Below are 121,896 nucleotides of genomic sequence, written 5' to 3' on the forward strand. Positions count from 1 at the left end.
GAGAGGGGGAGACGGTTAGAGATGGCACGGAGCGTGGATGGACATGCAGATTAATAACGGCCCGTGTGGACAGACAGTGAGCCTCTCCATGGGACGCCATCTTTTACACCCCGGCCCCCCGTCGAGCAGCGCTCACAGGCACACTTGCACACACACTTTTCACGTGCAAGAGGTCTTTGAAGGATAGCTGTTGGTTATCTCAGAGCCATTTTTCTCCTTTACTCATGTCTCATGAATCTTTCAAGTCCCCCTTTTTTTTACCTTTTTTGTCCTTTGCTCCAGTTCAAATTTCTCAATATGAGATGCTTTCATCAGAACATATCTTCTGTAGTCGATGTTTACTCTACGGTCATGCAAGTAGGACACACTGGGAAGGTTGCATATCAGCATCTAAATAGTTGATGTACTTGTGATACTTCACTCCTGAATGTGATGTTGACATGAATAAATCATTTAAGTGTGTGTGAGACTAACATTGTATTCAAGAAAACACTACAGCGCTGTTGACTCGAGACTCCCGCTCAACACGAGTGCAAGCGACTGCCTTTTATTTACTATATTTCTCAAAGTTGAATTCAGGGGAGCATTGAGGTGTGGACTTGAACTGGAGCCTTTCTATGTGGAGTATGTTAGACCCTCACAGTGAAGACCCTTATACAGTGAGGATGGGGAAGGAAAGCTGGGACAATGCTGCCACCTGCTGTTTGGAGAACATGAGTGAGCCGCCTGCTGGAGCTGCTGCTTTGGATTTTACTCTGAGAGGAACCGTTCTAATTGAATCTTAACTTGAAGATATTATAAATCACTTTTGCCCTAGACAGAATCCATTGTTGTCTTGTTTGTGTGTGTATCCACAATCTGTCCCTTAGCATCCTTTATCACAAATTGAATGCTGTTGCATTCAATAAGTCAAATACGAATGATCAAATAACAGGGAGGAAATTACATTCAGCCTTTTGTCGATTCTGATATATAGTTGTTTGGGATCTCTTTGGACAGATACAACAGCCATGCATAATTTAAAAATACGCAGAAGTAAGGGTGACCTCGTGGCCAGCGAGGCATTCATCTTAACCTGCTTTTCCCAACGGAGTATTCTTCCCAGCCCTCTGTCTGTGGCTCCATCTCAAAATGCCAGTCATGATTAATAGAAAGGATTGCCATCTACTGTGTGTCACCGGCTTCTGTGTGATGGACAGAGGCACTTGACTAAAACATGCAGCACTGGTAGAACTGGCCTTTCCCCCGTTTAATAGAAGCTGGCATTATTATTGTTCTGAGTGCACGGCAAAATTGCATAAATATGAAAAAATGGTTTCTCTCTACAGCTTGTTAAAAAAGCAATTATAGAAGCTGCACAATAGCCATTGTAGAGCATGTTCCCTTATTGGTGTCATGGCTTTCATTTACTCAATTTGTCCCAAATGTCATTGGTTTATATATGTGTGTGTATGTGTGTGTGTGTGTGTGTGTGTGTGTGTGTGTGTGTGTGTGTGTGGTGTGTGTGGTGTGTGTGTGTGTGTGTGTGTGTGTGTGTGTGTGTGTGTGTGTGTGTGTGTGTGTGTGTGTGTGTGTGTGTGTGTGTGTGTGTGTGTGTGTGTGTGTGTGTGTGTGTGTGTGTGTGTGTGTGTGTGATGTGTGTGTGTGTGTGTGTGTGTGTGTGTGTGTGTGTGTGTGTGTGTGTGTGTGTGTGTGTGTGTGTGTGCGCGCGCAAGGATGAGTGTGAGAGCTAGAAAAGGGGGTTATGGGGAAACAGATATGATGCAGGAATTAAAGTTGTTTTATGTCACTACTATAATCTTTCTTTTGTGCACGCATTGGACGTATTTTGTAAATGTGTGTTACTGTAGGTAGGTAGCAGTTGGGTAGATGCTCTTGTGACAATAAGAGATGGATTAGCAGCAAGTATAATGTATAATGAGCACAACCATTTTTCTTCATAGACTCTTGTGGGAGGTTTTTGCATGCAAGCCAATCAGATGATTCTTTGAGTGCCGCATTTAAGTTAATGTTACTGCAGTTTCATGCGTTACTGCTATAACAGTCACCTCAGATTCTATCTCATATCTGAAGTGAAACATTATTTAAAGAACAATTGCCAAAAGTAAGGTGCAAGCCTGTGGAATAGTTGGCTTGAATTAGTACCAAATGAACCCATCTGATCATTCCACAATTGAAGTTAAAAGCTGGTTATAACAAAGTCTAGATCAGCTAAAAAAAGTGTCAGGAGTTGTTATTCGCAAGTGCAGTATTAGGTTTCCTTACAGATAACCTAGACCATGCACAGAAAACCCATTCCTAACCCTGTATGTAAAAACACATTGTGAAAGTGAAGCTGGTGAACCAGGACGTTTTAAATGTCTCACAAGATGAATACTCTGTCTGGAGACGAACAGTTTGTGATCATTAGTGTGTCTGGTAGCTTTGTTTTTCAAACTTGAACGGCCGGCATCATTCCTGTTCAGGCTGATTATTCCTTTCCCTCCCTTTTCAGGTAAAGAAGAAATAGATGATGAAGAAGAGGGTGACAATGGTATGTAGCTCCACAGACCATTAACACATGTTCGCAGCCCCTTCGGCTCTTCCATTGCTTCTTGATGTCATTTGTCATCAAAAAATGAATTTTATATTTGCTCCAATTCAGTCTTTCCATTCTCTGTGCCTCCACTCTAACGAAAAAAAAAAAAAAGTTCTCTTATCATTGAAGCTTGGAACAAAGAAATCCCTCAATTATGTATGGTTTTAGAAGTGACATTCTTCTCCCTTCTTTTTTGTCACTTAATTTATGCATGTCTTTGTGGTTCCATTGCTCTCATAAGATACTGCAGTACAAAGACAAAGCTACACAAAGACAGGGAATGAAAAGGCTGTTTTGAGGTGATATTAAGAGCTGAGTCAATTCGACTCCAGGCACAAGCACTGAACTCAAATGTTTCCCACCTTTTCTAGATGCTGCGGAAAATGAAGACGTGGAAATGGAGAGTCAAAACCCAGGTATGGTACAGTGACAAGCCGAGGCTGCAGCACGGGCGGGGGGGTGATTACCAGTTATTGTATTACCCTACACATCCCTCACTGAGAGGGAAGGCACATTGATCTGACTAGACTCTAGAGGAGATGGGAATTGTACGAGCTGACCGATGGTTTTCACTTCAGCTCCGAGTTTGATTAAATATCTAACCTGATCAGTCTTGTTAGCAGCAGAGGATTAACTACTATACAAATGTCTAAAATGCATCTGTGCAACCTGGACAACCAGACCTTGAGACCTTGATTTGTTTTGTTTAGCTGACAACGAAAAGCCTTAAGTGAATTGAGAGTGTGTGTATGTGTGTGTGTGTGTGTGAGAGGCAAGCATTAACTTTGAGCCAGAACCATTCCTCTATCTCCGAATATCCTCTGCACTGCTGGTATATAATTAAGATTCTGCATTTGCATACTGGCAGTGAGCAGTGCCTCGCCTCTCTCTTCTGTTTTTGTTTTATTCAAATCCCATTCCATTGACGAAGATTTGACAGATAGAGCCTCTCTGAACATGCATTTTGTAGATATTCTATGAGAGAGCTATAGCAAATGCAGCACCGGGATGCTATTGAAAACCTGAGCTATGTAATTACTTTCTCATGAGACACAAACAGAGAGGAAGGAGGAGCAGAGATATAGAGCTTTGGGCAACACCTGCAGTCTAATTTAGCCAAACATACAGCAGAGGTATCCTTCACGCCTATGTGTGTGTTTATTGCAGGTGGAAACCAGAGACCACAGATCAATATCTTATTCAATAATGTGGTCTTGGTTACTTTGTAAAATATAACCTTTGCTCACAGACCTTTATTAGCACATTTATATACCGCAAGTACGCTGTTCCTTCACATTTAGTTCTGTATTATTCCCTTTTAACGCAGATGTTGTTCTTTATTTACTAGCACTTATTGTTTTGTTTGAGATGTTAGAAACCGCACCCTGGCAAACACCAGTGATGCAATTATAACACAAACCGTTACATGCTTTATATCCTGCAGTATTGTAAATCAGCTATTTTAGAAATCTCCATTTAAACGAGCTTTTACAGCATACATCAAGCACTTTCTCTTCAGAAAATGTTTTCACTTCTTTCGTTGCCTTTCAAACTGAAAAAGAGCAATCTGTTGGTGTGAAAATGTTTTTTTCAGTGATCAGCAATCATGTTTTATGGTCTTATTTTCTGCTGTTGCAGGATTTAATGTGAACACTTTGATTCCCTATGCCTGAATTCATCGTCTGTGTGCCTCCAGATGAAAAATCAGGAAGCCAGGAGCCAAATCAAGAAAAGGATAAGGATGAAAATGAAACCCAGGAGAAAGATGAAGACGTAGGAATAGATAACGACGAAGAGAAAGATGAAGACAAAGGCATTGAAAACAATAAAGAGGAAGATAAAGGCAAAGGTATGTACCTAAGGGTGCAATTGTTTGTTTTTTATCATTTTAAATGTAAAAATTGTCAGTCACAAATATTTACTCCAAATTGAAACAGTTTCAGGTGATGATGTGATTTCCTAAATGTGTTTCATCACTGCACTGTATCCAGCAACATATCCACAGGGCAGTGAGGCAGACAGATATGAATCAGTTCAATGCATGAAACCCTGATGGCTGACGTAATGACAGCATGGAAACATACATGTTTACATTTGTTGGTTTACCAGCAGTCTGAAATTACAGGGCTGGGAGATGGAACACTACAGATAAACAATATGTTTTGATGTAGCCGTCAGTGTTTAAATCAATGCAGATTGACCTCTCAGCACAGAATGAGGAGGATTGGACTGCAGCATTAGCGATTGGACATACAATATTCTATTCATTTCATTTCAAACCTTTATTTATCCAGGTGTATCCCATTGAGATCATTGATCTCTTTTTCAAGGGAGACCTGCTCAAGTAGGTTCCACATGAAACATAAAAACATAAACAGAACAACAAAAAGGACATCATACAGCATCATTACAGGGATTACAATTTACATAACTATCCACATGAACAAGTACCAACAGCTTCCGATTGAGTAGCATCCAACCGAGCTTTAAAAACATTTAGTGGCACCAGATTGGTCAGTTTCCAATTCAATTCTATTACTGAAATGGAACATCATAATACTAGTACATACACACATAACCAAAGCTGATATCTTTGAAGACATCGCATCATGTTTGCAGACACTTGTGTGTGATCACCTGTCTGCAACAACACTGACGTTGTGTGAAAGCGTAACAAACATCAGAGCTGTGCCTCCTTTTTCCAGCAGAGGAAGAGCAGCCTGCTGCAAAGGCAGAAGATGACGACACAGCAAAGCCCACTGTGGAGATGGAAGGTAAGGGATTTGCTATGATTTGATCTGATTGACAGTACGACTTTCTACCAATGTCAATATCTCGTCCACTCTGGCATATTTGTATTCTTATGTATTGAATTATTAGGGCCAGTGTTGTTTTTGCTGTCTGCTGTTTGTCAGAAAAAGTTTTCCATAAGAATCAATCTCAGCCTGTCTAAGATCTACTTCACCCATGTAAAATCACTTTGTATGGAAAGTACTAGGCATTGCAGGGGGCCTCAGGTGGTGTAACACATCTCTGGAAGCCATGATGGAGCTGCTGGGAACAATCAATCACCGCAGATAAAAAAATAGAATAATCGCTAGACGGAAAAGACAAGAGCTCTTATTATGGATATGTATATGCTCTAGCAAAATCCACAAGTGTGGTGCCTTCAGGAAACCTTTACCTGTTACAAGTACAGTAGCGTGCGGCTCAGAAAATGTGCTGAGGATAGCAACTAACTTTAGATGCAACAAAACAATTGGAGAAGTCATAGACACATCATACAAAGCTTATTGTGGCTTGTTGCCTTTTGGGAAGTGTTCGTATTTTTGTACTGTTTTTTATTTCTGTAATGTAAATAGTTCAAGTAAGTTGCAAAATGTTATTCAGGCTCCAGCAGGAGGATTGTCAAGGGCCCCAATTTGGCCAGGGGCAGCACTGCTTCTCATGGATCAATTGGTGCCTTTGAGAGGGATAAAATGTGTGGAATACCCTTTACCTTTTTCACCCCTGATGAGTTTTTATGTCTGACCGATGACCCGGGTGACCTGTTCCTTCATGAACATGAGCACTGCCATTCATGGCCAATTCCACATTCACCAACCTGCTGTTGTTATACTCATTACATCACAAAATGTGCTAATCCCTGTTTGTTTGTGTAAGACTAAGATGCCCAGCTGTTCAATATATTAAGTTGCCTTTTTATTATAAAAAATACACTATATATTTATCACCTGTTTTTAAATATTTCCATTTTCAGTAAGAACATGGTTCTAGGCTCAGTGGCACAGACAAGTAGTCAGAAAGTTTTGAGAGACTTACTTACACATTGTTGGTTTTGGTTTTGTTGACAATGAGTAATATATCAGATAGTATGATTAGAGATACATATAGCTTTTATTTTCATTCAGAAACTCCAATTGAGTCCCATGATAGGGAGGCCATTTTGTTTGGATCAAACTTCTCTATGTGTGTAGCCCGCCCTTTTTGGTCTCTTGCCAAAGGGGATAATCTGTCTTTATTTATCCACATCTTTTCTCCAGCCCACATTGTCACTGATTAAGGCTATTCTCTGGAGAGTTTAAGGGGTTAGATTTGGGAGAACTACCCGCCCCTCTCCCACCACTTCACTCACACAAAGGGGTTGAGTCACTCCCCCACCTTCATTTCACTTTCTCTTTGACTGACATCCAATTAATTTGGGTGAGAGCGAACATCACGGATAGATCTATCTGAGATGGCCTTCTCCATGCTCTCTGAAAAGCCATCGCAGTTTGTCCCACAAACACTGCAGGCTCTCCATCACTGGAAGACTTCACCCCGCCTGTTGATTGTGTCTGCCCGGCCCACCAGTGCCTGTCACTGTCCGAGGTTACCTGGGGTTGGGTACTGTGTGGTGGCACTGTCGAGCAGTAAACAGTGGTGTCATTCATGATTGCAGGCAGATTGCATTTTGTATAGAGGGCCTTGGACACTGTGCAGACTCAAACTGTCTCGGATATTGAATCTAATGCGGGCCAGCCCAGCCCGGCTTAGCCACGCGTAACCTGCTATTCACAGGCCAGGACCAACGATTCCCAGGCCAATACCCTTTATTAAAATTAATAACTGTAATCAGGCTGCCTGCTCATGGCCATGGAGTTTAAATCTGCTTCATTGAAAGGAATAATACATGATACAAGGAGGAGTATTGAATTGAACAATTTTAAGGGAGATTACCACACACACACAGGCCTGTAATTATGTCGTGTGTGTGTGTGTGTGTGTGTGTGTGTGTGTGTGTGTGTGTGTGTGTGTGTGTGGTGTGTGTGTGTGTGTGTGTGTGTGTGTGTGGGGTGTGTGTGTGTGTGTGTGTGTGTGTGTGTGTGTGTGTGTGTGTGTGTGTGTGGTGTGTGTGTGTGTGTGTGTGTGTGTGTGTGTGTGTGTGTGTGTGTGTGTGTGTGGTGTGTGTGTGTGTGTGTGTGTGTGTGTGTGTGTGTGTGTGTGTGTGTGTGTGTGTGTGTGTGTGTGTGTGTGTGTGGTCTCACCCTTTTATCTTACTTTCTGTGTTTTTGACATTGTCTTAAAATGACAATCAATGAGTTATTTGCAAGCACAAATAGCATGTTCTGTTAGCTGTATGATGTTGTGTTAGGCACTTCATGTGAGGGTCATGTCTAACATGCGTTACATTCATGATACATTATATTGTTGTCTTGTAAACATCAGTAACATGCTATAGCAGGACTCTGTGAGCTTTAAGTGAAGTGACTTGTGCGTTTAAAGGATCACATGACCTTTATAGTAAATGTTTCTGGCAAATTGGTGAATTTCTGAAACTACATTTGAGCAAAAATAAAATGGACTATATTGATGTATCTGCTGAGCTTAATTTCTATACAAGGATACTCCTGTCGTACTTTATTATAAAAATGATGTCATACTGAATGAGTTATGTTTCTCGTGTCCAAATGCAATCAGTGGCTCAAAGAAAAATACATCTAATGAGATGCTTTCTAATTTGTTTTTATGTTATTTGAACATTGATTCATCACAACAATAATGTATCTAAATCAAATCAGCTGTACTAAATATTTGGCTTTGTATGCATTTGATCTCACATTTACCAGCTAGTCCTTTGTTGGGTTCATTCTAGCGTTCGTCATTCAGCCTCTAAAGCAAATGTTCACATATATAACTGATTTGAGAACATGTACAAGGCAGACATATATATACAGCATTCTCAAATACCTTTCTTTGCCTCTGTACATTTATTTCCAGGTGCTCACAGTAATCGGAAATGTCTGCTGACAGCCTGCTGTTGGCACAAAGCTCTATATTGCACATAGGGAAGTGTTTATCACAGCTCGGTGTCTCAGTCCCAGCTCAGCCGCACTAAATAATACAAAGCTTTCTGTTTTATCCATTCTCACTCTCGTCCTCATTATGACTCGGTAAAAACCAGTCAGTCAACCCCATTTTTCTTTCACGGGGTAAAGATGTAGGATATGGCACAGGTTATTTGCTGATGTCTTACCAGTTCATATCACCAAACTGTAGCATCTGTTGTTTACGTTGCAGGTCTATTCGTGAAGTTGTGTTTGAGCACTTAGTCTTGTTTTTCTAAGCTCTAACAATGACTTTAATGGAATGGAATTTTCTAAGCAACCAAGAGCCACACAGTACATAACACATATTATATGGTGTGCAGTAGAGATATGTAAGGGGATAGGCTGAGGAGAGATTCTGTATTTTAAATCAGTCTCCACAATATGGCTCGTATGTATTAGATTCCTCCCTGCACAGGCAATAAGATTCTCAGTCTGATATCTGGGATTTTATAAAGCCTCCCCAAATTGAATCAGAAGCCAAGCAGCCTTTATTTATGAATATTCATAACACGCTTTTAAATGGAAACTGAGGCTATATTGTTATTGTGTTTGAAATATCTATCCAGCGAGCCTTAGTGACTTGTGAGAGTGGGCACCCGCTTCAGTAAGCCCATGGAACATACATAAATTAAAATGAGACTTTGCCTAAAGCTAGGTATAAATAAATCTGAGGTTTGAACAGAAATTGTTTTTCTTTCATGCATGTGTGATTCTCCTACTGGAGTCGATAGCTATGGTCTTAGCTTCCAAAGGTAAGATGTAATGGCTGCGCAGATTCAAAGACACCGAGCGAACAGAAGCTCATCCTATTTTTACAATCAAACTTTGAGCAAGTTCCCCCTGTAAAGCATTTACACGCAATGCGCCAACACAAACCTGAATAAGGTGTGCAGCGCTGTTCTGTGATAGTATCTCCTATTACACTGCCAGTCGCGTTAGTATGTGCCTATTATCGGCACAGCCTGAATATAAAGCACAGACAGCCTTGCAATCGTGGGAACCTGAATGTATTTTTCACTCTTTGATAAAGGTGGCTTCTGCTAGAGGCCGACTGTGGGATGAAAGCGGCTCCTTGACTTTGGGAGGACACTACAGAGAATACTTGAAGGATGGGGTCTCTTCCAAAGAAAGGCTGGGTTCAGACTAGTGGTAGAGTAGGGCACAGACTCTAATGGCACACTAAGGCCAGCTGGCAGGGGGGATCCTGCAGGGGAGACAGAGACAGACAGACCCAGCAGGCCATCACAACAATCTAAGTCTGAACACAGCAGAGACAAGGCATCATTACACGAGCCCAGAGGCACCGGAGCTCACATTCCCTCCGCTCATCCCTCCCTCGATATTTCTTTTTCTCTCTTTAGACCTGTTATGTTGTTAAAAAAAATAATAACAGCAATTCCAGTTCACACTCATTATCAAAGTTTTCACTTGTTGTTTGTTACTTTAGTGTCATGACTTTCTTTCTCCTAACGCTTGCCAGGAGGTTTTAAGTATAGATGGGTGAGTTGTTGTTTTTTTTAACGCTGGGACTCTGCCACAACCGCTCGCAGCTCACTATATGCGTGGCTCTGTGCAGAAAGCCCAGCTGTATCCACAAGTGCCATATGGTGCCCAAAAAACCCTGCTGCACATCATGTACCCTCGACAGATCCCCAGAAAAAATGAGACTGCAACAAATCCCCTTCTAATAACTGTTATGAGAATTGGTTTTATTCTCTTTTTTGAGGATGTTATTGATTTCTTTGTATTTTCCTCCCTCAGTGGTAGGGCTTGTGTAACAGAACAATAAGCCGACACAAATGTCTCTCCTGTAATCCAGCAGACTTGCCATCGGCAATATCAAGGTGCAACACAACCATCGCAGCACGGCTACCCTTTGTGCTCTCTTTTATGTTAGAGCATACAAAAGCTTACAAAAAGTGGATTTTCTTAATAATCCTCTGCAAGTAAAAATATGTTTCCCTGCTTTTTAGCAGCGTGAATAATTTATCCCAGGACTCATTGGTTTATTCCTCTCTGTGTTGCTGGAATGCACTTTGCATTTACGTCCCTTCGTCTCAACAAAAAGGATTTCAAGCTTTGCCTAATTGGTTGTTTTGTGCCCTTTTGTCATTGCCTTTTGTGAACAATGGGATACTGGTGATGTCAATCTAATTCTGGAGAGCAATGCAGTCTTTCCTGTGGCAAAGAGTTGTCGGAACACAATTAACTTTTGGCATTACACTGTATACTGTAAAAGTGAGTGGCTCCTCGGGGAGCAAGCTGCCACTGGCTGAAGACTTTAGGCTATGCTTGTGTTTTAAAGCATTTTGCACCGACTGTGAAGGTCCACAGCTACACCAATGGAAGCCCTGCAGAGGCATTGTGTGTGATGAAATTATTTATTTGATCCGTATTAATGCAGCCTTGAATTCCATTTGGCTTTGCTTCTCATTTTATAACTACATTCGACTTTTAGTTTTGACCGTTTCCTGGAGATTTCAATATGAAAAAGTTTCATTTAAATTCTACAGCATGACAGTACCCTCCATCACATTGCGTATTGATGAGAACTGGACTCTGGTCATTTAGCTGGCGATAGCGAATAGACAAACAACGTGCACGATGTTCATTATGTTGCTCACCTCTGGCCCACAAGCCTACCTCAAAGAGAGAGGGGCCTCATCTAACAAGCTACAAGGGACACAGTTTTTCTGTCCTGCTTTGAAGCTCCTCTTTTGATCAGCTCTCCTGTCCCCACCCCTCTGTTGGGTTCACAAAGATGGCAAATGAATCAACTCGGAGCAGAGTGAGAATTTGTCAGCCAGCACAGATGCAGCAAAGATTTGAGTCTTCATCACATACACATCCTTTAAAAACACACACATAAAGGCACGGAGTGATCAGTGATCTCTGAAACGGTTGCCTGTCTCCTGCAGGCAGCCGGGGAGATTTGATGGTAGAGCTACTTCAGTTAGACACAGCAGTAAACCCAAAGGAGATACCGACAATCGTCTGTGAAACTCAAACAGCTGGGATTTTAACTCTTTAACCCTGTGAAATGCAAATATCACTAGTATTTTATTCACTAGTATTTTCAGACATGACACCTTTCTCTAATTTCTCTTCACCGAAGAGAGATGAAGATACAATAAGATACTATACTACATGACATCATAGATGCAACATCTCTAGACTGAGGTATATTTATACAGTATTTTTGTGAATGTATTTTCTTTAAAAACCTTTACTGAACCACAATAACACCTTTTTAAGAAAATTAAGAACATTTTCTGAACAAAAGAAAGATGAATTAATTACAAATATAGCTGTTAGTTGAAGCGTTAATGATATTATACAGTTCAGTATGGGTTATGTCATATGGCTTTTGTTAAGCTTTGATAAGGAGGAAATTCATTAAAATAACTCATCATAGAACTTAAATAATTTAAAAAATAATTATTTAGTAGTTCCTTGTTGCTGTGGTATATTCAGTTAATTAAGTTAGTATTTTAGTATTTATTATATACCTCTCTGTCAGTCCCTCACTTTGTGCTGACTCTTGGTTCCCCTGCTGAGGTTTAGCTATAAAGCTGCTCTCTTGCTGACCTTTCAGTGACAGACAGCTGCTCTGCCAGGGCTTCCTGGTTCTCACTGCAGTCTAGACTCACGCTTTGATTATATTGACCAGACAGATCCATGATCTCCGGCAGAAAACCTTGAGCTGCCCAGAAGAGGCATCACTTCATAACTGCAAATCAGTCAGCTGGCCCGATCTGTTTCCTCAGCGGCACACAAACGTCACGCCGCCTGATGCTGCTCTGCCCTCGGATGACGCGTGTCCCTTTTCATTGTGTCGCGGGGGTTAGCCAGATCACCTTTGTGTCAGGTTAGCACGTCCCCTGAAAACGATCTGTCTGCGCCTTGATATCGTAAACCACAATAAGAACTGAAGACAGATGTGGGCAGCTTCCTGCAGGAGAGTCTAAAGATTATGTAAAGTAATTCAGCGAGTGATGAGAGAGGAGCAGGCCACCAGTGACAGCAGGTTTAGCAGGTATGTAGGTCACACAGGGGGAGGCCTCTTTTGCATTTTTTTCCCTGCCATGTCTATTTTTGTTTTGTCTCCCTCTCACTTCTTCTCCTTCTTCTCTTAATCAGTTATTCACTTACTCCTTTCATCTCAGGGTGTCTCGGTGCTCTCGCTCTTACTTATCTCGTGACTATGTTCCCCTAACTTGGACAGAGTGGGGAATAGAAAAAAGAGTGAGAGACATTGCCAGTGGAGACATTCTTTACTGGCTTTCGTGGTTCTTTCAACCCTTGTTGTGTCGCTTCAATGAGTGGCCAGGGGTCCTTTTCCAATCGCTTTTTTTGGCAACACATATTGTGAACCGTGCCCCCCCCCCCTCTTATTCTTGCCATCTCTCCTGCCCTCTAATCATCTTCTCTTTCTCTGAGCTGTAGCTTAACCTTGGAGCAGATGGTGTCCTGTTCTCTTTTCACTCATTCGGAGTACTCTGTTTTCTCATCTTGTCAAGCATGGCCCAGGCCTGTGTAATGAGCTTGGGCCCTTTCAGCCTGTTTAGGGGACCCTGACCCAAGTTGGAGCCGCCCCTCAACAGCCACCACTGCAAGGTTACCTAAACCCGCAGGGGAGCACAATGCTACTTATAGTGTCCACAACCCCTTGGCCTTTTCTTAGCGAGAAGAAAGGCGGAATATTAATAAGGACTCTTGGCTTTTCAGGAGAAAAGCAGCGGAGAGGGGCGGTCAGAGTGTTTATTGAGCAGACTTGTTTTCGTCTCCTTAGCCTGCAGGTCACAGCCCGGTGCACTTTAATTGGCTCGGATTGTCAGACAGTGTTCCATCTCATAGCAAAGAAAACTCCCGCTATCAAACGCTAACCGCCGCCTCCTTACAATATCCTCTTTTTTCCTGTTGTGAGAACGGCAACTCATAGCTAAGCTTTCTCTACAAACTTAACATTAACATATGAAAATGGGCTGCTTTCCACATTTACCAGCTCCTTAGTTCTTTTGGTTGGGCACTTGTTGAGTTCCACCCGCTCTTGTTTTGCTCGAGCGGGGAGATGTCTTTAATTATCTTTGCAGTAGACATATTAGCCTCAAAGCTATTAGTCCATGCAAAGTTCAACGAGGGGCTCTTTGATACTTGTTTAATATACATGGCTCAATGCAGACAAGGCACAGGTCCCTCAAAGACCACCCGGTCGACATGCTGAAATGAATTCTGCTCAATAGATACTCAAATTGACCTTGACATTTTCCTGTGTTATTGTCTCAAGATAAAATGCTATTGAGCGAGCAGCAGCCCTCCGTCTGTTCCATAAAGGCCACAGAAACAAAAAGACCTTTACTAGAAATTTGATTCACTCGAGCAAAATAGAAATACTTAATGCTATCAGTTAAAGACATTTTGTCAGAAGTGTTTTCTCAATTTTATTTGTGCATACTCAAGAGGCCACTTAGAACAAAGAAAGGCTGGGAAATGAAATACGGTTTGAATGGGTTTCAGCAGCTCCCACGCTGAGATAGCGACGGGTCGTGTCCGTTGTTCTGTGGCAGCAGCTGGACACCTGTGGGAGGGGATTAAAGCTGCAGGACCTGTTCAGAAACAGCAGACCGGCCAACCGCGCCATGCTCCGGGGATCAAATGCACCGAAGACATTCTCCTGGGGAACTGACTCTGTAGGGCACGGACACTTCTACACCTCCATCGATTTCTATTCTTCCCCCGCTCAAGAAGAGAGGATTTGAATTAAAAGACAGTGAGATGTCCTGTGGCTGAGGGACAAAAGGATCCTCCTGTTCCGCCCCAGGCTCCTGTCTGCAACATTAAGCAGAGACGGCTTCCCATGATGCCATGTGGGTGACCCACAGGGACAGCTTCCCTGTCGGCTGACTGAGCCACAATGACAAGAACATTAAAAGTAGTGTGGAAGCAGAACTGCTGCTGAGGGGGACAAATGCTCTTTGAGGATGATGCAAAACACTGAAAAGAGTGTATCATACTAAAGCTACATCAAATAAAGGTCCATTTCATTTAATAATGTCATGCTTTCAAATCTTAACTTGCCACTGCTGTCCAGTTCAAACTCATTTTCCATCATGGTGGAATGCTGTGGGGCAGTTTGCTAATGCTGACCAACAAAACGATAACCACCTCTTGTCTAATAAATGAATGGAAGGTGGGGGGATGTAATTTTCTGCTTGTCTGCATACGAGGCTGACTTATGCCTAACTCTCTTCCTTCCTCTCTCCTCTCATCTGTGCAGATGTGAGCACACACACACACACACACACACACACACACACACACACACACACACACACACACACACACACATACACATACACATACACATACACATACACATACACATACACATACACATACACATACACATACACATACACATACACATACACATACACATACACATACACATACACATACACATACACATACACATACACATACACACACACACACACACACACACACACACACATCCTCCCTCTTGAGCTACTGAGGGTTTTTCTCTGCGGGATATTTTCACTGAACTTCTGAAAGGCTGAAGTGACAAGAAAATAAATGAAGTTGAAGAATTGTTCAAAGTTAAGGAGTGTAAAAGTTTGGCAGATGTTTTCAATGTATTTGATCTCCTGAGGGGTCACTTTTCACTAATATGTCATGGAAACTTCACGTCACGATGTTTCAGAGAGGGAAAATAAACAGATTACAGCTATAATGTGTGTGGAATGCAGATCGGATACCCTTTTGAGGTTGATCTTCATGGAGCAAGGTCATGCATGTTTTAGTGTTATCCTGGAGAAACAATAGAGTTTGATTATTGTATGCCCTCTTTCTCTAGACATCCACATCCCCCATGCAGTATACAAATACAGTTCGCATGCAAACTGGTAATTTACATACCAAAATGGAGGGTGGGAGGCACCCTCAGGGTCCCGGCTTTAAGAACCACTGGTGTAAGCTGTCTAGTTTCCTGCTGAGGGAGTCAATTCAGTCGACTGTTTTTCTGTTTTCCTTATCAGCCCTCTGTGGACCGACCCTCTCCTTCACCAGAACCCTTGACAGAGGCCCGTTTTTCTCTCCCCCCCATCTTGTTTATGTGTTTACCACAGCACACTCACATCCTCCCTAAATGATAGCCCCTCCACTGACAGCACACAGGAGTGAAATTAGAGAGCAGACATCCCCGCTCTGCTGTTCCCTTCAAGCCTCAGGCAGCCAGGGGAGGCTGGGGCAGCAATCAATTGAAATTCTGAGCTTTTTGGCTTCGTCGTGATCAGTGCTGGATATTAGAGGAAGAGGATGTTACCGTAGCACCCAGACTGTGTTGTTATATCACCTGAGAGACGGGAAGAAAGCAGCATCTGGAATGAGGCCAGTGCTTCAGTGAGCTGCGGCACATATATCTAAAGGCAGACATGATGGAGGGTCTGTTCCTGTCACAACATCAGGCACATCCCTATCAGCTTTAATATCCACAACATGTGGAAAAGTGATAATTCATCACGGCATATCATTTTATGTCTATGCATATTTTAGCACATCCCTCTTGATGGCATACGCCTGGATCACGAGCACATGTGCTACATCGTATGTGTACATGTTTCCTGTAAATGTATTCCATTACCGTGATGATCTGAATCTGGTGGTAAATCTGCTTCGTTCATGAATGTATAATGAAGCAGGAAAAGATTAAAGGATATCTCAGGGTTGTGACAACATGCTTCCTGTTCTCCTGAGCTTGGCCATGTCTGTCACCTGTGATAACATTGTACTCAAAGTAATTGCTGATACCTGGGAACACAATGGCATGACTTCAAAAGCAGGGGGTGATACAGAAAGTTGTCCTAAAAAGTATGGTACACAAGTTTCAAGATAAAAAAAGACATAGTATACATGTCATAACAAAATGTCATCCTATATAGTAAAAAAAATGAAAACAGAAAAACAGGCTAGCTCAGCTGGTAGAGCGGCCATCACATCTACATCTTACATGTCAACCCCTCTAGTTTAATAAATTAAAAAATTAAAAAGACATCTAAATGTCATAAAAAGTCCCATAAAACCGTTTGTCTAAAACATAAAACCTTTTTCTATGTAGTAGGGCATAAAAATATCCATACTATAGTATTTTATAGTATTTCATAAGAAACTAAAAAGAAAAAAAGTAGTTTAAAGGTGGGGTAGGTAAGTTTGAGAAACCGGCTCGAGATCGCTAGAATTTGAAAATACACAACCGGAGAAAATCTGCCACTTCCTTACAGAGCCCCTCCTCCAACACACACGAACGCGCACATGACCAATGAGGGCACGAGATAAGTTTGTGCACAGATGGAAGGCTGACAGGCAAGTAGGCCATCCAGTTATTTTAGCCGGGCCGGCTCAAATGATTGGTCATGCTTTTTACAGTATTACGGCTTCCACAGATGACATTTTTTATGGATTTTTTGTCAAAGCACTTAAGATATTCATTGCTATCGGGATGTTAAGAGCATTCCATGGAATATAACAAAAAGTGTATCTCGAGCCGGTTTCTCAAACTTACCTACCCTACCTTTAATAAGTCATAAAAAGTCATAAAGAATGTCCTGGTATAAATAAAACAAACAATATAGTCATTAAAATAAATGATATAGCATACTATACCAGTAGTTCCTTAACTCTTTGGGCCAGGAACCCTCTGGAGCTGTAGACAAGCAATTGTTAATGATAGAGCACAGTTTTCTGAATAATGGAAGATTATTTCACTGACCTATGGACCCCACTTTCAGGTCCCCTTCTTCGTTAATTAAGATGTTAATTCCTCGTGTGAACAGTTCTGCCTTAGATCAAACGATTACAAAATAAATGAATACAGAGTGATAGAGTGTAGCTAGATCCTTCATGCTTTTTAGCAGTCCCTAAATCCCAGTAGGTCTCAGGGAGGAGACATTTCCTACCAAAGTGTTGCAACAGATGAAATCACTTCTCTGTTGAAGGAGCAGTGTAATGTACGTTACCCGTGGCTGGCAGCATATTTCCAGCAAGGCAAAGGTGGTTGCCCAAGCTGTCTACAACTTAACACAATGTAAATGCACCCTGTTAGCCAATACTTTTTAGAGTGGAAGCAAATGTTGCATAGTGCCACATAAAAGATTACAATCACCTATCACCATTTATTTGTGGTCCTTACTATTTTTGTCTTGGTCTTCAAATCATATTTTTCTGACAGCCATAATGAACTACTGTGTTACTTCACATATAAATATTATGCAAAATTAATTGATTATCTCTTCTACATTAAACCCATATAACACTGTTATTAGAAACCCATATTACACATGAATACACCCCTATTAAAGCCCGATTACATTGTTATTACACCATTATTACACCTGTATTGCACCCATAATATACCCATGTTAGACCCATGTTGCCCTGTTAATACATCCATATTACACCCATGTTACACCATTATTACACCTGTATTGCACCCGTATTACACCTATAATATACCCATGTTAGAACCATGTTACACTGTTACATCCATATTACATCCATGTAACAGCATTATTACACCCATATTACACTGTTGTTACACCTCTATTACACATGGACACAGCCTGTAAATGACTGTATCCCCAACAATACAGACATCATTTAAAAGTCAAATGTCCTCTTTCATCTGTTATATCTGTGTGCTATTGTCATGTGTGTGTAGGGGGTTGGGGGGGGGGGTTGATTGAGTGTATCTAATATGTTATGTCTTCCTATGGCTGACTGTGAGCCTTCTGTTTTGAAATAAAATACAATATATGTTGAAAAACAAACAAACAAATAACCTCTTCCATGGTACACATGAACCCAAACCTGCAATTACAATCAAGAAACCAGCGTTACAAGGAATTGAATTAGCTTGACCGCAGAGTGGTTAGTAAACATGCAGAACATTGATAAACCTTTGGATTCTCCACGTTGCTCTATCACGCCTAAGCAGTTGTATTTGTTTACATCATCTCCGGTCCGCCTGGGGAGAGCAGTTCTTTTTATGGCGTGCTTTGTTTGGATGATTGTTGTTGCAAAGAGGGGAAGCGGCACGGTTTGCCCAGGGAGTGACGAGGAAGAAGGAGTCGTGCGACTTGAGATGTAACGGGGAGGATGGGGGGGAGAAGGATGTGTGTGAGGGGGAGTCTCAGGCTGCCTTACAGGGATGGCAGTCTGTAATTAATTTTGCATGCGTCTTTCTCCCTCCTCGCATTTGTTTTCTTCTTTTGTGAAGAATAACTCTTTAGGAAGGCGCTGGATTTCCAGGGACGAGAGACTGTTAAACATCACGACTCATTTCAATACAAGGCCATGAGGATGAAGTTGCTCATAAAATACAAATTCTCAATGTTTTTGGGATGATCTACTTTTTCTCGAGCAGAAAGTCATTTGATTAAAATATATATATATGAAGCAGATTAATCTTGCACAGGTGATTACTTTGACTAATACCTAAGATTTGTATCAACAGCATCTGCATGCATGAGTGGACATTGGAGATGACTTGCATGTCTTTATCTGTGTGCTCCACATTGCAGATGAATCTGAGATGAACATCACTGAAACCAGCAATGGAGGTGAGTACAGGTCATATTTCTCCTCATGAACCCTCCAGTCTGTGTGCTGTGACGAATCGCTGAAATCCTGCCACTGAACAGAAACCTCCCTGTCGTCTGCTCACACATCCCTTCCTCCATTTCTTGCTTTCCTGCCTCTGCTACACTCGGCTGGATATTTCTGTCAACATAGCTGCCTGCATTCATAAATATATCACAGTGCTTGTTAGCGTTCTGATTATATGTACAGTATAGATGCTCCACAAGAGTCTGTCTGGAAAAGTTGTTGCTAGTTACATTATAACTATAAACCCACTCGCCTTGATGGGCAGAGAGTTTGTTGATTGGTAAATGGAGGCTTTCTGCACAAGAAGAGGCCAGCAGCCTCTCCTCATATTTCCCCCTCTCTATTTCTGTTCTCTACTCTTCCCTAGAGGAGATGAAAGATCCCGTGGAGAGCTCAGAAGAACCTGATTCCATTCTTACTGACAGCATTCAGTCCAAAGGTAATGGCGCTCTTATCTCGCACACAATCTATTTAGGAACGACTTGTTATGAGCGGCCACAGCTGCTGAATTAGAAATCCCTCTATCCAGAGAGCCCTCGGCGCTGAGCAGCTGAGTGCTACCCAGTTCCACCCTCCTCGTCTCCGTCTCTCTGTAGGGGCCATATTGTAGGATATTTTGGTATAAACGTGTCAGCACGTCTTTGGAGATTGAGTGTGATAAATGACCTGCAAACTGTACTATCAGACATTTAATAAATCAAGTGTGCAATGCATATTATTTTAACATGCAGCCTACACAGGCTGTAGGGGCAATAATCATGCCAATAAATCATATTTGATAAGGATACCACACTGTTGTTATTCTCAGGGCTCCGCTGAGATTTAGGGCAATAAGACAGCGTGTCATTTGTATTTGTTCTGTGTGTGGCTCTATAGAGTTGTTCAGCCAAAGAATGGGATTCAGACTTTGGCGCTGTACTGTAGTTCCCAGGTAGAAAAAAAAAATCATTAAGCAACTGTTGTGAACAGATTGTCAGGGTTGAATAAATAGGACAGGCAAGCAGCATATGAAATAACTTGGCAGAGCGGGTGGGGTGGTGGGGAAATGAGAGAGCTTAAACAATGCCAGACAGAGCGCCAGATAAGAAAAAAGCTTGTTGTCGAACAAGCGTGTGGATCAGGGTGTTCTGCCGTATAGAGAGCTGGGTGGCCCATAGTGTGCAGTTAAAATGAGCCGTGGCGTAGCATCCAAACACTACAGACGTCCGGTTTTCTGAACAGAGATGCTGGGTTGTTTTCTCTTAAAAAGACTCACATTAGAACAGGATTAGCCTCGGTGTCCAAAAGTCTGTTTATCCATCTGTCTGTCACACACGGTATCAAGATCATCACAGATACCATTTTGACAAAACGTTGCCCTTTATTGCCTTTTATAGATACATGCTACAACATTCTGTGTACTGTTATTTACTAACAGGTAGTTTGGTACCCATTGTTGGGTCGATGAAAGTATCCTATAACCAATCACTGTAGTTAAGGGACATTTGCTGGAGATAATTATTGCTTCAAAAAGTGAAGAAAAACAGGATGCTTTCGGCATCGGCATTCGGTAAAATGTTTACTTTCCGAAATAAACATTTTCTTTCCACTAACTTAGGCCCCACTCAGGCAAAAAAGGACAACATTGCATTTGTCCCATAGACAGACCACTATGAAATATCCTTTTTGATTGAAAGGATACCATGGGCTATAAAGCCAACGTATACATCTTGACATTTTACCATTATTTCTAGTAAGGCTTTGAGAAGCAAAGTCATTTATTGCCATTTCTTCTTAGCCAAACTGATAAATCTATAAAATCTCACAACTAAGAAACTCGAAACATGGAATATTTGGCCAGTTTTGCTTGAAATATTACTTCAAATTAATCTGCAACTATTTCCATATTTGCATGATTGTTGATTTTGATGTTGGGTTATTTCCGCTCTAATTCCAGTTCATTCTGTGGTGTGCAATCATCACTTCTAGCAGAGATTGTTCATTAAAGTCCCCAATCACTTCCCACGTAAGAAATGGTAATACGGTAATATAGCAAAGAGTCATATTAAAGAAAAAGTATTGTGTATTTATAAGAACCAGAAATCCAGCCGTGCAAAATCTAAATTCAGACTTGTTCTCCTTCCAGACACTGTTGAGAAGAAAGAATAAGCAGCTGAAGGAAGGACAATCGACCTCATCTGACAGCCAGCAAAACTGTGCGAAGGCCCCCCCCCCCGGTGTCAGGAGGCTCACGTCAGCATGGCCCCGGACAACCAGTCACTCACAAGATGCTCACATCCCCAACTTTACTTAGCTTCTTCCCTCCCTCTTAAGAAACTACTCATCCCTGAACTATGTATGTACTATATGTATATGTATGTATGTATGTATGTACAAAAACCTTACTATAGGACTTGAACATATCAACCCGATAAGATGAGCCATACCACACTGTGTGTCAGAGTCATGTATCATTTAGAGATAAAGCAGGTTCAAGTCTCTTTCTGTGATCTCCCCCCCCTCTGTGGGAGCATGGTGAGTCTGTCAGAGGACCCCCCCCCCCCCACCACCACCACACAGCTCCTTATATCCAGGCTGGGTGATGCTTAACATCTACCGTCCTTTTGTTCTCACAATGCCAAACAGTCATGATGACATTCAGCAGTGGAATACGTGACGACACGCTGACACCTGCCATGTCTCCTCACACACTTCTGCAGCCCCATTGTTTAGTCAAATCAGACCCTTGATTCTGACCACAGTCTGTAAGGCGGCAGTCATTCCCCGGCCTGTATCTGTAAACATCACTGATCGATCTGATCTGCGCCGCCGCTGTTACTGCAGCTTGACTCGTATAACCAAGAAACTTCATCAAGGCCAACGTGCACTAACCAGGAAATGAGTGTCTGTTAACAAATCAATTCGTTATTTTCCCTCTTTTTCTTTGCAGTTTCCAGTGCATGCCAGAAAGAATTGCTTTGAACTTCATCCCACATTAACAGGAATTACAGTCCTCTTCGCTTTTGCTTGTCTACTTATCAGATTGTCTATAATTGTATTGAAGGAATCTGCCTTATTTCATATCAAACTATTGAAATCACAATCACAGACCTAAGGAGGTGGTCAGAGTATGGATTCTTGGTTGTGTATTGCTTGCAGATGATTTGTAATTTTAAGTACGTCATGCGATGGCTAATGCCTGTTAAAGGTCTCTTGTGTTTCCCTCAGTTGATTTTAAAACATGCTTTTGGTTTCTTTTTAATGTTGGTATGATTCATGAATATGTTTTCAGCGGTACCATACTAAAGATCCGATTCATTGAAGTTCTACGAAATGATGCCTTCATACTTTCGATGTTTGCTTTGCTAAACTATAACTGAAACAACTAATAAAATGTAAAGGTGGAAGCCATGTCTCAGCTTTTAATGTGCCTTGTCATGTGTCTTGTTTCATATAAGATTGTATTTATTTTTTACTCATAGCTGGTAGAATTAATGTTCCCTTTGTTCTTACATGTTACATGGAACCACTGTGTGTGAAGGAGCGATCACTCGTGTGTCTCCGAGCAGACAAACAATTAGTCTGTCCTGTGATCTGAAGCCTGCTGCCTCTCTGGCCCTCAGGCTCTCTTCTGTAACAAATGAGAAGAGATGTCTCTCTTCCACGGACACAAATACGGACACAAATACTTGCGTGTTCCTTTAGCAAACACATGTGGACAGTCATCAAAAAGAGTTTGCCCTTCTTATTTAGACTGCCAACATTGCCCGAAAAGAGAAGGAAAGCGAAGAAAATAAAGTTTGATGTGATGGAGGGATGAAGGAAGCACAGCTAACTCTACTCTATCAGAGTGATGTGAACTTCAGGTGAACTGCAGCCTAGCAAAACTACTGAGAGTCTAAAATAATAACTACCCTTTCACTCACAGGCCATCACATTATATTGCTGCATGATTAATGTCGAAATATAAATATTCTCCCATTTGAACATGTGACTTTGGCGATTCCAAATCCCAGTTATATCATAAAACGTGTTTAAAAGAATTGTGCTACAGTGATGAACAGCCACTGGCTAATGATAAGAATCACTCATTGCATGCTCTCATCTTGAGACTGTTAACAGCATATTATCCAGATGGGACAGACTTGCTCCAATTTGGTCAGATCAGAATTCACTTTCAAAACTCCTTATTATGGGGTAAACAATTGCTAAGTGTGTCCCTGTATTTATTTCAGAGCCTTCCGTGGGGCAAATGAATGAGTAAAGTGTTCACAGTACACTATTTATACATTTACGATAACAATTGAAGCAGCAGAACCAGAGGAATGTTCTCTATTATTCCATGCATTTTCCTTCTTCTCCTCCTTTGTCCTAGCCTAGCGACTACATTACACTTCATGAGGCTCGGCACATTCAGGTCAGAATCTGTATAAGAGTGATTATTTAAGGCTATTTGTCTGGAGGTTTGGGCCTTTACTTGATAGCTCTCATTGTGTAGAGATGAACATGGCGAGAGATGCATCAAAGACCCCCCACTGGAATTGAATGATGGGTATGCTGGTTAGAAGGTATAACATATGGTAACCAGGACACTCCTAGACTTCTAATCTATAACAAAGCAAATCCAGTCCAACACACAAAAAGAAGATGAATTCTCAACATGTTCTTTTCCATCCCACAACTGGAAACTGATCAACAAGCATCATGCCTTTCACCAGAAATGCATCAAAACAATGTGATTTAAACATGATCCTAAAAAGGAACAACATTCCACTCTTGTAATATTGTTTTGATAGCCTATGATGACAAAAAGGCATCAACAACAAGTTTCTCATCTGTTGCAATGAAAAACAAGTTTCATATCGCTTTACCAGCTACCATGTTTATGTTCCATTAACTTGTCGCACGGCAAGCGATGTCAGGAGTGATTGTCCCTGGAACGGAGACGGTTTACATTTTAATGACTTCATTTAAATGTTGCATGTCAGAGCTGAGGGTTCCCTGAACCTGAGCAGTGGGTAGTGTCAGGGGGAAAGAGCTTAATCGCATAGGCTTGCTGCCACGCGCCTGCTCCACGGCATACAAAACACTTCAGTTCTAAAATAACAAACCCCCTATTTCACAAAAACAGCCTGCCGTCCTAGTTTACACCTAACAGTGTTGTATTTGTAGGCTTACATTGGAGCGGGGAGGCTGACATTGTTTACTCACACTGCAAAAACATCAGGCACTGCGTCTGTTTCTACACATTAAACACACCATAAACACATGACGCATGTGTTGAATGACCTGCATGGTTGCCATGTTTTTGTCAGTTTCTATCTGACAGGCCTTATCAAGCGGCTGCGTTCTGATAGGAAGTGATGTGCTCCATTTATTCTATTTTCCTGATGAAAGCTCTTCTTATATAAACATGCATTACCATATTCCCTCTCCTGTTCTCTCTCCTGCTGCTAACTCCTCCCCCCGTCTTCCTCCCTCCCGCCACAGTACGGCTGACCCGGCGCCACACTGGCTGTTAACAAATCAACAACAAATTGGAGAAAAATAATTCAAGCTCCAAAGCTTTAAATCCCAGCACTAGATAAGCTGTCTTTATCTGAATAACAGTGTTTGTCCTTCATGAAAATGCATCGCCCCCACAAGAGGCAAAGGCTCCTCACTATAGGTGAACTAAGCCGAGATAAACACTCTAATTGGGATGAAAATTGATGCCATTCATTATGGATGTCGGTCTTCAAAGGCAGCGGGAGACACTGAAATGTTGAAAGGAAATTGACTTGCAGCGTAGCTAGTTTGCTTTGAACAATTGAGAATACGTCGATTAAACTCCAGCAGCACAAGACGTTATGCAGATTACATTTGTTGTCTGACTGAAAAAGCACGCTCGTCTCGTGCTCAATGCCCCTCGTGACAATAGAACGGAGCAGAAAGAGGATTAATAAACTAATTCTATCTCTCTTCCTCTAATTATTAACTTGAAAATGCATATTGAGGTGATATGGCAAATGCTAACCCTTATTGTGGCTACAGTATAGCACGGGTAAGACATAACATGAAGTATAAAGTTATCCATTCCAATTCAAGTCTGCCTTTTTGATCACTGAGCGGCAAACAGGGCTGAGGGGAGAAGCTCTCAGATGGTTTTTCCCATCAGTCTGCTCAGAATAACAACGCAGTGATATTTCACATGAGCGACATCCACTTGGATTCATTTTATCGCTGTTTTGAGGACAAATCACAGTTTGCTTCAGTGTGAAATTTGGATTTTGAAGCTAATGTGTGTGCAAGGGCTGTGTAGCAGTTACTTTATTTTGCAGACTTCTGGGTCGAACTGCTTGCCACAAAGACTGAAAACAGCAGCAGAGGCAAATATAGGGTCCTGTGTTAAATGTAATTAAAGACCCAATAACAATATCTGGTAAAAAAAAAACTCAGCATCATTATTTCTTAATTGTCCTCATTAGCTGTTGTTTAACAAGCTTCTATTTGGATAACTAAACAAATGCATACAATGTGTTGGTGTGCAGTATTCTCTTTTGGGAGGAGATAAATGGAGAAAATATTTAAATGATTACATTCCTTTTAAGGACACTAATAAACTAAGTGCATTGGGTAAGGCATAAGACTCAAACTGTTGCTCTCCTTGTTAACAACTTAACTTCAGAAGTCATTCAAAACGTCCTATGTTGTTTTTCCAACCGCAAAAAAACCCAGAAAGCCTAATGAATAAAAATTCAAAGCTACGGCTCTAAATTGCTCAGTAATTAAATTGGACATTAATAAATGCATTAGCCCTATTTGGCTGCAGCTTTGTAAGCAGTTTGGTTATGTCACTCATTACCGCTAAATGTCACCTGGATCTTAGTTTCCAGAGATTCAGGGAATGACTCAGCAATGCATTTAAAGATGAAGAACTTTGAAATCAAGCTGAGCGGAGTGCAGGGTTTATGCTGGAGCCCTGCTGCTTTTCACTCCAGTCATCTAATGTGAAGGCACTTAAGTGATCAAGATAGAACAGAAGGGAAGCTGGGGTCAGATGTAGAAACGTTGTTCATTTTCATAAACTCAGCAGGAGATTTGTTTTAAATAATAGAAAGTTGTCTTTTATATACCCAAATGGTTGAAGATACAAACTGGGACATGTATTTGTAAAATCAATGGTTTCAACATTGGAAGTTGCGTAACGGTAAAAACACCAAAGCTTTGATACATACCGCTTTAAACTATGTCAAAATGTGTGATGCCTGGTCGCATGCTCCAAAGAAGTAGAAGCAACACATGTCATCTTTTAATACAATCTAAATGTGCAGTCATCAATTATAACAACATTAAAAATAAGAAACAAACTGATGAAACTCAGAGGCAGTAAACATTGTACTGCCATCTGATATTCATTATGTCTGCTGTCACCCTTTAGTTTTACATTAGCCCTGTTACTGTGTCGCCAACCAGTCTGTGTTAGTCCGTGTGCATTTTGATAGATGTTTATTGGATTAAAATCAAAATGGCAAAAATGAGAAAACAGCTGCAGCGCTGGGTCTAACCTGTAACAGCAATAACAGATTTTTTTCTTTTCTTTGCTAAAGCTGCCAACTGAAGGTCTGAGTCCCTGAGCTGCTGCCTGCTTTCCGTCTGGCAAAGTATTCTCCAGAACAAAACAGAAACATGAGCGGGTTTACTCCTTTCTGACACTTTGGATTTATATAAACTATCAAAATGTACACTGGTTCTGTCATTTCAACGTGATTGAAAAGCTTGCTGTTGCCTCACGAGGAAACACTGGTACGACAAGACAGGAAGTGCCGGGGCTAGCTGCTTAGCGTGCTAATTTAAGTAGGTATCTCTGCAACACAATACATAAACTCCCTAACACAACCTCAAAACTCTTACTTCTTGACATTTAGTTAATGATGTTAGTATTTTAGTTTTTTTTTGCAACCTTCTTGCAATATTATACAGATTGCATCTTTGACTGGATGACTTTTAGCTGTCATGTGATGCTTAGCTCTGTGTTCCAGGGCTTCAGTTAAAGCCTGAACAGTTTCCCTCTGAGAGCCAGCCAAGGTTCCCAGGCTCTGTCTCACAGTGATGATATATTGATGAAAGACATGCCAACAGTTTGGGTGCGTTACCACTTGAGAAAAGCTTCATTAAAAAGTTCATTAATAACTCATCAAAGAGGAACTTTCCTTAAAGCCTCAGTTAGCGCTTTTGTGACAAGGCTTCTCTACCATTTTCTACTCCGAACAGCCACAATATCATTTGATATATAATCAATACGTATGGCACAAGCAAAGGGCAGCAGCTCCACGGCTCATCCACTGACAGCTGTGAGCACATCTTAGCAGCATTTGTTTTTTAATAGGCTAATGTTAGAAAAACGAAGGTAAGTTTCAGAATCTCTGTTTCTTTTGCACTTGAGCCCTAATATCTAAATGTCAGTTAAATGACTTAATACTCCATAGCTCTGACCAAACAAATAATAACTGACAACCCTTTTGGTAAAACATAAAAAAGAGGTCTGACTCTTGAACTGTTGTGCATCCCTCAATACAACAATATAGATTTTTATAGAACTGAGCCTGTGGCTGCTTAGTGTACAGTCTATGGTAGACTGGCACCTTTATAATTATAACAACTAGTTTTGTTTAGATTCACAGTTTCACCAAACTAGACAACATACAATATCTATGAAAGCAAACAAGGCATTGTCTCATCGGCTCTTTTCTATTGGCTGTACTTTGTGGTCTGAATAATACATACGAATATACATTTCGCATTATTGTCCCCGATATATGTTTTGCATCCCTGAATACTGTATAGTATCATTATTCACAGTTCCACTCAACACTGAGCTAAACATCTGTGCTTGCATATTACTAGACCGAATGGAAAACTGGGTGGGACTTTCGGCAACAGTTCTAAATTGGTTTGAATCCTACTTAAAGGACAGAAACAACTTTGTTTCTCTACATCTAAGTTGACAAATATGACATGTGGGGTTCCTCAAGGCTCCATCTTGGGGCCTCTTCTCTTTAACATCTACATACCACTGGCTCAGATAATGAAAAACAACAAAATAAGTTACCATAGCTATGCGGATGACACCCACATTTACATAACCATTTCACCAGGAGACTATGCTCCAATTCAAACACTGAGTAAGTGCATTGAACAAATCAATGACTGGATGTGTCAGAACTTTCTCCAATTAAACAAAGATAAAACTGAGGTAATGGTTTTCGGAGCCAAGGCAGAACTTATAAAAGTTAGCGCTGAGCTTCAGTCTGCAATGTTCAAAACAACAGATATAGCCAGAAATCTACAGTAGGTGTAGTCATGGACTCTGACCTGAGTTTCAACAGTCACATTAAAACAATGACTAAATCAGCCTACTATCACCTAAAGAATATATCTAGGATTAAAAGACTAATGTCACAGCAGGATTTGGAAAAACTTGTCCATGCTTTTATCTTCAGTAGACTCGACTAATGGTGTCTTTACAGGTCTCACTAAAAAATCTATTAGAAAGCTGCAGCTGATTCAGAACGCTGCTGCTCGAGTCCTCACTAACACTAAGAAAGTAGATCACATCACACCTGTTCTGAAGTCTTTACACTGGCTTCCTGTGTGTCAAATAATTGATTTCAAAATATTGTTGCTGGTTTATAAAGCTTTGAATGGTCTAGGCCCAAAATACATTTCTGACCTCCTGCTAAATGATGAACCATCCAGAACTCTCAGGTCTTCAGGGAATGGTCAGCTTTCTGTCCCCAGAGTCAGAACTAAACATGGTAAAGCAGCGTTCAGTTATTATGCTCCAAATATCTGGAACAAACTCCCAGAAACCTGCAGGTCCGCTGCAACTCTTACTACTTTTAAATCCAGGCTGAAGACTTTTCTTTTTGCCGCTGCTTTTAATTTATATATTCATATCTTAAACTGCACTGTAACCTTTATTATCTTTGCTTTTTATCTTTGCTTTTAAATGAGTGTTTTTAGATATCATTTTATAATATGTTTCTTAATGCTCTTAATGTCTTTCATTTTTGTAAAGCACTTTGAATTGCCTTGTGTTGAAATGTGCTATATATATATAAACTTAAACTTGCCTTGCCTTGCCTTGATTTCAGACTCCAAGAATCAGTAAACAAGCCCCCAGACCTGAATTAAATGGACCAGCATCAGAATTTACTCTCCTGTCTCAACGGTGTATATTTGGCTGTCTGTGCATTTGTGTGCAGCGGGAAAAATAAATCCACGGTCATCTACAGGTTGCAGCACATGTGTTTTAGTGCTCTTGGTTTTGATGGTACCAGACATCGAGGGTCATTTTATGCCATCACATTAGTAAAACTATAACAACGTTTTTAATTGTTCATATCTTTGCCAAAGCACCAGAATTTGCTAGAACCCTTCTTGGAATAAATCATATTTATCTGAACTCCATGAAAATTAATTTTGAGTTTTTTTTTTATTGAATGAGTTTTTGCAGAATCGTCTCAGCAGGGTAGCTCCGTTCAATTAGTTTGTCCAAAAACAGTGAAAGTAGCATCTCCAGTTTGACTATCTGTGTGTTTGCTGAGTTAATAGTATGCGTTTTGCAGCAGACGGGCAAACTCACAGCACTAATCAACAGAATGAGTCACTGTCTTAGGAGATATTCAAATGATCCTGGCAGCAGCCACAGCCTGAGAGATTAACCTAACCACTCAAGGAAACTTCTTGGCCACTGTCACACATCACTGTTGCCAAAAAAGTTGCCACAAACTTACAGAGACAATTGTGCTGAGAAATCAACAGATTACTGCACATATAAAACCTACAGGTGGTAGCTTTGCTATCATTGTTCACTGTTGTTTTTCTTGATTGTTGACCATGCTGTGAAGAATTACATTAACTTGATTATTTTCCCGAACAAATTTGAGATCGCATCTTCACGAGAAAACAGATAAGCTTGATTGCTTCTGCATTTCAGTGTCTTGCCTGTCAGTGCTGACAGAGCCTTTGGGGTCCTCCTGTGCTTCTGAGGAAAAGTGTTGCCGTAGCAACAGGCTGTAGTAAGTGAGACCCTGTAATGCATTCAGAATCAGGTGAGTGGATTTTGTTACCGATCAGAGAAAAGTGAATGGGCCATCCGAAACACTGTGTCCAATTTAGCTCGGCCCATTTACTGAGAAAATGAATGAAAGGGGGAGTCACGAGGAGTTGATTTGGTAAGAAAATATTTGAAAGTAAGAGAAATAAGGAAGCCCAGCAGTGATGGTTGACTATCTGGTCAAAGTAGCTGATGGTTTGTGGTATTACTTCCATCCGATTATCTATTCTGATTGATTGATTCTGATTAAGGGGGACAGAATATGGATGTCAGACCATTAGGTGTTTAAGGTGACATGCTCCTTCAGTATCCTCTGCCAGCAAACCACCCTCTTCTATGACGTGGGTGCCATTACATTCATTTTCTCACTAAGGACAAGCTTCAGTTAACGATAAGGAACGGCCATTAAGAGCGGTAAGCATTAGTTTGAGAGTACATGGTGTGACCCTTAGGTGCATGCAGTATGGGTATTTATTAATTCTCAGATAAGGGTGGAGAGCGCTGCTCCTTCCCACCAGGATTCATTATTTTCTGTTCCAAACTCCTGCTGGTTATGATAATGTATCAAGAATTTCCATAACAAAATAGGCATCAAGGCAAATCACTTCAACACAGCATGCAATTTAAATGTGCCATTTTGCAACCAATCATTCGGCGCTGAGGTGTGGACGGTTACGGATAGACACGCTCTTCATCTCTGCAGGCTACTGCAGGGCAGGTGGAGGGTAAAGGACAACATGTGAGGATAGTTTCCAGTCCCCGTTGTTCTTTGACTATCAGCAGTCCCTCTGCTTTGTCCTCTTTATATCCTTCAGTCTCATTAAAAGAAGAATAAATGACAATATATTCCTCATTACTAATAAAACAGATTCTTCAGTTATTGTTTACTGGGAAAACAGTCGTAGTTTTTTTTCACAATGCATACCAGTATGAGCTCAATTAATAAATATCATTTCAAAACTCCATTAATAAATATGGATTCATTTAGCATCATTGTCAAATTGCCGGAGAGGTGCCAACATTTCAAACGAGCAAATAGAGGTGATTAAAATGACACCAAACTCCTCTTTTTAGGCTTTCCTGTCACTGAACGCCACAGCTGCTCTGCAAGATGCAACTCACAAAACACCTCCTACTGCAATATACAGGGATATATTCTCATTCACTGTTAATTGGCTCATTTATTCCTGCATGCGGTGAAGAAAAAAAAAAAATGAGTAGAGATTAAGCAAAGTTGGCTAACAAAGTTTGGGAGCGTGTCTGAGCGAGCTGTCTGGATTGGAACAGACACCAGCATTAATAGAGAGAGGCTGCAGCGTCTGTAGACACTCAATGCCACCCGTCCTGCTCGTCTCCAGGCTAAACGCCTCTTGTCACAGCTGACAACTTCTGCAATTGATTAAGTCAGTCTTGCTGACAGGAAGACACAAGGTCAAAATTATGATAAATGCTCTGTTGATTCTTGTGATATTATGGCGAGACTTAGGTAAAGTAAAATCGTTCAATTGTTGAGCTTATATTAATTAGATAAGTCTGTATGCAAGCGATAACGCTGTTGTTTCAAGTGAGTTCGACAATTAATTTCTGTTAGATTGACCTGGATGAATCTCAAACATGTCACTAAAGATTGCAACAACTTTTTCCACTGTCTGTAGCAAAAGGAATAAAAATTGAATTTCTGACTGAATCAGTTTATTCATCACACCATGCACTGTGCATCTATCAGTTCGCCTATCTATTAATGCAAGCCTGCCAGATCGGAGCTTAGGTCCTTCTCACCTTCAGCGCCTCAATATCTCCCATCTCTCCAGCTCTTCACGGCTCAATACTCTCTGCTCTAATATATATGACCGATCCTTTCAGAAGCCAATTCAGAAGCTAACCACCACATTCCGGACTTCTATCGGGCCTTGATTACGTGAGGTTTGACCATCTGTCAGCGCTGCGACTATTGGCCATAAACTTCACGCTCTGTCCTTTTTATTCATCTGTTTCTCAGAGCAGAGATGCAGCCAGCGCCTGGGAGCCACAGGCGGAATCAGAGAGCAGAGAGAAATCAATTACTGCCTTTGCCTCGGCCTAAAACAAGCCGTGTCGGAGACCATCTACAAAAGGAGGACAAAAGGGGCCGGTGGCCCCTCAAACGCCCAAGCCTCTGGAGACGGGGTGAAGAGCATCCTGTCACGAGCTCTGACACGCAGCCATCACTGCCAACAGCACAAAATAGGCCCCTGTCACACCTCAAAATGAGATCCAGCCACTTCATGTGCAATCAGGCCTACATCAGTGATTGATGACCACAAAGTGGAATATGAGGGAAGACAGCAGAGAAGAAGCTAAGGCAGAAGAGTGAAACCATTTTTGAGACGTAACCTTTCCAAAGCCCATTCAGTTTCGGATCTACAGTATAAAGTACGATGGTGATGAAAACTTTTTGTGAATAAAACAAGTGAGTTTGACACTAAGAGTGTCTTTGGAGATATACAAGTTAGATGAGACACAAGATAGATGGCTGTGTTTGTGTATGACATGAATAGCTATATGATTAATAATGTAAACAAGGATACACTATCAATATATCAGTACCATAGCCTATTTCTCTTTCAAGTGGCCAATTATGGAATATATTGGAAGTTATCATCAATTATTTTTGGTTCTGCATTATACAAAACCTTATGTTTATTTTATCTCTCTACAAGTCCCTGGATTGCAGGTGAGGCAGTTGAAATAAAGTAAAAGCCATTACTGAGAGAAATAACTTCAACATAGTAATCTTCCTCGCTGAAAAGAATCTCTCAAACTCAAGAAATTACTTTTGGCTGCCACTATTTCCTGAAAGACTTTTCCATATCGTATTCCCATGAGTGATAATGAATACTAAGTGAGTGTATATGAAGCCAGAATGCACAAGTATTTCAATTGAACACGAAATCCATATTGAGAAATTGAAAACCCATATTCCACAGTTAATAGCAGCCCCAATTGCTCCAGACGTTTTGAATGATAGCCAATTCCTCCAGCCACCTTCTACCTCTAAAAAGCCAGAATGTGCTTTGAGGGGAAGAGAGTTAAACGAAGCCATCATCGCTATCCTCCAGCCACTGAGAAATAAATGCAATAACACACTGCTTTATTTTTTCAAGCCATGTGGTCAAAACCAGCTGGAGAAGACAGAGAAAAAACCCAGCATCTGGCAGTGGAGCCGTGGACCTTTTGTCACAACGTGTGTCTGTCTTGGTATGTGTACACGCAATAGCATGGATGTGCGTGCATGGCATCCGCAGAGAGGAGACGGGTCACAAATCGCTGCTTCCAATCCACGGGCCAGGGACATGTGCCCATCAGCTTGGCATGATTATGGGCGTGAGAGAGGCTCTGATTGTGGGATGCTGGGGCGTGAAGCCACTGGAGGGGAACAGAGAAGGACGGCCCGGGCCGGAGACGAGGGGAGGAAGAATGGATGGAAAGCCCAGCTGGCGGCTGCTTCTAATTGGGCTGAGCAGGTTTCCATGGCTGACCAGAGCCGTATGCAGCACGGATCTAAAGAGAGAGAGGGCCACAAGCAAAGTAGCAGGGCAGGCCAGGCTGTAGGGGTGTGGGAGGGGGGTGTAAGGCGGGCGAGAGGCTGGTCACACTCCAGCAGTCACAGCCTCTTTGTGACAGGGGGGCAGAGAGAGCCAGCTGTCATCCCCTGACAGGAACACACACTCCTCCATGTGTACTGATAACACAGGCTCAGTGAACACACAAAAACATCACAAAAAAAGCCACTTATGAAACAACTACTTTAATCAGGGCATCTGGCACTCACTGGGGGGGGGGGGGGGCAATGAATCAGCCGAAAAAGAAAGAAATTGCATGACAGACAGAAAGGGACCTGATGAGAAGAACCAGGAGGTATTGAATTATTCCCGCCGGATATTTACTGCATGCCATTGGAAACAATTAGAAGTGATTAGAATGGAGGTAAGCTGACAAGGGGAAGGTGGATACCCCCACCCCCGCCCCCGCCCTAGCTGCCCCCCACCATGCCTGTTAGATGGGTGTGTTAGTGCGTGTCGTGCTCAGGCGGCGAATCGATTCACTTCACACTCTCGGCAGCATTCATTAATGATCTGTTCTCTGTATTGTACAGTGGCTGGTTGTCACGCCATACTTTCTTTCCCCAACTCCATCCGTACTCGCCTCACTCTCCCGAGGCCTCTCCTTTCTTCCAAACGCTCGCCTTTTCATTTTACAAAGACATAACACAACGACACGGTTTCACTTAAACATAAACGCTGACACAAACAATAAATGTACCAATAAGGATTATAATATTGAAACTGAATATATGTTTGCATGGAACATAAATTCTTGGAGCGTCTTTCATAGGCCTTTGTTTTTATTTATTCATTCCCTTTACAACCGAGCAGATGTCTGGAGGGCAGACCACAATCCTGTTTATGTGAAGAGAGAGTGAGAAGAGAGGTAGGAAGTCAGACCTGACGTACAAGCCATAGCTCACTGCTGCCACCTACTGTGAGAACAATAGCACTCTACACACAATGCCCTACACAGATTTATCCTCAAAGAAGCTTTTATACTGTCAGGTAATATTTTCTTGTAGCCTAAGGTTTTGAGTTTGATTTCTTTGTGCGCATACAAATGGGTTGAAAGTTTGTGTGTGTTTGCATAAAATACAATACAAGTAGTCCTCTTACTCTCACAAAATATGTGCATGCTTGTTTTTTAAGTTGGACATTTTCTTGTGATTCTTACAATGTCAATGAGCTCCTGAAAATGTAAATCAAGATGTTTTATTAAGTGAAACACCTGTAATACATTAAATGCATGCCCCCTCACACTGGCATGTGTGTGTAGGCAGGGACTCGGAGCATTCGGAGGGACTGCAGGAGTCTCCAGGGGGCCGAGAGAGACAGTAAACTAAGCCATGAGAAAAATCAGATCACCTTGAATTTGCATAAACAGCCTTCAAATTGCAACGCAGAGGGTATAAGTGTTAGCCATCGAAGCCTGAATAACTCCCAGCCGCGGATTAGTATTGGGTTCACCCAGGTCATTTAACACTTAAGACAGTCTCCAGGGAGCCTATTCATGTTGGACAAATTGTTTTGCCTTTACGGTAGCTCTGCGCTGCACAGAGGTGTTAAGGGAGTTCTGAGGAGTAATTTGTCGCCTGTAGCGAGGGACACTTTGCACCCTGTTCCTTCCGCTCAGAAAGTGGGGCCATATCAAAAATATGGCAACCGGAGTAACACCGGCACCAATTACATGGAAATGGTCCGTTTCTGGGTGAAGGTCCCAAGGATGGGCTAAAGATACAGGAAATAATGAGCGAATACTTTTTTGTTTCCTTTTAATTCCTTAAGGCAGAACAGGCATCTCAGATGGAATATGGAACACAGAACTCTGTGAACCATGGAAGAAAAGTGGACATAAATCGTATGTATGAAGTATGAAGGGAATCAGAAGGTTATCAAGAAACTTGTGTGTGTGTGTGTGTGTGTGTGTGTGTGTGTGTGTGTGTGTGTGTGTGTGTGTGTGTGTGTGTGTGTGTGTGTGTGTGTGTGTGTGTGTGTGTGTGTGTGTGTGTGTGTGTGTGTGTGTGTGTGTGTGTGTGTGTCCTAGAGAAAATGGCTTTTGTTGGCTCGCAGTCAGTAGTCTGGCTTTGTGATACTAAAGAAGAACGCAGGGACAGACATGCATTCCTACAGCATCCTGCCAACAACAGCCTTCCTGTTGTCCATTGAATAGCTATTTACATACGTTTGACAGTCAGACATGTGTTATTCTACTTCTCTGTTTTTCAGTGGCTCCCATATGGTTTCTAGGTATTCTTTTACACTCTGTTGCATCAGGTTAGCCAGCACCTCTTCTGGTCCAAAGCAGTGATTATTATCCCAGCAGAAAAGCAATTGGAACAAAATGCATCCCCAACTGAATAGAGTATGACTGTAAAATAGATTTGTTTCTAACTAATTATGCATTTCCCATGCAATTTATAACACAGCTATGCCTCCAGTAACACTTAACTTCTGGAGCTTGATTAATGTTACCATGCTGGAAGCCTAGAAATAGGAGGTGTGGAGAAGGAGCTCAACATCGCCAGTATCAGCAGTCTGGACTCGCTCCTTCTGTCACAGCTCTCGCCCGCTTCCCATAAAAGTAAAATGCAGCCGGATTGGAAAACAGCCTTGTCCTGTTTGTCAGAGTGCTCGTCGTATATGTTGTGTTTGTCAAGCCCCGGAGGAGAAAGCTTTGGCGATGGCACTCATCACCACCACTGCTTCATCCCCGGGTGCCGGCGAAATGAAGTAGAAAAGATTGTTTCAGAGAGCGCTAATATGCCGCACTGCAAGGTGATCAGCTTCAACGATTGGTTTCAATCATGATGAACACATTATTGTGCTATATCAGCAACACTTTCATTAGGGATGTTGGTCAAAAGTAATTATGAATGATTACTTTGAGTTTTAGAATTTCAGGCTTTTATAAATCACTGAGTGTTTCTGTTTTGTTCTCTGCTTTGAAATTAAATGTCCAACTAATTCACCTGCTCAGCCATGGCAGTGAAGGCTTTTTGTCAGGTTAAATGACAAACTACTACTATTATTACAGCAAATTGCACTTGTGATATATTACATCTATTTATTTTTGCATCTCTAATAGGGCAGATTCCTCATCTCTATTGTGAATACATGGCTTTATTATTTGTTTCAATTACTAGCATCTATAAGCAGAGGCAGATTATCATTGGGGTCGCAATTAGTTGGTTGGAGGTTGATGACACTTAATGATAATGTTTTTTTCTTGTATAATGTTGGAATATGCAGCTCAGGTGCATTACTCAGCACACAACATATGGTTAAATCACCTTATTGTAAAATAACTTAACGGTCTGCTTCTTGTTCACACTGACTTCTTGTGAAGACTGAAACAAACCAAGAGTAGCCAACAGGAAGTAATACTGACTGACAGGTCACTTTGAATGGACCATTTGGCCAATTATCATCCTGCATTCATATGACGATAGAAAATGAAATTGCAGCACTTTAATGCTTCTGATGTTAGTATTAATATTATTTAGGTGTCACAAAGATTTAACTGATTATAAGCATTATTTTAAGACTGACAATTGACTGCATGCTATGAATAATGACTGGTAGAAGACGTAATGATTCTTACTGTGGGACTGCTGTCACACACTTTTAAATGGACTTAATGAACTGACAAAGTACTGAGTCGCACACAGTTTTCAAAGCTTTTGACCTATTAATCGAGGAAAATGCCTGCGCTGACGTGCTATATATCATGTAATCCTCTGGTTAGTTTGCTTTCACAAAAACCAACCACTGCAGAGTTCTCTTGGAAGCGGACCGAGAACAACCTTCTCAAGAGGACTTTGTTCAGTTGTTTGGTCCGCACCATGCTTTTGAACAACAGTTTCCACACCAGCCTTAATTAACTGTATAAAACAGTCATTTGAATTGGACCATCGTGAGGCACAAAAAAGAATAATAAAGCACTTTTTGATTTGAAGCCAAGCCTGCTTAAGATTCACCTGGTCCTACAAACGGTTCTCTGTAATCTTCATGTTTTCATTCTAAAAGGCGTTGGGACCTAAGAGAATTGAAGAAGCAAGGGAAAAAAGACGACTCAGACTATACTTATGGACAATTTACCAATCTAACGGTGCTCCACTGACTTTAGCCCCGATTGAATCAGCATTAGCATAGCGTTGGCACAATCATTTGCTTCATAATGGAGTGAGAAGTTAAAACCCAGCTGCTACTGAAATAGGAGTGTGCCAGAGTCTTTCTAAATGAACCATGCTGACACGAGGTGCATATTCAAGTAGCTACTCCATCTGACTATCAGCCATACTTATCCTCCACCTGTCCCTCAGCCTTTTTACAATGAGCTGACTTTTGACTGGACCCTCATAAATAACAGTCAGGGGACCAAGGATTACTGAAGGGCAAACAACTACTGACTAAAAACATTATTCAGCTGGGACTAACAAAAAGGCACATCATACAAAAAGAAGTTGAATATGTTAACACTTCAAAAGTAAAGACTTTTATGATCTTTGTCAACCATTATACTTCAATGCACCAAAGCATTTGTATGTTTCTTCTTTACAGAACATGTCGTCTTAAGCACCTTTACAAGTTTATTTTGTGGAATATATGGAAAGCTTTTTCTGTTACTCATGAATATTTGAAGTTTCATCTCTTTCCTCAACTTTAATGGGAGTCTTAAGAAAATGATGTAGAAGCACATCAACTCAGAGGAACTTCTCTTCTGTGCAGCGTGCTGCACAGCCCCTCCGTCTCCTTTTATTAAAACATAATCACAAATACTTCTCAGGTCTCAAAGGACTGCAGTGCCCTGCCAGCAGCACAATATGAACTTTGCTGCTTTTTCAAGGTGTTAAACTTGTAAGCTGCACATTCAATTTATGAATAAAAGAATAACAGAAGAGCAGCCTCAGAGGCAAGTTAAAAGCTAATTAACAGTGAGTGTCACTGAAACAAACTTCTAATGTCGGTTTTCACAAATAAAAAGAGGCAATTAAGAGACCTGTACCCACGAGCAATGTAAAACAGTGATATTGTTCAATATATTTCTGAACGTACTCAAAATTCTGTTATAAAACAAACTTAAGTCTTTTTTGTACTCACGCATGAGTCTCATATCCCTCTTAAGCTCCTATTAATTTACATAATTTTCTATCTATTATCAGAATTCCAAACATCTTCAAATCAAATGATACAAACTCTCATTTACACAAATAAATCATTTATTAGTGGGCTTTTTGTAAACCAATCAGCAGCTCCAGTATAATAATATCTCAAGCTAACCCCTACTGCATTCAAAAGGCCAAACACAATCAAGACCCCATCTACAATCAGAATGCAAGCATGGCAAGCCACTTATGTGATCCAAACAATATTGCCCCCAAAAACAACGAACATCAAAATGAAGGCAAATTACTTTCCTTGCCTGCCAATTGTCAAGAAAAAGCTTTTCTTCACCTCAACTTCTAGGACAAATCACATTTTCTGTTTCTTGTGAAAATACCATAACTGTCGTAGAACTGTAAGCAATTGCAGAAAGGCTGTGTCTCATAGAAGTGCCGAGTACAGTCACAATCAACAGATGGTGAGCACTGCTTCTTCCCCCCTAGGGCAACAGTAAAATTGAGCTTGTGAAATCTGTCACAATCCATGGTGGTAAATGTCTCACAGTTCCTGCAAATGCTAATGAAGCTCATGTGAGGTCCAAAACTGCGCAGGGGTGGGCAGAGAGAGATGGAGTCCAATTTAAAAATGACACGTGTAACAAAGTCTTCCTTCGAGAGGCCAGAGAGTTTTCTCTGCCCGGTGGACAGACATTCACAAATGAGTGCCGCTCAAAGATGCCAGTGACATTCAGGTTGCCATTGTGTCCGTATCCTTTGAGACTCCGACACGTTCCATCAGAGGAATGGATAAAACCTGCCAATGCTGGCAAACACTCGCCTTCATTAGATGGGACTATAGCCATGAAGTTAATTACGTTCTGCTGCTTTGAGTGAAATTAATTTTAAAACAGTGGGGATGCAGACATTGGACATTTACAAAGACCTCCACTCAGCTGGAATTTAACTTGAAAAAGGGTCCTTGACATAAAGCCCTGTCTTGTAGGGTGAGATGGTGTTGCATACAGTGCCAGAGGGGGTATCAGCTGCTACGACAAAGCTTACTGTGCGTTTAAACTAAATTACGTCATTGAATATTGATTTTAATTTCTAACAGTTCCGGACAAATCTTGTGGCTACAAGAACCTAGCTAGCTGATGACAGTCGTTGCTTTAGCACACCACAGAGCCATTAAAATACATTAGCAGGAGCAGAGTACTTAGCTTGTTGAAGTGAGGCAGTGGTCCCCTGGAGAGAAAAAAAAGTGTTACAGCTGTGGTCACTCATCCAAACATTTTTGCAATTCCTATGTGCATTTGTGGCGTAACGTTACAGGTGATTCAACACCTTTAGCAGCTGCTGAGCGGGTGGCAAAAATATAAATCTCTCCTCCAAAACGATGTCCAACACGGCTGGGCTGTTAGCAGTCAAGCATGCAAATAGTAGCAGCAGGTTTAAGTATTTTCTGCAGAGTTTGCAGCCTGCTTGTCCAGGTGAGAAGAGCTTAAATACACTGCCCGATTACAAAGGGTGCGTACGATATAAATTGCAACTTGTAGCAGTGGAGTTAACTGAACTAGCCAACAGTGTCATAAGTATAGCACATATAGGCCTACTCATGATGTACACCCTTTATTCTTCAAGAGCCCCATTTTAAACTTTAAAATGTATCTAGTGTTTCAAATGTTATCTAGCAGCCTATTTTGCATAATTAAGGCTAGTGTAACAACGAGGTGCATTTTAAAAGAGTATGTAAAAACACAGCAATATAACCTACATTGTATGAATTTTTCCTACAGTAAGTGGACAGATGATCACAAAACGCTGTGCATCAGTAGCCAATTGAAAGAAGCTGTTTGTTTAATTAGGAGTTATAATAGTTAATTGCATTTGAAAAATAAAATACAGCAATAGCGCCTCAGTATTTTGGTCCGATGTATGGCCTTTAGCCACACAGCAGTTTGTCTTCGCAATATAGGGCAAACCACCAGCATTATAAATGATCTTTCTGATCTGCTGGCCTCTTTTCCAAAGGCCACTACCAGGTTCAATTGAATAGCAAGCTCCTTTGAAAGATTAGTTCTTGGAATAACAAGATGTTTCTTATTCCAGAGAAAAGCTGAATGTGTAACCATTAAAGTAAGAAAAGTAAAGTAAAGAAGAAACAGTGATTTTAAGATTGCCAATGCAAAACTGATTTGAAACCTATAAACATCATGAGGAGCAATGTACACCTAAGCAGTGGGTCGTGGATTTTCCTTTAAAAAGAAAACATTAGTGAATCATTGAATTGATGGGGTTGCTATATGCATGCAGAATAATAAGGATTGACTCAAAAAATATTTAGCCCATCAACAGCTAAGCAATAAGAGAACTGACTGGGTCACGTTCATATTCTTCCAAAGGAGAAGGTAAACAAATTATCTTGTTATGTGCTGTCAACGACGGTGCGTATTAGGGCCGGAGAACCCAGTGGGAAATCACACAGAGTAATGATTAGAGATTCAGAGCCTGCCAGTGGGTCTGTGTATCTGCTGTCTGAGAGTGAGCACTTCCCCTTAACCAGGCGGTGCTCATCCCGAGCTCCTGTCTATTTCAGATGCAGGGCAGTCAGTGAACTAATGGGATAGCCGATTTGCAGTGGTTTTTCATTTGGACAGAAAAATAAATTCCTAAACATTGAACGATGACAGTTGTTGAGAAATAATTCCTTGTTAGCATTAGGAGATTATTCAAACCCCTCGGTTTACATTCCAGAATAATTGTCTCACAAATAGCACACTGAAAGCGCCACGTGATACAGGGGAGGCGGAAAGTCTAATGAGATACAAAGCCAGCTACCTTGAGAATTAACAAAGTCACCAGCCCACATTCAATATGGCATGGCAAGAGCAACCACTGATACATTTTGTATTATTAATAATAGTGTTTTATGACACAGAATGAGCTGCTGAACTCCAAATACTGAAACAATTCATTGCCTCATCTGCCGAAAAGACAAGATGCAGTTAATTAAAAACTAGCACTTACTGTCATCCTAGCTCAATCTCCATGCTACAGGGTGTGATGCTTTTCATTCAGACCAATTCTCCATTTCTCACGCTGGAGCAGAGAAGCAGACTGATTGCACTGTATTGTCCAGGTAATTTTCCAAACTGTATGGGGTCTCAGTCAAGACGTGGAACAAACAGTCTTTGGCTCTGATTCTCCCAATGTGAATCAGACTTGGGTTCTTTCTAAGAGATGTAGCAAGCTCGTCAAGCTATTTAAAACATCTCTCATACAATGAACAAGCTCAGTCCTGGAATGAGACGATGTTGACTGGCAGGGATGAATCCATTGAGAAATTGTGCAGGTAGATACTGTGTGAGAGGGGGCTTACCTTGACCTAAGATTGACTAAGTGTGGAGCTTGATGATAAGATAGGAATACAAATGTATGCAGAATCCTAGATACTGAGGAGGAGGCTGCAAGTAAAATTAGGAGCCAACGCCAAAGCTCACAACAGAGAAGAGAGTATAGAAAGAAAGCCTGATGGATATGATAGCAAAACAACGTATTAGACAAAGCCGTGAAATGCATCAGACCCTGAATTCTTTGTTTTTGAGCTAAAAGATCAACTATCAGAGCTTATGGTAAACACAACTAAAGAGCAGTATTGGATTTAGCATTCTTTTATTTAAACAAAATACTTTATTTAGATTTGTCTATAAAATATTTGAAATTGGGAACATCTTGACATACACATACAATTTAAGTAACCATTGCAAGGAGATTATTATTATCTATCTATAATACCTTTTTTAAATGTTACAATACCCATGAAACAAACAAAACCAGTACAAACAGGTTTTTAATCCTGAATGTCAAGATAATTATTTATAACATTAAACTGACAACCTTTGACAACAATAATAATAGGGGGCTAATGGTTAAAGAACAAAAACAATACAAGTACAAAGAAATGTAAGGGGTTTAAAGATAAAAGTGCTAAAGCCATGTATTATTAAAACGACAAACTTTAAGAAAAACAAATCAAAATGGAAACTTCAAAATAGTTCATAGTTTAACTGTCATTTAGCAGTGAAGCTGTCCTCTGCATTGTCTGGTTGGGATGCACTTTTGCTCCCTGTGATTGAGAGTTTTCGAGCCGGGCTGTTCATTACTGGCTGTTCAGTCCTTGATCAGACATTTGACAAGTGCTTAATCAGGAAAGCGGCCTCAGAGGAGCAACTGAAAGTTAATTTCCACACTTCGGCTTGCGGAGATGAATTTGAAGCGTGTGCAGACGGGCTAGCTGCCTTAGTCACGCTTTCAGGGTGACCCCTGCCCCTCGCATTTGCCAAGATTACATCCAGACTGACAGCACCGCACTCGTCTTTATCATGCACCAGCACGCAGCACACATCTGAGCACTGACGGAGAGTTAAGTCATTGAATTGGGGACGGCAGGGCTCTGTCCTGACAGAGCGTGAAGTCGGGTGAAAGACAGCATCCTCCTGCACCATGCCGCTGGGTGTCAGTGACTAAAAGCTGGGTCAGGGGCTCAGTGTAGTTATTGGAACTGCTCCGCACCCCTACACCTGTGTACACCAGTATCTGCACTTCGCCTAGAGATACTGCTCCTTCTTCCATGTTACAATGGAGAAAGTACACCAGATCAGCAAGACTTTTCTGAAACTGGCAGCAGACCTTTAAACCAGCATCCAGCAGCAGGTCAGGTACAGAAGCCTGCCAGTCTAAAGACAGCATCATCAGGTCTCCATGAAGCAGCGGGTGCTGAGACACCCTTCTGTCCCAGGGGCAGATAACACCAAGTATGGCCGAGCACAGGTATTTGGTAAGGTTCTGGCTGTGGCTGTGGGTGTAGACTCCCAGGATGCTCTCCTCTGAGGAGCCCATCAAACGCAGACTGTGGCCTGCTAAGCCTATCTGCACCTCTATCAGCTGCACCAAGGGGAGCTGATGGAACATAACCAGGTGCCCGGAGTCAGCAGTCAGGGTGAAGAGGCCGGTCTCTGCCAGGACCAGGAGGGCGGGGCGAGGCTCCGGTTGGCTGCACTTGGCAACATTCAGCCAATAGAGAGCTAAAATCTTCTGGGAGTTGTGCAGTGAGGTGGAGATGAGCGTCTGACTAAAGATTTGTACGTCGTTTGTGTTGTGGACATTTATTGAGTTCTCCCATGCCTGATCTTTGTCTTCAGGTGAATGGATGAACTGGGTTACTGATGTGTTTCACTGGTAACAGCTCTGTAGTGAGTGTGTGTCCTTGTTTTACATGAATATCAGCTTTGTCTTGCTCTTGAGGTAACTGTAGATCCTCGATACTGTTATTCCTTGTCGACGTATCATTTTCTGATGCGTTAGTATTTATGCAGCTCTGACTTATCTTGACTTCTTCATGCTGAAGGTATCGAGTGAACTCCGTGTGGATGTGCTGTGTGATAGAAAGATCTTTAACCATGGGGAAAATGTGACTATCCTTTACCAGAGAGAAGACCTTGCTGTCCTTCACTACAGACATATATTGACCCTCCCTGACCAGAGAGACAACATGACTGGACCAGCGGGCCCCAACATGCTGTACACCCTCTTTCCTGACATGCTGCAATACTGAGGGAGAGCTCCACAGGAGACGCCCTGCACCCTGGTCCCTGGACCAACCAAGTAACTCTGCTGACCAGAGAGCCCAGCCCAGAGTGTTGAATAGAGGCTGCTGCAGTCTCTACCTCTGTTGTAAACCCCTGCAAACCTCCAGATTCATCCATCTCTGCACAGCCAAAAAGGCCCTCGAAGATTGTTTTCTCAGGCGGACAGCGGGCTGCCTGACTGCAGAGGGGCTTTATGTCGAGCTGAGGATGAGTGCTGTTCTGTGGGAGGACAGACGTGGAGCGAGTTCCTCTGCTGCTCTGCAGGTGGGACATGCTGCTTAATGAGCTCCCACCAGATTCAGGTCTCTCCTTGTAGCAGTCAGCCACGGCGCCTTTGATCTTGTTAGCATTCCCCTCTGGCTTCGTGCCACATCCATCACCCGGGCCCAGGACACTTGTCTGCTGGAGGCTGGCATCCCCTGACCAAACCTCCTCTCTCACTTTCCTCCGTGGCCACTCAGACATGAGCCCCGGCCCTGATTTATGACACAAGTCCCCCTCCTGCTCCCGGCCATCCCTGGTGCTTATCCCATCCTGTAGTGTGTCTCTATCCATCTGAATACTGGTGTTAGGGACAGGATCTTTACCAGGTATGACCTAGTTTGAATTGTGTAAATGGATGAGAAAAGGAGAAACAATGAGGAAATAAAACTTCTGTACAGGGCATTTCAAAAAAGTTCTAGTTAATTTATGCAATGCACTACAAAAATAAGCACTGCCATTGCAGAGAAGGAATTCAAATAACCATTTCATTCAGCCCCATTTAAAAAGGCCTCTTTATTAATGTATTCAATTATATTTGAATACATAAATACATGCAAAGGAACATTTTGTGAAAAACATCAAGGTACATGTATAAACAGGAGTACTTCAAACGTGTTCTCATTGCCATGTGCGTTGGTAGAGTGACTGTCATTTAAACCCTATTACACTTTCCTGTAGGGGTTTCAAGGAAAATATGTGCATATTAAACAAACACAACAAGCCAAGGGAAAAAGTATTTCATGCCTCGTAAAAATCTGTATTGAGCTTGGCTGGAAAGGGGGGTAGGAAGGTATTGACATTTTCTGTTTTGCAAAAGACTAAAGGGAATTGTACTTCAGTTGCACAGTGACTTGTTCAAGACTGCAGAACACATTTCTTACTTTTGCACACTCTACTTTAGCTCATTCAATATCTTTAAAAATGATTACAAGTCATATAATTCATGCAGAAAATACCCATGGCTCATTGATTAAATCCTTATTTCATTTAGATCTAATCAAGAGAGGGATTTGTTTGGGAAATTAAAATGTAAATACATACTGCATTGATGAGCTTCTCTATTGTGGCAGAGGTTAGACAGCTGTGTGGCACTATGGACGCGGCTGTCTCTGCAGACTGCGTTTCCATCTGGCTGAAAAAGGACACAGTGAAGCGACAAGAATTAAATAATATCTTTTCATATTCTTTTAGAGAACAAAGGTTGCGTCTTGATATGGGGAGGTGTGTGCACAATACATCTGTGTTTTATATGCCTATCCACGAAGCCAGCCTCTTTGTTTTTAAAAGCTAATTTAATTATTTGCTGTGGTGGGACACTGGAGACTTCAGTTTGCAGCCAAAAGACAAGACTGCACAAACCCCAAACCCCGCCCTCACAAAAACCATCCATTAGATTTGAAAAGCAAACAGCCCAAATGGCTGGATGAGATTAGAGCCTCTCTACTAGCTGTGAAATTAAATAGAATGTGTGCATGTTGATTTGAGGATTTACATACAATTCTCAGCACTCTAGAGGGGGGAGCAGAAACCAAATATACAGCTCAGAATGATTTCTGACAGTAAACAGAGGCTTTGGCTCAGCGCTGTGTTGCGGCAGCTCGGTGAGGGAGGAAAGTGGGAGCGCTAAAGCATTGACAACATCAACAAGAGGGATCACAGGCCGGGTCCTCGTGGTGATTAAAGGATTTTTTGCAGATCCTGAGGATCAGTACAGAGGATGTCCTGCACTCGGCAGATGTTTGTCTGCTCGCATGAACAAATTGAGGGAACACTGATCTGAGATTTCTAGTCTCAGAAGCGAGCCACATTTTCTTGATACCATTTTGCTCTCATGCAGAGGTTTACAGTGATCTTGCTGTGGAATGACTGCTGGTACACAAACAAGGATTCATTAACATCACCACAGAGAGCACAGTTCGCCTCCATCTAACTCACCCGTTGCCAGTCTCTTCCATCTCTGCCCCTGTTGCCTTCCTTTCTGCTCTCGATTGATGGGGAGCCCTACTGTTTTTCTTTGAAAGTCTTTTGATGTCCCGGTTGCGTCTGTTCAGGTTTTCTTGGACCTGCTGCCATTCCACCTCCTGCTGGTTGAGCTTCTCTTCCATCCTCCTAGTTATCACATCATGCATGCACACCCACACAGATTTCACGGAGAAGTCCTACATCCCTTCATCTGCATCACATCTCATTGCATACATTTCTGGGTTATTTTATGAAACTCCAACCCAGATATTTGAAAGAGACACATGGGAGGTTGACTAAAAAGCTTTAAAGTAAAGTAACACAAATATGAAAAAGATAATCACAGCCTTCAGAGCAACATTGTTGTAGGTAGGCTTGCTCTGTCTGCACTAAAGCTAGAAGCTGGAGGTGTGGCACAGGAGCTCCTAGAGTGATGGATGTTAACCAGTGTAAAAACACAATTTCAGAAGATTCCAGCGTCTAATAACAGTCAGAAGGCGGCAGAGAGTAAAGTCGCCACTTGGCCTTCTGGCCGGAGACGGCAAATACTGAGAGGGTTGTCAGATGAGGGACTTTCAGAGCTAAGGTGGCCATTAAAAGCTGCATGGGTCAAATGCCAGCTAGCCTGCTCCATCACTGGGAGCTCTCAGAGTCCAGACTCTGCCGTGTTTGAAAGAGCAGTATTTGAACTTGGCTCTGGTTACACAGTCCATTTGAAAAGGAAAGAACACAGTGGACCGACTTTTACTACTGCACATGAGTGTGTCTTTTGCGGGGTCATGAATTAATGCACATTGCAAAAGCATATGACCTCGCAATAACAGACAAACCAAGCTTTCTTGACTCTTCTAGGAGTTTCCATCTCATGTTTCCAAAATAAAAGCGCAATTGAATTGGTTTCCTACACCTCATGCTTAGAGGCAAGGCTACATGAGAAAATCTGCAGTCAGCTGACATAAATGCTCCTTGACATCTCATAAATAAAGATCAGTGAATCAAACATCTGGATAAATATACAAATGTGAAGTTTTGCAATGTATTGTTAATGCAGCTAGCCTTTTTCCTGTCCCAAATCTCTAGTGAGCAAGTCTGTGATCCAACTGATGTAGACAATAATAGGAGGCTTGCTTTGTTGCAAAGGAGCAGCCCCTACAGCAACGGTAGGTCTGTTCAATGATATCTCCTGTCACTTCCAGAGCTGAGCAGATATCCAAAGCAACCATTTGAATGTAATTTTCTCTTTTTTTTCCCACTGAGGCTCATTTCCAAGATGATCGGGCAAACTTAGAGATCAATTCTGTCCTTGCTGCAAGGGATTTTATGCTACACGGACAACAAGCAGAACAAGGATGGAATACATATCCAAGCAATGAGAAGAATAAAAAAAAAAAAAAACCTTCCCTCTCTGCCAAACAGATGATTGTACAGCATGGGTGAGAGGAGGTGGGTGTTTAGAGGGAAATTAATAAGCAGTGTATTTTGCTAAATGTGCTATACTTCCGTATTTGCCTCTGTGTATATGTACACTGCAAAAAAATAAAAATAAACGTATCAGTCCTGCTGCTAATCTTCCATCAAGCTGTCTCAGTTTCTGTCAACCACAGACTCCTGACTTCAATTCTTCTCCATCTTTTCGCTCACTCTGCGATACCGATTTCACACATAAACCAAGTGTTTTGGACACAGTGATGATGAACACAGGCTATGTGTTTGACTAATTGGGGCCTTGAAGTTATCCTCCAAACACTCAGGTATTTACGCCTCACATACAGGTAGTGTCAGACCAGCGGATCGGGGGAAACGGTTCCAGGTGTCGGACTGAAGGCAGTATGAATCACATGAGCGGAAGCGCCACTTTTCGGGGATACTGCAATGAGAGGGAAATTACATGTCAGCCAGCTCTACACGCTGTAAAACATCAGGGAGGGTTATCAGATCATGAGACTCGGGGTGTTTGCTCACTTTCTTCAGTAGGTGGTGAATCACTAGAGAGTGAATTGGATTTTGGGCACTAATTCAATGAACACTGAGTCACTGACAGATCAATGACCTGTCACACAGTTCCAAGGCAGTGGCAGGGTATAAAGATCAGTCACATTAACACAGTGCCTTTCAGAGTTTGGTAGGCTGTGTAATAAAAAATAATAGTGAGGAACCATAACTGACAAAAGAAAATATGTCACTGTTTGTTAAAGATTTTTATGTAACTATAGCATATTTTTCTTTTCATATATATATTTGCTTAATATTATTCATTAATGGCAATATCTAGATATAGGTTACACAAAGGCAACTAAAATATGTTTTTGCCCAATACAAAACACAAACCTCTACACTTTACCTTCAGCCAATTGGGAAAACCAAATATTACAATTGTACACTAAGACTAAGGTTTAGGAAAGCATGATTGAATCACTCCAGACATAATAGTGTCAACACTAAACTAACAAAAGACTTTCCGTATTAAATATTACCGCAGTATGACCAAAGGCATTTTGCACACCTAGAAAGTTTGATACATCGAAAAAAACAGCTCAAATTTTCAAAAAGGGCATTTTGTTTTTTATATATTAACCACATGTGCAAGATCTAAATGACTGATTTAAAGACATGAATTTAGTGACATAGAACAACAATTATATCAGGGGCTTATATCATCTGCAGTTATCACTAGATGCTGAGACACTTAAATGTGGACTTTGAATGGCTGCTATGGCCATAGCTGATGGTATTTCAAAAGAATGCAGATTGAGAAAGAGCTAATGTAAAATGGATCTGGTGGGAGTGTAGCAAAACGAATTATGTAACTTCCCATCAGTACTGCTGCTGCTTCTTCTTCTTCACTCTGCATTTTAGGAGTTTAGGGGAATCTGAACTTTAAGTGCACTGCAGTAATTTTGGAAATGGGACACAGGGTAGTTCCCTACCTGCAAAACTCAAGGCTTTTTTTGGACACGCCCTTGGGCTGTAGAAGTGGAGTTTGCCTGCTGTGTTTTCCACTGGCTCAGCATTAAGCATCAAAATGGCTTTTTTGCATGTTCCCAGCTCTCCTCACAGAAATGCTGCCATGATTTATGGCTTTGATTTGGTCCATGCGCCCGATGAACATTGCTCAATAAGCAGGCACAGTGTGGAGATTGAGGTGGACAGGGTTCAGTTATGCTTGGGTCACTGAGAGTTGAGAGCTATTACACATGTCTGCATGCGTCTCACCCTGGGTTCTGCAGCATCGCCTCGGACAGAGTCTCTGTAGAGTTGGACATGTCAGTCAAGGGCAGGCTGAAGGCAGACGGCAGCCCGCTCTGCAGACAACAGAATGAGACAGCACTGTGAAATGTAAATCTGGCAGTGTGAGAAGAGTGACAGCTGCCTGTGGTTGATTTGCAGTTATGCGATGATTCAATTAATAGTATATGCTGTATGTCTTCAGTATTCATCACACTGTTTTTCACAAAATGTAACAGGATAGATTGAAGAGCTTTGACAAAATTAAGAGGGATGTCAAAATCTAAAATCTAGTTAATCAAAACCCTTCCAAATGAGGGCAAACGGCATGAAGATATTACATATTCCTAAAATGAAAAAGCACCTTTAATATATAACTAGGTCCATTTTGTGGTTCTGTAATATTCACATTTAATATTTAACACCGTTAGACTGCCATTTGCCATTTGAAATATACCGTTTTAAAACCAGAGTTACACAGGGCATTTTCAGTCTGCTGGCATATTTTAAGACTGAGGAAATGTAGAACTCTTAAGACCATCTCATTTGAGATCGATGTTAAAAATGAATGACAAAGACTCTTCTCGAGACCACAGCGGGTCCTGGATGTCTCCACTTTATTTGGCTGTAATGGTGTGCAATTTTCAATAATGCAGAGAGCTGTCAGAAAACAGAAGTACAGCTGTGTCTGTAAAATGGTTTCTGAATACATTTTGCAACATAAAATGTTATAAAGCAAGAGGAAATGCTTAAAGGAGACAAGATTAGAGTTGTAGGTCAATTGTACCAGACTGGAACTTACTTTTTAACATACAGGCAGTTTGAGTGTGGCAGCAATATTTTTCAGATTGTGCAACTGCAAATACAAATGCTCACTCCTAGTTTCGACAGAGTTTTTCCCTCTGCCATGAAGCCGAGTGGTACAGCACCTAGGAAACAGTATTTGTATGCACTTTGTCTACCATATTTGGAATGGAAACCTGCATACTGGCCTCTAGGTGTAACCTGCTTGGCTAGTGCTCCTCTCACAGACACATTCAGTTTCTGTGGATGGTTAATCGAAGTAGATTTAGAGTATCTGACTGACATAACTGCACTTTTATTTTCCTTCACCTGATTGGGCTTGTTTTTAGTACTTTTGGGAAGATTTTGTTTGGAATATCCTTTTATCTTCATGATGTAGGTGTTAAGAAATGGACAACTTTACAGATACTGATTTATTTAACGTCAAATAATTAATCAAACCCGAAAAATACCAACAGAAGTGATCTTAAGAGTGGAGATGGTCTTCAGTTAGAGATTTGTTTCTATTTATCCATTTACCATATAATGCTAATGTGATTTGATACTGTCTAACAATAAACATGTACTTGACCTGCAGCACACAAGTAAAATGTGTAGAAAAGTTCCTTTAGAACAATATATACACAAAATACTTCTAATCTGCAGTGACCCTACCCCTGTTTTTTATTCTTCATGTGTTCAGAACAACTCCGGGCGTCTGCCTCTCGCCTATAAAAACGTAGTAACCAGATGCCGGATTGTAAAAAATGGCAGACATTGGGTTGAGAAAAACATAAATATAGTTGGACAAAGCTTGTTTCCAAACGAGAGTGAATCTGAGGTTGGTTTGCAACCGCGAGCAAACACCCTGACCCATACAGCAGTGATGTGGCTTCGAGTGTCATTGCAATCTGTAACCAGCAAATCCTACTCCTTCTGCTTTTAGTCTGTCAAGCACACAACCATTGTATTATTAATTCAACCACTTATACAGTCTAACTTAAGAATACTTAAACATAAACAAATTATTGCAGAGGAACACTGGTTGTGGTTTCTTCAGAAGAAAGGGTGCCTTCACACACAATGGCTCTTTAAAAAACACATGAAAGTGAATGAGAGCCAAGGGGGAGCTGTTTCAGGCTGGGCAAAAAGCAGCGAGTTTTAAAGTGACTGCACCTGGCTTCCTTTCAGAGAGAGCTTCTCTGAGGTCGAAAACAGTTCAATATTTGGGAGAGATTGCTTGCTGTGTGCAGGTCTGGTGCTTTTTTATGAGCCAATTAATCAGAACAAAAGGAGTAGAGTTTAATGCTAAACAGGCAAAAACAAGCAGCAACAGCCGAGAAGCGGGCAGTAGTTTGTATTCTGATCAGAAAAAACCTGCATGGATCACACACTGGCAGTGTTATTGTGGAGTTTCTGATGTGGAGCGAAGTGTGAAGTTCAACATGAGCCACGTTTGCTGAAGAAAGCAACTATTACAGCTAGTAGTTATGGAAACAAAGTGCATGTTGCTGACTGGCTTTACACAATTAACAGGAGAAAAGGCAGCATGTTTTCTGAAAGAGGCTCTCAGCTATACAAAAACAGCAGGATGGCATGAAGAAAACACAATAGGACTGTTTGTACCTGAAGTTTCTCTTTGAGCTGGGCAGCTTCAGTCGGCTGGTTAAACCGGAGTAAAGTTCCACCTCCTAGCTTTGGTGATATCACCTAGAGGGGACAGGAGAGGAATAGCATGAAAAAAAGCAACTAATTTAGTGGCTGAAACTTAATATTTGCAGCACCAAACATTGAATTATGTAATACACTGGGAGAAAGACTGGCAGAAGTAAGAAACCTTCAGGAATGGTGCTGCAGGTCTGCCAGGTAACCTTTGGAGGTGTGGCAGTATCTATAATGCATGAAATCACCCTGCAGTGAACTGTCTCTGCACTGAGCTTGAGGAAAAGTTGACAAATTGCATAGAAAGTTCTCCCAACATTTTCCTCTGTTGAGGCAAAGTAAATGAATTGCCATGAAGAACCCAATCCCAGTCTGATTGGCAGTGACCTAGACCAGGGGGATGATTTACCAGAGAAAATGGTCCCAGGGAACTTGAGGAGTCTTGTAAAGCTATAGAATTGAAGTGATATTAAGGTTTATAAATCAGACTCGCACTCATATGGTCACATCCACAGATTTTCTTGAGGTCTCCTCTTCATTCCTCACCTCCGCACAGCAAATACTAATCTTGCCACTACTAATGACTTCTGACGAGTGACAAAGCACCTGAGAGGGCAGCCTGTGATGGATTCCAGCTGCCGTTGGACTGAAAATTACTATCATTTGTTCAAGAAAATAGCTTCAGATGCCGCCGTTTCTGAAGGGGATATTGGATAAATTGAAATGGTTATAAAAGAGACCAGCGTAGCCAGGCCCTGCGCCGCCTGGTTCTGTGTGCAGTTATTATCTCTGGAAAGCAAAGCAGTGTGGATGAGGAGGTAGTAAGCGGGGAAAAGCTTCCAGCCCCGGATAGCAGGGTCTGCTCAGGGGGGCAGGAGTTTCAGCTCAGGATCGGCTCTGTCCTTTCAAAGGTTAATGCTCTGGCCCACTTCAAACCTGTCGGGCCTATCAACTCCATCTGCCAATTAAATGGAGGGCCTGAGGCTTTGTCTGGAGCTTTGTCTGGGGTCCCTCGCCCTTCAAAATATTTAGTAAGAGAAATGGCATCTGCCCTGTGGAGAGCTGTTTTCACAATCCACTCATGCCCCAAGTGTGTGCTGCCGTGGGGGTGCCAGGGACATAAAAGTGGATTTCATTTGCAGATGTGATGCAGTGATCTCATATCACTGCATTCAAAATGGATGAGCGGGTTACTGCGTCCCACCAGCCAAATAATTGGGAATCTGAATGAGAAATCTTCATTATTACAGGCACGCCTCCCCCCCCTCCCTTCAGGTTCATTAAAAAAATATCAAGAGCATATTATTCTTTGTAGAAATACTTACCCTGGGTCAGCTGGCAGGGCTCAGTTACCACAGAGCCGTGGACTGAACACAGCGCACCATCCCGCGGGATCAGAGTCACGGTCCCAGCGCGGTTCTCCAACACACAATGTTCACTGAGAAGCCCAGGACCATGAAGCACTACAATACAATTAAAAATGAAAGCATAGACATACTGCTAATTATCAGTTTAATACAGAACACAGCTGTTGGGAACATATCGCAGTATCCTTGACTCACCAATACCCTGACTGCATGAGGCTTCTTCACTCCCAATCAGCGTTTTGCCCTCCTACAGCGAAGATTAAAAGGTCATGATACAATATGCAAGCTGTTTGGCAATTAACGGAAGCAATAGACCTTGACTGGTAATGATTTGAGACAAATGTTGAATAATTTGCGTATTATGTGAAGTTCAAATGATTCACTTTCAGATAATACAGGACGATTCCACCGCTGAGCATGTCTTCATCAATGCCTATCAGATGAGGCAACTGGCAGCCCAGGAGCACTCCACTGCCTTTCTTCTTCAGAGCCACAGTCTCCTCCTGCAGTGAATATACCATGGAGGGGAACAAACTCGTTCAATAGCCTGTAGCAGGAATGGCACACAATATAAAATAAAAATGCTGACAGACATTTAATGGCAACCAGCAGAAAACTGTATTCTTTATGACTGCTCTTCCTTGTCTGAAGGCCAGGCAGAATAGCGGCGTTCCAACCATGTGTCGCCGTGAAGCGGCAGAGTAGCTAACGGCAAGAGAGACACCATAAATCATTCAGATTATGGTGGCGAGAGTCGAACTGTACATTGTGTTCAGCGAGCGAAACAGACGCAGTGCTGCCGCCCACACACACATACACACACACACACACACACAATGGGTTGTATAACATGCGCCATTGCCTTTATGGAGACATAGCCATCAACATTGCATGTGAATACTCTCGATAGTATGTCAACTTTAGATAACAGCAACAAACTTCAGGTAGTTGTGTGTCATTTACAATGTGTCTGATGGGAGTATTGCATGGAAGGTCAGACTGAAGTGAATTCCTCTGCCTTGGAGGCTGAGGGAAAATCATGTCATGGCAAAAAATGAGTATTATTTGTTGAGGACAGTGAATAAGTGTACTAAAATTACTCATTATAAAACTATTTCATCGGGATTCTTTCATTTCCTCCAATAAAACATGGCATTTGTTTAACATAAACGCCAAATCTTAGAAACAGAGATTCAATGTCTATATTTCACACATGGGCTATTGATTAAATAGTGACACACAAGCAACATTACAGTTTCATGAGAGCTCAAACTTGCATAAAAAGAAAAAAGAAATCATTTCATACTGCTTGTCCAGAAACCCCTGATAAAAAAGGTATTTAATGGTGTTACAGCATCTCTCTACAGAAATGCGATAAGAGGTAGATAAATTGATTTAATCCTTGAAAGCCATTTTTAAAAGCACAGGACAGCTACACTTAAACCTCTGATCTGCTTCACTGCCTCCAACAATTGTTGCGGAGGAAATGTAAAAGCCTGAGTCACACCACCTTACAGCATGCGTGTCTGTCAAGGGGCGATATTCATTTAACTTTGTATAAAGAAGTCATTTAGTATTATATTTGTATTTCTTACTAGCTTTAGAAAATACCAGACAGGCAGCAGACAGAATGACTTTGTTGAGCAGTTCATTTGCCAATTATTCAACAACAGATTAAATACTCAGCCTTCGACAACCTACAGGGTTCAAAAGGCATTCTGAATTAAGCCATAAAAAGAAACTCAACTCTCGAGGCAAAGTGTTAAGGCCGCTAACCTTTTCCTCCCAGGGCAATGGCTGTGGTTCAATAACCCAGAGTCTACCCAAGCACGAGTGGCCCCTATCAGAAGTATTCTTCTGTTAAGCTGGTGGACTAATGCCTCACATTGCCATGGATTATCATAAGTACCTCCCCAAGAGGCAGAGCAGAAAATCTCACATATGGAGGATTCAGAGGCAACACTCTGCATAAACTAGTTCCCCTCTCTTTCAACCTCCTCCTGCTCTCCTTCGTATAGATTGGGCGGTGAAGTGAGAGACGTGTCCACCACCAGCAACACCTCACTCATTGGCAGTTGTGAGAAATCCTTTTTTTTCCTAATGAAGAAGGAGAGACATCGACCCTGGCCCCTGTACTTAATTAAAAGGGATTCTTCACAGACTTCATTAAAAAGGTAAGGAGCAGCCTGGCAGATTAATGCACTGTGTCACTCTCCACAGACATCAGGAACAGATGAGATCTCCCAACATCCACACACAAAACAGAGAGAGTTGCTCCTCACCACACCCAGTCAGTCAGTCTCGTCTGTGCGGGTGACACAAAGAAGTCTGCTTTGAGATGGAGGCAGCTGGTGAACGTACTGTAATTAACTGTGGCCCAGACCAGCAGCCAGTCTCGGGCAGCATTTAGGCTCCCATTAAAGCCATCATCTGTGGTTGTGCAGAGTTTTTAATGGATTTTTCTCAGCACTTTGACAGTTCAGGTTCCTGCCTTTATTAATATGCAGTTCAAAAACACACTATTCCAACTAATCCTTCTTTCCAGACTGCCCATCAGCCTCGTTAAGTGGAGCAACTCGCCAACAGAACAGATAAGCAGCAACTGAACCCAGGCATTTCAATCTTTCTGTTACATTAAAAAGGTTAATTTCCATGAAAGAGCTGTATTTATACCCAATAATATTGCTCTTTATAAAAGTTCAAATGAAAGCGCATGAAGGGAAAGGCAATTACATGGCCAGCTTTTTAAATGGCATGAAGCCTTATATTCCACAATGGTAACCAACAGAGAGGGATTGGCATCTTATTAACAGCCGTTTCCATTTCTTACTCGCCCCTTTATGTTATTTTGTGGTTTTTTTACATGTGAAAACAGAATCTCAAGCAGAGAGTTGTTGTTCTGGCCGTAGTGTGAATGTTCTGTGTAATTAGCTTGATATGCACTCTGGACATCAGCATGTTGCCATGCATGCAGTTTGTTTTAATAACTAGAGAGGGATTAAACTCAATAAAACGATCTGGGCTCCTAATCAGTTAATACATTCTCATCTATGTGTCCCATTCAACTCATTTCAATATATTATTGAAATTGTAGCTGAGTTGAATTCTTATTATCTGTGTCATTCATTTGTTTGAAGAATGTGAAAAATTGACTGGGTTGTTATTAGTAGAATTTATATTTGGGCCTCAGTTGGAGATGTGAGTCCTTATGCATGAATGGCATGTATAACACATGTGCTCGCCATGTGCATTTCAGACATGGCCAGATGATTTCTTGAATTTAATTTAAGAAAAAGTCAATCTAGTTTGGAACTGACTTTTACTGACATGTGAACAATCAATAGGTGAGCTGCTGATGAGAATATGTAAAGGTCTTGAAATGCAATAATGACCTGAAAACTTATAACTGCTGACAGTATGAAGTAAATTGGCATTAAACAGAGCCAGGCTGAGAGCATTCAAGGCTTAAGTTGCGTCTTTGTGCTGATTGCAGCGTGTTTGGGAAGTACAAAAAACACTAAGATCAAAGAAACCCCGTTTCATTTTATCTTACTGAAATTGAGGTTCCTCCCACCACTGTGTTATAAAGGGGAACTGAAAGAGTGGCTGGGGAGCAAACTGCACTCGTGAAGTAGAGCTACTCACAAAATCTGTGCGTGTGTGTGTGTGTATAACCCTGAAGTAGAACAACATTTCACTTTACTCTCTTCCTGCCTTTTTTGTTCTCTCAATCGGTCGCCGTCTCTGTCTGGTAAGAGGCTGCTGTGGAATCCATCTCATATTAATTACTTTTTCTTTCCCACATGCCCTGTAACCAATCTGGGAAGCTGACGATGAATAACTTTGCATTCTAAATCTGCTTTGAATACAGAATTCAAAACTCTGTTTACCCCCTCTTGGTCAACTTGTCTCCTTCCGGCCCAGGCAGAAATGTTCATCTAGCTCTCAGCAGCAGCATTTACTGAATCAAACCCCCCCAAAAATATGAGAATCGAAGAGTTGAAGAAGAAGAAGCTCTTAATTTAATGTGTTAGGTGATGTAGAGCGTGCAATATGTATAGCCCCATACACAAGGCCATTTGTTAGGAAGAAACTACTTTAAATAAATTCCCCAAATGTGATTAAGGTTTTGTTTGGTATGTGTGCTGAATTTTGAAACGGCCACTTCAAAATGGGGCTGGATGTGCTTCTCTGTACCGAGCTGAGCACATACACCACCTCTAACGTCAGTGCAGAATGCAAATGCACAGCAAGACAAATGTCAAATCCATAAAGTCATTCATCAAACACTTAGACTTTCGGCCACAACAGAGGGCCTTGCTGGTCACCAGTACAGTGGCCTTTTTTGCCCCGGTGTCACGTTGCATCGTGCATCATAACAGGTGCTTCTACATGAATGGGCACAGCTCTAAATAAGGCATATTTTTCATCTCAGCCAGCAGAGATGGATGATGTTGCCTCCGAGCATAAAGCCATCAGTGCTTGACCATGTGAACAGATTTACAACGCTGTAACTTGAATTAATATGCCGGATAGTCAGAAACACAAGTGCCATATGTCAATAATCAAGACCTTTTCATTAAGAGCGCCGACAGCTGCTAATGAGTTCAAATACACTGCCATTAATAAAGGGCTGTCACGCCACCCAATGTTACCTGTGAACCACATCATACAGTATCATAATGTTACAAATCCAACACGCATACTGTATAGCCAACATTCATGCGTAGGACATTTTAATGTCTTACACAATGGCTTCCTAAATGTGTAGCTTCACTCTGCCATTCTGGTGCAGAAGTCAGAAATGTACAAATCTTTCCATGTCCAGGAATCTGCTAGAGAGAATGATCTGCTAAGCATGTACGATCGTGACAACATTTCTCTGCATACTTTCTGACTGGCACGCTTCAGAGTTCAATGCATAATGCAACAGGCTACTTGGCAGAGTACAATGAGTCCCAAACAGATGACATTTGGTGTTATTTGAGAGGTTGGGCACAAATTCAACAGGAGGAAATTTGTTCCGTGTAAACTCTGCAGTTGGCACACAGAGGAATTTTTTGTTGCAGCTCGGGGTCTTATAAAAGATGCTGCCACCCTGTCCCAGCCTTAGAGACACCATATTGGGTTGAAAGAGAAGGCACGTCTGTTCTGTTTTTCTTTGTCAGTCTCCCCAAACACTGTCACGCACACTAACTTCACGATCATTACAAGGACTCAGCTTTTGGATGCCATTTAAACCCTAAATAGATGGGAAATTAAATTTAAATGTCAGGTCGACTCTACTCTCATTAGCCTTTCCACTCCATGAAGTGGCTGTGGTTTACAAGACTTGCAGTGACACCAGCTGGTAGGTTGTCTTTACTGCAAGCGGCAACATCTGTCAAAACTGCTGCTGGGAGAATTGTCGCTTTGTTGATTGGTAACTGTTAATAGATTTATATTATATCTATATTTATAGAGCAAACCTTCACACTTTATGTACTCAGTAGTTTCTATTTTACGTGCATATATCCTTCTGTACCAATCTTCAAAAGGAATCAGTTTTACATGTTTTTATTTTCAAATAATAAATTGCGGTTTGGACTTTGACATAACTAAATTGGGGCCTAGAAAACAAAGCAGGCAACAAAAACGTAAGCAACAAGGGCACCTAACAAACTGCCGCTTTGAGAGAAACAACAACGCTCCAAATAATATAATTGAATTGTATAAGTGTAGGTGGCATTTTATTCTGAAATGTTAACCCATCTCTGTTCACAAACAAAATTATAGATGCCAAACAACAGGGTTTTGCAGGAAGTCTTTGGTTGTCTTTAAAGTAGTAAGAAAAAAGTAATGTATAAAGAAATCCTAGTTATCCTCAAGCTCATTTCAAAGAATCGAAGCAAACAGAAACCTGCTTTTGTGGGTCAAACTAACTGCTGTTGAATAGGTCAAAGGGTATTTGCACCAAAGGTTACTTTTCTTATCTCTTTTTTAGTAAAAAAGGGTTGTAAGAGGAGTTTATGTCAACAAATGTGTGAATCAAACTCAGGATAAAGGTATTGTGGAAGTGCCTGGATGTTTTGGTGGACGTAGTTATACATGTAATATAAATAATTACAAAGAAAACATGGATTTGTAGACATGGTTAGTTTTTTATGATACAACAATGTGCCTTTGGGCAATTGTGCATCTTTTGTGGGAGCAATCTCTTGTTTTTGTTTTTCTAAAAACTGTTTTAATATGATATATTAAATGTTGCTCTACCTGCAAAATACTGCGAGTCTCGCCACATTTGCTGGTCCACATTTGCTGGTCCAATAGCAGGTGTATTGTTTACAAAGAAAAACATAAAACCTCCCCCACATTTCCGTTTGGCAGAGGATGACTCACCCTCGCCTCATTCTGATGCAGCTCCTCCTCTACCTTCACAGAGGAAGATGGCTCCACACGGGAAACCTGGAGAAGTAGTGAAAAGACAGCCAAACCTACATTGTAACCTTTGGATAAAACACTGTTAGCATTCATATTGCAGTGTGCTCAATGGCCTTTTATGTGAGCTTGAACATATGCAGGACCTGATCAGCTTCTTCTAGTAGCCCTCGGAGTCTGGAAACCTCTGCCCGCAGCTCTCTGATCACCTTCACGTTTTCATCTTAGTTCACCGTGCGAGAGTTCACTATGTTTTTAGCTCGGCTGGCGTAGCGCAACGTGCTCAGGGTCTCCAGGTAGTTCACATTGGCGGGGGAGATGGCTGCCACGAGGAGGGAGGAGAGCACACATAAGATACCATATGATTATGTGGAAGAAGATATGAGCAATGAGTGGGATGCACACTTGGGATGCACACTTTACTGGAAACAGCCTGAAATGTCTTGGTGTCAGGTGGAGTTCACATACTTGCGATCATAGTAGTCACAGAGTTTCCACCCAGGCTGTCTTTCAGTAGCCATGTCAGCACAGAGTCTCTGATCTTCTTTTTTGTTGACCGACCTCCCACACTAAGTTCAGCTGGAAGGTCACACAGAGAGAAAACACTGATTCAGACAACTCCAGTAACAAGTGAACGTTTTTCTCAAGGTCTATAGATAAATGTTTTGGGTTGCTGGGTATGAAGACAATACATTGAATTGCATATGTAATTCCAGATATGAATTTATCAAGTCAAATTTTACCTTCAAATCAATATTTGGAATGAAACCTGACATCCAATTACAGAATAAAGAAACAAATAAAACTGCATTTTATTTTTAAAAGAATGGATTGATGAGAGATAAGGAATCATTGTATTCTATACTAGGTCAGCAGTTTTATCCACTAGTCGGTATGGTGGATGAAATTGCTGCCTTCGCATTAAATTATTGATTGGATCGGCTGAACACTAGAAGAAGATGGTGTGTCATGGTGTGTCAGTCCTGCTGTAACTGACATTTACTCAGAGCAGAGATCACACTTCCCAGGATGACCAGGGATTTGTTGATGTTGGCGCCTTCCTTCAGCCTGAAGTCTGCTCTCTTGCTGCCTGCCAGGTCCACCAGGTGGATCTTACTCAGCGTCTCACGGGGCACCTCCGCATCAAACCACGCCTGTGGCATGAAATAACACTACTGAGCCATCCCCAGTTCAAAAGAGGCAACTACACATGGGAATACTTGTATGCGAAATGGCAACAGTGCTAGACTTTGAAGATGAAATAAACATGTTGGAAATTATCAGTACATAAAACAGATAAACAAGGTTAATTAGAGCTCCTATGGGATAACTTTTACGAACACCCAAAGAGTTTGCAGGAAAACTTTTAAACTGACAACAAGAGACAGCAACGATGCGCTTAAGCAGCTCACCTGGGTGAACCTGATGGTGAAGATGCCGTGGGAGCGGCTGCTCGCGCCGTTCATGCCGGTGCTGGCTGTGGAGCGGTTGGCATTGCCGAGATTTATCAGGTCCTCCATGTCATTGTGATTGTGAACCAAGTGCTGGGACAGATCTACAAACAAGTTGTAATCTGCATTAGATTTTCCTGAAGTTTCTACAAGAAGACATAGACATAAGGTGGCAAATAAAACATACTCTCTACATAGGGTCCATCCCTGGGGTGCTCTCTCACTCTCAAGCCTCCATATGTTGGTATAGTTTTCTTGATGAGAAGGTCCTGCACACATTCATTATAGATCTCCAAATAACTGGTGCCAAGACAGAAAACACAAAACCAAATACAATCTACGAGATTGTACACAAGGCCACAGATTAATGAAGGTTTACAGTGCTATTATTGATGGCAAAGCACCAAAAGGAGAACAAAACAAATTGCTATTTTTCTTGTCTCTATAAAGAGATGCACAATAGCTTTAAAGACAAATTGTTGTGCATGCATTGCTCTCCTTGCAATGGCAATGAATAAACAAACATTATGCAAAGTATGTTTCGGCAGAGCACTTCAATCAATACTGGGTGTGTGCAAGAAGCAAAAGGACTATTCTGAGTGGCTGACTCAAAAACAATTGAAGGCATGGAGCAATTAGGCTTCATGAAAGCGTGACACTGACAGAGCGATGGCACTCTATTCTGAAACAGCTTTATGCCATGAGATCACACACATCCTATCACAATATTCGTATTAGTTTAATGCTTTAAATAGCATACAATCATAATAATATCATGCACCAAATGGTTGATAATGTGTAGCCCTATGGAGGATGTAAATGATCAAATAATAAGTAAAGCCATATAATGAAACAGTCACTAAATACACTATATGTGAATCGGGTATAAAAAAGCAATTTTAATAATTACCATATCCTGTCTACTAAAACCAAACATTCAAATAACATCTGTGTTTTTAATCTTATCTGCAAGATACAGGTGATTATTATTATTTGGAAAGTAATGTGTAACTCACATTTCTGCTGGGTATAAACCAAAAAAGAAAATAAACTACAAACATATCAGCTGTAAGATGAAATCAAACAATACTTTTCAAACTATTCAACATTTCTCAGGCAAGGCTTGGCAAAGCCAGACAGTTAAAAACAATTCTACAGATGAATAAAACCCAGATAATGTGCCAGCAGCACACATGATACCAAATGGCAAAAATAATACTTTCGCAGTAGCTTGATGGGCTAAAAATCCTCAAATTATCTCCCAATATAATCATTTAGAAGCAGAGCTGGGACATTTAATAATGAAACGGATATTGCGATGAGTCTGTTTATTATCTGGGACTTAGATTATTGTAATAAAACCTTAATGTTGTCTTTTATGACAAATGGTCTGCATTATAGTTTGGTCGAGTCATTTTCTGAAGTGAAGTTAATGTCTTTACCTGCTTCACCATCATATGATATTTAGATCATTCCACCGACAACAACAAGAACAACAACAGGGAAAAACAGCTCGTTACCTAGAAAAGGACCTATCTTTTAGATATGTTTCACTTAATTCTCTCGTTTTACTGTCGGTATCAGCTGGAAGGAGCACAATTGTAATCTACATGTGTGTACTCATTTTTGGGTGGGCACACATTAAATGCACTGCAGTTTAATTTTGAAATAATGAAAAAAAGACAAGTATCTGATTCTGCTTTTTCTTTGTTTACTGGCCATTTCCCCAATTGCATCATAGAGCATAACGAACAAAGGTAGGCCTTACTTTTGTATTGAAATTGCAATATTGACATGTCTATATCCAACACAACATTACCTCTTCACATTTTTCATAACAAGATAAATGTTTTAACTTGTGTACTCTCAAATGGCATCAAAGAAAGCCAATTGAACTCTGATCCCACATGTTTTTTGTGTGGAGGGCAGACAAGACAAGCTGACATGCTTTTCTACATGATGTTTGCTTTTGCTTTCTGATTTTTTTGTATTTCATAAATGATGAGCAAAAGAGTTGTAGTGGTGCTGAAAAAGGCTTGCAGTAGCAGTTTCTTAACCCTTACATTTAAAGATCTGCAGTTACATCTTCAAGTTTATCATTTTGATGATCAGAAAATGAACATAGCTTCGAATTCACTTCCATTAACCAATTTTTCTTGCCAACTCTACATGCTAAGTACCAAAGAATGCACATGCCCAACCCCTGCTGCCAGTCTCTAATATTGAATGGGTAAAATACTCTCCTGAAGTCTTTTTGAAGGTTTGATGTTTAATGACTAAAGTGCAGAAGTAGATAAGAAGTATATAAATGCATGATGTTGACCTCTGTACGGAAGGACACGGCATCACTCTTGGCTCTACGAGATATCTCACTGAACAAGCCCTCACAGATCTGTGGGCTTAAACCTTTGTCGTTCTGGGACATAAAAAAAAAAATGTTGTTAGAGGTTTTTTCTTTTTAGAAAACATTAGTGTAACAGTGTTGTTTAAAATTACAATTTCATTTTGCTCCTGTTGTGTTTTCTAAATGTAGGTGTGTCTTTGCCATTACCTGACCTCAACTCCGCACATGCAAAGAGTGCTGAACAACAGATCATCTGATATGGAGTTACTGAAGCATAAAAGCAATTCCACTCTGAGCTGCATGCCCTCTTGTTTTAATTACAAAGTAACAGATAGAAAGCATTAAGAGCCATATATAATTATCTGGGATGTTGACAGCAGCTTTGCTGATGACCTTGCACAAGTCTCCTGGTAGACAAGCAGAAAGCTAATTTGTTATGTGAAATGTCCATTGCCTTGCAAGGTGAGGAGAGAAAAGCCGTGGTATGCTGCCCTCATCACATTTTCTGATTAGTGGGGAGAAACATGGAGATAAATGGAGAGACTGGGAGGGACGTCTGATGAGACTGCCATCACTTTCTAATGTGTTGAGGAGTCAGTGCTATGAGCCCACCGGGTGCTAGAGTATTCTGCAACGTAAGCTCTGCAGTGAATTTGGTGACATCCTGGGTGTCCCTGAAGATTGAGGGTCTAATTTAAAAAGGGCACATTTGAGATGCAACTTGGAAAGCTATGAATGTTTGTAGGATAGCTACCTTTCAAGATACATTTTTTTTTAAATGACACATTAACCTTGGTAAGAGTGCTGAGAAAGCTGAGAGAAGGCCTTACTGCGTGACCCATCATGGTGTAGGATTTTCCTGAGCCTGTTTGGCGATAGGCAAACACACAGGCGTTGAAACCATAGACTATATAAAGGTTGAAACCCTCAAATGCAGCTTTCAGGACATCAGACCCCAAGTCATGAAAAATCTGATGCAGCAGAAAAAAAGTTAAAATATCACTTAATTGGCCAACAATACAGTACTAATAATTCAAATTGTTGAAACTGATAAAGAATAAATAAACCTTTTCCTGGGATGTGGGTTTTCCTCTGTCGGATGAATCATATGAGAAATCATATATAAAAGTCTTCACTTATTCCTTCGACTCGTCCCCTCGATTAAGTGAAGGCTACAAATTCAAATACACAACATTTTTAAAATAAAAACGTTATCAATTGCAGTACAACGAAGAGTATTTTTTATATTTAGGCCTACCTTGTAAATAAATGTGGAGTTTCCCTTCATGTGAACTATCACCTTGGATGATAACTGCTTTTCTCTGTGGAAAAGTGAATGTGAATGGCACTAGAGTTTATCAAGGAGAAAATATAAGCAGTTTTTTTAATTACCTTTTGTTCAATGGACGAACTCGGACTCCAACAGAACACCTCAAATGGCCAGTTCTTTCAGCCAGTCCTCTCCAAAGAGAAGTTGGCCTTCAGTGTGAAGGAATCGCCGTGAGCATGAATGCACCTAATTACCTCACCGTGCCTGTGCTCACTTTCTCGATACACTACCTTATGGGCTTTTCCACTGCAGAACTTAGTACGGTTTAGTACGGTTTCAATTTTTCAAAGTTGAAAAAAATGGGCAGGCTGTATTGTAACAACAACAACACAGAGCTCTACACACATCAGATGCTAGGTTTTAACTCCATATTATGTTAATGAAGCAATGTATAAGCGTTGAACATCGACGTTAAATTCGATTTGAATGTTAAAGATTACACAATTAAAATGCTTAATTCAACTTCCCATATAAAATAATTGTATTTGTCCGGGATGTTCCAAAAAGCAAGCATTAAAAAACACGATTCACCTGTAAAAACAGCGTCCACGCCTCACAAGAATGAACCTTTAAATATACAGTCTTAAATGTACGAATTTGTATGTATTTGTTAGCACGTTTTAGGGGGACCAACTGTATTTTCAAAGGGAATCTGTTTTTTTCGATTCTTTCTTTGTAACTTGAACACAGCATCGTCGTCGATCCACGTTTCCCATGATGCATTGTGAGAAACACACGGCGGGGACATTCAAAACTATGGCAGGAGTATCGAATATATTTAAACTGACATTAAACTCTGAAGACATGGAAATCCCGTCTACTATTAACAGCGAAGATAACGTGATAGCGAGGCGCCTGTCGTTTTCTTCGGAAAAATATGTTATTACAACGGAGGAACCAAACATGACATGTAAAGAAGTCATAACGTTACAAAGTGTTCCCGACGACACAAATTCATGCGCACCGTCTGCGGAAGTAGCCCAACAACTTTCTACACTAGCCGTAAACACATGTTCTAACGCGAATAATGAAATGGAATTAAAAGATGCCTCCCCTAACCATCGACTTAATTCAAAACAGCAGAGCGTAAACAACTCAGAGGACATGGAAAACGCCGCTTTACCGTCCACACCCAGCCTGCCCGGTGAGTCACATCCATGGGACATGAGTGTGAAGCTGCATTGTAAAAACACTGCATTTCATTTTGATAGTCGGGGTCAAATTCAGGTTGTTTAGAGTTATCCTGTTCTCTAATTTAAGTTGGATACCGTATGTCTCAATAACATTTGACATTATCAAAATACTGCATATTCAAGACAGACATTCAATTTTCAACTTAGTTTTTCTATTTTCTATTTAGTTTTTCTATGTTCAACTTAGTAATAATAATAATAAACTAGTACTGAACTGAGATTCAGTTTTGAGGTACTTCCGATATTTTAATAAATGTTTACTACTCCATTACAGTTATTTATCACCAATAGGATACAGCTGGAACATATATTCAATTATGTTGAAACGATTAATAGTTTGAAGTAAAGGGTGAAATCATCTGATCCTAGTGTCCAACTGTTATTAGTTGTATCTCCTTTCTGTTTTTTAAATAATAGTCATTGTATATGAAGATGACCTTTAGTTTTTCTTGGAAACTCGAACATTCAAGGCGATAAGTTATTGGAGTGACTGTTATTTTGTATATATTGATTGTTGTGCTTTTATTTATGTCTTAATGTGTGCATATGTATACATGTGTCTGTTGATATATATATATATATATATATATATGTATACAGAGTTTTATACATCTTTTTATATATCTTTGTTATTGTTTTCGGGATTGTGGGAAACGGTATTTCGATCTCTGTCTGTACACACAAACTGAAAGATTGACAATAAAGTTGACTTTGACTTGACTTGATACTCTAACTTTACAGACACATATTTTGCAAATGTTTGCTTACAGAACAGTAACGTCAACAAAGATAATAGTATCCTGCAGTATTCAGAAAAAATGGCCCTATGCTGACCAGCTGCACTAAAATGCTGCTTTCACATTGAGGCATTAATCATTTTAATCCAGAAGTTTAACATGACTTATACAAACATAAACTGTATACATTTATCATTTAGCAATACTTGAAAAGCAGGACTTTAACTGATAACTGATTTGACTGACAATTGCTATTGTTGCCTACGAGTATCTAAATAATTATTCCACTGCTGGCAGACAGTGGTATGTTAAGTGGAAATGTGGACAATGGTTTTATAGGAATACTGGCCTTGCTAAATTGAATTGACTTTAACCAGCTGAAATTGGGCAGGAATGGTCTGTTGCTCACCCTAATGACATTATTCTGGTTCTTATTTGGACAGATAACAACCAAGAAGAGGACATTTCTGGTCAGAGCAGTGTGACTGCCTGTCAACAGCTCAGTAACTCAGAGGACAGTGATATGGAGGTGATGAGACGAGCGCAGGACAATGGCTGTGTGAACGTGGTTTTCCCTGGAACTGTGACTCAGGAAGGCTGCTGCCGCTTCGTCAGTGAGATCCTCAAGTGCATCCTCTATCAGAGACAGCAACTGCCCATGACATATGACCAGCTGGTGTACTCCCAGAAGAAACAGCAAGCCTCCATGCAGGTGAATTAGGAACACGTCTGCACCTTCAAGATTCAAAGGCTTTATTGTCATATGCAGCTACAGCGAGAAAATCCTAAATCCCAAGCTCCTCCAACAATGCAACATATATTATACCATAAAATAATGAAAGTAAAAAATAGTGCAAATCATATAATGGTGCAAGTAAAATGCAGAATTAGGTAAATGATATACAGGTAAACTAGGGTGAGATCAGACAGAATACAAAATGAAATACTGTATATTGTACTTATATATAAGTATGTTGAACATAATCAGATGTATTTGCTATAAACTTATGTAAGTGATTAATACAAATGCATAGTTGGATAGGATCTTGAGACATGGCAGCCATACATGGTGGCATTTTGCGCAAATGTTAAAAAATTAAGAAATTATGTGGATTTGAGATGAACTTAAACAGTTTATTTAATGTTTTGCTTTTCAGGATGAAGACATAGTAGCTCGGAGGCCGGGGCAGTCTGCAGACGTGAGCTGGCGCAAGTGTCAGCAGACCCTTCAGGAGCTGGAGGAGGTGCTGCAGCAGCTGGAGGTGCTCTTCTCCCTCAGCAGGGTGCCCCGTGTGCTGCTGCTGATGGGTGGCTCCCTCACCCTCCCCAAAGAGCTGTATGAGATCAACATGGAGGCCCTGGTATTGGCTGGTGGAGACAAAAGTTTACGGGTGTCCGCATGCTTAAGGCAACTCTTCCGGACTCTGTTTGTGGCCGACCTTTTGTCGGACACCAAACCTGTTCGTTTGATTCCCACCACCGTCTTGGTACTGGCCCACAGGGACTGCGGCGTAGGGTGGTTCCGCCCTAAACTACAATTTAAAGTGCCAACCCGTGTAAAGAACCAAATTATCGCTCTGTCTACTGATCCCAGCACCTGCAAGGAACCAATGGCCCAGGGGTCCGACTGGGAGGATTATGTGTGGTTTCAGGCACCCATGACCATCAAGGGCTTCGGCAAGTGACATCAGGAGTTGGGAAGCACATAGTCTGAGATGCGGCTCTCTTTTTGGAGCCGGTTTCCTACAATTTAATTGTATTGGTGGTTCAAAGGAATTAAAAACTTGAATTTTTAACTGACCTGTCCGTATTTTAATGAATTATGAGTAACATGTTTTCTACTTGACACTTAAAAACAAAAGTGTGTTTATTGACGCCGGCAGTGAGGTGTATTATCCTCTTTTATCCTCTTATGAAATACTGAGATAATTTGTTCTTAGGAACCTTTGTTGGCATAATCTGTTTGAGCACATTGTGTATTGTTTATATTTCTGAAGAATGTTTTGCAGAAAACACTTGCTAATTGGACATCAAACATAAAACAACACATTAATGGTGCAACACATTTTTAAAGAGCGAGAACTTGAAGTGTCTATTGTTTTAATCATTTTAATTGCTTTAATCTTATCTTTAGATATATTCAAGTGCCAGTATCATCTGTGTATATGTTTACATTTTATTAAAACGTGAAAACGATTTAAACAATGCTGACATTTCTTAACACAATCAAGGAATGAGGTGCATTGTAGTGTGGAAATAATCTTAGTAAAGATGAAGTGCATTCATATCTCATTTGGAATGAGTAAACAAAATCGAATAACAGCATTAATAATGAACAGATGTACCATAATTACGTTGGTGTGTAACTGCATTAACACGGTCAGAACTTCTCCACTTTTTTCACAAACTGGACAAAGTCGTTGGCTAGCAGCTGGGGCTCCTCAAAGGCAGCAAAGTGACCGCCTCGTGGCATGTAATTGTACGACTGGATGTTTCGATACCTAATCTGTGCCCAAGACTTGGGGCAGTGCAACAGCTCGTTGGGGAAGGCGGCAAGTCCAGTGGGTACAAATATTCCTGTCCTAAAACACAAGAGGAAAATCGAATCAGAGGTATGACATGGTGTGATTATAAGGTTGTCTAATTTGTAAAACAAATGACAGTTTGGATAATAGGAGCATCTAACCACATACTTTGCATCCACTCTGTTGTCTGGATTTCCCTTGAAGTTCTCTTTGTAGAAGCGCATGGAGGAGACGATGGAGCCTGTGGTCCAGTAGATCATCACGTTTGTCAGGAGGTCATCCAGGCTGAATTTCCTGTATGGATGCAGACATTATTTAACAAACAGCCAGCAACAATCCAATAATCTTTGTTGAATCTATCATACAATATATTTATATATGCCTAAAAAGGCAAAACTGAATTTTGTCTTGTACCTCTCCAGCCCACCATCCTCTAGATCTCTGTTCCTATTATCAGTCCAGGTGGAGAACTTCTCCAGGATGTAGGCCGCCAAGCCTACAGGAGAGTCATTGGCTCCACAGCCTGTAACCACAAAATAAGATATTGAAGAGATAGTTTGGATGTTTCAAATTAGAGTAATATGAGGTACATATCCAGAGTTAGTGTATACAGATGTTAAGCATTGTTCTGCTGGGGCTGGGATCATCAGCAAAATCTATTTTATCCTCCTAAAAATACTCCTTTGTCAAATAAACCTTATTTTACCTTATAGAACACTGAAGTTGCTGGTCTACCGCTGCCACAATCGGTTAGTTTGTGATACTGTGTGACTGATGTGTTAAATGATTCGTTTGGATTCATCAGGTCAGGTCACAATGACTGTTTTTGCAAATGGAGTATAGTTGCTTTAATGGAAGCATAGACAGTAAAGGCTTCAGTTCCCTGTGGATTGATGACTTTTGCCCTCTCTTTTTCTCGAAACTGAATATGGATAAATACTTCATACAACACCACCTAAAAAATCTGAACTTTCACTTAAAGCGCTTAATAAATAGTCAACTGAGATAATAAAAATACTAGCAACGGTGGTTTGTCTTTGACCTGTCAGCAGTGTCAATATGATCATCAGAATGTGTCCCCACCTGCAGTGTCTGGTTTAGTGGCCTGGATGTGTAAGTAGCCGGTTTCCTTTAGGATTTCCCAGACATTCTTCTCAAAGAAAGGGAACAACCGGCGAACATCTTCCCGACTCAAGCCCACCAGGAAGGGCAGATAAGGTCCAATAATGAGGGAAAGCATCACTTTGAACCCTTTGTTTGACATATACATGTTTAAGTGCAGACCTTTCACGCATCTGGAAAAGATTACAAAAAAATATAAATTACAGTTAATGTCTAACAGGATTTGAATCTGTATTAAGTTACACATTTTAGCTAGAAATGCTAGTTTTGATCATGTTTTTTCTTTTGACCTTTCTCCAGCCTACAGGAATTTGTCGAGCAAGTAGTTTTGGTCGATTATGAACTTTGCACACAGCAAACACTGTTTCACATTTCTGTAAGAATCTCACATTGCTCCCTTAAATAAACCAGTGGGTGTGGCAAATTCCACTGAAGTGATACAACTTGAGGCATGTTATGGCTTGTTTTTCTGTCTTACTGCGGTTTCATCTGTGACATGTTGGTGGTGATGAGAGAGCCCCAGTCTCCACCCTGCAGATAGAACTGGGAGAATCCTAAACGCTCCATCAGTGTCAGGAAAATTCGGGCAGCAGCGAGACTGTTAAATCCTGAAAAGATACAAAAAAAACACATCTGTTAATCTGCTGCTCTAGCAGAAATACATACATTACTTAGAATCCTCTACCTTGTTTGTGGGAGGCTTCTGAGAAAGCGTAGCCAGGGATAGATGGACAGATGACCTCAAACACAACACCATCCTGGTTCTCTGTGAGAAGTGGCAGAATTCTGTAGAACTCATAGAAGGAGCCAGGCCAACCGTGAACGAGCATAAGAGGCAGAACCTTCTGGTTGTCACGGTGTGGTGGTCGCACGTGAATGAAGTGCACATCCAATCCTGCATCAAAGCAAAAGCATTGGTGCTTAAAGAAAGTAAATAGTGTGTGGAATGATTCTTTAAAAATATTACTCGAAAGCAAAACCTGTTTATATAGCGTGTGTACCTTCTATTTTGGTTTTGAAGTGTGGATACTTGTTAAGCACCTCCACCTGCTTTTTCCAGTCAAATGTGTGTCTCCAATAGGAAACCACTTTCTTGAGATGTGTGGAGTTGAATCCATACTGGAAGCAGCTATCTTCCAAAGGATCAGCATAGCGGGTTCTGTCAATGCGCTCATGAAGGTCCTGTTGAGTAAGAGCACTGTTGATTACTTGTCAAAAACATGTCTGAATGCTACTTTAAATATGATTATTAATGATTAAACAGTTTGTTAAGAGCTCAAAAGGACCTCTATCTCTTCATCTGAGGTTTGCACTTTGAAGGGATATATTTGATCATCCTCTGACAGTGGCTTCTCTCCTGCTCCCCACCATCCTTCACCAAGGGGGATACTTTTGACTTGTCTTCTCTTCTGCACCATGTATGCCAGTATGCCCCCAGCTGCCACTGCTGAGCCTATTAGGAGTTGCTTTTGGAAGGCATCCAAACTGCAGAATGTTCCCCTGCAGAATGTGGGAAAATAAGGAAACAAACACATTGGAGATAATCACAGCTGTAGAATAAGTATAAATATATTACAGATATATAATAGGTATACATATTTAGCAAATTGGGGAATTAGTCGCTTATCCTACTTACTTAAGAACCTGGAGTCTTTCCATTGCGCAGTTCCAAAGGTGAGTTTTTTCTAGCCTGCACTTGTAGGGCAGAGGTAAAAAGTTTCATTTTCCGCACCGCTCATCGAATTTTGTGCAAAGCAAGCCAAAATCCAAACCACATGCGTTTCAACATACCTTGGTTGCCTCCTCTTAAGTTTTCCCTTCAGATAATGTGGGAATGTGTTCAAGTGGTAGTGGTAAGCCACTACGGGAGTCGGCGATGAACAAATCGAGCACATTCGCGACTGGATAAAATGAAAACCAAGAGGGAGGGGTTTGTGTTGCAGAGGTTGATGATTGGCTGCGAGAGGTGTCAATCCCCGTGAACAAAACAGCCGTTGCCTTGTTGTTTATATAAAACGGAGGCGAGACGTCGAGCTGTTGTGTTGTGGTATTGCTTGTTACGGTAAGACAGTAAGAGACATGATGTGGAAGATTGTCCTCCTTGTTCTTGCGGTGGCTTTTGCCGTCGGCTCATCATCACAAATGATGGGGGGGTATACAAACATAGATGTCAATGACGAAGGGGCTCAAAATGCCCTCAACTTCGCTGTCGTCGAACACAACAAGCAATCCAACAGCATGTTCCTCAGCCAGGTGGCAGAAGTGGTGGGGATGAAGAGACAGGTTAGTAACCTTTAAGCTGGGCTTTTGAATGTCTCAAGATTTGACTTTACAGACATGGTAAAATCAAGATACTTTGTTTATATGCAACCGTTGTCGTGGGCCTGCTTTTACGCCTGCGCCCATCAGGCTAAATGTTTCCTTGTCACTCCTTATCCACATAAAGGCACATACAACAGCAGAGGGGGGAGAAGTACTCAGATCTTGTACTTAAGTAAAAGTAACCGATTTGATTATAATTAATGATGCATTAATGTGTTTATCAAAGCTGGTAAAGGTGCAGCTAGTTTTTAGAGAAAAGTTAGTATACTGTAGGGTAGTTACTGAATGTTACTCCAGATGTAACTTAAGTATTATTTAACTGATGTGGACTCAAACAACATGTTGGCCCTTTGAGCACAGACACCCTAATCCAATCAAACCCTGGTATATGAAGTCTGAATGTTTGTCACTATAAGATGTCATGGAAGACCACCCAAGCTTTTAAAAATGCATAAATGAGACATTAAGAATCTGATCATGATAATTGTTGTGATCTTTTAAACTTTGGTGGGATGTAATAGCTGACAGTTTTGCCTTGATTCTGCATTGCTAAAGGGCTTTATCATAAAGGATTTCAATGATTTGTTTTTCTAACAACCAGTTCTTCTTACAGTTGGTTGCTGGTTTGAAATACGTCATAACCGTGAGAATGGGGAAGACCCCCTGCAGAAAGGGCACTGCAAACGAAGTGTGTGCCATCCACCAAGACCCAACACAGGCTCTGGTAAGGAGTTTATTAAGAGGCTCCAATCTCAGCTTCATGAAGAAATAAACCCCAATTGTATTTATTAATTGGAAGCTTTTAGACGTAATGTTTAAATTCCATACAGTAGACTTGTATTGCTATCCTCAACAATAGACCACAAACTATCAGATTGTGACATAATTTGTTACTTCCCCTATATGAGTCATCGGGTTTTGTTTGTTGCTGTCTGCAAAGAGAAGTCAGGGAGGAGAACTGCCTCCTCCATTTTAACTAGATGACTAAGCTTAACGAATAATTCTACATTTGCCTATTACAAATGAAAGAGGTCCATTGAAAGAGGAAAATATTTGATTACTTAAAGGGGACCTATCATGCAAAATGCACTTTTGTACGTCTTTTATACATGAATATGTGTCCCCGGTGTTCCAGGGAACTCACCAAGTGTCAGAAAACACAACCCTCTCTATTTTCCTCCATACCCAAATCTCTAAAAAAGGGGCTGCAACAGATCTGATCAAAACTGATCCAGATTTGAACACTGTCCTGACGTCAGGACGGTGGCGCTACGGCTATTGGGCCAACTCTCCACCTATCAGGGGAATGTGGGGTTGGGCCACGGCCGGCCATTGCCGCTCGAAAGCGCTGGAGACGCTGTAGTACATATGCCAGGCCTGTAAGTGGCGCTGTAGCCTGCCACAAAAGCAGCGAAGAAGACTTCCCGCGCATGGTTACCATGGTTACCCTTCTGTTTATTCTGAATAACGACTCTATATAATAATAGGCTATAATAAAACACGGAGGACGGAGATCTATTTTTCTCCCCCTCTTCTGACTTGATCAGAGCGGCTCCCCTCTCCTGCAGGGGGGCGTGGTCAGCTGCAGCTCACAGAATCAGCCCCCTGCAAAAACAGGGCTGGAGAACAGCACCGAGCAAAATGAGGCATGGCTAAAATGCATGATCTGTTTGGTATTTTGAAAACAGAAACTTATAAATATACCTTGTATAGGTATGGCCCTACAATATATCATTTAAATATAGCATGATAGGTGTCCTTTAAATTAAATCTGATTCTTAAATAATCAGGATCTTTGAACATGGGGAATGGGGGATGATATGGTTTGCAAGTTATGCTATGTTGATCTTTGACTTTGATCTAATCTCAAAGTTGCAATGCTATATTCTGTGCTACAATGCTATAAAAATATATATATATATATATATATGATGTCACTTTTTTTCTTTTTCAGCCCTACCAGTGCGAATTCACAGTGCTGGTCGTCCCATGGCGTAATGAGACCAAGATGCTCGGGCAGAAATGCTAGAAAGAGAACTACGTGGAAAATCTCCAGTGCTGGAATTGTTTGCAGAATATCCCTTAATCAGAACAATATGTTTTTGGTTAGATAAACCAGAAAAGTAGTAACATTTCCATTTTCTGCCTAAGCTACTATACTTTATGCTAAAATCAATACCTGTTGACCTTTCCTATACAGTATTGCAATGTTTGACATTTACATTAATTTTAGAAAAGCCACTTTGTACTGCATAATCACTTAACCTAGCAAATACCAAATAATTATTAACTGAACTGTTGATTAGGCTATTAAAACATGCTGTTTTGAAATGAAAATAAAGCATCTTGTCAACCTACATCAATGTGTTCATGTGGTGAATGTAAATCAATATTAGACTTTTGCTATCCAGGTCTCAGATTGATATTAAATAATTTTATAGAAACATGTTTTGTTGTGATTCTTTAGCATACATTAACTGACGTGGCCAATAAGATAAAAGTGTTATTTAAGATGAGAAGTTTAAAAAAAACAAAAAAACATTTCTGCCTCTGCAGATCAATTAATTTTTTTCAATCACCTCCGTAAAAACATCCAACTAATTTTTCTATTTTTTTTTTTTATTCGAATACAGAGCATGAAACTAGAGTGTTTTACCAGTTCTAAACTCTTGTCCCTAGTTGGGCTTTTATTTTGAAAATTGATAGCGGATGTTTGAACTTTAGCAGTTGGTAACTTATTAGCCATCAATGTTTCAGCTTTATTTATTTTGAATCATCTCTTCTTAAATAATTGCCCAAATGGGATGACTCAAAATGGGATAAAAACAAAAGCTTTTATTTTCGGACATGAAGTATTTTTCTGTTTAAGTATAGACCTTTATATATACAGTCTATGGTATAGACACGCCCGTCGGGTATGAGTGACAACCACATACTGAACACAGACAGGACCGACTGTAAAATGAATGATTTACTAATGCTGAGACCATTTTTATTGTAAGTGAACAGTTAAACCGATACTCAGGGAAACTGCATTATTAAAGAATCTTCACTCCCGAAGCATGAAGGTCCTGAACAAAGACGAACTAAAGGTTGCAGAAGGAGTTCTCCTGAAGCACTTACCCAGGAGTTTAAAGGTAGGCTATACGACACCAGCCAATATGTCAGCGTACTCGCAGTGTCTTTCATCCTAATATAGGTTATTGTTGCTCTAAACGACTCTTGTTTTCAGGTATACGGTTTCCTCTATGGCATAAACAGGAATAAACCAAGCACACTGGAGGTAATCGTTGATACATGGCCTAATTTTAACATCATCATTTGTAGACCCGACCCAAAGGTGAGTTCAAATCCCATTGGAGAATTGGATACGTTGTGGACTTTATTGACATTATTTCTAAATCTAATCTATTTTCTAATATATTTCTAAATCTAATCTAATCTAATCTAAATCTAGTGTTTACTTCACAGAACAAGCGCGCTCTGGAGTTCATGAAAAAAGTCACGTACTACAGCATGGATGACCAGATTTTAAGAAAAGTGCTGACAGAAGAAAATGCAATTGACTGGAGCACTTATTTTCTTATTGGAGGTGAGTTTATATCAGTGCTTATCATTCCACAGGTAGTGCAGGTTTATGTTATTGGTGTAATGTAACTACAGGTAAGTAACCCTTCATTAAACCAAATACTTTAGGCCTACGTAGGTAACCGTAATATTTCACTGGTCACTTATGGCTTTTAGCAATACTACAATGCAAAGTTAGCCTATATTTGTACATTTTATTTCACTATATTTGACATGTTTTATTTGCAGTTTGTGAAGGAACCATATTTTCTCAGTCCACATTTTTATACATATGTAGCCTACTTTGAACTCTAAAATATTATGTGACTATATTATTATTATATTACCTCCACGTGACCGTAATATAATGTATATTATTATGAAATGGGCCATTCTGCATGGTGAGAACTTTTAATTTCGGTAAATTATGTATATTTTGATGACAATACTTGAGAAAAATGTTGAATGCAGGGCTTTTCTTGAGAGGAGAGTACTTCAACATATATCTAAATACTATTATACTAGTTACAACTTTATGAAAACAATTTTACCCAGGAAACGTACAGTATGACAACAGTTAATATACATTATTATGAAACTACCAAACAGTTTACTTGAACTCCATCTAGGCCGTAACAACCGTAACAGTAACACGGTTGTTAGACGTTAAAACATCACTTATATGATCCTTACAACCTTCATTTTGATTGCAATCCTTACAACTGTAATTAAGTAATTTTACAATGGGGTTTTACATTTTGTCCTGAGTCGAAGGGGTGATAAACTACATAATTTACTAATGGTGAAACTCTTGCAAAGAAAAATGTCAGGATGGTGTAAACATGTGATTACTCTTTGTCCTGCAGGATTTGACATTTCTCATGCCCCCATCCTCAAAGAAGTGTCTTCTCACAGAGGAATCAACAACCGATGCTATACTGCAGTGCGCCTTCTGTATTTGCCAGACAGCACCCATCTGCTCAAACCAGCAGCTGACAGGTACAGTCAGATCATTACAATGTACTTTTAAGGATATGTGTGCACATTTCACTCATATCTGTAAAAAGCAAAATAATGTTGAAGATGACGGTTATCATAATCTGTTTCTCTGCAGTGAGCTTGAATCAAGGATTTCATCTCTTAACCTTTCCCATGTTGACTTGGTGAATACAACCTGGAAGTTTGGAGGGAATAAGCAGGGTTACAGGAACATTGAAAACCTCATCAGCAACTTCCCATCATGCTGCATCACTGACGGCCAGGGTCAGCCGCTGTCCTGGATCCTGGTGTATGATTACTGTGCATTGGGCTTATTGTACACTCTGCCAGAGCACAGAGGGAAAGGCTACGGCAAAGTCCTGGTCAGCACCATGGCCAAGAGACTCCACTCTCAGGGCTATCCGGTGTACTGCTTCATAGAGGAGGAGAATGACACCTCCTACAAGCTCTTTAAAAATCTGGGTTTCATTGAGGAACCCTCTTACAGGGCGGCATGGTTGGAATTCAACTTTTGATTTTGTACTCATTGTGATCGAGTTTATAGCTGACATAATATCAGGTAAACATTGTTTTTCTCAGTGAATGAATATGGGAGCAAACTATTCATTTTACAAATGTTAAAGGCTCTCCAAAACAATGCATCAAAACCTGTTTGGTAACAATGGTTCCCCTAAATAAAGACATGTCATGCATACGTGTTGTAGTCATGTTTTGTTAAAAAGTATGTTCTTCTTTTCAAACTACCTGCATCAAAGCTTCAGCAGCTTCCCACTGACAGGTCAGTCCAGAAGTTTTTTTCAATACAATAAAACAAATATTCACACTTCTGAAACAAGCTTAAAACATCTTTGTTGTATCAGTCTAGTTATACTAGACAGATTTATTGGTGATGGTCTACAAACATATTAAATAATACACTGAACATCAGTGCTATAAAAGTAACTTAGTAAATGTACACAAGTACTGTACTTAACTACACATTTGCAGTACTTGTACTTTACATGAGTATTCACATTATATGCTATTGAATACTATAACTCAACCATTTTGCAGGCCAATTTATTACTTTTGACTCAACATTTGTATGCAGATTTATATTTTTTTACGAAATATATATCACCTAATAAATGATGATGTATCATTTTAGATTAAGATGCTCATCAGTAAATGCAGTATTTAAATTACCCCAACATTTTCTAGCTACAACACTGAAGTCGGATATTAAACATTAACTCATAAATTGTATAAGGTGAAATTATGAAACAGTAATGTCAAACGAATAGCAATATAGGACATAAGTAAAACAGATCTGTCACGTCACATGAACAAGATTTGTACTACCTTTTTTAGTCACGTGTCGAAAGTGCGACTCGGATATCCAGTGTATGCCATGGATGTATAATAAGAACGTGTATGCTCGGAAGCCAACTTTAGCTTTGCTTTTTACTGGCACGCTCGACACACTTCCATTACCGTACAGCCAATCACAATGCGTGACGTCATTGGTAAGCGACGGACCCCGAACACATATGGTAGGGCCATGGATGTATAATAGGGTAGGGCGAATACATGGTACTGACTGTCACTACCCGATCCGTTCACCTGCCCGATCGGTACTGCGCATGTGCGAGATGGTCCGCCATATTGGACAACTCCGTACGGCAACCCAACTAGGACACTTGACACAGTGGCTTTTGGCAAAGCACACAAAAAAACTCAAAAAACCGAGAGAGATGAGTTATTGTTATTACAACGTGACTTCACTATTATTTAACAACTATTTCTATTGGGTTCTTTTATTTGGGGTTAAGTACATTGTCAGAATAAGTGAGAAATGGATTTAACTTCTGTTAGACAGCTATCATACTGAATAAATATTTATGCAAAAACGTATGGCATTAATAATGTATATCTAATTACATTAAAAAATGTATGGCATTAATAATGTATATCTAATTACATTAACTGTGAATGTCTTTCATTTTATTTAAAATGAACAATTACATACAACATTTTCCATAAAAAAGTTGATTCAAGAATAAATCTCTGTTATTAGATCAGTACTTTTCTTATATGACTATTATTGCTAAATTTGAAAGGTCTTTACCAGCTTTGGAATTATATATATATATATAGCACCTTCTGCCATCCCATCTCTACTGACAATCATTAACACTTAGATTTTATGATATCGTAAGCATCGTCAGTGATTGACTTGAACACTGAGAATGTATTTATTAACTTCAGACATTTTCATATACAAATGTGATCATACACCAACACACTTTTTAGAGATACACATTTTTCACACACAACGCACAACCATTTACTAAATTAAACCATATCCCATCATAATACGAGCAAATAAAAAGGCACAACAATAAATATATTATGTGTGTGTGTGTGTGTGTGTGTGTGTGTGTGTGTGTGTGTGTGTGTGTGTGGGGGGGGGGGGGGGGTTGTTAAGATCCAGGTCCAATGGGGGCAGAGGGGAGAGGTGGGTTCAGCATCCTACAGGAAATGTAATTTGCATGTAATATTATTTATTAATATGGAATAATTTAACTGGAGTTTGTTATCCTTTAATTTTGCTTGATTAATTATATTGCAGGTTGTGGGTAACAGCCAGTCCATGGTAGCAGCACGGGAACAGCTTATTCCTCTGAACTTGTGTGCTTTCCGTTCAAAAACTGCAGGAACCCTAAACACAGACACAACCCCCTTCCCTTTGTGGTGTATCACAATGCACAATCTCAACTATTGTAAACACGATAATAAGTAGAGCAATCCTTCCTCAAAGTAAATCTTGTCTTCCAGTATTTTTCACGAGTCCAGTATAGTATTTAACTAGACCAAGGTAGCAAGAACTAGTTTATCTTTGTTTTATATATAATTCCAAAGCTGGTAAAGACCTTTCAAATTTAGCAATAATAGTCATATAAGAAAAGTACTGATCTAATAACAGAGATTTGTTCTTGAATCAACTTTTTTATGGAAAATGTTGTATGTAATTGTTCATTTTAAATAAAATGAAAGACATTCACAGTTAATGTAATTAGATATACATTATTAATGCCATACATTTTTAAATGTAATTAGATATACATTATTATGCCATACGTTTTTGCATAAATATTTATTCAGTATGATAGCTGTCTAACAGAAGTTAAATCCATTTCTCACTTATTCTGACAATGTACTTAACCCCAAATAAAAGAACCCAATAGAAATAGTTGTTAAATAATAGTGAAGTCACGTTGTAATAACAATAACTCATCTCTCTCGGTTTTTTGAGGTTTTTTTTTGTGTGCTTTGCCAAAAGCCACTGTGTCAAGTGTCCTAGTTGCCGTACGGAGTTGACCATCTCGCACATGCGCAGTACCGATCGGGCAGGTGAACGGATCGGGTAGTGACACTGACGGTTTGTTTACTGCACTTCTGTACGGGTTCATTGATATTCCTGACTGGAAAGACTTTACTAGAAGTGACCATGGAACTGACCGGAGAGCAGCTGAAAATGGCTGAGACTCAGCTGAAAAGATATTTACCTCGGTCGCAACAGGTGTGTCCAGTCAGAACTACTGTAGAACATATCTGATAACATAGCCTATTGCAAGCCGATGATCACTGCCTGCCTATCATTATTTTTTTTGCTTGAACAAAACGTTGAATTGACCCACTCCCTTAATAACTGATCAAACAATTATTTAGATTACTAAGTAACCAACTTTTTATTTTAAAGGTGTATGGTTATTTGGTCCTCAGAAACAGAGTCAGATCAGACCCAGTGAGAGTTTTTGTGGATAGATGGCCAGAGTTCAATGTCATTGTCTGCAAACCGCAATATGAACAGGTAAGTACTTACCTATGTATTAAATATATGTATCTGTATTTCTGCATACACTGCAATTCCTCACATCTCTATTTTCTTACAGAAGGGGGATCTATTCAAAGACATACCAGTTTTTGCAATTGATGAAGCTATTCTAGAGGACATCATAAGGAAGTCCAACGTTCTGGACTGGACCCAGTTCATTTGCATTGGTAACACTTATTTTGTTTTAATGAATAACACTGTAGCCATTCAGTGTCAGTCATTGCTTTTACAAAGTGGCGCTATAATCACTCAAAACAATCATAGCGTAAACGCACTGATCTTTGCAGTCCCGAAGGAATAATGCGGATTTTACAATGTCATCTTCAAGGCTTTAAAGGTAGGGTAGGTAAGTTTGAGAAACCGGCTCGAGATCGCTAGAATTTGAAAATACACAACCGGAGAAAATCTGCCACTTCCTTATAGAGCCCCTCCTCCAACACACACATGATCAATGAGGGCACGAGATAAGTTTGTGCACAGATGGAAGGCTGACAGGCAGGTAGGCCATCCAGTTATTTTAGCCGGACCGGCTAAAATGATTGGTCGTGCTTTTTAGTATTACGGCTTCCACAGATGACATATTTTTATGGATTTTTTTGTCAAAGCACTTAAGATATTCATTGCTATCGGGATGTTAAGAGCATTCCATGGAATATAACAAAAAGTGTATCTCGAGCCGGTTTCTCAAACTTACCTACCCTACCTTTAATTGTATTGTCTTTTGTTTTATTGTGTTCAAAGTTCTCCAACGATTTAAGGCATATCATGCCAGCAGTTAATGTCTTTCCAATACCACAGAAAGTGCAAAGATCAGTAACATAGTCATTACAATACCTAAATGATTATCTAGCCAGATGGCCATAGAGCAAAGTGCTTGTAAAACAATCACAGGTAAAACAGAAAAGGGTTAGGGAGAAACCATTTGATGATAGGGATTCATCTCATAGGGGAAGTGAAAACCTCTATTCCAAGATGATTAAGAAAAAAACATAGCTATTTTCTACTTCTATCAATAGAGCAACTTTGTGATGTCTTCAAAATATATCATATTCTGATCTTTTAAAGCCATTTCAATAAATAAATGTCACTGTAACCAAAAGGAATACACAATTACTTTGTAACACATGTATTAAAGTATTTTATTGTCATATCTTATATCAAAAGGAATCAATCTTCACCACATGGAGATATTCAAAGCAGTAGCATCAGAAAAAGGCGTGTCCAGCAGCCAACTGGCAGTGTGTCACATGATGATACTTAAGGATGTGTCCAACCTTCCCTCTATAGACAGGTAGAGCCTAACCATGACGTTTATTCAAATCATTATCTTACGTTTAATATTTCAACAATAAAGAACGATGCTCTGAAAGTCCATCTGCTCTGTTCTGCATCAGCCCAGGGATTTCACTAAGCTCTCTGGATGAGTCCCACGTTGGCTTGGTGAATCAGATGTGGAAGTTTGCAAAGAACAAGGAAGCTGTGAGGATGATCCGGAACATGCTCGCAAACTTCCCCTCCTGCTGTGTGCTGGACGCAGAAGGAAAGCCTGTGTCCTGGATCCTGACCTATGCCTCATGTGCAATGGGCCTATTGTACACTCTGCCAGAGCACAGAGGGAAAGGATACGCCAAAGTCCTGGTCAGCACCATGGCCAAGAGACTACACGCTCAGGGCTACCCCGTGTACTGCTTCATAGAAGAGGAGAACGAGACCTCCTACAAGCTCTTTAAAAACCTAGGCTTCACTCAGGAGCCTTCACACAGGGAGGCCTGGTTTAGATTCAATGATTTAATTAATGAACACCTCGAAGAAGAAGAAGTTGACTAAAATGATTAAAGAACATACCAATTATAGTCATTGGTCATGATTACATTGACACATTTAACCCACCTACTGAATAGGACAATGTTATATTTTTAGTTAAGGATCAGAGGCGCTATAATAAAAGGACTTGCTTTAAGAAAATGCTCTCTCTTCACAAATCTCATCTCTTTTCCACAAAAGAACTTGAAGCCTGACTTGTCCTGAAATGAGAAGAAAAACAATCTTAAAGTAATGTCAATTCTCAAATAAAAATATTTGTTTCAATTATTAGTTGTTTGTAAAATGTTAAATATAGAATGAAATTGCCACAACTGTAGCCAAAAGTCAAGTCTGAGACCTGGTTAATAACAGCATTATAAAACAGTATTAATGCATTTACCTCTGACTTATATCAATGATAAAAAAAAAAGCGGAAATTAAACTGCTGCCTGCTTTACCTTTGTTCTGTGAAGTTTTCGAGACGAAGCAGCCAAGTTGTCCAGTACTTCAACATTAGCTCTGAGCTCAACTGATGAGCATGTGCAGGGGAGCCATCCTTATAGGCCACTACAATGAGACCATTTTCAACCTGCAATGAGAGGAGATCAGTTAGGTTGTTCTTTTGTGTGACACACTGTAGCTTACATCCAGTATTTAAAAAGACTAAATCTGTTCCTTAATATTCTATAATGTATCTTTCAAGTAAGTCATCTGACTTCAGGCTGAGACAGATAAATAATCTGGGAAAAAAGCAGAGAAATCTAAATATCACATTGTTTATGTCAATACCTGGTACTTGTAGTTGCCGTCACTGTTCAAAGCCCCGGCGTAGGCTGCCACCTGAATAGGATTGTCAAAAGTGTTGCTCAAGAATGGTTTGGGCTTCTCTGAAGTCTTCCAGTCAATAAGACATAGCACTCCCCTGCAGAAAAATACAGGCAGTCAAGCCAAATCTTGAGTGGGAGAAAAAAAATCTATCTCCGTGTGTGAATACAAATATCTACCTGTAGCGAGCAACACAATCCATAATTCCCAGATAGTTGAGCTCGGCATGTTGCACAGTGCTTTCAGTGGCTCTCACTGCACTCACATCTGCCAGAACATGGGAGATGCTCTCCATGTATCCCTGTACATCAGGTTGGTATTCTGCTTTCTCAGAGGATTCTTTGTCCATACTTGTTGCATCTGACATCAGAGTGTCCTCCACAGCTGAATGGAAAAGCTTCCCTTGCCTAAATAAATCTGATGAAATAAAACAACTTTGGTCACTTTTTACTCTTAACACCACACATGTAAGTTACCATCCCACACACAATTTATGTTAGAAAACTTACTCTGACTGTACTCTTGGAAGCCTTCTTCTCCAAGTTGTGCGATCATCTTCCTCTTCCACCTCTCCAGGTAGAAGATCTGCTCTGGGGAAAGGGTCTGCTGAAGAATGCGTGTCACACTGGGTACCGGAGACCTGTCTTTGCCCCGGTTCAACAAAATCCGGGCTGGAGGTCCTGACTCTGCCTCCTCTGTTTCTACAGTCTCTTCGCAGTTTAAGAAGGGATGCAGACTTTTGGGTACCCTCACCTCTGGTCCCGAGGAGGGTTTTTGAGCTTTCACAACAGGTCCATAAATGTGCTCGTCCTCTTCTTGGAGGTTCTCTGGGGTTTGGGAACTGACCTTGGATGACATGACAGCCTTAACAAGAGAGGAGTATCGCTCACTGTCCACTGAGCTGTACGGGCTGTGTCTCTTTGGGGAACTTAGGCAATGACAAGCAGAGAAATTGCCCACAAAGAGGGAGGTGCATTGAGGGACCATGATGCTTCCAACGCACCCCACGCGTTTAAGAATGAACATTGTTTCAACTTCCACGCAACAAGCTTAGACACAATAACCTATTAGACAACTAACTATATAAACGTTAATTGGTTACAGTGTTTAAACAGTATTTGCCTCCATGTTGGTCGCGGTACTTGCCCCGGCATGTTCCAGTGTAACTCCAAAGAAAGATGCACAATGGTTTCTGTACGACGCGCCTTTTCGGTTGCACCAACTTCCTGTTTTGAGGTGCAACGTCAGAGACTACATTTCCCAGAATGTGCAGTGTGTACCTGAGCTGGTGGTACTGCTTTTTAATTATGTTCTCTTACTTTTTATGCATTTTACGCCTTACCAGTACTTCACCTAATAATAGCACAATAAAGTATTGTTGCTGGAAATAAGTTGTCATAAAATAAAGTAACAAATGTTTGGTATGATTGATAACGTTGAGAACCAATCGTAGCATTTGTAAATTCGCCGTCGTCCAATCAATTCACTTGAAGGCGGGATTTAGTCTGACGTTGTCAAGTCGGGATGGAGGCGAAGGAAAAACGGTTTGACAGCTAACCAGTCAGCAGAGGGGGAGCTTCCTGCATATAGTTTTGTTTTTTGGGTTGTTGGCCTGTTCTTGCCTTTTCGTCGATTTCAGTCCAATTATGACATCCACCATAGACGAAAGCAATAAGGAAAAGGTAAGTTAACTGGTTCTCGACATATAGCACCTAAAGCCAACTCCGTTAGCATCAATGTAGCTAACTTTAACGGTTGCTTTCTGGCCGCTAACTTGTGTTGTTTTCTGTCTAACCTACATACCGCTAGCCTCAAGCTAAAACTAGCTAATGTTTAATCGATCACACTATCAAGAAGTGGGTAACTTTAACCCCGTGGTGTCAAACTGCATCCATGTTGGAACAAGTATCGTTTGCAAACATACTGAAAGTGAGGAAAATATGAAACGGTTTACACCATTTTTTCACAACAACACAAGACGTAAAAGTGAAGAAAAGTAACGTAGCGTTAGCATGATTGGCATGTTGTTATCTTAATCTAGTGTTTTGACTAAATTAAAGGACTGTTTTGCAGAATCGTACAGCACACTTGCCTGTGGTAATTCAGTGGACTTGTGAGAAGTTATTAGCATTCTGACAGGTGCTGATTTTAATTTGTAGGTTTAGATTTTTTACTTCTGATCCAACTTTATGGTCGATCTGGAGGATGCAAAGTTAGTTTGTGGTGCAGTTGTGTTATGTTTCTAAAATGTTGTTCATTTCATTGAAATCAACAAGGAAAGAGTGACAAGTAAACTATCTTAAATGACCACAAACTTGAATTGACACCTTAAAACAAAACTTCAACATAATATCATTTGTGATAGATACACCCTATAAATGAAAAACTGAGTACAAAGTGTATAACTTCACCAGAAAGTGAACGAGTATAGAAAATATTGTTTATTCTTTATTCCACAATAAGATCAACAAGGGTGTGTAACCATGCCTTAAGCAAAAGCAGGACTGGATTCTGAACCTACTGTTAGATCAAAAGTCAGCTGCCTCCAGACCTTTAAAACCACACCTGGATCGCAACATTGTATCTGATAACAGAACATTCCTCTGATAGCAGCTATTTGTATATTGTCAGGCTAGGAAAGACCCCAAACACTGAGGAATTGTGGTGTTGCATTACTAGCTAGGATGTTGGTGATACCAGTAAAATGATAATCATGAACCCTGACTGATAACTGATATTATTGATCCAGTATTCAAAATGTAACAGTCCGAACCTGTGCTTGATTAGTGTTTCAGCTACACTTTTTACAGTTGAATGACATCAGTGTGTGTGTGTGGTGTTTACACAGAAGATCCGCCAGCGACACTGTCTTGGATAACCTTTGTTTATTCTTTCTCTATAGATGCGCTCTGTGTCGGTAGATCTAAATCATGATGCCTCTCTTCTCATCGACATTCCTGATGCACTCTGTGAAAGGGACAAAGTCAAGTTTACTGTCCATACAAAGGTGAAAAAACCAACACAAAACTTTCAACCGTTTGAATATTCTATTTGGGTGTTTGCTGTAAGTTTGATAATAATTTTTTTTCGAAATGCAATTAAATTATTGTTTGTTTCCCCAGACCACCCTTAGCTCTTTCCAGAAGCCAGATTTCTCTGTTCCAAGGCAGCATGAAGACTTCATCTGGCTACATGACACTTTGGTTGAGACAGAGGACTATGCTGGTCTTATAGTAAGTTGGTCTACTTTCAGACATGACTAACAGAGATTGAAAGAGGCTGCAATATCACTATTTTTCTTTGGGCCTGTATAAAAGAAGGAGAAACAAACAACTAATAATTGAAACAAACATAGGCCCAAAGTGTTTGTGCTAATTAAGAATCAAACTGTCACCCTTTTCAAAGAATATGCGTGTGCTTAAATACTATATAACACATTGAGGCCATTTAACCTTTTAACTACAGTATCTGATGTCATATTTTCTCTTGCTTATCATAGATTCCTCCAGCACCCCCAAAGCCGGACTTTGAGAGCCCCAGAGAGAAAATGCATAAACTTGGGGAAGGTGAAGCAACTATGACCAAGGAGGAGTACTCTAAAATGAAGCAGGAGCTGGAGGCGTGAGTGTAACACTCAAAGAAAACACCACATAGTGCCTTGTATTATTTAAAAAGTGTCATGTTTGATACTTTACAAAAGTCTCTGAAAATACACAACAAAACATCTTCTTGCTGTCTTGGGTTTTCTTTTCAGTGAATACCTGGCTGTGTTCAAGAAAACTGTCCAAGTGCACGAAGTCTTCCTGCAGAGAGTGTCCTCCCACCCCATGTTGAGCAAAGACAGAAACTTCCAGATTTTCTTAGAGTATGACCAGGATGTAAGTTCCCCATAATGCTGACTTCCTTTCCTGAGTTGTCCGTTGGAAAAGAGGAAGTTGAGTTTACATGTGACACATGGCTTCCATCCTGCTGTGATCAGCACTTATGCTTATCTATGAAGTCTTTGGCAGTCAGTGGCTGTGGTGTTTGTTAACAGAACTTAGCTAAGAGTTAAACACATCGATTGGTACATTACAAACATGACTTCATACCCTTCTTAGTTCCCACAACATATCATACACTGATTTCTTCTCATGGATTTTATATGATTAATCTCTTAATTCTGTCTTTTAAGCTTACTGTGAGAAGAAAGAATGCCAAGGAAATGTTTGGAGGATTCTTTAAAAATATGGTGAAGTCAGCTGATGAGGTCCTTATCTCAGGAATCAAGGTGAGCTTCATGCATGATGCGATATGTGCAAAAAAAACGAAATCACAGCCGCGATGTTGTAGCTACTTCCCCATTCACCTTTGGCTGTGCGTATTTGTGTCCTAAACAGGAAGTGGATGAATTTTTTGAGCAGGAGAAGACATTCCTGCTTGACTACTACAGCAAGATAAAGGATTCTACTGCCAAAGCAGAGAAAATGACCCGCTCGCACAAAAGTATAACTTTGACATTGCCACGATAATGTTAAGTCGAGTATAATTCACAAAGTTATATATGAAATTTGTTTAATTTTGATGGCTTTTTTTTTGTTATTACAGACATTGCAGATGATTACATTCACATCTCTGCCACTCTGAACACTCTCGCTGCTGATGATAGCACAGCAAATAAAAAGTGAGTTTAATGTTCCATTCAAAAGGTGAATGATGATGATGCCAACTGTATTAAATCACATTACTTGCTACGATGTAACTTCACAGTTACGCAGCCTACACACGGCGGCGTGCGTTGCCGCTTGGCGGTGGGCATGTCTTGAGCTTGGGGAGTTAACGCGAGCAACGCGACCAACAACCAATCACATGAATCTCCCGTGTCTCCCCAAGGCTCCCGTGTATGAATCTCACCATAGACATTCATGTCTAAAAAGCGATTTTTAATGAATGTCTATGGTGCTATTTTATGCAACATTGCATGCTGGCTAAATATACTGTCTGCCTGCTGTCCATTCAAACGAAGTACACTGGATATAAACTCCCCAAACAGGCGAAAACCTACCAGTTTCACCCACTGTCTCTGCCACCTCCCTCCATGCCTGGCTCCTCCGGTTTGTATCCCGGTAGCTGAACAGAGACTGAAAGCACCGGGTGATTCCCTACCTCGACGATTATTTTCTCCTCAATTTTTTGGCATATGAGGAAATGAACTGCGGTCTGGCTCTCTCAGCATACACGCGGTTTGATTGGCTAGCGCTTGAACTGGCAGATTTGCATACGCAGGATTTGATTGGCTGACGCCTCCGCCTCAGCTTCAAAAGTAGAACATTGCTCTACTTTTGCAGCGAGCACCGCGAGAAAAGCTACGCTTTGCTCCCAGAATGCAGTTCGGCGAATCGTGACGTCACCCCATTCAAAGTGAATGGGCAGAAGCGTTGAAGCGTCAACGCACGCCGCCGTGTGTAGGGGCCGTTACGGACCGTCCACACAGCAGCGTTAAAAAATCTTGAAACGCTTCTGCCCATTCACTTTGAATGGGGTGACGTCACTTTGCCTCACTTTTCGCCGAACTGCATTGTGGGCAGCAGAGCGGAGATTTTCAGGATTTTCAGGATTCAAAGTTGAGCAATGTTCAACTTTTGAAGCTGAGGTGGAAGCGTCAGCCAATCAAATCCTGTGTATGCAAATCTGACAGTTCAAGCGCTAGCCAATCAAACCGCGTGTATGCTGGGAGAGACATACCGCAGGTCATTTCCTCATATTCCAAAACATGGAGGAGAAATTAGCGGTAGGGATTCACCCGGTGCTTTATGACCAGTCCCTATTTACCTACCGGGATATAAACCGGAGGAGCCAGGCATGGAGGGAGGTGGCAGAGACAGTGGTATGTTTTCGCCTGTTTGGGGAGTTTATATCCAGTTTACTTCAAACTTTTTTGCTTCGTATGTCGGGGGCGGGAGATTCATGTGATTGGTTGTTGGTGCCTTGCTCGCAAAAAATCCCCAAGCTTCAGATACGCCCACCTCCAAGATTTTTTTAACGCTGCTGTGTGGACGGGCCGTTATGTTATGGCTTCACTTTTTTCTCAGGCACCTGGAGAAGTTGTCAGACCTGTTTGAGAAGCTCAGAGTAAGTAGATCTTCAATTACCAACACAGCCGTTGTAAATATTTGTCCTGATTTATACTTTCTATACATTGTGGCGGCTGCTATATGTCATTTTTTGTGTCGCTGCAGAAAGTAGAGGGAAGAGTAGCATCTGACGAGGAGCTGAAGCTCACAGAGCTGCTCAGATATTACATGAGAGATATCCAGGCGGCCAAGGTGAGACATATTTATCTTCTGCCTTTATTCAACATGCACAGATTCACAACATTTATCAAGTTCATTTATTGCTGCTTATCAAACGATTTGCAACCTAACTCACCCAAGAAAAAAATACTAATCGAAATAACAAACACTCTTCTACTGGTCAACTACATTTTTTGTCCTGCACATCTTCCACAATCGGTTTTCTGCAAACATGAAATTAGTTTTTAAAGTAGTGGATATTTTACAAATGAATGCTAGTCCTCTCTGTCTTCATGTTTCTATTTCTCATGTTAAACTTTCTGGAACATGTCAGGACCTTCTGTACAGGCGAGCCCGGGCCTTAGTGGACTACGAGAACTCTAACAAGGCTTTGGATAAGGCTCGACTGAAGAGCAAGGACATTCCCCAGGCAGAGGAGCACCAGCAGCAATGTCTGCACAAATTCGACAAGCTCTCAGAGTCCGGGAAGAAAGGTTTGTGAATTGGTGCAGAAGAAACTCACACAAACAGTATGTGCTGTGCAAGCTTTTTTTTTTAACTGGACACTGTTTTCCTCATAGAACTCACCAGTTTCAAGGGCAGGCGTGTCGTGGCCTTCAGGAAGAATCTCATAGAGATGGCTGAGCTGGAGATAAAACATGCCAAGGTGAGCGACACATTAAACACAGATGTGTAAACTCTAACTACATTCCCATAGGCACATAACCACTGTGTTGATTATTGTCATCTAAATGTACTAATCAATCACCATTACACAGCCATTCATTAAACTGACACACCTTCAGAAAATCCTCTGTTGTAATGTCTCAATCATCATACATAATTATAATTATTATCGATAACAAAATCAATAATATTTTTGAGAATGCAAACAGGTTTCTACTTTGTCAGCACTGGTTTTGTTCGGTTTCAACACATACTGAAACATTAAAGTGGCAAAATTGGTTTTTAAATTGTATTTAACGCCGCCAGTCTGTTTGCTGGAAGTTCTAACCATAGGATCATTCTGACATTAGGTTTAACACACCGTGTCTTCTTTGGGAATGTCTTCACCCTTGAATCCTCTAAGTCAAGAGACACTCTTTATAAATCACCAACATGAAGAACTGTTAAATTAGAAAAGCTATTCAAATGTATTATCATTTTTACTACGTTTGTTGTCCTTATCCCAGTAGTCTGTTCTGTGTAATGATGTTTATGTACTTTAGAACCTTCTTAAGGATTTCTGAAGTGTCAACAAACTTTGAAAGAATACCTCTTTCTTTTCAAAATCACCCAGCAAGCATAATCCATTTAATTAACTCAAAACTATGATACCAAGTTGTTCAGGGATTTATCAGTAAGATATGTTGTTTACAGTGCATTAGCTGGAAAACTTAAAGGTCCCATGACATGCTTTTCCGGTTATTACCCGTCCCCTTGTGTGTTATGTAGCTTTTTATGCATGTAAACGGTCTGCAAAGTCACAAACCCTCAAAGTACACCCTGTAGCGAGTAAAACTCTAACACAGAAAAGACCTGTCTATGCTGCCCCAGAACGCCTCGTTGGAGATTTCTCTTTTTCTTGCTGGTACTAAGTGACGTAACGACGACCCAAATGGACCCATTGGTCCAAATGGACCAATCCGCGGAGCCGTTACGTTACACAGGGACCAATCCGCGGACTTCCTCACACACACACTCAATCGTTTCTCAGCTGCAGCTCCGGGGATTTCTCAGCCTGAGACGGCGGGACGCGGCGAGGCTGTGAGTCTGTGTGTGTGAGCACACAGACTCACAGCCAGGCGAGCCTCTCAACGTCCCGCCAACACGGCACCCAGACCCCACGCAGCATTCTCATCTGTTTGTCATTACTGGTGTCATTTTCTGGTTGCTAACAAACACCATTGTAACACATAATCACTGATGTTCCGCTGTAACGGTGGTGGACTCATCAGAACAGAGTGGGCGAGCTGACCAATCAGAGCACACTGGGCTCACAGGGAAGGGGTGGGGGGGTGGGGCAGGAGCTCCAACAAGCCGTTTAGGACAGAGAGTGAATACACATACTATACAGAGATGCTGTATGAGAAACCAATGTGAGTTTGGAAAATTGCACAATATAAATCTATTCTAGTATACCTCAACAATGGAATTATGATCAGTAGAAATGGCCATGTCATGGGACCTTTAAACACATGACTAACTGGGATACAAATGTGCTTTGAAATGTTTTATTGCTTTCTTAGTACTGATACTGTTTCCCCCTGTCTCCACAGAACAATGTGACTCTATTGCAGGGATGCATTGAACTGCTCAAGAGCAACTGATGAGTATTCGAGTTTTCCTGTCCTACCATCACTAAGTGACCAGTCATAGAAAATGGAAGCCTGGCGTCCCCAGGGCCTTGTATGGACGTGACTCCAAGCCCCATCTCTGCTCCCCACCACGGGTCTGATGCCACTTTAAACCCCTGCACGAGACCCAGTGTCTTGAAAGCAGAATGTCTTCATGTTTACAGAGTCCCTGTCCCCAGGTCAACGGTCCATCCTTTTCCATTATTTATGAAAGTCTAACTCAATGTGGCTTCCAACATTAAGGTTTTCCTTTCTTTGCAGCACCATTACAAGTGATTATCTATCCCCTTATTTCTTGTTTTCTTACTTTTACATTATGCACATAGAAAGAAATTCCTTTTTGATCCTATTTTTGCCTCTATAAATTCTGATTAAGCTCTTCCCGCTCTCATTTACACTTTTAAATACCCCCTTTTCTTTCATTAAAGGCGTAACGCATGTTTTTGAATAGCCATAATATGTTTTATTATTCGTATGCTTAATCTGTTGGGGCTTTTTTGTTTGCAAATGGAACAGTTTTACAAAAGTAAAACTAGTGCCTGCGCTCTTGTGTAAGAGTTAAACCAAACCAACTTTTCAGTAAAGACAAGTTGATGACTGACTTAAGATGAGCGGCCATCTTCAAGTGATCTAATATACCTGTACATCACCTCAGGAATGGACAGTTAGATTGTTGTCCCCATTTTTTTCTATGCAATAAGTGGCCATAGGTCCCACAGTTATCGAAGATAAACAGTATTTTTGCAAATATGGCTGAACCATAGGAGAGCAGAAGAGGTCAAACAGTATCTAGCATTTTTATCAAAGCAAAATCAACACTAGTTCTGACTCTAAATTAACATTTTGGTTTTATTTGCACAAAGCATGCATGATACCCCTGCACTACATGATGCCCATAACAGCTTCTTCACCCCAGCTACAGCTCACTTTTCCGTGTGTGCTTATTGTTGCTCTTTCTTTATTTTGCCCTAAATTCCACTTGGTTTTTGGTGGGGTCTCATGTATCAGACCTGATATATTTACCAGATCCTCTAAACATTTTGCTTGTTTAAAGCAGTCATAAAAAAGATGCACTAAGAAGATTGAAAAACACTTTACAATCATCACCGGGCTCAATGGAGTGTTGAAATGCATTATAGTTTTCTAAGAAATTGAATGTATTTGTAATGGATTCCAACTGTGTGAAGACGACATTATGCTTTTCTTACAAAACATTAGCATTTTTATAAATTTGTAATACTGGCATTGAATAAATCTTACTTTCCCAAGATTGATCTGTGCCAGTCTGCATTTGTTTTTAAAAAGCGTATTTATAAATTTGTTTTCTTTGTATTAAAGAGCGCCTTTTTATTCCACTAGGTGGCGTTATCTATCTGTTCACTGTGTTTCCACTCATGTGTGGCCCCTTGCATTTCCACACAGCTGTAATGCATGCAGGTTTGTGTTAAATCCATTGACCATTGTGGATCCTGTCATTGGACTGTGGTGTATTGGGTAAGCTTTGAGGAAATGCCAGAGTGCTCATGGGAATCACCACCAGCAAAGTGTCCTACTTCATGAGTAGCATTAGGCAACATAGCCTGAACAAATAATCTGCTGAAAGACACAGCTCTTGTGATATAAATATATTTATATATGATATGTATCTAAAGATATACAAATGCAACATTGCATTTGTATGCACTTGCTATGTTGCATTTGTATAACAGAAAGGTTATGCATAAATGAGACGTGGTAAAGGAAAATTATAATGATCATGTGCATAGACAGAATATACTGTACTTGCGCAAGATGGATTTGTCAATATTGACATGATCACTAGTAGCAGTCACAGTGACCCATTTTGGTCGAGCCTCTGATGGGATAAAACAACACACTGGAGCCAATGAGATCACAACACATTATCAGTGCAAACAGGTTTGTTTGCCAACTGGGATCAGAGCAAACAGTGCTTGAAAGCATGGTATTAAAGAAGTATTGAGAGGGTGGATACAAAAAACACGGCCTCCTTTGGAACATTTAAGACGGATAAGTAGTATAAGACCCAGACATTATGTTGATGTAAGATGCCATTATTGGAACAGAGCTTATTTCACTTCACTGTATGAAATAGGCAGTTACTGATCTGAGCATATCAGCATGAAACAGAGTATCAGTGCAAAATGTAATCTTTGTCATGTTCCCCTTGCAACACTGCTGTAAAATGATGATAAGAAATTCCCTCAGTTCTAGCTCTAATCGCAGAAATAAAACTTGTGAGGCAATATAGCACTGTTTAAAATCTGTGCACGGGCGTAAAGGAACAAATCTGCCTGCTTCAAAGACTCATTCTGCTGACTATGAATTTCCTTATCTCCCCTAGGCACGATTAGATAATTTGCAGGCTCTAAAAGGATGATAAGAAGTACAATTTTGCAAGTTTTCGAAGCTTTTGGAGACATCATTTATTGACCATTTATAATTAATCCAGCTAAATCTTTATTATACCAAACCTTTTAGAATACTCAGTCACACACACTTAGACAATCAGGCCAAAGCATCTGAGGATGCATGATGAAAAGCTATAATAAAAAGGACACAGCAAATAAAATAAAAGTCATTTGTTCAGATGTACTTTTGAATGCTGTGTCATGTCATGAAATTGTCTGAATCAAGGATTGATGAACTTCTACTTCTGTTGAGTGAGCTTATGAAAGCGCCTGCCTCAAAAGTAGACAAAAGCCTGAGAGCCGGACAGGAGGCATGAAGCATGAAGCCCTCCTTAAATAGAAACCGTGTCCTCTGAAGGGTCTCTCGTTTATTAAAGAACAAAAGTGCACCTGCAGCGCTTGCTGACATAAGTGAACTGTTTGCACTTCCTTATTGAAAGAGAACAGGATGCTTCTTACTGGTTTGCACACAGAGAATGTGTGTTCTATGACAGGATTCAGGATTTAGCCATATGCAGGGTGACACATGAGCAGCTTACTTAAGTTGTGGGAACTTCTTTAATTAAAACTTTGAGGATAATCACTATCATTATTTCTGATTCTCAAATTGTCTCAAGGTAATTTTATGGAAAAGCTCAGTTTTGAAGCACTACATATCGTAGACAATCTGAAGGACAATTTATTCCTCAATAATGCAATCCTGTCATTAACCCAACACTAAAAGGCTTGAATGACCAAAGGCCAAATCTTTCCTAGGTTAGTGTGCCCTGCCCTGCTCAGGCCTTCATGCACACAATACAAACACATAGCAACACAACAAAATGACACATGCAAAGACAAGACAGGTATTTCCTCTCATCAAAAAACTTTAATAAGCGTGACAAATCATATTAAACAGCATACAGTTTATTTATAGGCTCTTTGTCATCTTGATTATCACATTACACATACAAAAGAGCAAGACAAAGCTTGGGCCAATCTCATAATGTTGAACTTTCTGCAGCTGGCACAATCCTGAGTCAATGTGAGAAAAGGTAGTGAAAATGCCACACACCAGTAAGACCAATATGTACAGTCCAAGTTAACACCAGAAATGCAAAGTGATGTGCGTCAGATGTCAAACACTAGTTGTGAGTTTTAAGAAACCAGGGGCCAAATAAAGACTTATGTATGAGGTTGTACATAAACTGGTCAGAAAGTTGCATGCGAGGTTACTGTTTTGTAAAAATGATTTGACCCAGGCTTTTTTATCATAAGCAAACAAAATGTAACCTGTTCTATTTTGGTGCTCCTCAAAATGACATATTTGTGTCACATTGGAAGTTTTCTTTGTAAGGCTCTTTATAAAAATCTGTGCCACGATTTGAGTAACAAATGCACCCACTTGTTTCAGGATATGTTGTTTCAAGGATGCTTATGGACACCGTTTTCAATTGAGTGCTTCGGGTGTTGACAGAAGAGCATAAGACAAAGACATACTTTGTTTATGCCCTAGGGGAAATTCAGTATTTATTTTTCCATTATGAGTGCAGAGGAGCTTCACATCTTCTTCATCATACTTACTTAATGACGTACAAAGGGACACTTTCACAAAGTGCTAATGCATCATATTAATACAATTGATTTGGGCGTTCATATAAAAGAGGGTGCGGTAAACAAGTCACCAGTGCTAACAATGTTATCCTGCAACTCACAGGTGACATTTCCAACACGTTAAGGCGTTGCTGATCATTTCTGGTAAACCTGTTGCCTTTTTTGAAAAGCTTACTTTAGAATGTGAAATACTTTTGATGCTGTGATCTGTATAGTAGTGGAAAAAACTAAAAGTAACTTAAAGTCCCATAATAGGAAATAGTTCATTAAAATAAAATGACTACTTTGGGTAGTAAAATAGAAGTACTAATCAATAGTTGCAGACATACAGTGTTTTTATCAAACCCCTACAAATCTATTTCAAATTCAATTACAATTCCAAAGACACCAAATGTGGCAGGCTGCATTTTAGGGATTTTTTTTATTAAATGATGCACAAGCTTGAATATTTCCATATGATGGAATGTTTTCTCTCAGTGTAACCATCATAAAGCTTTAAAGTAGAGGTAGAACTGCTGATATATCTACATGAATAATTTCAAATTCCTAATGTTTTTGCAAACAATAAAAGGCTACTGTTACTGAAACTGTTAAGTCTGACTGTGTACACGTAGACTGCAATGGAATGGAGTTCAAAACGCAGGGTTCTCTTTGAAAAGGTAAAAAGTAGAACTCTCTCTCAAAATAGCGAACATTACTAAAGGACAAGGTGAATAGCCTGCTTTAAAAGATTTCCTTCAGCAAATTCCATGAGTAAAAGTATAGCCTTTTCTTTTCAAACTTAACTTTTGTTTCATTCAAAAAAGGACACGACTTCACAAGCCTTCTTATTACCACAAAGAATACAACTCCCAGCATGCTCATTTCCGGTTTGAGTGCCTCCTAGCCAATCAGAAGCCTCCTGGATTTATGGCAGCTATCTGGGGCACAGGGCCAGCGCGTCTAGCCAGCTCGAAGTGCCACGACTTCACAGACCACGGATTCTCCAGCTGAGTGAGGGGGACAGCACTGGGAAAAAGCTAGTTAGCTAGATAAATAGGTTGCTTTGCAGAGTGGTCTCTTCACAAGTTACAACTTGAAGCGTTTTGCCCTCTCTCCATTCCCTTTGAAGCCAGCAGGCGTAGCTACATCTCCAGCGAGGTAACGTTGAGTGTTGGAGTCCTGGATTTATTTTTAATTCATTTTAGCCATCGTTAGCTGGCTTGGGAAGCTATCTGCTGCTAACTCCTGATGTAACTGCTGGTACAGAAAGACAGCCGGATAAAGTTATCTAACATAATTTAAGAATTTTTCCCTAATTAAGCATTTAGTTATCTATTTTATTGTAGCTTCTGGAGGGTAGTTTTGTTACGTAAACCGGCTCTTTATAACATAATGTGTAGCACGATAGCCAAGTTAATTGATTCCTAGTGGTAGCTACAATGCTAGCTTGCAAGTAAGGATGAATCATTTCATATAGAAGTATTTACAGCATAACACACATTGTATTCGTTGTAATGTAAGTTAGATGGACAACGAATAAGAGTTGCGTTTAGTAATACAAATCAGGCTTCTTTCGGTTGTGTCCTCACTGTTGTAATGTTTGATGTTAAATACATTAATGTCTTTCAAATACTTTTGCTTTTGTATTTAAAGTACCGTGTCGACTAACGTTTGGCGAATATTTCTCATCATGAATTATGTCTGCAACTAGTAATGACTGTCCTTGGAGGAAAGAAACTGTATGCATTAACACATTTACTTCCACGACGTAATAAAATATTTTCTTTTTAGATGCATCTGTTATAGGTATTCCAATGCTCATAAATGAAATCTAGATACTTTAGACTTGGAGGTTATGTAATGGTTATGCAAACTTAGTTTCATCTTATAGTCCTATCTTTAATGGACATTGAGATGTAGGTGAAACTTCAGAAAGTCAGCCTAAGTCCTATTTCTCAGTTAATTCGAGATGCACTGACGTGTGCCATCATAAATAAGCAGGCAGTACAAACTCACACTTACACTTCTTGCTTTTAAACCTGGCATCCAACGTGGACTCTGGACTGAGTTTCGATGATCCTGAAATTGCTCAGCAGTTTCCCTTTACAAAGTCACACTGTTTGTTTGTTTTAAAACGGTAAAGCTCCACAATGTCCCCTCTTAGCATTTTTATATTTCCTGATAGGATAACATTCCTATCCATGATATAAACAAGGATATAACAGACAGCGCTGCAGGAATAAATCAAAGAATGAGTTTTAGTGTCCCTAAGATGCTATCTACTCTGAGCCAACTTTCCTCCCCTGCAGGCTCAACTTTCTGGTTTGTGCCACGAGCCTCCAAGAGCCTTAAAGGGACGGCTAAAAGATCCTTGAGGGGATGTTTTTTTTCAGGGCAGGAAATTAACACTCACCATCAGCCAACTGCTGGACATTTTTGCAGTGTCTTGTAATGTACTTTTTGTCAGGAAACGTTTTCACCGCTATGGTTGGAATAGAGTCCACTATCTTAAATTGTTTGGAAGTATATGTAGTTAATTCATCTTTCACACATGCACACCAAACTCCAAACTAGCTCTGATTACTTCATCAGCATTCATCAAATATTAAAACATTTTTTACTTTTTACCTACACCTGATTTCAGTAATCTTTCCATCCATTGTTCAATATAGTATCCATTTATTCTCGTTGTATAATGAGTCCAAAACAATGGGGCTGTGTGCTGATGAGTAAGGTGACATTTTCATTTAGAAAACACTGTACTTTAGTTAATCTTTTTCCACCTTACAACAGCAGTGGTATAATAAAATATTATTGTTTTGATGTGAAAACAATTCAAAACAGTATCAAGCAAATCCAATTTGAGATAGACATTTGGACAATTTCTCCCATAGGATATTTTCAATTCTATGTTTTTAGGGAGTCTTAGTCTGGGGCTGATATTTAATTGTATTTACTTTTGGCGTAGTTGGTTTTGGTGCAGTCAGTCCTCTGCTGTTTGTCACACAGGTTGCTGATAAGATTTGCTGGTCTGCATTATGTAGCCAGCCTCGGGGCATACATTTATGGTGGTAACAGTGACACCTTCAGGCGATTTTTCTCCAGACATTATAAATCACAATTCTGTCTCATTACCGGTCTGTTAATAAAGCTGCGTTTCAGTTTGCCATGGCACTGAGAAATGCTTTTTGCGGTATCAGTTTTAGGAACAGCATCAGTTTCTTTTGGACATTTTTTTTTTTTTATTTGTGTCCACTGTATAGACAAGTCTGCTTCTTTTCTTTTTTTTAGGTCAACTGAAATTTCAAAATGGATATCTACGACCCCCAAACCCTTGGGATAATGGTGTTTGGTGGATTCATGGTGATCTCTGCACTTGGGATCGTTCTTGTTTCCACCTTCTCCATGAAGGAAACCTCCTATGAGGAGGCCCTGGCTAAACAACGCAGAGAGTCAGGTAAAATTCAGCCTACTCGCTCTGACAAAAAGAAGAAGGACAAAGTGGCCGAGAAGAAGGGCCGTGGAAAGAAGAAGGAAGAAAAGTCCAATGGAAAGATCCCAGAGCCTGATATAATTGAAGAGGAAGTCATTGAGCCTGCTGATGCCCCAGTTGAAGCTGCTGCCCCAGTTGAAGCTGCTGAACCTGAACCTGTCCCTGTTGTTGAGGTTAAGCCCACTGCAGCCCCTGCCCCAGCAGAAGCCCCGCCGACACCTGCTGCCGAACCAACTCCTGCTATTTCTGAGCCCTCCCCTGCACCCTCACCTAAAGAGAAGAAGAAGAAGAAGGTGGCGAAGGTCGAGCCAGCCTCTACCCAAACAGTCGTGGCTGCCCCCGCACCCGTCACATCCTCCGCAGCCCCTGTGTCTGCCCTGACTAAAGCGTCTGCCCCTGCGCCAGCCAAAGCTGCTGCAGCCCCAGCCAAGACTACACCTGCTCCAACCAAGACTACACCTGCTCCAACCAAGACTACACCTGCTCCAACCAAGACTACACCTGCTCCAACCAAGACTACACCTGCTCCAACCAAGACTACACCTGCTCCAACCAAGACTACACCTGCTCCAACCAAGACTGCCCCTGTGCTGGAAGCTGTCACTAAAGACGTCCCTGTGATGGCGGTGCCCCCAGTGGGGTCTCAGCCAGCTCCTGCTGCTGCAGGAAAAGGACAGAAGAAGGCCTCCAAGAAAAAGGCTGAGCCTGGTAAGCAGATTTGTTTCAGAGATATCCATTTATCATTTTTCAGCTATAACTGTATTTTGATTAGAGAAAAAATTTAAATAGTATGCTGTAATTTCTATATTTTTCAAGCGGTTATTAAAGTATTCAAATATTAAAATCTACAGATACATTTCAGTAGGGGAAGACAATAATACTCGCTCATTAGACCTAAGAGTCCTTTCTGAAGTGTGCATGGCCAAGACCCTAAAGGGCATCCCATGAACTGCAGTTTCTAGTCTGGCCACTATGCCAAAATCACAGCATGGCGTAACACTTAAGTGCGATCTTATTACACTGATTTATCAGTATTTTTGAATAAATAATCAAACTTTTTTTAATCTAAAAGATGCCTGTCGTTTGGTCTCTGCTTAATCCCCTGTCAGATGTGGTGGACTATTGTTGTGCTTGACGTAGTTAGGGTTCTACAGTTTCTGTAAAATTCACTTGCCCACGATCCCTTCTCTAATTATCAAGGATCAAAGACTCTGTACTCTTATCAATATGCTGTTAAAGTAAAACCATCATTGTCAAAATTAGCCCTCTCCTTGGAAGTGGAAACTGCTCGTCTAGACAGGAACTACACTAGCCATAACACTGGTGATAGTACTCGGACATGAATGTTTGGTGAAGCGGGGGCACGTCTGCAATGTTTAGCCCTATTCACTCACAATATAAGGCAGTAATTCCCTGTCAGTACTGATGAACTTCTAGCTGTGTGCCCGTGGAGAGTAGTGCCAATGGAAGAAGTGGGTGATGTCTGGCACTCAGCTCTGGAGGGCATAGAGCCTGCCCGCCTGTCTAAACACCACTGCCCTGTTTGGTTAGCTAACAAAGGCTCTTAGTGCCCTGACAATGGTGGTAGGCAGCAGAGTACGGTTCTCTCTTGCCTGAGGGCTTGTCTCCGCCTGGTGCCACAGTGCTCCATCATTTTGCCTTTCCGACGCTGCCCGGAGACCCAGACCCAAAGGAACAAGTCGCAACCTTGTACTTTTCCTCTTACAATGTTGTTGGAATTGATGGTTCACTGTAGCTTTCTGAGCTTTAAAACATGCGAAAAAAACTCCTTATTTCATGTCATATGTGTTTATTCAATTGCTCTGTTTCCCCTCTTTAGTGGCAGTGATGGATTCCCCTGATGCTCCTCTGTACCTGCCCTACAAGGCCCTGGTTTCCACCATCAGCAGCATGGTGTTCAGCGAAGGAGAGGCCCACAGGCTCATCGAGATCCTGTCCGAGAAAGTTGGCATCATTCAAGACGCATGGCACACGGTATTGAACTCATCAAGAAAAAGACTCATGTTAAACTAACTGGAGTGCAAAGGCTCACTGAATGCATATGAGACTTGTAGGGAGGCCCACTTAATAAATGTTTGCTGTTTATCTGTGTACGTTTTCAGGCCTCTCAGAAAGGTGACCCAGTGGCCATGCTGAAGAAGCAAGTGGAGGAGAGAGAGAAACAGCTGGCGGCAGAACAAGAGGATGCTACTGCATCGAAGAATCGTCTCAGAGAACTCACCAAGGTTAGACGTCTCTCCGAAAAATGTATGTGCATGTGGTGCCATATTATTTCTACATCCTTCTGTATCCATGCTGGCACCCCTATGAGACGCTCAGTACTCATCACATCATAAACCAAATTGTTACATGGATGAAAATCATGTAAGGCATTAAGTGTTGTTTTGCTTGAAGGTGGTAGTGGAATAAAAGGTAATGTAGTTGCCTACCTCTTTTGTCCTGAAGGTGGCACTAGAGGAAAGTTAACAGTGTGACTGAAATAAACAGGTCACATACATAAGGAAGAACGCCAGCCTAGAGGCCGCAGGTCCATCCTAAGCTTCGCTGCACTAATCTCTCTCTTTTTTTTTTTTAATTACTGATTTGTTCATGATTAGGAAAACTCACAATAGTCTCTCTCACACATTACCAGGCTTTAGAGAAAATCAGCGGGTTGGATGCAGAATACCAAAGTGTATGTTTGTTTTTTTTTAATGTTGCCCTGATTCCAGAGTTGAATGGAAAAATGTGTCATTCTCTTGGCACTGGAGGAAAAACACAGATTTTGAAATGGCTTTTTGCCCTTTGTCCATGGACTCTACAGTGAATCTGAATGTGCTCTCTGACCTTGCCGTCTGTTTTTCAGGAGCTGTCTGCTGAGAAGTCAAAGTTGGCCAGTGTGGAGACCAGGCTGAGTTCCCAGCTGAGTAAGAGGGAGCAGGAAATGATTGCTCTGCAGGCCCGCATGCAGGCCAGTTACCAGGACCATGTCGCACAGACCCAGGAGCTCAATGGAAAGGTCTGTCCTTATAAACAATATTACAATTCAGATTCAGAATCTGGCTGCTAATTATAAATAGATTTTTTGTAAATTACTTCTCTTGACAAGGATGTAATTAGCTGTCCTTAATGACTGTTTTCCAAACTTTTTTTTTTTAATAGATCGTCAGCCTGCAAGACCAGTTAGAAAAAGGCCCCAATGCCCAGCTGGTCCGTCTGCAGCAGGAGAACTCCATCCTGCGTGACGCCCTCAACCAAGCCACTAGTCAGGCCGAGAGCAAGTGAGTTTTCCCTGGAGCAGTTAATGAAAAGCAGTGATCCAAACTGACATGCATTTTACCTTACTAATCCTAATTAAAGTGACAATAAAATTGAAAAAGTATGTTGTCAAAGCTGAACCTTTTTGTGAAGCCTCCTGACTCTTTCTGCCCCTGTCTCTGCTTGTGTGTCTCTGTCCGTTATTCTGTCCTTAGGCAAAATGCGGAGCTTGCCAAGCTGCGTCAGGAATGCACCAAGTTAACCAAGGACCTCGGAGAGAAGACGGGGAGTCTGCTTGCTGATGAGCACCTCAAGAAAGGGCTGGAGGCCAAGGTCTCCGCTACTGAGAAGCAGCTCTCCCTGATGCAGGTTGGCCTGTCCTTTGCTTACACCACATTATATCTCATTATAAATTACACTGGGTGTGATCACGTTACCACATGGAAACAAATGTATTCATCTTTCTTTTCTCAATGTTGTTTCTGACAGTTAGTTACAGAGTCTCTTCAGAATTCAAGTTTAGACCTTTCCCACACATCCCGTAACCCTCTAATGTTATGGTACGTTTAATTGCCTTGTAATCACATAGCCGAGGGCTGGGCTGGAATGTAGCCATACAATAATGGTGCTGCAGGATAAGGCTCCTCTGCACCAGCTGGAATGTGAGCGAGTCTCAGCACCTCTCCAGCCCTCTGTAACAGGCTGTATGGTATTTACAACATGTGACCCTCTTACAGAAGTACAACCCTGTCTTGCTTTATCTGTTCATTTGCTCTTCGTACATATACTATCAGCCTACGCAGTTACTCTCTGATGGAATGCTGTTTGTCTGAACTGTTACGGGTAATGTTGAGCAAGTCAGTCAGCACTTCCTGATAGTCAACTGTTCATTTGGTTTAATCATTTACGAAACATGCGTCCTAACAGTTCTTCAAACATGTTACGCAATGGATCAGTCAATATACATTAGACATGCTCAAGTGATGCAAAGTGATCCTTTCACATTTCTTTCACTTTTTGCTCCCTTTGTGAAATAGGTTACTGGTAATGTGAGCCTTCTGTTTTCAAAAACAAATCTGCTTAGAATTAACCTGACACAAAGGCACAGGCAGGCTAATTATCCCCTAATCCCCTTCAAAGACACTTTCTTCCAAACAAACTTTAAGGCTATCAAAATGTCTGTTTATTTAATTTCTTCTTACAAAACTTCTAACCGGAGCTTATTCTGATTATGTCAACGGTGGATGTCCCGTGAATATTCTATCATGTACTTTTCTCTGAATGTGTCGCCATATGATGTTTCAACAGAATTGTTCTGCAATTGGGAAATCACTCCTGCCAAAGCGGGATCATTTTGTGGATCTCTGCCGCCCCCTGCTGTTTAATCATGTCGATTAATGTTGTTGTCAGGCCAGCTATGCGGAAAAGGAGCAGGCGTCCCACAGGAGGATTGAAGAGGTGTGTGAGGAGCTCAGAGCAGCACAGGGTGCTAACAACAGCCTGCAGGCCACCTTGGACAATGCCCAGCAGGACAGCAGCTCATCATCAGGTCAGAATGGGGGGAAACCGAGTCTTAAAGGTCACCTATTATTTTTCGTGTCTTTTATACATAAATATTTGTCCCCTCTGTGAAAGTTTCAGGAACAAAGACCCCCTCTCTTTTTGTCCTGATCCATTTATATAAAAACCGGTCTGAAAATGAGCTGATCAGATTTTGGCCACTTTGTGATGTCATAACGATGTTTTGGCTTGTGTAACCAGCTGTACAATAGCTGCCCACTGCTCCTACTGCTAGGATGGGTTAAATGCAGAGGCCACATTTCACCGTGTGCTGTGTGCTCTGCATGTGTGACCATTAAAGAGGGTTTCATCCCTCCGATTCTATCTATCTATCTATCTATCTATTAGCCGATAACGAACCAAGGTAACACCCGCCCACCTTATCACCTGAATCTCCTCCTAGAGCTCCATTGTGTTCTTTAAACAAATATCTCTGAGGGGCGTGGGGAATGGCTCCTTGTTTTCATCTAAAGTAAAAGACACAGAATCAGCACTTTTGAAACAGGGCTGAAACAGAGGGGTTTATGGGATGCTACAATGCATGATCTGTTTGGTATTTTGAGCCAAACACTTCAGAGAAATGTTTTGTATATAACTGAGAACTATAATATATTGATGAAAAAGAGTATAATAGGGGACCTTTAATGTTTACAAGACGATGGATTGGGGTTGGATTCTTGTGAGTAAAATCAATGAGAACCAGTGGCATTATCACAGAATATAATACACAGGGTTTTGTCTTAACCAGTTAACAGGGGAGGTGCGCCAGCTTACTTTCGGCATGCGCCCTCATTTCGAAATGCCAAGTGTTGTATTCATGGACGAGTGGCAGGCAGCAGGCTTACACTTAAACTTTGATTTCTGAATTAGAATATTTCTTTTACATTCCTTTTTTTCTGAGGAAGTAAATAAACAGTTATTCTGGATTTATTTGTTGTTTGAGGTGCAATATATGACTCGGCAGCTTTAAAACATGAAGAAACTATTATTTTCTGCTTCACTCTAATGCATTAATTTTCGTCGGAAAGTGGGCGGGCCGTCATTTTGACTGGAAGTGACGTTAGCACCCTCGTACCATACTTTCTAGAAAACCCCTGTTAAACATAGACTACGTGCTGTCTATTGGTCCCTGCAGAGTTCCAGGTGCGTATTGGGAGTTTGGAGACTGAGATCAGTGAGCGCTCCGCTCAGGTGGACGCCCTCACTGCCCAGCTAGAGGAGACACAGGCAGAGAAAAGCCAGCTTGTACAGCAGGTGGCCACCATCAACTCCCTGCTGGAGGCCAATCAGACCAAACAGGAGGAGGATAACAATCAGGTAGGACTAACTCTGCAAGTTAGAGAATGGCCTCACGCTTTTACCACACAGCCACCCTTAACGATTTGTATTTGTCTGATTCGACAGGTGGATGCTGCAGAAGTGGAACAGCTCAAGCTCAGGTAAATGTTTTAGCTGACTTGTTGAAAAAAAAGCAACATCAGATCCAGAGCTTTTCCATGTATTGATTGAAATTCTATGCCATCTGTTCAGCCTTCAGGAGAGAGACAACCAGTTGAACACACTTCACGAAGAACTGAAGCAGCTGCAGATGAAGCAGGAAGCTGCTGTAAGTGTCGCAAACATCTGGTGTGAGATTTATTGCCAAATAGTATCACTTCTCGATTGAAAGAAACATACTTTGCTAATCACAAATAATCTGCTATTCTAACAGGAGAACACTATTGTGGATCTTGAGCAAAAAAATAAGAGGTATGGAACTTTTTGCTATCCATTTGTTTGATTAAAATCTTTTGGATCTTATCAATAGCTTATTCCAAATGGTGTCCTTTTTTTTGTAGTGATGACCTCGGCCTTATTACATCACTTCAGGAAGAACTTAAAAACCTCAAAGAAGAGATGGCGCAACCTAACAAAACACCAGTAAGTCACTCTCAATGTCTTGCAGCATTCATCACCTTTCCTGCAGGACAAAATAAGGATCCCTGACTCATTTAATGCATACTCTGTTTCAGCAGTCTGATAGCTCCCCAGAGCTGGAACAACTACAGAACAGGTATGAGTCTTAGCATATGTGAAGAGATCATTCTTACTTATTGTTAAGACTGTTGTAGATCTCCATATTGACTATTTTGTTTCTTTGTCTAGCCTGACTGAGAAGGAGGCCCTTGTCACATCGCTACAAGAGGAGCTGAGAGAAGCGAGAGAGAAGACGACCAATGATGCAGTAAGGCTGTCTGTACACACTAGTGGCTTATCAATTGAGACCGCTGTTCTCTCCATCACCCTCCTGATTATGTGATCCATTGTTTTAGCAGAGCGTTGCAGCAGAACTGACAGCTTTCCAAACGGAAACCAAAGAAACTCTCCAGACACTCTTCCCACATATACCCATAGAGACAGAGCAGGTAGGAAAAGAGGATTTCACATGAGAAGTTGCTGAATGGTTTTAATTTGTAATGAATTATTCTGTAAAAATAATAGACATATTAATTATTTTTGTATTTTGTCTCCTCATATAGTCAAACTGGTTGGAAGTATATACACAGAAAGCTCAGGAGGCACTCAGCCAGCAGAGCCAGGAGCCTCAGTCGAGCACAGAGCTGCCTGTAAGCTACCTTTTTCTACTCTCAGCAAATACTGGTTAGAATAAGCCGTGCTGAAAAAAATCTGAATGTGTTTTCTTTGTCTTAGGAGCTGCTTGAGAAACTGAAGGAGGCTGAGGAGAGCCATGGCGTCCTGCAGGCTGAATGTGAACAGTACAGGACAGTCCTGGGTGAAACTGTAAGTGATTGGGGAAACTGAGATGTGTTCCTCATGGGGTATATTCATACAGCTCATTTATTCCTGTTCCCTTTCTCCTTCAGGAAAGAATGCTGAAACTTCTGCAGAATAGTGTGGAGGAAGGAGAGCTGGTATGGAGGTCAAAGATGGCTAACACGGAGGAGCAGCTCAGAGAGGTAAGTGATGATCCCTTCTTGAAATGACTGTGATTTGTTCATGATTAGAAAAACTCACAATAGTCTCTCTCACACATTACCAGGCTTTAGAGAAAATCAGCGGGCTGGATGCAGAATACCAAAGTGTAGAACAGGTGAGGATTTTCTTTTTCCAACACTTCAAAATGTCCTCTTGATGTAAAGGTGAGATATGTGTGCTGCTATGTGTAAAACTTAACTTTGGTTCTTTGATGCAGTTGAAGGAGCAGATGATGCTTCTTGAAGCCCAGCTGGAGAAGCAGTCAGAAAACCAGACGACCTCAGAGGAGACCGAGCCGGTAATGAGAAGTTTAGATCTACAGCTCCACCATTAGGGACTATTTGCATTATTAAATAGTGTTCTTGCAGATACAAAAAAAAAGCTGTTCACAAAGTCAGGTCTTTTCAAGCTTGTTTTTAATGTTATAAAAATGTCACAATCGTTAAGTCCTCTTTCGTTGTATTTCTTTATATCTTGATATTTATCTCTATACTACAACAACATTTAAGAGCATTTTCTACCTTTTTATTGATTGAATAATATGATTTAATATGTTTTAATTATTAAAACTGTGCAGGAGTTTTTATTAAAAATGAAAGTCTAGAAATGCATTTCCCATATTTTAAACTCTTGTGATGCATTTAAAACAAACCTGTCTGACATCTGTTCATTTCTGTGCCGTGCTCTGTAATCAGCTGACACTGCAGCTGTCGGAGAGTCAGAAGCAGCTGGATGTGGCCCAGAAGGAGGCCCAGGCACACAAGGAGGAGCTCGCACAGGTGACTTTACTCACCTAACCTGCTTTCCTATCCTTCAGACCAATATTTTCCACAGTCGTATACCAGTCTCACTGAGATGACACGTAGCAAGGAATTCCTGGAAATCCCTCGTTTGATCTACAAGCTACAGCGTCTTTGGCATGGAATGGAAATGTGTGGATGGGTTGGTTATGTAACTAGTGGTGGTTTCATGTTTCAGGTCAGAGAGCAGGTGGGCGAGATCACGATGCGGGCTCAGCAAGAGCAGAATGGCCCATCTGAGGCTCAACCAAGTCAGGTCAGGGTGCAAAGGTCACAGTGCACCCTTCACTTCCGGTCAGAGAGTTCTGGACAGAAACTCTGAACACTTTTCCCTATTTGTTTTGTAACAATTCTTTGTAGAGAATTTCCTAAAAGTAAACATTGATTTCATTAAGATATTTTCTTTATGATCTGGTTTAACACTTGGTCCAACCCCCTGTCCTAAGTCAAGGATGTGGTCACGGTACACGTATACTCAGTGACGCGTCCTGACAAAGGGCTGCAGTTCCAGTCCGTCCAGAATTCCTCTGACATAGCTGCTGTTTATGCTAACCACTGTTTGCATTGACTGAGTAGACATAACTCTAACCAATGCTTTTTTCTCACCTTTTTCAGCATGCTCACTTTTGTTTTCAGATATTTGTTTGTATGATTCCTAACATCAACAGAAGATTTGTGCTAGCCTTCCGTCTGAAATAGTCTGAGAGGCCAATAACTCGGGACACAGGACGAGCAGCTTTTGTGTGTGTGTGTGTCGTGCTGCTGCTTTTGCACAACAGTGTTTGCATACACCTGCATGCATTAGCCTTTGTTGGTGAGTGTGTATTTATTCTTTTCTTTTTTTTCTTCCATTAGTTCCAAAATAAGTTGAGTCAGACAACGGAGAAGTTGCAGGAGGAGGTGTCTCACAGACAGCAGCTTTCGGAGGAGTTTGAGCAGGTATCAGCCATTGTTCATGCTCTTTTCTTTGTTTTGATTTTTGTTGGTCTAGTCACACCCGAGGGTGACTAATAAATGCTGTGACTAACATGAATTTGTGTTGTTATCAACCTCTAGGCTCAGAAGACTATAACAGACCTTCAGGCTCAGTTGGATCTTCTGAATGTTTCTGCTGAGTCACCAGAATCTGACACAGAAGATGTTGCACAGCTCACGGTGCGCTAACCAATAACACCTAGAAAATGTTTCACTGTGATAGATGCTTTGTGTATTTAAATACTGTTCACTTTCAGTACAATTCATCCAGAACGGTCATTGATCAGAGCTTTATGTTTTTCTCAGCAGTAGGTCATAAAGGTCTGTACAGCACTGATCCTCACTAATGTTAAAGAGCCTCAAGTTTTCAATATAAAAAAAATACATAATGAAAGACAATAATATGAATAAATATTTAACCACGAATTTGAGCATAATTCAAAACGTTGCTCATTCCTATTACATTGAATTGTTTACAATTGAGTTGTACAAGTCCGTTTTTTACTTTGCACTATTTTTCCTAATGAATCTTATATTTCATAATGCCAAGTTTATTAGGAATAACTGTTGTATAAAATCTAAATGACCTGCAATTAACTCTGAATGGAAGCATGGAAAAGTAACATTTCAGAAAAATGAACTGAGCTTTACAGTATTTCACAGTTTTATGGTTACTGGAGTTTGGCTTTATTCTACGTCTTATTAATTTTGATATTAAACATCTTCATTTTGAGTCTCCTGTTTGCTGTGTGCTTTGAAATAACGAATGGTACTGCTGTTGGAACAGGAGCGCCTGGAGAAAGAGAAAAAGCTGTCCAAAGACCTCGGCCAGGCAGCCACCAAGCTCCAGCAGCTTCTCAAGGCCACTCAGGAGCAGCTGACCAAAGAGAGAGAAACCGTGAGAACACTACAGGAGCACCTGGAAGACAAGGTGGAGACACCTGAAGTGGTAAGGCTACTCACACACAATTCTAAGCTCAAACTTTCTTAGCATGCTTGGCGATTTTGACACTATATTTCTGTTTTTCAAGGGGGAATATGTGGAGCTGAAGGAAGGAACTTCTGTCTGAAAAGGAAGTTCACTGCAGACACTACAAAAAGAACCTGCCAAATAAGCCTTATGATTACCATAGTTATGCATTCCAAAACTATTACTTTCTTGTACTGTAGTTGATTGCATTTGTTGCAACTGTAGGAATCAAGTGTTTGATATTATGAACATTTCAAAGTAAGATTAGAGGAGATGATCCTGCTACGATCTTCATTGAAACCCACATTCGATCAAGACATTCTGGCTATGTCAGAAGTTATTTATCCCCCTGCCTTATATTCCAGACATGTACCCATAGTTCAGTGTTAAAAAGGGAAACCGATTGTACGTCAAACGTACATCAACCTGTGCAATTACTTTGTATGTCTTTTCTATGTGGTTGAATGATGGGAACATTTTATGGTTCAATGTTTCATTCACTTTTAGAGCCTGCTTTCTTCTTAACTGGCTGCCAATTACACACATCAATTTGTATGAATGAATAAACTACGATGTAGCTCTATTTCCCGTTCAGTGAATGTGCAATGAGTGCAGGCGGTAGGCCTACGCAAAGTTAAAGTTGGTTATTGTGTGTATGTTATATTTTTGACAAAGCTTCAGATCTGGTGTGCATTGAACTGTTAAACCTGCAAATACAGTAGCCTAGATCGGCCTCATGATACTTAAAACATAGACTGTGGATTACTACACTGTCATTTTAAATTGTAAACAATCCTGCCAGGTTAAGAAAAGGCTGTGTAGCCTATCCGGAAGAGGTTTTGATAGGAAGTATGACAACGCAGCAACATCGCATCATACAGACACATGAAGGTCATAAACTAACCAGAGTAGACCCAATCAATCTCTATAGGCCTATCCTTCAATAACAGGACTGACTTTTTTTTAAAGCCTGTTTTAAAAATGCGTCATTTCCTAAAGCTTACCGAACAGTTTCGGTCGCATGATTACAGACGAGGAAGTATATAACTAGGTGGAGTTATTTTTGCGGGTCTCTTCAACAACCATGTATGGCTTTGTTTCTGCACAATGTTTGTCTGTCATCCTCCCGCCCACACAAGCGTAATTTTCGGGCAAATATCAGGAAGATTTTTAATACGGAAACGAGCGTGTGTAAGGCGGATGTGGTGTTCGTCGACAGCGGGGACTACCTTCCTCAGGATGCCACTGCAAACAGGTTTCCCTCAATTTGGCTTGAATTTCAATAAACACCTAATTGAGACGACTCAAGTTGGCTGATTTGCGGTGCATTTCACTCGTTCAAACCTGTGAAATTAATTCTAGTTTAAACCAAAAATGCCAGTAGGCCTAGAACATTTGAAACGGCTATTCCCGTGCTATGGCAATAGTTGGTGCAACAATAGACACAAGTAAAAAAAGAAAACTGCTTTATAATTACCAGATAAACACCCTAAAGTCGAAATGGTGGCCAAATGAGCATTTATTCACTTGTAAACAGAATTGTTCAACTTAACGTGAATGGAATAGCTACTACCTTTATATTTTTGGAAGTACAACCGTTTACATGACTTTATGGTACACATTAAGCCACAGCCTATAAGCCGATTTAGTCGAGGCATAAAGACTGGGAACTGTACAGTTACTGAACTGAATGGTGGCAAAAGTCCATTAATCTATCATAGTGTAAACATGTTGGTTCTTTGTGGGCAGGGTCCTGGACCAGTAATTTCATGGAGTCTCTGCTGGTTGCCTGTTAACAGGATTCTTCTACCGGCCCAATCCCAAACCACTCCCTCGACCCTACCCCTCCGTGGCGGAGTGAACTCCGTCTGTAGCCACACTCGCAGCTCAACGAGGCTCCCTCCTGTCATTTTTTTTAACTCTGCTGTGTAGTAAATACAGCGGCAAGCTTTGGGACAAACTCCCCTCTCTCCGGCAGAAACAGGAAATGCCGTAACTGTATGTAACAACGGTTTCAAATCAGCATCTCTTAGACAAAAAATGTAAATTAAGAACTCAAATAAAACTCCAAACATCTTTCATTGTGTTACTTTTTTGTAAAGCTCTTTTAGTTTTAAACCTGATGTTTATAAGCTTCTTAGTTTTTGCAACAGTCTGTAAATATACACAACTTTATAATAAAATGCACACATTTACCTTTTTCTAGACTAAACACAGGTATGATCCTAAGTTAAAAAAATATGAGGTTATCATGAGGTTGTTAACATCGCAATTTATCAGTGGATGTTTGCTGGAACTACTTGTAAACAGCGTGTTTCCTGACGGACACACACAGCGTGACTCCGGTCAGGTAGAGACCAGTCTCAAGTCAGCACCGATGCAGACTCGCTGTTTGAGGGCTTGATAGCCCACTCCCCCTCCACACTCGTTGGTTTGGAACAGCACTTAATGTGGCGGACCCTCCGCGCGAACGCGCAAACGGAGGGGTAGTGTGTAGGGGTAGGGTGTAGGGCGTGGTTTGGGATTGGGCCACCTTGATGTCATTAGGTCCAAAGTCATGGCTGCAATCATATGTGAAAGAAGAGTTAAAACTTTTTTCTGATTTCTAGCAACTGAAAATTTGGAACGAGCTACCTGATGTTTTTTGTAAAATTAGTATTATAGTCCCATTCAAATGTACTCAGTTTCCAATACATTTATTATGAACATTATCACTTTCAGTGGTTGGTAAAACGCAAGCTAAACCTTAAAACCCGGGTTATCCGAAAGTCATCAGGCCAACAAAGATAACCTCCCGAGTCTGACACTAAAAGGGAGGGAGAATCCTTTTGAAACACATCCAGGTGCTAAGACCAACCCCCAGCTACCTGCTAATTATAGCCTGATCCTTACCTGCTTTAAGTGAGAGAAGAAATAAGCACACCCATGCCAAATCGGTTGAATAGAGTTTATTTGACAATACACAGAGTCCAACAGCTGCTGCATTTTGACTTTGTAAAAGTACCATTTATATGCGTTTATCAAAGTGTAACAGTCTAGAAAAAAACATCAAGTATAGAATGGTTATTTTAAAGAATGAATACAATTACATCTCAACAAGACTAATTTCACAACCAAACTGGTGTGACTGGACAGTTTATAGGGCACATTTGTTTGTGTTACAGGAATGGAATCCAATCCTTCCCTTTAAGTTTTCTTGGACCAATTCAAAATACACAGATAATTTGGAAATGTTGCATTTATCTACTCAAATCCCTTCCAATGCACCGTGCCTGAAACAGGGGAAAGGTAGTTTGTTTAATGACCCTATGCTGCGTTGCCCTCAAGTTTTGATACTTTTTGTTTTAGGCGATCTGTGAAACAGTCAATGTCCATATCTTCAATGTCATTCACCTCCAGAACATGCTTGACACCTGTTGAAGAAATAAGAGTAACTTAAAACAGAGGGAACACCATTCCACTAGAACTATATGTAGAGTCAATTAAATGTGATAAAAACATTCAAGCAGAAAAATAAACCCAACTTACCCTGCGTAGTCTTCTGGATAGCAGATTTTGAGCTAGCATACTGCATTCTACCTTTGAGTACTGAAGTGCCAGGAGCCCTGAGGGGAAGAATAATTCCACATTAGTCTAGTGTCGCACCTTCACTTTAGGATTCTCACACAATAATATACATCCATAGAAAAAGCTCTCAAATACATGTGAGGATTTTACAAAGATAACATTGTTAGTCCTTCTCTACAGGGTTTATACATTTAAGAGTATTTAGGGCTTAAATTAAAGTACAAAGACCTACCACATCATAAAGACCAGTTCCTCTTTTTTAATGCCTTCCTTGGTTTCAAAGTGGCAGTCGTACAAGAAGTAGCGGCACTGATCAGCCAGCATCAGATTCTTGACGAACTTGTAGACATCTTCCACGTCTTCCAGATCTTTTTGCCGGTAGATTTTCTCCACTTTAATTTCCACGTCGATATGAAGTACCACAATTCTTATCCGTTCCTTCTCGTCATCATCACTTTTCACTACTTTCATGGCATTGAAGATCTGCTTCACTTCGTCAGCGACTTTTACTCCAGACGCCTGTTTTGAGAAGACACAAAACATTAGATATTTAGCACAAAGAAAATATACACGTGTTGTCACATTTGAAATGTGTCCAATGTTTGACACATTTTTGATTACAGAGATATCGTAAGAGACAAAAACAATCAATACAATGCAGTTAAAATTGATACAGATGGGTAAGATGTTGTATTTTGAAAATGAGAACTACAAATCAAAGAGTAGATGTAAGTGGATGGATTTCATTTAGATTTATTGACTGGCAAGTTCCGCACCAAATCTTATTTTAAAGATAAATGTTCATAGTCTTGTAAAATGATATTAAATTAAATAAAGACCACAGTATGAGCACTTTAGTGAGATGTGGGTCTTGGCTCCTGTATGAGCAAACTTTGTTCTCTCATACTTTGAGACAGAAAGCAGAACTGAAGAGATTAAGAAACAGGAAGTTCTTCAAAACTAGGCTTTAGGGAGAATTGTTAACACTACTAATGCAATTTAATTTGCAAATATTCCATCAGCTTTCAGCAGTAGCATGCCGTGCTGTAGCTTCCCTATGAATTTGTAAAGGCCTTGGCTCTGTCAAATTCCAGTCATTGTGGAACAAGTTAGCACAAGAAAGACCGCCCCAAGGGATTCTCTCTGAGTTTGAAGCACGGACAAAGCTCCCTCCATTTTGGAGGCAAAACCACACCTTGAGCATGCCCTTTCAAATTCCAAACTCTCTTTTCACTCAGCAAACTATTCACTCATAGAAACATCAAATGAACATCTTACACTCTGTAGATATAATGACAACCAAGCTTCACTGGTGTTCAACGTTTTACATGCTGAAATGAGTGTGTTACTTCAAAGTTTCATCATCTCTACATGCATGTGCTTTGGGGCACACATAAGTTGTTAAATGCCACAGCGCAAGGTAATCCTGCCATATTCTTTGTGAAAGGTACTCACCATTTTGCTTGTGATGTGTGAAGGAAACAGGCAACTGAGAAAAAATGGCAGCAGCAGTCAAAATGCTGAAGGGTCATAAGGAAGCAGAGCAGGTTGACTCATAGAGGAGGAGCTGGGCTGAAGACACCACCTCCAAAGTAGCCCATCCCCCTCTTCCCAGGTGTGTGAGACAGTTTCAGCTGCAACCTCAGCATTTGCATTTATTCACATTACATTTGATGCCTAAATCACATTAGATTTATGGGCTTCATTGTCCATCACAATTAAAAACATTTTAGTCACACTTTCCATCATCAGTTAGGTAGAGACAGAGGCCTTCCTTTTTAATGCAAACACCAGGTGAGCTTGAGTCACTCACCGGTGGGCGCGGCACAAAACACCCTTATATGGAGAACAAACCTGTCCACATACTTAACTTATCTGCTGCTGAGACGCAGCTCAGTGGCCTTATAAGGTAAAAAACAAAGGATGAGTGCTCAAGTTAAGTCAAAGGATGTATCAATCTACCTTAGGAAAATTGAGACGTTACGCCTCCATGAGATTCCAATTGTCGTAATAGTGTTGATCTCCAACACTTAGATTTCCACTAAACACAGTAAATATTCAACAGATTTATATACTAACAACAATCTGGACAATATTAACTTCAAGTGTATGTTTTAATTTGTCAACATAGTTCCTGATGTTTTTCATTTTCTGTAAAGAGTGATGAGTCAGTGCAGTTTACATGATTCACAAAAAGTAACGCTGGTGCACATTTCTCTATAACATAATCCAATAATTTAAACTTTTGTTCTAAATAATTTAAATGTCAGTCAAATATAAAAAAAATTGAGTTAGTACTTTAGAATATTGAGGGATCACGCAGACTGGACAGGATTTTCCTAGCACTCTTGTAAAGGAATCAATGTATAGTTTGAAATGTGCAATGTAATGCTGCTGTCTGCCTCAAGACCATACTTTTTTGCAGGCATTAAATAAAAATACTACAAATATCAATGAACAAAAAGATAATAGTCTAGTCTATCTAGTTAAATTACAGCATTTTATTATTATCCATGGCACACTAATGTTCTTCCTCATTTTTAGATGATGGATAGTCCAGAAACGTATTCAAAACTCTTCTTTTGAAACAGCATTCAATAGATACCAAACGCTTCCTCCACAGTGACTATTTTTAAATAGAGATACTCTGCTTCAGCATCACAGTGGCTTTGCTTCTCCTGTGGGGCTCAGTGGCTCACAGAGTCAGAGTCCCGCCCACATCCGGACTACTGTCTGTTTCAAAAGCAGAGTGCATAAATGTCAGCACATGTCATAGCTTGCCTGCTTACATTTACACCACACGTTGCAAGCCTTGGAATCTGTGACTTGTTAAGAAAAACTGAAATATCCTGTATATATGTTAAATAGTTGAAAGCCTGTTAAGCAAAAGTATGATAGTTAGGTATATAAAGCCATCTTTTGGAAGCCTAAAGTTTTTATTTTTTATTTGTTTTATCATAATAACTAAGGTAAGGCCTGTCTGCCAGTTCTAATGGTAGCGTGTTCATGGTAGTAAAAGGGGAAATAAAACCCTAAACCACACGGAGCAGGAAATGGCTGCTGCATAACTCTCTGTCAGTCGAAAACTTCATGCTGCTGCAAGCACATTGTCAATTTGGCCACAACCCGTTCAGTGACGTTGAAGCAGCAAACCTAAGTCTATGAGAACTCTGACATCTACTGGTAAATTACAAAACCTGAATTGTTCATCTGTGTTTGCTTTGTGTAACATGGGGTGTCTGAATCTCTTGTATGTTTAGGGATAACTAGTTTGAGGAAGGAAGAAATGTGAGGAGACGATTTGCATTTGCTAGCTCAACAGAGCCCAGATTTATTACCTCACCACAGCAACAGTTAACCTGAGGTTGAGGTGTCCCCAATAAGGCAACTCAATCAGGGTGGCTAACCTGCCGCTTCTTTGAACTTCACAAACACAATGTAGCAATTTGCACATATAACCCCTTTGGCCAAGCATGTAGATACTGCTCAGCCAATAACCAACTGTGGTGGACACCTCCCTCAATAAAACCACAGCTACACATTACTCATAAGCAAGAACTAATACCCAGCATTACAATATTTTTGCAACCATCTCCCTTTCTTACTGAAGCGTCTATGTTTGAAAGGCTTGAAAGCTCGCTAAACTTGCAGATGTGTTCAGTTTGTCAATACTGACATTTGTTTGCCTAAACTAGCTATCATATGTACGTCTAATTGGACAAGCATCTAATTTTGTTTTAGATTTATAGTGACTATTTTTCAAAAAAGATAAAGGGTACCATAACATAGATGGGTTTGCCTTTTTTGAGGATATTTAATGCAAATGGCACCATGTATAATTTCATTAAAATGAACCCTACAAATTGTTGAAGGGCCCCCGCCCACCTCATGGGCCCTAAGCCTGCACTGCCTTTTATTTACGTCCTTTTATGGCTGTAGAATAACAAGAAATGTGGAAACAATTACAAGAAAAAAACACCAAAGTTCCATTAAGAATGTTAACGAATGAATAAAGTTACACCCGGATAAAACTATTTTTTAAAGCCAAAACAGTGTGCTTGGACAGTTTGGAGGGGTACAATCACTTGATTTCGGAATTGTTGCTATCATCCCCTAACATTCCTTAAAATGTGCCTTGTTATGAAAAATGGGAGTAGCAGTTTTGTTTAATTACCCCTCAAAGGGTGCCCCTCCATTTTGAGAACGTTATGTTTAAGGCGTTCTGCGAAACTATCCGGCTCCATATCTTCAACGTCATGTATCTCGAAGATATGCTTGACACCTGTTGAAGAAAACATAGTTACTTAAAACAGATGAAACTCCATTCAACTTGAACTGTAAAGTCAAGCGTAATGAATGTGATAAAACATTGAACAAAGCAGAAAAAAAACTTACCCTGCACAACCCTGCACATAGCACTTTTTGAGCTAGCATACTGCATTCTACTTTTCATAGGTCCATTATCAGGAGCCCTGAAGGGAAAAATAATCTTATTAAGTGTCCCACAGAGACTTTACTTCAAAACATTCAAACACGTTTCCATAGGATAAGAGTAGACTTTAGGATAAAATAGGATTTTACAAAGTCCTTCTCCTTCTAAATACAGAGTATTTAGGCTTCAATAAAAAAACAAAGACCTACCACATCATAAAGATCAGTTCCTCTTTTCGACCTGACTCCTTGGTGTCAAAGTGGCAGTCATACAGGAAGTAGCGGGACTGGTCCGGCCGCATCAGATCCTTGATGAACTTGAAGACATTGTCCACGCCTTCCAGATCTTTCTCTCTGTAAATGTTCTCCACTTTAATTTCGCCATCAATCCAAAGTTGCACGATTCTTATACGTTCCTTCTCATCATCGTCGGTTTTGACTACTTTCATGACATTGAAGACCTGCTTCACCTCGTCAGCAACTTGTACTCCAGACGCCTGTTTTGAGAAAAACACAAAACATAATATATTTTGCACAACGAAAATAATAAACCTGTCACATTTAAAATGTGTCCAATATACAAACATTTTAAGTTATAGACAGATCACAAGAGTAACACACAAAGTTACTCTGACCTAAGATTTTCATCGTCATAACTACATTGTAGCTATGTAGCCTACGCATGACCAATAAAAGCCTTGAACCTTGAACCAAAGACAAATTTGAAGAAATGCCTCACGGTTGTATGCCTCCACCAACCAGCCATTTACAGTACATCGATGTCTGTCTAAAATGTGATCACTCTGTTCATATTTCCTAATAGACATTTCTGTGAAATTGTCATAATTATCATGGATTCTTGTGTTATGGCCAAAAACAATGCTTTGTGAGGACATATTGACACTTGACCAACAATAATACTTTTTTCATCCCTGGGACCAAGTGAACATTTGTGGCAAATTTGAAAACTGATTTAAGTTTACCCATTTGGATAGGATTTTGTGTGTTCAAAGCGTCTAGTACTAACCTGTGTAACAACAGCTAAAGATACTTTGCTGATCAGAGATGGGGTTAACTGTGGTTCAATTTAAGCTAACTGTCAATGCAGGCCCTGCTGGCTCTGCTCCCCAGCAGTCTCCCCAGCAGCCTCCCAGCAGTGGTGAGGATGAGGCAAGGGTATGAGTCGTTTTTCCTTTTTCTACCTCCCATTTCATTATAATTTAAAAAAAACTTGCAAAACGTTTTGGGACCATTGCAAATCTCAGGTCAGCTCCACCCTCTCATTCTCTAAACCTAGGGCTGTCTGGGGATACAGAGACTCACCATCACCTCTGGAGGAACATCTGGTACTACAAGACAGGCCATACCAGGGCTAAATGGTTAGCATGCTTATTTCCGTAGATATCTCTGGAACCCAATCCATAGACGTCCTGGAAATAACGTCAACTCTGTAACCTCTTCACATTCTCTTGGGTTAGATATATTTTGTAATGCTTTCAACTACAATTCAGGCCAAATCTGACACATTAGCACATTAGCTGCAGTGCTCCATGCTAGGACCCACCTCCCCTGTTGGACCATTTTGAGTCCCGGGTGGGAGAAGGAACTGACGTCTAAAAGTATAACGCCAAGGTAAAAATTACAATCATATTATTTCGACACTGTAGCTAGCTATTCTATTGTCATTAGCAAAGCAAAGTTAACATTAGCCCAACAACCCAATTAAAAAAAATCTGAATTGAATAATTCAAGTTTATGTTACCTAACTTTATAAGTTACAGCTATGTCGAAATATTAAAGTTGGATTTTATATAATAAAATATAATATGGGACATCATGTTAACATTCTTTATTAATAAGGAATAATAAGAAAAATAAAACAGACAAGATTTTCCGTGATGAAGAAGCGTTCCCAGGATCTGAAGTAGGTCATAGCCTGGTGCTCTGCACTGGGAAGCTATTGATTCAACATGCAAATAAACCAGCTTTGAACTAACAACATGCCATGGGTTTTGTCATATTCTAGTCATTGTGAAACCATTTGGCACAAGACGACCAACAAGCAATTATTTCGTAACAAGTTTTAAGCACGAACAAAGCACCACACCTTGAGCAATCCCAACCAAATAGGTTTCACTGAGAGCAGAGCTCTCTTTCTCATGAATGCCCTGATCACATTCACACATTTATCCATCGATAACTTGAAGCTGCCCAGTATACTGATCCATCGGCCACTGAGCAGAATGGTAAATTCAATGGTGGTTATGAGAGAGAGGAAACTGCTGTTTTTCACTTTTCCAACCCTGGTCTTCAGCTTAGTCCTCTTTCATTTAGGCAACCGCTAAACTGTCTTTTTACCTAGCAAACCATTCCATCAAGAGAAACATCTGAAACAAATCGTACACTTGATATAACGACATATAGGCTAATACAGTTGTAGTGTAGTGTTAACATGAGGATTATCACTTTAATCATCTCTATTGCTTGTCCTGTGGGGCACAAAACTGCCAAGGAAGTTTAAATGATACAGCACAACACAATCCAGCCAAATAATTTGTAAACGCTACTCACCATGTTGCCTCTGTTGTGTAAAGGAAATAAGCTGCAATAATCAAAATGTTGCAGGGTAATAAGTAACAAGAGCAGGATGACTCATAAAGGAGGAGCCAGGATGAATGAGCACACCTTTCAAACTATGTGTGTCACATGTTTAAGGGTGTTTCATATCTTACCTGTTTGGCTAGAATGAACACAAAACTACGATTACAATTTGAGTGGAACAAAGTGCACCCAGTTGTGGGTGGCATTTGGGTCCTTGTTTCACAATTACTGTTATATGTTACTTATTAGCTACATGGCCCTAACGTGTGAAGTTATACAAGCATTTGTACCAGTGCTTTTCACAAGTAG

At 40.6% G+C, this 121,896-nt stretch overlaps 12 protein-coding genes across 19 annotated transcripts in view; 7 read left to right on the forward strand and 5 right to left on the reverse strand.

The window, feature by feature from the left end:
* Positions 1–22,536, forward strand: part of macrod2 (mono-ADP ribosylhydrolase 2) — a 396,983-nt gene extending 374,447 nt beyond the window's left edge. The window contains exons 11-17 of one of the 2 annotated variants that reach the window (XM_034152126.1): positions 2,495–2,533; positions 2,950–2,994; positions 4,275–4,427; positions 5,287–5,352; positions 19,047–19,085; positions 19,499–19,570; positions 21,257–22,536. In XM_034152126.1, coding sequence (XP_034008017.1) covers positions 2,495–2,533; positions 2,950–2,994; positions 4,275–4,427; positions 5,287–5,352; positions 19,047–19,085; positions 19,499–19,570; positions 21,257–21,279 — 437 coding nt within the window. In that variant the 3' untranslated portion in view covers positions 21,280–22,536. Of the gene's footprint in view, positions 1–2,494; positions 2,534–2,949; positions 2,995–4,274; positions 4,428–5,283; positions 5,353–19,046; positions 19,086–19,498; positions 19,571–21,256 lie in introns of both variants that reach the window. The other variant, XM_034152125.1, reaches the window with a different exon arrangement.
* Positions 22,537–42,727: 20,191 nt separating this feature from the next.
* kif16bb (kinesin family member 16Bb) lies at positions 42,728–66,076 on the reverse strand. Its single transcript, XM_034152296.1, is given in 23 exon segments — positions 42,728–43,409; positions 43,411–44,122; positions 44,650–45,145; positions 45,854–45,944; positions 46,748–46,921; positions 49,988–50,076; positions 52,452–52,492; positions 53,770–53,907; positions 54,007–54,058; positions 54,195–54,314; positions 60,064–60,108; positions 60,190–60,255; positions 60,375–60,550; positions 60,697–60,807; positions 61,232–61,382; positions 61,641–61,783; positions 61,867–61,982; positions 64,001–64,095; positions 64,854–64,994; positions 65,091–65,179; positions 65,251–65,345; positions 65,416–65,440; positions 66,034–66,076. Coding segments are annotated over 23 exon segments (3,537 nt in total). The 3' UTR covers positions 42,728–43,081.
* An 11-nt stretch (positions 66,077–66,087) lies between these two features.
* Positions 66,088–69,479, forward strand: mad2l1bp (MAD2L1 binding protein). The gene is made up of 3 exons (XM_034152239.1): positions 66,088–66,497; positions 67,727–67,995; positions 68,441–69,479. The coding sequence occupies exons 1-3, from the start codon at positions 66,110–66,112 to the stop codon at positions 68,966–68,968; spliced, it is 1,185 nt and encodes a 394-aa protein (XP_034008130.1). The 5' UTR covers positions 66,088–66,109; the 3' UTR covers positions 68,969–69,479.
* On the reverse strand, positions 69,379–72,832 carry ephx5 (epoxide hydrolase 5). Of its 3 annotated transcripts, none has more exons than XM_034152235.1 (10): positions 72,722–72,832; positions 72,567–72,620; positions 72,217–72,430; positions 71,932–72,112; positions 71,616–71,825; positions 71,409–71,538; positions 70,892–71,103; positions 70,223–70,331; positions 69,977–70,102; positions 69,379–69,865 (listed from the first exon to the last, which is right to left on the reverse strand). In XM_034152235.1, exons 1-10 carry the CDS (start codon positions 72,823–72,825, stop codon positions 69,664–69,666), a joined length of 1,542 nt encoding a protein of 513 aa, XP_034008126.1. In that variant the 5' UTR covers positions 72,826–72,832; the 3' UTR covers positions 69,379–69,663. The 3 variants fall into 3 exon arrangements, with proteins under 3 accessions (XP_034008126.1, XP_034008128.1, XP_034008129.1); XM_034152237.1 differs by having other exon boundaries at positions 72,567–72,625; positions 72,722–72,801; XM_034152238.1 differs by having other exon boundaries at positions 72,567–72,801.
* Positions 72,833–72,901: 69 nt separating this feature from the next.
* Positions 72,902–75,611, forward strand: cst3 (cystatin C (amyloid angiopathy and cerebral hemorrhage)). The gene is made up of 3 exons (XM_034152240.1): positions 72,902–73,213; positions 73,866–73,976; positions 75,207–75,611. The coding sequence occupies exons 1-3, from the start codon at positions 73,010–73,012 to the stop codon at positions 75,279–75,281; spliced, it is 390 nt and encodes a 129-aa protein (XP_034008131.1). The 5' UTR covers positions 72,902–73,009; the 3' UTR covers positions 75,282–75,611.
* A 475-nt stretch (positions 75,612–76,086) lies between these two features.
* On the forward strand, positions 76,087–78,503 carry si:dkey-76k16.5 (uncharacterized protein LOC566887 homolog). The gene is made up of 5 exons (XM_034152474.1): positions 76,087–76,389; positions 76,485–76,592; positions 76,724–76,844; positions 77,686–77,818; positions 77,934–78,503. The coding sequence occupies exons 1-5, from the start codon at positions 76,315–76,317 to the stop codon at positions 78,331–78,333; spliced, it is 837 nt and encodes a 278-aa protein (XP_034008365.1). The 5' UTR covers positions 76,087–76,314; the 3' UTR covers positions 78,334–78,503.
* Positions 78,504–81,205: 2,702 nt separating this feature from the next.
* On the forward strand, positions 81,206–83,576 carry si:dkey-76k16.6 (uncharacterized protein LOC566817 homolog). Its single transcript, XM_034152561.1, has 5 exons — positions 81,206–81,380; positions 81,561–81,671; positions 81,754–81,862; positions 82,860–82,986; positions 83,090–83,576. The coding sequence occupies exons 1-5, from the start codon at positions 81,309–81,311 to the stop codon at positions 83,520–83,522; spliced, it is 852 nt and encodes a 283-aa protein (XP_034008452.1). The 5' UTR covers positions 81,206–81,308; the 3' UTR covers positions 83,523–83,576.
* Positions 83,441–85,520, reverse strand: mgme1 (mitochondrial genome maintenance exonuclease 1). Its single transcript, XM_034152559.1, has 5 exons — positions 84,833–85,520; positions 84,503–84,740; positions 84,288–84,420; positions 83,957–84,087; positions 83,441–83,719 (listed from the first exon to the last, which is right to left on the reverse strand). The coding sequence occupies exons 1-5, from the start codon at positions 85,347–85,349 to the stop codon at positions 83,680–83,682; spliced, it is 1,059 nt and encodes a 352-aa protein (XP_034008450.1). The 5' UTR covers positions 85,350–85,520; the 3' UTR covers positions 83,441–83,679.
* Positions 85,521–85,849: 329 nt separating this feature from the next.
* On the forward strand, positions 85,850–94,226 carry snx5 (sorting nexin 5). The gene is made up of 13 exons (XM_034152562.1): positions 85,850–86,005; positions 87,226–87,330; positions 87,446–87,556; positions 87,823–87,944; positions 88,078–88,201; positions 88,498–88,593; positions 88,703–88,808; positions 88,911–88,986; positions 90,395–90,434; positions 90,542–90,628; positions 90,930–91,089; positions 91,177–91,262; positions 92,875–94,226. Exons 1-13 carry the CDS (start codon positions 85,970–85,972, stop codon positions 92,923–92,925), a joined length of 1,200 nt encoding a protein of 399 aa, XP_034008453.1. The 5' UTR covers positions 85,850–85,969; the 3' UTR covers positions 92,926–94,226.
* A 3,657-nt stretch (positions 94,227–97,883) lies between these two features.
* Positions 97,884–111,572, forward strand: rrbp1a (ribosome binding protein 1a). Of its 5 annotated transcripts, none has more exons than XM_034152563.1 (27): positions 97,884–98,114; positions 100,248–101,157; positions 102,290–102,444; positions 102,573–102,695; positions 103,316–103,468; positions 103,612–103,730; positions 103,923–104,076; positions 105,118–105,256; positions 106,403–106,584; positions 106,672–106,706; positions 106,798–106,873; positions 106,979–107,016; positions 107,106–107,187; positions 107,280–107,320; positions 107,413–107,491; positions 107,580–107,672; positions 107,787–107,873; positions 107,959–108,048; positions 108,132–108,224; positions 108,308–108,358; positions 108,461–108,541; positions 108,939–109,022; positions 109,222–109,299; positions 109,899–109,982; positions 110,100–110,198; positions 110,806–110,967; positions 111,050–111,572. In XM_034152563.1, the coding sequence occupies exons 2-27, from the start codon at positions 100,266–100,268 to the stop codon at positions 111,086–111,088; spliced, it is 3,309 nt and encodes a 1,102-aa protein (XP_034008454.1). In that variant the 5' UTR covers positions 97,884–98,114; positions 100,248–100,265; the 3' UTR covers positions 111,089–111,572. The 5 variants fall into 5 exon arrangements, with proteins under 5 accessions (XP_034008454.1, XP_034008455.1, XP_034008456.1 ...); XM_034152564.1 differs by having other exon boundaries at positions 107,583–107,672; XM_034152565.1 differs by having other exon boundaries at positions 107,283–107,320.
* A 2,349-nt stretch (positions 111,573–113,921) lies between these two features.
* On the reverse strand, positions 113,922–116,120 carry LOC117499579 (cofilin-2-like). Its single transcript, XM_034152062.1, has 4 exons — positions 116,011–116,120; positions 114,788–115,074; positions 114,517–114,593; positions 113,922–114,401 (listed from the first exon to the last, which is right to left on the reverse strand). The coding sequence occupies exons 1-4, from the start codon at positions 116,011–116,013 to the stop codon at positions 114,295–114,297; spliced, it is 474 nt and encodes a 157-aa protein (XP_034007953.1). The 5' UTR covers positions 116,014–116,120; the 3' UTR covers positions 113,922–114,294.
* Positions 116,121–117,855: 1,735 nt separating this feature from the next.
* LOC117499578 (cofilin-2-like) lies at positions 117,856–121,649 on the reverse strand. The gene is made up of 4 exons (XM_034152060.1): positions 121,558–121,649; positions 119,197–119,483; positions 118,951–119,027; positions 117,856–118,837 (listed from the first exon to the last, which is right to left on the reverse strand). Exons 1-4 carry the CDS (start codon positions 121,558–121,560, stop codon positions 118,722–118,724), a joined length of 483 nt encoding a protein of 160 aa, XP_034007951.1. The 5' UTR covers positions 121,561–121,649; the 3' UTR covers positions 117,856–118,721.
* Positions 121,650–121,896: the final 247 nt, after the last annotated feature.

This window comes from Trematomus bernacchii, unplaced genomic scaffold, assembly GCF_902827165.1.
Source record: "Trematomus bernacchii unplaced genomic scaffold, fTreBer1.1, whole genome shotgun sequence".
Taxonomy (NCBI): Eukaryota; Metazoa; Chordata; class Actinopteri; order Perciformes; family Nototheniidae; genus Trematomus; species Trematomus bernacchii.

Coding starts and splice junctions, on each gene's coding strand:
- mad2l1bp (XM_034152239.1), top strand. CDS start 66,110: ATGGCAGGAGTATCGAATATATTTAAACTGACATTAAACTCTGAAGAC. Junction 66,498..67,726: donor GTCCACACCCAGCCTGCCCG/GTGAGTCACATC, acceptor TTATTTGGACAG/ATAACAACCAAGAAGAGGAC. Junction 67,996..68,440: donor AACAGCAAGCCTCCATGCAG/GTGAATTAGGAA, acceptor TTTGCTTTTCAG/GATGAAGACATAGTAGCTCG.
- ephx5 (XM_034152235.1), bottom strand. CDS start 72,825: ATGTGCTCGATTTGTTCATCGCCGACTCCCGTAGTGGCTTACCACTAC. Junction 72,621..72,721: donor CTTAAGAGGAGGCAACCAAG/GTATGTTGAAAC, acceptor CTACAAGTGCAG/GCTAGAAAAAACTCACCTTT. Junction 71,539..71,615: donor AGAAGCCTCCCACAAACAAG/GTAGAGGATTCT, acceptor GTATCTTTTCAG/GATTTAACAGTCTCGCTGCT.
- cst3 (XM_034152240.1), top strand. CDS start 73,010: ATGATGTGGAAGATTGTCCTCCTTGTTCTTGCGGTGGCTTTTGCCGTC. Junction 73,214..73,865: donor TGGTGGGGATGAAGAGACAG/GTTAGTAACCTT, acceptor TTCTTCTTACAG/TTGGTTGCTGGTTTGAAATA. Junction 73,977..75,206: donor AAGACCCAACACAGGCTCTG/GTAAGGAGTTTA, acceptor TTTCTTTTTCAG/CCCTACCAGTGCGAATTCAC.
- si:dkey-76k16.5 (XM_034152474.1), top strand. CDS start 76,315: ATGAAGGTCCTGAACAAAGACGAACTAAAGGTTGCAGAAGGAGTTCTC. Junction 76,593..76,723: donor TTTGTAGACCCGACCCAAAG/GTGAGTTCAAAT, acceptor TTTACTTCACAG/AACAAGCGCGCTCTGGAGTT. Junction 77,819..77,933: donor CTCAAACCAGCAGCTGACAG/GTACAGTCAGAT, acceptor GTTTCTCTGCAG/TGAGCTTGAATCAAGGATTT.
- si:dkey-76k16.6 (XM_034152561.1), top strand. CDS start 81,309: ATGGAACTGACCGGAGAGCAGCTGAAAATGGCTGAGACTCAGCTGAAA. Junction 81,672..81,753: donor GCAAACCGCAATATGAACAG/GTAAGTACTTAC, acceptor ATTTTCTTACAG/AAGGGGGATCTATTCAAAGA. Junction 81,863..82,859: donor GACCCAGTTCATTTGCATTG/GTAACACTTATT, acceptor TTATATCAAAAG/GAATCAATCTTCACCACATG.
- mgme1 (XM_034152559.1), bottom strand. CDS start 85,349: ATGTTCATTCTTAAACGCGTGGGGTGCGTTGGAAGCATCATGGTCCCT. Junction 84,088..84,287: donor ACGGCAACTACAAGTACCAG/GTATTGACATAA, acceptor CTCTCATTGCAG/GTTGAAAATGGTCTCATTGT. Junction 83,720..83,956: donor GAAAACTTCACAGAACAAAG/GTAAAGCAGGCA, acceptor TTCTCATTTCAG/GACAAGTCAGGCTTCAAGTT.
- snx5 (XM_034152562.1), top strand. CDS start 85,970: ATGACATCCACCATAGACGAAAGCAATAAGGAAAAG. Junction 88,594..88,702: donor TCCTTATCTCAGGAATCAAG/GTGAGCTTCATG, acceptor TGTCCTAAACAG/GAAGTGGATGAATTTTTTGA. Junction 88,809..88,910: donor AATGACCCGCTCGCACAAAA/GTATAACTTTGA, acceptor TTGTTATTACAG/ACATTGCAGATGATTACATT.
- rrbp1a (XM_034152563.1), top strand. CDS start 100,266: ATGGATATCTACGACCCCCAAACCCTTGGGATAATGGTGTTTGGTGGA. Junction 108,049..108,131: donor GGACAGTCCTGGGTGAAACT/GTAAGTGATTGG, acceptor TTTCTCCTTCAG/GAAAGAATGCTGAAACTTCT. Junction 109,023..109,221: donor ACAAGGAGGAGCTCGCACAG/GTGACTTTACTC, acceptor TTCATGTTTCAG/GTCAGAGAGCAGGTGGGCGA.
- LOC117499579 (XM_034152062.1), bottom strand. Junction 114,594..114,787: donor GAACTGGTCTTTATGATGTG/GTAGGTCTTTGT, acceptor TCTTCCCCTCAG/GGCTCCTGGCACTTCAGTAC. Junction 114,402..114,516: donor TATCCAGAAGACTACGCAGG/GTAAGTTGGGTT, acceptor TTTCTTCAACAG/GTGTCAAGCATGTTCTGGAG.
- LOC117499578 (XM_034152060.1), bottom strand. Junction 119,028..119,196: donor GAACTGATCTTTATGATGTG/GTAGGTCTTTGT, acceptor TTTTCCCTTCAG/GGCTCCTGATAATGGACCTA. Junction 118,838..118,950: donor TATGTGCAGGGTTGTGCAGG/GTAAGTTTTTTT, acceptor TTTCTTCAACAG/GTGTCAAGCATATCTTCGAG.